The 130,241-nt window shown below is 39.1% G+C and overlaps 10 protein-coding genes and 3 non-coding genes across 19 annotated transcripts in view; 6 read left to right on the forward strand and 7 right to left on the reverse strand.

Annotated features, from left to right (window-relative positions):
- Positions 1–2,127: 2,127 nt before the first annotated feature.
- Positions 2,128–16,074, reverse strand: ube2r2 (ubiquitin-conjugating enzyme E2R 2). 2 transcript variants are annotated; one of them, XM_041782554.1, is made up of 6 exons: positions 15,490–16,074; positions 14,972–15,161; positions 10,863–10,949; positions 8,351–8,448; positions 7,215–7,349; positions 2,128–7,130 (listed from the first exon to the last, which is right to left on the reverse strand). In XM_041782554.1, exons 2-6 carry the CDS (start codon positions 15,146–15,148, stop codon positions 6,845–6,847), a joined length of 783 nt encoding a protein of 260 aa, XP_041638488.1. In that variant the 5' UTR covers positions 15,149–15,161; positions 15,490–16,074; the 3' UTR covers positions 2,128–6,844. The 2 variants fall into 2 exon arrangements, with proteins under 2 accessions (XP_041638488.1, XP_041638486.1); XM_041782552.1 differs by having other exon boundaries at positions 14,972–15,165.
- Positions 16,075–17,106: 1,032 nt separating this feature from the next.
- Positions 17,107–25,991, forward strand: ubap1 (ubiquitin associated protein 1). The gene is made up of 7 exons (XM_041779083.1): positions 17,107–17,243; positions 20,762–20,811; positions 20,905–21,029; positions 21,454–22,266; positions 22,398–22,556; positions 23,080–23,181; positions 23,321–25,991. The coding sequence occupies exons 2-7, from the start codon at positions 20,772–20,774 to the stop codon at positions 23,459–23,461; spliced, it is 1,380 nt and encodes a 459-aa protein (XP_041635017.1). The 5' UTR covers positions 17,107–17,243; positions 20,762–20,771; the 3' UTR covers positions 23,462–25,991.
- A 955-nt stretch (positions 25,992–26,946) lies between these two features.
- dcaf12 (DDB1 and CUL4 associated factor 12) lies at positions 26,947–42,689 on the forward strand. Its single transcript, XM_041779075.1, has 9 exons — positions 26,947–27,326; positions 30,071–30,361; positions 33,037–33,315; positions 34,481–34,541; positions 34,692–34,885; positions 36,027–36,092; positions 39,754–39,916; positions 40,054–40,232; positions 40,344–42,689. The coding sequence occupies exons 1-9, from the start codon at positions 27,267–27,269 to the stop codon at positions 40,500–40,502; spliced, it is 1,452 nt and encodes a 483-aa protein (XP_041635009.1). The 5' UTR covers positions 26,947–27,266; the 3' UTR covers positions 40,503–42,689.
- A 1,717-nt stretch (positions 42,690–44,406) lies between these two features.
- ubap2a (ubiquitin associated protein 2a) lies at positions 44,407–63,124 on the forward strand. Of its 3 annotated transcripts, none has more exons than XM_041783134.1 (27): positions 44,407–44,493; positions 46,321–46,458; positions 47,050–47,127; positions 47,274–47,384; positions 50,164–50,326; positions 50,437–50,517; positions 50,600–50,663; positions 51,024–51,121; positions 51,559–51,617; positions 51,710–51,780; positions 52,416–52,596; positions 52,681–52,951; positions 53,490–53,794; positions 53,934–54,160; positions 54,324–54,609; positions 54,862–54,901; positions 55,013–55,187; positions 55,505–55,556; positions 57,673–57,985; positions 58,113–58,204; positions 59,019–59,069; positions 59,155–59,248; positions 59,355–59,768; positions 60,079–60,183; positions 60,266–60,333; positions 62,071–62,262; positions 62,350–63,124. In XM_041783134.1, the coding sequence occupies exons 2-27, from the start codon at positions 46,363–46,365 to the stop codon at positions 62,443–62,445; spliced, it is 3,783 nt and encodes a 1,260-aa protein (XP_041639068.1). In that variant the 5' UTR covers positions 44,407–44,493; positions 46,321–46,362; the 3' UTR covers positions 62,446–63,124. The 3 variants fall into 3 exon arrangements, with proteins under 3 accessions (XP_041639068.1, XP_041639069.1, XP_041639067.1); XM_041783135.1 differs by having other exon boundaries at positions 44,470–44,493; positions 46,344–46,458; XM_041783133.1 differs by lacking the exon at positions 44,407–44,493 and adding an exon at positions 44,934–45,034.
- Positions 63,125–67,965: 4,841 nt separating this feature from the next.
- Positions 67,966–75,984, reverse strand: nop56 (NOP56 ribonucleoprotein homolog). Its single transcript, XM_041783738.1, has 12 exons — positions 75,856–75,984; positions 75,071–75,160; positions 74,868–74,982; positions 71,960–72,124; positions 71,530–71,728; positions 70,761–70,948; positions 70,302–70,453; positions 70,016–70,116; positions 69,381–69,529; positions 69,055–69,176; positions 68,760–68,879; positions 67,966–68,494 (listed from the first exon to the last, which is right to left on the reverse strand). The coding sequence occupies exons 1-12, from the start codon at positions 75,856–75,858 to the stop codon at positions 68,171–68,173; spliced, it is 1,728 nt and encodes a 575-aa protein (XP_041639672.1). The 5' UTR covers positions 75,859–75,984; the 3' UTR covers positions 67,966–68,170.
- LOC121507596 lies at positions 68,954–69,019 on the reverse strand. The gene has a single exon (XR_005991745.1). It is a non-coding gene; the product is annotated as a small nucleolar RNA SNORD57 (small nucleolar RNA).
- LOC121507586 lies at positions 70,532–70,662 on the reverse strand. Its single transcript, XR_005991736.1, has one exon. It is a non-coding gene; the product is annotated as a small nucleolar RNA SNORA26 (small nucleolar RNA).
- LOC121507582 lies at positions 71,056–71,190 on the reverse strand. The gene has a single exon (XR_005991732.1). It is a non-coding gene; the product is annotated as a small nucleolar RNA SNORA51 (small nucleolar RNA).
- A 3,934-nt stretch (positions 75,985–79,918) lies between the features above and the next one.
- On the forward strand, positions 79,919–85,269 carry mlnl (motilin-like). Of its 2 annotated transcripts, none has more exons than XM_041783455.1 (5): positions 79,919–80,132; positions 80,623–80,753; positions 84,669–84,770; positions 84,863–84,959; positions 85,151–85,269. In XM_041783455.1, exons 2-5 carry the CDS (start codon positions 80,634–80,636, stop codon positions 85,156–85,158), a joined length of 327 nt encoding a protein of 108 aa, XP_041639389.1. In that variant the 5' UTR covers positions 79,919–80,132; positions 80,623–80,633; the 3' UTR covers positions 85,159–85,269. The 2 variants fall into 2 exon arrangements, with proteins under 2 accessions (XP_041639389.1, XP_041639390.1); XM_041783456.1 differs by having other exon boundaries at positions 79,937–80,132; positions 84,669–84,758.
- Positions 85,210–105,266, reverse strand: zgc:64106 (uncharacterized protein LOC393348 homolog). The gene is made up of 6 exons (XM_041783454.1): positions 105,047–105,266; positions 96,970–97,209; positions 96,318–96,407; positions 94,995–95,183; positions 92,580–92,689; positions 85,210–85,876 (listed from the first exon to the last, which is right to left on the reverse strand). Exons 1-6 carry the CDS (start codon positions 105,201–105,203, stop codon positions 85,697–85,699), a joined length of 966 nt encoding a protein of 321 aa, XP_041639388.1. The 5' UTR covers positions 105,204–105,266; the 3' UTR covers positions 85,210–85,696.
- Positions 105,267–118,524: 13,258 nt separating this feature from the next.
- On the forward strand, positions 118,525–123,116 carry aqp7 (aquaporin 7). The gene is made up of 6 exons (XM_041783280.1): positions 118,525–118,845; positions 119,707–119,833; positions 119,924–120,061; positions 122,296–122,414; positions 122,501–122,718; positions 122,929–123,116. The coding sequence occupies exons 1-6, from the start codon at positions 118,708–118,710 to the stop codon at positions 123,113–123,115; spliced, it is 927 nt and encodes a 308-aa protein (XP_041639214.1). The 5' UTR covers positions 118,525–118,707; the 3' UTR covers position 123,116.
- tpgs2 (tubulin polyglutamylase complex subunit 2) lies at positions 122,950–127,696 on the reverse strand. Of its 2 annotated transcripts, XM_041783277.1 has the most exons (9): positions 127,538–127,696; positions 127,352–127,431; positions 127,193–127,280; positions 126,911–127,051; positions 126,630–126,743; positions 126,328–126,491; positions 125,095–125,309; positions 124,864–124,966; positions 122,950–123,073 (listed from the first exon to the last, which is right to left on the reverse strand). In XM_041783277.1, exons 1-8 carry the CDS (start codon positions 127,611–127,613, stop codon positions 124,897–124,899), a joined length of 948 nt encoding a protein of 315 aa, XP_041639211.1. In that variant the 5' UTR covers positions 127,614–127,696; the 3' UTR covers positions 122,950–123,073; positions 124,864–124,896. The 2 variants fall into 2 exon arrangements, with proteins under 2 accessions (XP_041639211.1, XP_041639213.1); XM_041783279.1 differs by lacking the exon at positions 122,950–123,073 and having other exon boundaries at positions 124,878–124,966; positions 127,352–127,457; positions 127,538–127,605.
- A 149-nt stretch (positions 127,697–127,845) lies between these two features.
- Positions 127,846–130,241, forward strand: part of kiaa1328 (KIAA1328 ortholog) — an 18,038-nt gene continuing 15,642 nt past the window's right edge. The window contains exons 1-5 of one of the 2 annotated variants that reach the window (XM_041816135.1): positions 127,846–127,929; positions 128,434–128,469; positions 128,758–129,005; positions 129,583–129,698; positions 129,872–129,987. In XM_041816135.1, the coding sequence (XP_041672069.1) occupies positions 127,875–127,929; positions 128,434–128,469; positions 128,758–129,005; positions 129,583–129,698; positions 129,872–129,987 (571 nt within the window). In that variant the 5' untranslated portion in view covers positions 127,846–127,874. The remainder of the gene's footprint in view (positions 127,930–128,433; positions 128,470–128,757; positions 129,006–129,582; positions 129,699–129,871; positions 129,988–130,241) is intronic. The other variant, XM_041816142.1, reaches the window with a different exon arrangement.

The following is a 130,241-nucleotide window of genomic DNA, read 5'->3' on the forward strand; positions in this document are numbered from 1 at the left end:
AACTTCTGGGCCAATTAAATCATTACTTGAGGCAAAACATAACCCCAGGATTTTGATTTTTTTTATTCAAATCCCACGAGCTTACACTTTAAGATAATAAATGTTTACTCCAGCACTCTAAAATCCATGCAGCCTGCAGAAATGACCAGCTGTTAATGGTAAAATGAGGTAAAAACCTTTAGGCAGGCTTTAGTGACACTTTTATTTTGAAAGATTTTCCAACTTAACCACAATAATGGTATGCCTCCATTTGCACATCACCAAATGAGCTCCAAAAACCAACTCGCTGTGTTTGTCTGTTTTTCATTACAAGTGGGCTTAGCAACACATATCAAAGCTACATTGCAAACAAATCCAACAATGTATCTATATATTTTTTTTACAATAAAAATTTATGAGTGACATCTGCATCCTCACAAAAACAAAATAATGATGGCAAAAAAAGGACAACAAAAAAAAAAATCAACGAGGAAAACCAATGACAGCTTCAACATCAACAGGTGCGAACATGTTGTGGCGTTGTGGAGACGCAGGTCTCAGTCCATTAAGTGTGTGTCCACGTGACAGTCCACACTGCAAAAATACACTCTTGTGCACACACTAACACACGGATTAAATGAACTAAATCATTTCATTCAGTCTCCTGTGTGTAGAGCTTGTTTGGAAATACATCACACTTTCATTGAGTCATGTCTTAGGTTGAGTTTAAGAACCTTTTATCTGCCCTTATAATAAAAACAAGGCATACACGTCAGTGAACAAGAGGGGGTTAAGATTTAACATTTCTAAGGGCTACACTATGACTACACTCAGTCAAACAAAAACAATAAGCTGATTACATTTTCTAAATTTATTATTTGGGAGTATAGCTTGGCTCTTAAGCAGTCCGTAAATAATTTGGAGAACATTTTTCTGCTTCTTTTGCTGAGAGTTAGCTTACAAGACTGATGCCACCCGCATGTGGCAGCTGAAACTGAAGCTAATGTTGGCAGCTGGTTAGTTTAGCTTAGCACAAAGACAGAAAACAAAGGGAAAAGCCACTCTTCTTGAATAAGAAATGGTTTAGCCATTAGTTTTCTCTTTCTGCACAATCCATTTATATTTATTCATTATCAGTTGACAAAGCAAAGATGATATTTTGTCAATTTGTTGCATTTAAAACTGCAAGTAGGCAGACTTTATGTCCCTGGCTCTGGCTAGCAAGTGAGTTTGGCTAGTTGCTCTCAACAGTCTCTTGGCTATACTGAGTTTACCAGCTCGCTTCTTTCCAGTGGAACTGAGTTACAAAACTAGCATTGTTCTCTTTTCTGTCTGTAAAGAAGGAAGCTACTGGTAGCAATTTGATATCTTAGCTTATCTTATTTTAGCTTAGCCTAAAGATTTAAAGAGGAATTACAGCTAGCCTTGTTCTTTCCAATAATTTCAAAAGAATTGGTTCAGTATGTTTCCTGGTAGATAGACATATTTTCAATAGCAAGACAGCAGGATATACAGTACATATCACTGGCATCAGGCCAAAACCTTGTGTCTCAAATTTTCTGATTTTATTTTTTCATAAATCAGTGCTTTTGGCCACCCTTTATGTCTGTCAGTGGGGTTAAACAAATAACAAGTAAGAAGTGTCAAAAAAAGCTGACTATGTTTACTCAATGTTGAATTATTTGAAAAACTGAATTTTTATCATTCCCTGAAAAGTGGTGATTTTGAAGATGGGAGGGTTCAGCCCAATACCAGCAATATTTAAGATAAACAGAAAACTTAAAGCTCCTGTCAGGAGTTGTCATCTGCTTATGAAACAGACTTAAATTACTACTGATGCCTCAGTATGACCCTTTGAAAGCATCCGTATAAACAGCAATTAATTCTGTAGTTGTTTTTATTGTAACCTCTGCTGTTAGGTGGCAAAGTGATTACCTACTTCACTTTTTAACATTCTCTATGGCGGGAGTAACAATGAGGGGTACAACTGACTCTTAAGATAAAGCAGGACTGTTCAAGTACCTGCAAAGCAATAATAAATCTGTATTTTAGATTTTTTGTATGATCGGCCACTGTGTTATGAACCACCAGGCCAAATTCAAGTCATGAAAAACATCTCTGAGTTTATGAAGTTAAGCTTCAAAATCATGAAAATTGAGGCAGTAAAATCTGCTCTAGGATGGTGTGGGTGTGTCGGCTGAATGAGCTGAAGCCACACCCACTCACGAGAAATATGATCCTCTCAAATTAAAAAAAAAAAAAAAATCTTCTCTTTAAGAGAAAGGAGACAGAAGTTTGGGATTAAATTTACTGTTTTCTGGCACAAATCTCCCTGCTATGATACTTTTACCAATAGTCCGCTAAATAAAAAATGTAGTCACATGTAGATGCCAGTTTTTTCACCTGTTTACAGCAACCTTATTCCAACATATCTAATGTGTTAAGACAGAAAAGTTTGGATTTTGCTTTACAGGGACGGTAAAACACAACTGTTAAAAACAGATAAGCATTGACAACTCTGTCCACAGGGGGTGCCAAAAATCAGAGCAAAATGAAAGGTCCTCTCCATAGCTTAAAGAGGTGCTAGTCCACCTGTTGCTGGTATAGGTAAGCTGTTAGACCCTATTTCTTGTCTTTGAGCAAAGCTAAACACCAACCGGCTGCAGGGCATGTTTGAAAAGTATCTAAAATTAGATGTGTATCACCCTTCTAATTGAACTCATCCCCGAAAGGCAAATAAGCTTAATGACCAATATATCAATCTAATTGATTATCAGACATACATGACACTTTAACATTTCAATACATCGTTTTAAACTTGTCTCTTTATGGTGAGTGACGGGCTAAAAATGGGACCACAACGAGAAAAGTTCAGAATCTGTGGCGTCTGTGTGCCTCCAGGTGTGCCTTGATATCAAATCCATTAAAGATCCAGTTCAGGAGTGGATTTCCTCTCCCTGTTCTTGACAGAATCCAGTTTCTGTGGGCCTCCAAAACAGGGCCAAGAGGAAATATTACACTCCTTTGGCTTCACATTAAAATCCAAAAGGACTCTCGTTTAGAGTTTATTCAAAAAGATCAAATCCACTACATGCAACCAATGCTCCACTGTCTTTAAAATGAACGGTTGTGGCGCCTTTCTCGGTTTCCTTGGCATAAAATCCATTGATTTGAATACAAAGATTGCGCAGAGCTCCATCGTGTTGAAAAGGCCAACAGACTGAATCCAACAGCCATAAAACACAGCTTAAACTGTGTTTGATGTCTTACAAGCAATATTAGTCACATTTTGTCGTTCAGTGTGTTCAAAGGTTTAATACTCAGAAGGTGTTTTATTTCATCTAAATCCACTGTCCATTCAGGCCAGACAGCAACACAGTGCAAACACTCTGAATGTTTTCTAGACAGAGGCAAAAAAAGGTCAACGGGAAAACTCACTCATGTGACAGAAGTCTGCCAAAAAAACAGGAACTAGAAAAAAGAAAAGCTCTCAATATAGATAGAAAGTAAATGTAAATAAACACACACACAGACACACAAAATATCAGGCAATCAGTGTCATATTCATTCAGATGTGTAGCTAAGCTGCATGTAGATAAACAGACTCTGGATGTGGAAAAGCACAGTAACAATGTCCAGTTTTCCAAGTTGCTTTTAAGCTTCAATTGGAGTCACGATGCCAAAATGTAACATTTTTATCGCATTGACTTCCCAAAATAATAAGAGCGATGTCTTTAAAGATAGAAAGTCCATTCAGGTGGATTTTGAGCTTCTCAAATTTTGACTACCAGGAACGAAAACATCTTAATAGACCCAAATCAGGACCAGCAGCAACACTCAGTGGCATAAACACACTCAGTCGTCTTCACTTTCTGCCCTCTAGAATCATCCGGTGATGCAGAAAGTAAGAAAAAGAGATGGAGGTGAGGAGCAGAATTTATGTTTGAAGTGTTTCTTTGACTTCTCTCTCAGTGAAAGTCTTCTTGAGGCCCTGAGGTTTAAGAGGCAGAGAGAGGCGTAGGAGGCGACTCCAGAAAGGGTCTGAACCTTGTTCAGCCCCAAATAAAATGCCGCTGCTCTCAGTAATCAATAGGGAGCGTTTACATGAACGTGTGTCACAGCAGAGCCTGTGTTTGATTGCATCAAAGTTGAACAGACAGGCATGAGAAGGGCAGAGGACAAAAGCTCATTGGCCAGTTAATGAGCCAAACAGCAATGTGTCCATTAGCTGGACTGTCTGAGCCATCCCGGGAGATATGAAGGGATAAGTCAGGTAGGACAAAAAGTCAACAAATGGAACAGAAAAGGTACATAAAAAAACAAAACAAGGAAAGACATCATGGATAAAGCAGAAAGCATCCAACACAGCTACAGTGGAGTCCAAGTTATCACCACAAGGACAGTCTGTTTTCATCATTTATCAGAAACTAAGACACTTTGTTTACTCTGCAGAAGGTTTTTAAATCATAGTCAGAACCAATTGCACAAATTTAATCTTTGGGAGATGTCTGTAGGTAACTGGCATTCTTCTGTGTCTTATCAAGGTCCTTTAAAGCCCCTGTGAGGAGTTTTTAACACATTATGAGATGGACTTAAATTAATACTGATGCCTCTTTATGACCTACAAAAGCAAACAAAACCACAGGCAACATGATTGATTGTTCCTATGTGGTAATTATTAATGCCTTAAATCAATGTATAAGCATCAGATAAAGTAATGAACAGTATGCTAGCAAAACAGCCTTAATTTACACCTATTTCGTAATGATTAATACATTCCACTGTTAAAGGATGAGATATTTTTTGTTAAAACATACTTAAACATATACAGTGTGAAATGAACACAAACTAAAAGTCCTTCATGGGAGCTTTAACAACAAAGTAACAGTTGCTAAAATGTTTCTAACACTGTTATGACTCATGTTATAACGGTACTTGTAATGTCAGAGAATGTCTGTAAATAAAGAAGGATCAGGACTGACATGCTTGAAACATGCGAGCAATGCAGTGTGAAGCAGCATGCTGCTGCACAACAATTATCCTCAGTCCCCCGGTCCTATTTTCCTTTCTGCTGCTAGCTTTGAGTTTGGTAAGGAACAAGGAAAGAGGAAGATGACAAGTTATCAGGAGTGCCAAAAAAGAAATATGTTCTTGATTTTATTTCACTTTCCTCACTCCTCAGAGTTTGTTAGCCTGCTATACAAAGTAGAGATGGTTTGAATGAATAATATCCATAATCATCTGAAATGTCATGCTCCAACTCGTGTCAGCATGGAGGCAAAGCTATTCAGCTTAAAGCTGTAAAAGGCCTCAAGACAGTCTGGCTGCCCTATGATTACTTCTGACAGCCACTCCTGCAGACAGTTCATCTGAGACATAGTATATCTCAGAACAGAAATACACGTTAAAACTTCTGAAATAAAATGGGATTAAACTTCCATTCAGGGTAAGTGTTACGGTTAGGCTGACAACAAAATGCCTAAAAAAGCCAAGTAAACAGTCTGATAACAGGAAAAAACTTAATGCAGCCAGTGCAGATGATGTAGCTCAGTTAGCTGCTTAACCAGAGCTACGTAGCTAAAGATAAGCTCATAAAGCAGCTATGCAAGCTATGTAGGTACATTATCTACGTAGATTTTTTAGCTTAAGCTACGTTTGCTGAAGCTCATGTTGCTAAAGCTAACTTAGCTACATTGCCTCATATAGTAATGTTAATTACATAGCTAGCTCAGCTATGTTAGCCACCATCTGTGTAACTACTTATAAAGGGTCTATACATAAATTAATCCCAGATTAACCTTTTCCTTGGTTTTATTTTTAAAAATGTTAATTATTCTGTAATGTTTACAGTGTTTATTTCATGAATGTCCATGCCAGACATTGTTTATTGAATAAATCTGAATTTTAAAAAAGTAAAACTGGAAATATGTTGTACAGCACTTCCTTGCTGAGATATATGATGTCACAGATGAACGGTCTGTGAGTGGCTGTCAGAGATGTACAGTCTACAGCCAGACACCTCTCTAAAGGCTTGTCAATATGCAACGCCTCACTTCTGTTTTTCCCATTTATAAATAATATCACAAGATATCTTAGGCTACTTTTTACGAGGGGAGCCCTAAATTCACAGGGCCAGAGACTTACACTTTTAACGGATGTAGTGTGGACAAAGAGTATACGATGTTGATGATAATGTCTGACACTTGTGCTGTTAGGACAAAATGTAAAGCCAGAACAAGCCAGATGGGTTAGGATTGGCTGAAGTATGCTGAGCTTTCACTGCTGAATACTTGAAGAAATTTGGGCTTTGGTTGCATTGAGGATTGATATAACAGGGTTTAAAAACTAGACATGGACAGGGTAATAGAAATATTTGTTGTTGGCATGTTTTTTCTTAGGCAGAGTCAATAACTTGAACATGATTATTTGCCTTCTTACCATATAGTGAAACAATCATCTTTTCTAGCTTAAGAAACAAGGCAGGGGATGGTTCCACCCCTAGAGAAACACCAAAGAGACTCAGAGGTTGCTCCCAAAAAGCGTTGGAATAATTCTCTTCAGTTTTGAAAAAAAGAAAAAAAAAAAACAGAGTGCAAGCTGTAATTAAGGCAAACGGTGAAAACACCAAAATCTAACTTTCAGTGAAAACAGTTCCAACTAACCTATCATCTGAAAACTACTCTGTTGAAACCATTTGTATTAGTTTAATAAATGATGAAAAGTTTTTGGGCTGTAAACCTCTGACCCCACTGTGCACACACATACATTTGCGCACACGCACACAGAAATTGTAACACAACATGTAAAAGACAAAGGGGATGTTGATGGGGGAGTTGGCAGGGAGGAGGAGTTGTCACTCAGATCATCACGAGTCCTCGTTGCCAGAGTCATCCTGGTTGTCGTAACGTCTGGTGGATGTACTGCCCTCCTCCACGGTGCTGAAGCCTCCAGCCTCGCCTACAGACTCCATCTCGCTCTCATCTTCGTCCTCGTCCTCCTCCTCCATGTCGTCGTCATAGAGGTCGTCGTAGAGAAGGTCCGAACTGCTGTCCTGAGAGGGGACTCTGGTCTGGACGCAGTACTCAGCCAGTGTGGTCGGCACTTTGACACCATCGCGCTCAGCCTCTGCCGCTGTTGACAGCACCTGCTTCCTGTGGGCCAAACAGGAATTCAATCAGTGTCAGTAAATGTTCCTTTATGCTTAATGAACTAATCATATTCAGGATGATAAATACCTGATAATCTCGGCATACTCCTTGTCCTTGCCTTTGCTGTCCCTCCATTTGCGAAACATGACAGATGCATCCACATTGGCCGGAGAGAAGGTGTTGGGCTCATTGAGCAGCGAGATCACACTAAGCAGGATAGTCCTGATGGTGAGGGAACAGCACACAAACACATGGAGAGTGAAAATGAGGACACTCTAGTATCAGATCCTGCCATTGTATGAAAGAACAGCTCTATGCAGGCTTTCTTTTCTTTGGTAAGCTTCATCCCAGCCTAGACAGAGAAGTTCACTCACCTCTTTCCCTTTGTGGCTCAATTACATGGAGCATTCAATCTGCACAGGTTTTCAAACACAGCCTCAGCACTTTACATCTAATCCTCCACACAGGCAGACTCCATGCTGATACTTTGAATTTAAAAGAAATTCTGATACATACCCTGCGGCAGTTCCTTGTTCTTACAGTGTTACTCAGAACAAGGGAATACTAAAACTGTGAGCTGTATGTACTTTACATGAGGATTTTTTGGGAAACGTTTTTTCTTTCCTTTTGCTAGCATATTCTTTCTGTCATTCTGCCTTTATTAGATATGTTAGAGAGTCAAACTGGGGGATTACCAAATGCCTCAACATCACTAAACTTCTCACACCCTCAGCTTTCTTTCCCACAGCCTATAATCAAAAACCCAAATTACAGAGGAGGTATAGTGGGCCTTTACTTAGATCAGGGGTTCTCAACATCAGGACCCCCATCACCTCCTTGATGATAAGATACGACCCAAATTTCTTAAAATTTTCAATCCTAATCAAATCATTTAATAAAAATGTGGCAGTTCGGGCTTGAGATGGAAGAAAGGATGTGATGAAATCAAGGTATAAAGACATGTCCTTCAAAATAAAGGCACATCAAAGACTTTTTGCCACAGTTTTTTCCAGACGCACATCTGACACCCACTGAAAATGGCTTTGTGACCCATTTTTAGGCCAAAAACCCGCTTGTTGGATAAGGACTTTGATAATTTTTTTCAAAATGTACTGCCGTTTACATTATTTACTAATGCTTAAGTAATCGTGCACACTGAAATGAGAAAAAAACAAACAAAAAGAAATTCAAGTGCATATTTAAGGCTATGTGACAGATGTTACCTGACGTTCTGGGTTGGGTTCCATCTTTCGGAGGGTAACTCCCCACTCTGAGGGTCATCTACTGGAGGATGCAGGATAGAAATGCACACATCTCCATTCTGCAAATAAACAAAATAAACAGAATAATTAATGTCAAGAATAGAAAACTGCAGGTCGACACGTGTCGTGCATTTTGTTTCCCCTGTTTTCCGGTGATAATGATACATTTAAAGGTCGTTTTCCTCTACATCTTGACTTATTTCCCTTATGATCCTGGAGTGACAAAAGCCCAAAACAAACAAAGCTAGTGGGAGCTTGCAGTGAATTCACATCAGAATGTTTTGGCTATTCTCCAGCTATTCTAATTGTTTAGCAGCAGATGACAGACTATCTTACAGTGAAAAGCTGACCTTCAGCAATGGGATAAGATTTCTTGACCTGTACTTACAGTCTGGTCAGTGGATAGGATAAAAAACTATAGCCAGAGTTACAGGGACTGGATATCACCATATACTTATGAAGAAACCCTGCATCTATACTGTAGAAAAATTCAAGCCATACAATTCTCTGGACACATACTTAACTGCACAATCTTGTACTTAACTGTAGGGGACAAAACAATAATCCAAGCCAATATTAGCATGTGACTGATTATCTGTATCTGTGACTGATGATTAAATTAATTTATTTAAAAGTGTGCTACTTTGGCTCAGCTGTGAGTTGTGTTTTCTCCTTTGGCTCCCTTATTCATATTCAGTAAGAAGATAACATACTGACAGTTACGTCTCATTTTTACTGTAAATGCGTATTGGTACCAAATAATACTTAACAGTTACATGAACTACTAATTACTGGTCACAGGTCAGGTCAGGTATGGGAGCATATGCCAGTTCAGCAGTTTGCCGTGTCAACCTTGGTCCTGTGCTGCTCTGGCTTCCTGATGACCATATGCCAGGCCCATGCCCCTTCTCTCCAGGTATCTTCCCAGCTGCCCCCTCAACAACCCATGCGGCCATCCCAGGGAACTGGACTAGCCCACCAGGTTCTGGGCACCCAGTATGCAGTGAGATGAATCAGGCCCAGGAGTGCACCAGGTGCCTGTACAAGTGCAGCTGTTGTTCCTGTATCAACCAGCTGACCCTTCCCATCACCACTCTCCGGAGCACGTCGACATTAGACACACTTGGGTATTGTTAGCACAGTCTTGTCAACAATATCCAAAAAAGCGCTGAAGAAAAGTTGTCACAAGGGAGTCCAGTTGGCATCTCTGGCTATTAGTCGATGTCCAGGCCTCAAAAGAGTAAAGTAAGTCTGGAAGGAACAAGGACTCTGACTTTTGTCCAGATGCTCAGCTACCTGCGTCACCGCTCAGTGAACCCATCGCCCCATGTGCAAGTCCAAGTCTGCTCTTGATCTCAGCCTCACAGTCAGTGAATCGATGGATTACACTGCCAAGGTGGGTGAACTGCTCTACAACTTCCACGCTCCCACCATTCACAGACCCAGATTCAATGACAGCATACAAAGCATCCCCAAATACCTGGATCTTAGTTTTGGCCCAGGAGACATGCATTCCCAACACTTTAGCCTCCTCACTCAGCAAGTTAAGAGCCCCCGCAAAGATCACTACAATCTCCGCAAGTATCACAGCATCATCAGCAAAGTCTAGATCAGTGATCTGTACATCACCAAATGATACCCCACAGTCTACTACCCCTGTTACCTGCCCCTTTATCCAGTCCATACAGATACTGAAGAGTGTAGGGGCTAAGACGCACCCCTGCCTCACCCCAATATCAACTGGGAATAAGTCAAGAAGTGGAGCCACCACACTTCAAAGTACTCTCTGTAACAGAATAAAGGGTTTGTACCAGCTGAATGAGCGAATGTGGGATCCTGTGTAGCTCCAGAAATCTCCAGAAGGCATTTCTACTCACCAAGTCGAACACCTTCTGGAAGTCAACATAGGCTTCAAGCAACTCCACTGAATTCAAGAAAGCACATAGTGAGGACCTGAAGTGCCAGGATATGGTCTACAGTAGACCACTATCGGTACTGGCCCTAGAAAATCAATATCAGTCAACCCCTACAGTCACGAGATATAGGCTGATAGACATCTGCCTTGTATGGTTGGGTTGGTATTAAGCTCTTTGTTAATCATTTAGTTAATCATTTAAGTATGCTAGCATAACAAAAATCACTGTAAGAATTTCTTGTACACAGCTGAGGCATACTTGTGATTTATACTCCAAATTGGTCTACTGATTGCTTTCTAGAGCATAATACAATTTTCTCCCTTATCACAAGAAAAACAGCAGCTATCCTGAGTTTAAGAGATAAATAAGATGAGATCTCAAGAAAACAATTGGGAATTTTTTGGTAAAACTTAGTATATCCAATGTATAGGTGGATGTCTGGGCAGGGCTTCTGTGCCCAGATATAATGTCAATAACTACACAAATCCATAATTGACTGCAAGTATTTTCACACATTTTGTAGCCATTTTCAAACACACACAAAAAAAATGATTTACCTCATAGATGTTGGGGTGCCACATCTTGGTGAGGAAGCGAAAGGTTGGTGGGGAGTATGGGTAGTCCACTGGGAACTTGATGTGAGCCTATGAGAACAAACAGCGGATGAAGGTCAACATATGTTCTCCAGACAGCCAAGCTGGACTTGCCAAGTGTTGTCCTTTGAGCCTGCCAGTCTCAGCCTTAGGGTGCAGAGACCACAGGGGGGAAGTGAGTGGATGTTTTGAGCGTGCTTGTGGCAGATTGGAACATGGATTTGAAATGTTAAATGCTCTGGAGAGTCCTTCTTTTATGCTTCTTTAAACAAAACCAACATGAAACAATCTGGAACAGCAGCATTTAACAGGTGTCCCAAGGAGGTACATGTTGCTTTCAAGATGCTTTCACAATTCGGGCAGCAAAAGGTTAAGAAAGCTGTTTACAGCCAGTCTGGGGTTAGCATAACTTTGATAAGTCCAGACTGAGGTGATATAACTTTGTGTTTTCTGTTCAAGTCAAACAGGGAGAAGCATTAAAAACAAAGCCCCCCTTTGTTGACTTGTCTGGCCTCACAATATGACCCACACCACATATTCAAACACAGAGGAGCTGTGTACATTTTGATTTGAAGTCACATATAAAACAGATTCATCCTATGCATCCATGTCACGGTCAAGCAGACGTCATTTGTGCTTAATATTTTGTAATGAATTATAATAAAACTCCACATAAGTTAGGGCTGCCGGCTCTGTGTTCTGTTTCAAAAAGTGTTTCGTAACTAACTAGGTGAAAGGCTTGGGTGTGTGTGTATAACAGCACCCCAGCTCTCACTGACCTGCTGCCACTCAGATAGGACTATCAATACTCTACATGCAGCTTCTGCCCTGGTGCAGCCTTGGAACATATTAAACACTGATGTCCTGGTATACTGATAGATCTTGCACTTAATATCTGTTGGTTATATTAGAGGAACAACAACACAATCTTAATCAAAATGCTTGATAATGCAGAGTTTGATCTTTAGATCCCTGCCCCACAGGATGCATGCAGGAATCAGCAGCAGAAACAAAATATCAGCCTGTGTTTCACATGCAACATAGAAAGTAAAGATGTGATTACACCACTCAATTTTGCAATAACAATGAAAAGTTCAACAAACAGGTGTTAACAGTGCATAAAAGGCCTAAGTCAGCTTCACTAGTTGGCCTGCTGTCTGTCTCATTTACCACCCGGATTCTAAACATATCCCTGCTAAATCCAAATCCAGCACTTTTTCACTACTGCATTGACATCTACAAATTTAAGGTAGCAGCTAACTAGCTTAAATCTCATCTCATCTCATGGCTGGCTGGTGACCAGTCCTGGGTGTACCCCACCTAATGACAATGACAGCTGGGATAGGCTCCAGCCCCCCCCTCCATGACCCCAAACGGGATACATGGTATAGAAAATGGATGGATGCATCTCAATGATCTAAAGATTCACAAAAATTAAGACTGATACCGACACAAATGTTCAAAATAACAGTTTAGCCGATACCAATGTTTTTATTATCACTGCTTTTTATGCAACACTCCCACTCATCAGCATTTTCTCTCATTTCACCATGAAAACTGAACAGAATTTGTCAAACTGGTACCTTCTTATGCCCTGTAAAAAATCTTTTCTTTGATTCAGCAGTCAGCTACACCAGATGCACGCATAAATCTAGTAGACACAACACTGGCTTCTGATATCTGTTAATGACACGTAATTAGCCAGTGACTAGTGTTTGTCAACACGGCCGGATTTGGCTTATACCAGTGCATCCCTCCAATTATGTAAAAGTATGATCATTACTAAAGCCTTCATCTAATGGGTGAAATGTGAATGAGAAAGCCCTTTTTTCTACTTCAAATAATTTCTATTTTTTGTGATAAATTCAGACTTCTGTGGCATGTGTTTTGCATAATTTAATACTGTGATCATGTTAATCAACTAAGGTGCCTCTAAGAAATTTTCACCCCCTTGGATGTTTTACCCTTTTATTGACTTAATAAATCAATCGTTGTCAATACAATTTGGCCACTCCAGAACTCTAGTCCAGATTTTAAAAGTTTTCTTTGACTAGTTAAGAACCAAAGCAACAGTTGTTGTATGCAGAGTCTCCACCATCTCAGCTGCTGAAGCTTGTAATTCCTTCAGAGTAGTCATAGGTGTCTTGGTGGCCTCTCTCACTAGTCTCCTTTTTACACTCAGTTTATGAGGACGGTCTGATCTAGGCAGATTTACACATGTGCTATATTCCTTCCATTTTTGTTAATGGATTTAACTGAACTCCAGGGGATGTATTGTGCCTTGGAAAACTTTATTGTATCCATCCCCTGACTTATCCTTATCCCTAATTATCCTTATCAATAACCTTTTCTCTGACTCGCTTTGAGAGTTTTTTGTCTTCATGGAGTAATGACAGCAAGGAATAGTGATTAACCAGTGACTGGACCTTCCAGACACAGGTGTCTTTATACTACTATCACTTGAGACACATTCACTACACTCAGGTGATCTCCATTTCACTAACTATGAGACTACTAGCACCAGTTGGCTGGATCTTTGCTGAAATAGGCCAGTTACTTTGAAGGGGGTGAATATTTATGCTCTGACATATTTCACCTCACATATTTTTTAATTGACATAACTTTGTAGAAATCTGTTTTTACTTTGAAATTACAGAGATTTTTTGGTAATTCTTTTGGTCAAAAAAACAAATCAAATTGACCACGACTAACTTATAAAATCAAATGGGTTTCCAAAGGGATAAATCCTTTTTATGGGCTCTGTATGTAGCCCTGCCCAAAATGTTATTAAATTTAAATTAATCACATCCCTCCAAAATAGAAACTTTTTCATGTCTTTCTTTAACACACCAGATAGAACAAATCTGTCTCAGAATAATATTCAATTATATTGGCGCTATAGAGGCTCAGAAATGAGCAAGCAATAAGGTGCCCTATGATATGTTTTATTAGCACGAGGGTCTGGTAAATAGGAACCTATAGCTTAATGAATCTTGTCACTTCTGCACGTTTTTTTTGTTTCTGATTATGATCCTCTTTTTTAAGTGCTTGCAGCGTCCTTTAACTTTGTGTTGCTGTGCTGCAGTTGTCTCTGCTATAAGCTGTCAAATATAAAAAAAACTAACTGTCCTGAAGGGGGCATGTATTCTTCAGTGCTCTTATGTAGCCAACATTTTCAGTCTGTTTATGTGTGTAGATTTTTCTTTATCCAACCTCAGGGTCTAAGGATAGAGCATGTAATATAATATGGATGCAGATTGCTGGAGAAAAAGCCTGAAAATTACTTTTAATATTCAAGGCTATAAAGTTCAAACTGATTTAACTTGGCTTTACAGTAGATGTAGCCAGTTACTGTAAGGACAGAACATGATTCAATCAATGAATTTCAGTTGAACTAGTGCAACAACAAGGCCTGCTCTGTTTTACTTTTAAATTCCTGGAAAGCCACAGTGTCATCTGCACTGCCCAAACTTGTATGCAGGCTCTCACTGTGCTGGTTTTTTTGTAAATGTTTCACTGTATAAGTATCATGGAAGACAGCAAGATCAGTCCCATCTTGCCCTTCTCTCTTACTCTTGCTCTGCGCTGAGGTGCCATTTATATCGGTCTCACAGCTAAAAATAGCCATCTGAAGCACAACCATCATACAGTGAGGGGGGGAAGGCTGGACAAGGAGAATGGAGGGACGGGGAGGAGGGCTAAAGATTATAGAAATATAAATGGCTGCCTGAAAATATGTAAAAACTGAAAAAAAATGTTAGAACAGTGGAGGTGAGCCAGGTCATTGTTGCATTATAGATTCAAAGTCTTGTATTATAAGATTTTACCTGATTTGACACTGTGGGTTCAAGCAGAGTCAGTGTCACTGAACTACCTGGCTGCTTTCCAAGTTGCAGCAATATCCCATATATCCTACTTAGAGAGAAAAACTGACCTGGAGAACAGTTGCACCATGCACACACAATATAATAACCTGCTAATGGCTATAAATCATTTTAATGAATCTATCTTATAATCTGGATATGCTCAATGTAGTTATCTGCACTTTTGGAAATTAAGAGTTTTTCCCCCACCTTAAAATAGCCGCCCTCATACAGGGTGTTGGGGGGTCCGAAGATGGCCACTTCCCAGTTGTAGAGGTCAGACTCCTCCACGAGAGTGATGCGAAAACCCTCCACAGGCTGCTCCTGCAAAGACTTCAGCTCCATCATCAGGGCTTTCTGTGAACTAGGGGTTGCCTGGTGGGCCATGTTGATCCCACGTCTGACTTCAGCAGTACAAAAAAAGGATGCATATGTAAGTAATGGCCTCAGTGAAGCTGTCAAGATACCTAAACCGTATATATTTTAGATGTTAAGGCAACTGTTGACTCTGCAGCCACACCAACTATCGATTAGCTTTGTTTACATCGACATTAAAGAGGAAATAGCTAAGAGTAAGAAACAACAACAGAGAACAGATGTAAGTCCTTAACACCAAGTAAATAATTCAGACACAAACAGGATATGTAGCCTGCAAAGCTAGCATAGGTCAGTGTTTAGGTTCGCAGGCCTTTTCTAGTGAAGAAGCAAAGTTAATAAAAAGTGTTTACCTCTGTCTCCTTGTACTGTTATTTGTATTTGTTTAGTTACAGCTGAAAACAGGAAGATATACTCATTGGTTGTCCATGCTAGTCTGGCTATGTCTTGTCACAGACAGTGGCAGAAGCAGTGGGTTTTCTGCTGAAGCCTATGGCTGGTCCTCGTGTTGTGTTTCCGAAATTCTTTGTGTGCCAGTGTTGACAGTTGACATGGAGCTAGTATCAGTGTAAGTCACGGTCTCCTGTGGATCATTCTTGGGCTCAAAAGAGGAAACTCGTCCCCCCTGACATCACTCCTCGCTGCTGGTTCGGTTCGGATAGGCGCTCAGCTGATCCCTGCTTGTTTATGTTTGTTTATCTGCTCTCTGGCAGTCTCAACTTCTCCACACGTCAGCTAAACCCCTACCGAGCAACTTCGTTCAAACGGAGCAGCTTTTCTACTCACTGCCGTCCCCCGCGGCACAGTGGCAGTGTTAAAGGACGATATATTCGAGCCTATGGTCGCGAAAAGTACAGTGAGTAAAAGGTTTATACTCGCGTATTACAGTAGATTTCATCGATTTTTATTTTCCTCCCATCGGTGCTTCCGGCTATCATTGCGCGTGTCAGAAGTACGTAAAGCACGTACAGGTCTGAACGTGACGTGCGCGTCCTCGACGCTGAAAAAGCGAGGAAGAATATTTTCTTTTAAAAAGTGTGCAGTTCAAGATATTTCAAGTGCAACAGAACGGTATCCAGTGACTTTTAATAGCTTCCTTATAAATTTGTGTGAGTATGGTAAAAGGCTCAACAGCCCAATTTACCCCTAGTTTAATGTTTTTGTGTTCTATATTGTTGTTGTGGGTTTACAAAAAAGGCAGTTTCTACGTTTACTGTAATCACAAATTACAAATAAAAGATATATCCACGGAATTCCCGAGTTTATCGTTTGTAATCCTCAATCACACCATGTGGCTTTCTTCTTCTCTTCTGTAAAATTTTTTAATAGGTAATATTAATTTAGAGGTTTTGTGGCTTAAATATACTCTGTAAAGTTGGTAATGGAAGGCAATGTTAGTCAAATTTATAACCTCAGTGCTGAAGCTAAGAAGATAATGAAGCCTGTCTAAGTTCTGAAAATAATATTTAAAGCCTTAAAATGTGAATTTTTGGGGGGATTCATAAACTTGGTTGTTCAATATGGCCTTCAAAAAAATCATACAAAGCCAATGAACTAGGGAGGTTAACCATGAAGAGAGGCAAAGAAATGGATGCTAAACAATTCAAAGTTTTCTTGATTTACCTGAAAACTGAATTTCCTTATGACATAATTACTATAATCGGCCCAGGTCTTATGATATAAAATGTTTGAAGTACAAATAAGCACATTTTAAAACGATTTATGCTTTTTATATTAACAACATTTTGTGTTTGCGTCATTCTTATATCTCTTCCTCGGTTTAAAAAAATGTTTTCTTGTTTTTTACTATGATTGATGTTTTCTATTTAGGCGAGGCTATTATTTACCCTGTTATATTTTTCCTCTCTACACAACCACACACTGGTTGCAGCGCGTGAAGCGTTGTGATGGTCCTACGTCATGCAGATGAGTGACGTCAGACAGGAACCAGTGGAAGGGAGCTTGACAAATCAAGATGGCGTCCCACGCTGAAGCAGGAAAGAGATGTCAGGATAAATAAAACTCATTCGGAGATAAGTTTAAAATTGAGTGCCGCCTCGACGAGAAGAAATTCGGAATTTGAGAGAACAAGACGGAGCAGATATAGGTGAGATGAGTTTGTGTTTGTATGTAGGCTCAGTTTTTATTGAGGGGCGGTGGCAGCACAGACAGCGGTCTGTCCTATCAGCCACATAACATTACAGACAGGCCACTACTGAAGCGAAACGTATTAGCAAGAATTGCCCGATATAAATGACCCAGAGACTTGTGATAAATGTCTATGAACTATACTAAACGACCTAATTCTTTAGAAAATATCAACTATTGTCGTACGTGCTGCTGACTTTTTGGCTAAACTGTCACTGTATGTTCGCTGTTAGCGTGTTGAGCTAGAAGTACCCAAAGATAGTAATAGCTTAGCATGTTGCTAATTGTCGGTATCATGTCCCCAGTAACACAAACTAATAAATTTCTCGGCCTTCGCTTATAAACTCATGTCTGTAGGGGTATTTAAATGTGACATTGAAACGTAAACACCACGTAAATGTGATATCTGCAGTAATCGCGATTCATTTTAACCAAATGGAGTTGTGAGCATTTCAGCTCTGCTAAATTAGCAAGCTACCAAGTATAACAAACCACTTGCCGAGTTGTCCCGTGTCGTTATCTCTGATATCGTGAATACTAACATTAACAGGACGAAACCATACTGTCAAGAGCATAGCGTTAGAAGCTAACTTGAAATGTCGTTAGCTACAGAGAACATTAACTTGTGGGGAGTTACATAACACATTAGCTACTAGAGTTAATTTAAGTACTTCAAGCTAACGACTGTATGGAATTAACTCTTGCACAGAATCAATCGGAGTTGCACAGTTTGCATTGAAGGATTCCCTCTGATCACAAGATGCCCCCTAATCACAAGTAGCCCATTTCCACACATGATTAAACATAGAGCAGACTGGTGTCAGGCTTTTGATTAACCAGGGACAGATGTAGATGCAGCATATAATAGTAAACTAATTATGATTGTTTGAAATAACAGATAACTCTCATAAAGTTTTTTCTAACTAATGCAGGAATTATGTTGGAATTAAAGCCTGTTGAAGGGCCTGTTAATGTATTTTGTAGGGCTGCACAATCATGGATTTTTGTCCATATCCACTGCTGGTATTTATTTACAAAATAATTTTAGCTGAATGTAATATCAGCAAGATTAAACTAGAGCTGGACAATTTTTCAAATTTGATATGAAATGTTGTTTGAAAGAGAATAAGAGAATGTTTTTTTTTTGTCTTTCTCGTTTTTAACAAGTGTTTTTTGCAAATTATTCTAGAAAAAAAATGACTCATGGATGTGTGCTTGATGTGTATCCCGACCTCTAAAATGCATTATACTGGTATTTCTTCACATATTTTACATCAAAGAAATTTTCCTTCTTCTGCAATTTGAAAATTGTGCTGGAGCATACTGTGATATTTAAAATTGTGTTGATTGAGTTTTAAGAAATGTAACAGAACAAAGCTAACAGACAAACAAATAACAATGCTACAGGACTGGATGATCCACGTAATAAAAAGTGTTTTGACATAGCCTAGATAAGAAATTGAAATAAGACACTGCAAAGTAACCCAAATTATGGTATTCAGACACACTTGTGTCCATTACTCTAATTCTGAAAATGCTCTAATTATCCACTATGTTATCTATTAAGTCAAAATTATAGTCAAATCCCAAAAGTTCCAGGGGCTTTTTCAATTTCTGCAGAAAAAACACACCTACTTCCATAGACATATTTTCCAAGTTTTTCCAGGGATACAATTCCTGGGATGACAGACGACAAATTGCGATGTAATCTAAATTTGGATTAATTTGTGCAGTCTGACCTTAAATTTCAGTCCATGAAATGCACAATTTAAAGTTTTAGGATGAACAAATTAACATATTCTAGTCATTACAACACCCTTAAAAGTGAAAGTATGGCGATGATGTCTAAAGAAAAACACTTCTGCTGATGAAGGTTTGTTTAAACTTAAATGTTTATACAGCAGATATTTACAGCTTATAAAGGCTGATATTAATGATCAAAATATTGGTTGTGAATAGCTTCAGAAATGTTCATATCTGCAGATAAGGATAGTTCACTTTTTAAGCTAATATCTTTCAATACCTACATTAAATCACTTATATGCTGCATTTCTAGTATTTAAAATTAGACATATCATTTCACCATTTTCAAAGCTATAATGTCAAACATTTCTGATGCCAGTTTTCTTAGATGGAATGACTTGTTACTTTTGTGGTTCAGTGGTGATATTATTTATGGAAGAGTCTTTGTATTTTGGTGATGGCATAAGAATTTTGAACAAGACATGTATACCTCATACTTTTATCCCATTTTACTGACAAGCTGTTTTATTTAATAAGTAATCCTAAAACTACTTTGCTAACCCTTTTTATTTCTTAATTTCAATGTACTTTGTAAACCATTGTTTTTAAAAGGGCTATACAAATGACGTTATTATTATTGTTACTTCGTCTGTCTAGTAATTTATTTTTTAAACGAATACTTAAAAAGATATATGTTTATTGTCAATAATGAATGTGTTATTCTTGAGGTGTAAGAAAATATATAAAGGTTTTATCAAAGATTTGTCAATTGCTTATTACCCACTCTGACAGAGCATCAATCATTATACTTTTTTATTGTAGTTTTTTTTATTGCTAATAACTTGTCACTGACCTATTTGTCAAAGAGAAACCACTTCAGTCATGCAAATCTATGCCTGTATATATTTATTTTTAATTTCATTTTCTGACATTTGTTCTGTGGCAGCATGCTGTTTATAGTGTCATGGAGGATTTGAGAGATTTCTATTTTATCAAATAGACAGGGATCTTAAGACTTCAGTATTCTTTTGCGGTGGCAAACTAAGAACATATAACCAACCCACTTGATTTAGTGTTTCTTTCATATGGTTAAAGAACTATTGATAAGCATGAAGAAAATTTAAGTGCCTGATAACTCCAGAATTACAGTATTTTCATCAAATATAAGTATAAAAAATCTGTGCAAGTGTTAAAAAAAGAAAGAAAAAAGCCAGGTAGAGTAACAACAGAGGTATAATGTTAAAATGAAAAAATGCAGTCTATCTGGGCATAAGGTACTTTTCTTAGAAGTCTCCCTGTTGACCTGTAAGTCCATCAAATCTATCACTTTTTCTGCTAAATATCAGTCTACACCAGCAAATGGATTAAAGTTCTGTTGTTCAGCGGATGTGAGAACAGTGGCTGCTCTGTATTCATAATGTCGGGCATTGTTGCACGGCATGTGCAAGTAACGGGATTATGTGACTTCATCTGAAAAATGGCTGAAGTTCAATGGGTTATTGGAGATTGAATTGAATGGTCAGTTTTCACTATTTAAAAAAAGTGTTATCCTGCTCATGTTTCGATAGACTTTCTCTTGGAAAGTTTTCTTAGCACTGTGAACCTGGGTATTGTGACACTGTTGCACCTTCGTCTTTAATGAAAAAATTTAATTTTTCTTGAAAACCAGTCACGTTGTTAAGTTAACAGTGCAAAACACTCTGTTTACACCTGGTTTACCTGTGTTTGTTTTAGGAGTCTCTAAATGGCTGCGAGGAAGTCTGGATCAGATGCGTACAACAATGGTAAGAGCTTATATGACTTGACTGATACTTTGGGTTAAGTTTTAGGTTCGTGACCATTCCTAAACATTACCAACCTTTTTTCTTTCCAAAAAGGACCCATCAGCTACCTTGATGACGTTCCCTTTAAGATCAACGACAAGTTTCGCTGTCCAGCCAAAGTAGGACTCCCTGTTGGTTTCTGTCTCCCAGACTGTGACTCATTGCTGGTGGACACACAGGTTAGTCACCTACAGTGTTATGTTGACTTTGCAGCTATGTTGGTTGAGGTATGCTACTTTTAAATATACTCTCAGCGTGGCTTAACTGTGCTGACTTGCAGTTATGTTATTTCTATGATTGTTAAGGGCCCTGCCCTTAGTCCTGCTTTATCAGTATTATGTTTATGGGCATGTTTGGTCCTGTTGGGCACGGAAGAGAAGGTATCATTTTTCAGGTCAGCTTGTGTTTAGCTTTCAGTTTTGGTCAAGCAAATGCTGGCCGTAGAATGAAATTTATTTAAATAATGTGCATACAATTTTTGGGTGTTGGATCTGTGTAGTAAGATAAGATTTTGTAGTGCTTACTTTTTCTCCTTTTCTCTGTTTCTCTATGTGCATTCTGCACCTATTACCTTCATTCTTCTTATTACTGTGGTCTCAACAGTATGACTTTTCTCTGGAGAGACGTAGTGTGCGCTGGGCAGTTGAGCTTGCTGAGGCCAGAGCAGCAGAAGAAATCACAGCCAAGCAGGAGGCAGAAAGCAGGGAGCGTTTGGCACAAGCCAAGGACATTGATGGTGGTGGAGGCAAGAAACCCCAGTCGGCTGCAGAGGACCAGGACCTTCTACCACCAGCAATGAACCCAGTCCTGGCAGGGCTGAGCCACAACGCCATCCTTACCCCACTGCCTGCACCTAGTCTTGGTCCTAGGAAAGCCCAGCCTAGCACTCCCCAACAGCACAGCCTCAACCTAGCTGACTTTGAGCGTGAGGAGGACCCCTTCGACAAGCTTGAGCTCAAAACTTTGGACGATAAGGAGGAGCTCAGGAGCATCCTCCAGAGCCAGCCTCAACCTCAGCCTCCTCCATCTGTAACCCAGCCTGAGGTCTCCCAGAGGGGGCCTGAGTCACGTGGAAACAGCCCCTCCCCTCCAAGCACCAACACCAGCCTCACAGCCAAACCTGGCTTTGCACATAAACCCAACGGGTTGGTTGCCTTGCTGGACATGGACAGAGTTGGGCACCCTGGGAGAGCAGGCTTTGAGACGGATGATCGACCATGTAACATCCGCTCTCTCACTTTTCCCAAGCTCTCTGACTCTGGTGACCCAGAGCCAGTGAGGTACAGCCCACTCCCCACACCCATCCCTGCCCCCAGACACAACCTTCCAAATGGCAGCCCGCCAACCATTCCCAAAACCCAAGTTATTGTTGCCCCTGAGCCTCAAAGCCACATCAAGAGTGGTGCACCAAAACCAGTGAGCATGACTTTGTATTCTCTATATCCATTTGTGTACATTGGCTGTGTGGGATAAAGTGATGTGGATTAAGCAGTGATGGTAAATTAGGAATGTCAAGAATCCTATCAACCCTCAATTTTTAACTCTAGGTTAACCCGGGATCAGGATCTGCAGGTCTGCCATGTGGAGGAGCCCTTCTCAGCATGACCCCCAGTGAACGCCAGTGTGTGGAAACCCTCGTGGGCATGGGCTACTCTTATGAGGGTGTACTACGGGCCATGCAGAGACAAGGGCAGAATGTGGAGCAGGTGGGACATCTCTCACACCTATGAGCGGATATCTGGAATGTTTGCAAATTAACTTACCAGTGGGCATCACAGTTTATTGTTACTGTACTTTTTTATTGTGTTCATTTAGAATTAAATGGTTTAATCACGCTGCCCTTTTTCTCAAGGTTAAGGCATTGTGCACAGCCCTTTGATCTATTCAACAAATCCCACACAGCTTGATCCTTCCAATCATAAGGGGATAGGCAAAATAAAAAGGGTTCATAGACAGGATTTTCTTTGTTTCAAGCTGGGTTTAAACTGTAAATTTACATCAGTTAATGATAACTTTTGAGACACATGCAATGTATTGAAGACAATTAATGAACCTTACATTTATTTAAGTCAATTTATCTGCTCATTATTTTGTCAAAGTGAATCAGGAAACCATGCATTTCTAATTTTTCTAAGCGAGATCTATGTAATGACTGGCTTTAGCTATACAAAAAAAAGCGAGATTTTAAACATGCATAATGAATGAACATGTACCTACTGTTTGTCTCAGGTGCTGGACTATCTGTTTGTCCATGGACGTCTGTGTGAGCGGGGCTTTGATGCAAGTGCAGTGGAGGAATGCTTAGAGATGTACCAGTGCTCAGAGGAAAAGGTTTGTTTAGTTTGCCATTATGCAACAGTATGGTGAAAGATGCATTATCAAAATGTTATATAGACAATACTGATCTAAAATAAGATACCTCAACATCTATGATGAGATCAAATTAGTTCCCCTTTTTCATCCTTTCCAGGCCCTTCAGTTTCTTGAACTCATGTCAAGATTTGGTGAAATGGGTTTTGAACGAGACACCATCAAAGAAGTGCTGCTGGTCCACAACAACGATCAGGACAAGGCTTTAGAGGACCTGATGGCTCGGGCTGCAGCTAGCTGAGCTAAGCTAACCAGCCCAACTAAAGCCCGGCCCAAGGCTTGCCTCCCGCTACTAGCCAACACAGCCCCTTTCCTTCTTTCCACTCTATCACACCATACCCTGCCCTTGCCTTGTTTGTGGAAGGGACAGCTGGGAGACAGTTGTATTTCTCTCCTTGATAAATTGTGTTGTGTTTCAGCACTTCTTGAAGACTGTGTGCCTGTGGAGGGGGTTGTAGTTGTTCTTTTTCTACAAAATACTCTGGTTTTGTTCCAGGATTTGGTACTTCTAGGGTATTTAAAAAGGAAAGTACGTATCAGCTGTGAAGAAGAAACTGGAAGAATTGGGCTATGGCATTTTAATGCTGTTCTACTTCTACAAGGAAGTGTTTATGTGACTGCAGGACTGAAAGAGAGGCTGATGACAGCCTCTTAATGCATCACATACAGACCAGTTTGAACTCTCTAAACTCCCAAACAACTAAGCTGCCATCTTCCACTGCTCACTGCAGACCTAGTAAATGGTGGAGGGGACTGGGGGCCTTGAAGAGGCTATCTTTGAACTGAACCAACTAACATTTAAAGTAAAAAAAAAAAAAAAAAAAATTTAAAAAATATATATAAAAAAGAAATTCAAGGCCCCGTTGCCAGACAGATAACTGAGTCTCAAGAAGTGCCCTCTCTGCTCTGGTGCCCTGCACCTTTTTCTGTTCTGCTTTATTCTTTCATTCATTATTGTCTATTTTTCTGTTCATTTGGGCACGTTTGTCACATAATTCAAAGACACCATTTCTTTGCTTTCTGTTTAAAGAACTGCATTATTGATCCTTAGTCATCATAACTCAAAACACAAGAGATACTATTGCCCTAGTAGGCTCTTTGACCTGCACTGGAATGGCCTGGTAACAAAGTGAGGAGAAATCAGGAGAAATATCTCCATAGGAAATTACTAAATGTTGTCCCATAAACCACTGGCACTGATGTGTCACACTGCACAGACACGTTTCTTTATGTTCAAGTTATTTAAAATAGTACACTGACACTTTCATTTAAAATAAAGAGTTTGGTTTGATAATGTAAGTTAAGTTAACTTACAAAGGTGATGCTTTTTTAAATCACCACAGACTTTTGTTTTTGCAGACTGGAAAAGAGTGAGTGGTTAAAAAAAAAAAAAGAAATGAAATGTAAGTGAGGGTTGTGTTTGCAGCCTCGTCACAGTGCAATAGAGACATTTCATAGTGTGTGATTGTCAGGTGGCACTTTGAGCCTTGAGATATTGTTGGGGGTTATGGAAGAGGCTGGAAATTTGGATTGAACTCAAAAAGGGTGATTTCTGCCATGGTTAAAATCTGATTTCATGCCATAATTTTTATCAAACATGACATTGATTTGTTGACTTGTCCACAGTTTTTCAAGTGTAATAGTCTTGATTGTAAGTTTGTTGTCGCCTCAAACATCTTAAATGAAGACTTAAAAAGTTCAGTCACCACAAAAGCATTTTCCCAACTGTTTATTGGGTGTTATTGTTAAAGAGGAGATCAGAAAACCTTTATTTTTATATTTTTTAATTACCCTTTGAGTTCAATGCTACATATGTTTGTAAAACATATCTGATCAGTTGCACTATGGGCAAAAAATGGCTGAATTTTCCATAATCTTGAGTTCTGTGGTGTTAATGGGGATTGAGATTGGCATGGTAACAGATTAAGGGCTTAAAATTAGCAAAATGTGACTGGGAAAACTGGGATTTAATTTGTGGGCAGGTACAGTAGTTTTTCTGTGTTCCACCACTGCTAAACATCAAACCATCACCAATGTTAAATGGCAGTGTAAAACAGACAGTTTTTTATTATTTAGTAAAAAAAATCACAACCAGGAGTATGCACCATATAAACAAACATTGAAACAAAAAAAGGATGAGCAAAACCTCGCTTTTGTGATGTATCTGTCATTGAATACATTCATATTCTTTATTTGTTAGGAAAGTGCCTGGTGCGGGAAATGAAGATGATATAAGATGTGGAAGTACATGAGAATTGGACAATTAACATTTATGCAGGTCAGGTTTAAGATATCTTCTGTCTTGTTTCTCTGTGGTAAAGAAGACTGGTACATTACTCTACAGATAGACATGAGTAGTGTTATTGTAGCACTTACATAACACAAGCGTGGTTTCCTTAATCATGCACGAAAAAATTTTAAATCCACTTACTCTCTTTTCTTACAGCCACACAAATAGGAGTGAATTCACCACAGCAGGTTCTGGACCTCCCATTTGTGTCATGGTCTTTAAGCTGTAGAAATAAGTTTGAAGTTTTTTTTTTGTTTGTTTTTTTGTTTTTTCAATCAGGCCATCTTACAGTACATCAGATCAAATTTAAAGTCAGTGTGTAATTAAACATGGGGTGTTAGACCAGTGAACACTGAAATTTTTGATGGTGGGTAAGATCAGTGATTGTTTCCCAAGCTCGTGAACTGTGATTTGAAAAATGTTACGTTTTTCCTTTGAATTATTTGAAAAATCCACAATTAAATGTGCACATCTTTTCAGTGGTGAGACTGTTGATCGGTGCTGGTGTTGCTTATTTAGCTCAACCTATTAATGGTTGTGTTTTATATGTGTACATATTTCTGGAGAGGAAGACAATTCTCCAGCTCCCTGTTTTGTCTTGTATAACTAATGCTATACATAGGCATAGACAAGACATAAACAATACAGATGATTCTCCATCTAGGTATTGTGAGTGGCACCTGGAAGCATCCACCTCTGTCACCCAGTCAGCAGATAAACAGACAATTACGTATGAGAACAGAGAGCATATTTGGTCTGCCTGAGCTCTCTGTCGTTACTAAACAGGTGATCACAAAGTCAGGATTAACATCTTTTAGTGCATTTTTTTTATTAATGGTTTACAAAATGCTGTGACATTTTTATGACAATTCTTCAACTGTTTATTTTACAGATGCAAATACTATCTCAAGGGTAACAATCCAGAAAGAAAACTTTCTGTGAATAATTTATAAAATGTCTCATGTAATTCTTCATGTCAGCTTTCAGATGGTCCAGGTTGATCAGTACTAGTCCATATGTATTCAGTGTTCACAGAAACTATATTAAAGTTTACAAAGGATGTGGCAAAGATGGTAAAAAAAAAAAAAAAACACATTAAGCGATCATTTTACATCTAAGTTTGTGAAGTATACAAAGAATGGAGTGGCAAAATCTAATACATAGGAGGCTTAACATTTTTATAGCTTATAATTGAATCATGTTTGTTCAGTTGCAAGATTAAATTTTGCAACTACTATGATATTTATAAAAGAAATGATTGTATTGTTTTTCCACAAAATAATATTTACTATACATATCGTCTTTGGGACAAACTAAAAGTTGTCATGAGTCCAGAATCACATAATGAGTTTAGGTAGTTGCCGTGAACGAGCACGCATGACGTTCGCGTTCACGTACGACCTTGTTTTTGTTGATGTTTAATTTGAGTGCGGCTGCGCGCTGCTCAATGCTTTCGCCGTTGCTGACGCGACTTGGTAGAAAAAAAGAGTGTTAACCCTCCGGCTGTTGCTAGCGAGTCCATCGAAACTGAATAGTTTGTACAACCCAAGGTGGGCATTGTTTGGGAGCAAAGGATAATTCTGCGACAATCTCAACCATCGACAAACCAACCTCTCCCGTATGTGATCGCTCTTCCTCCTCGTTGGACGCTGCCATCGAGGGCCAAGGAACAAAATAGCATATCGCCATTATATGATCCAGTGTCCAGAGTCACTTTTACCCTCCATGTGGGTGAGGGAACTGTGTGTATCAGATTATGGCGAGAAAAACAGTTAGCAGGAAAAGGAAGGCAGGAGAGCCCAAGGACCAACAACAGGTAGGCGGAAACCGGTGTGGATCAATTAAAGCTAACGCTAGCCTCTTAACAACGTTAGCATGCTAACTAGCAGTAAGCTAGCCAGGTTTGTTATATATAGGCTAAGCCTGCTGCTGAATATTTACGAATTTAAAAAAATGAACAACTCCTGATAATACAATATTGTGGCGAAAGGGGACAATTGTGATCCAGTTTAAACGATAATAACGCGTGTTTCTATTTTAACGTCAGTGCTCTCAAATGTTAGCATGGCGATTGCCAACGGCAGTTCGGTACGACAGCTAATCTAACGTTAGCCATTTCTTGACTGGCTCATCTCATTTGGGCTTGAATTATTTTGGTATCACGATAAAAGGTCATATTGTGAGGTTACTAATGCCATCAGCCCCTTGGTCAACTGGAGTGATCACTTGACACCGTTAAATAGCCGCACATTTTCATTTTATCGTTGCTGGAACATTGAATCAAATGTTAGCACAGTTAATCTTGATGGTAGCTGTTTCCATTTTGCTAAATACTGCAATACTAGCTAAAACGATAATTATCGGTTATCTATCTTCCGCATGAAGACTAACTGTGCATCTGGCCTGCCCAAGATGACATAAGTTACATCTGATGACATGACTACTGATAAAGACGCGAGTACTCATTGATACAAAGACCACAGCACTACATAGGCCCAGCTGTTGACACAGAAATATACTTTTAAGTTGAATCAAAAGCCAGTTAGCATTACATTCTAACTTTCTTTTGTTGGACTTTATATGGTATCGTATGTTAACAGTGTCGGGGCATGTAACTGGTTTGTATGGCCCCTACAGAGAAATTGAATTGTATAAAATATACAGTAGCTTAAGAAATTGACCTCTACTTCAGTCGTTGATCATCTGAAGTCAGCATTCAGACTTACTATCAGGACCTCATGAGAAACATAGACTACAGATTCCCTTTGACAGCCATAATGACAAATGAATACATCTGGGTTTTCCCTGGAATAGGATTAGTTTAGATTGGATGGTGCTCTATTAGGTCAGTGTAAGTCGATTTATAATCAAGATTATTAGTCACATCACTATTTTAACACAGATCTCTTTTGTGGTTTCTCTGCCAACAGTCAAAGTAAGAACTGACACCCACAAACATTCATACAACCATGTTAAGCAATTTATGTACCACTGAGAGGCCGTTGTCCTTTTACCTCTGACTGTTTCTAGGTTTGATTTTAACATTGCTTCACTGATTCTGAGTCTTTTTATTAGATGAAAAGTAATACATTTGATGTTTTCTTTCTCACTTTTGCTCATACATTGGTGTTAATACCTGATAATGTTTCCTGTGTTTTGAGAAATTGGGGCAGACTGACATAGACACAAACACTGAAAGGAATGATGGTGTCCATGTGTTTCTTTTAATGAAAACTTTCAATATAACATCTATCTATGCATGTATGAATGACAGGGTTGGAAATTAACTTTTTTGCCTTCCTGCTACGTCAGGAGTAACTTTAGGACTGCGTCATACCAGTATTAAGTGTGAAGTTGACCTATGCTGTCAAAAAGGCCTCCCCACATACAAATAAGTCTGACATACGAAATATTTAACAAATTAATAACCAAATAATTATTTAAGAAACAGTTTATTGAAACATGTAACATATTTATAATAGGTAAGATTATGTATTTTGGTAGATGTTCTTTATGATGATTGATTGTCCTCCACTGACTTTAAATACTCATTTTCTCTTGCTTTGCTATTATTATCCACACACATTGCATGTCTCTGTCTCCTCCTGTTGTCTCTATGCCTGTGTGATCTTTTGTCAACATTCCTGCGTTTATAAAGGTTGAAGAGTTTCTGTCATAATCTGCGTGTGGACGAGGTTTATTTACAAGTGTGAATAATGATCATAAATATCTGCAATAGCGTTAGGCGCTATGAGAAACATGCATGTGCGGAATAAAAAGACAAAAGGGTCATCCGCCAGTTTATTGATCCCAGATGAATGAATTTGAAAATGATAAAAGGATCATCAGGTGACCTGCGGATGGGCCGCTCAGTCTGTATAGGAGCTGAACTGATCGCCTCACACCTGTCCCCACACACCTGTGAGGGGCCATGCGTATTTCTGCATGCTGTGGTGAGAAGATCAAGAGGGAGTTTGTGGGGACATGAGCTCTGTAAAGGGCTATTTAATTTGTTTAATAATGGGACTAGGTATAACCCTGCTCTATAGGAAAGTTCATGCTTAAATGACTTTTGTTGTGATCTGGCACTTTGTAGAAAATACAATCAAATGAAAATTAACTCGACCTTCAAGGGGGACGGGGGATGCCTTTGGGAGGCAGCGCCCCTTAATACAGTGGTAGGGGAAACACTGATACTAGCCTAGTTGTATCATATTAATTGCCCGTATTGATTCAACCTATTGCAGTGTTGTTGACTGTGCAGTTGTGTATTTTATCTTAAATACTCCCTTGACTCTTGACTCTGTATATTCAGCTACATAGATGACTGTAACGATGAGTGGTTGTGACTCTGAATTGCACATAATCAGGCCTAAAAATTATTGAAATTAGATTAGAGCAACACTTAACTTGTTTGCTCTTTGTATTAATTTCAATTAATTGTTGCCACTTCTACAACTGGGTTTAAAACACGGTAATCTAACGTTTTGATCTCAACAAAAGCATGCTCACCCAAGAGAAGACTCTCTTCACTTGCCCTTTATTTTTTCTCCTTCTCAGCTGGGCTGGTGTCAGACGCCACACAAGCGGAGCCGTGTTTCTTCTTCTTCACGTCATGCCCAGCAGTGGTGGTGTAGTCGGCGCTCAGTGGTATGCGCCCTCCGGGGGCGGGAGTTCAGGCCTCAACAGCAGCACGAGTTGCGACTCCAGAGGAGCCTCCGGGGCTTTGCAGCTGGGAGGCTCCCTGGTATTCTCAAGGAGAGGGAATTTTCTCTGGGGCGGCTCAACAAGGTGTTTGCTTCGCAGTGGCTCAACCACAGGCAGGTGGTGTGTGGGACCAAGTGCAACACGGTAAGATGCCATTGTCTTTTTCTATTTTGTACTGTAGACTTTCACCTGATAAGTGAGATTAGGTCATAATACTATGCAATAAATGAGTTAAATATGGTACTCTGAACCCTCTTTAGAGCAGGGAGGAACATCGTAAAAAGACGCACGGCAGAGCGGCGGCAACGCAACTGCTTCACCTCAGCTCCCCAAACATGCTGTCCAAAAAGAGTCTGATACAGAATGCATGATTTTTCAAGACTGAAGGAGAAGGATTATTTTGTTTAATTTTGATTTTCCTTGACTTTCATGGAGTCCAGCCCTGTCCGCACCTCTGACAAGTTTTCTGTATCTCAGGCCTTAACGAATGTCAGAGGTTTTTGCCTTTCAAAACCGAACATCTTTTCCCGTGGGGGATTAAAACAGCTGCTCTCAGGATAGCAAATACTATCCCTGCGTAATAGTCTGTCAGCCACAAATGTAGACACCGTATCTCGCTTTGGTGAGTGATTTAGTTCAATCTCCAGCCTGATTTAACCCCTCATTATGAAAATGTGTGATGCCAAACTAATATCAACTAAATGTATTTACATACAATCTAATTTTATGTCAACAAGACGTGTAATTATGGTCTTGGTCACTTACATTTAAATGGGACATAGGTTATAAATCCTGTGGTGTAACGGTAAAAATTGCTCTTATAATGATAAAAAAACAAATTCTTTATAGCTGAACATTTAATGCTAACCTGGACACAGGCTGTCCTGTGACTTGAGAGGTCGGCATTTTTGGTCTTGATGCAGCACAAAAGACATAATTACACGGAGATGCGCCACTTCATGATGCGCATAGGGAAGTCAGGGGGATTCAGAGAGAACGTACATGCATAAGAACGTCTGTTGTGGTGCAGACATTGTTTACAAGTCAAGTTTTCACCCAGTAGGTGAGGGTTTATAGCTCTTTGAGCAGTAATAGTGCAGCAGTTAGGGAAACACCCCGCAGGATCCTCCTGTCTCTTTTGATACTGTGCACTGATCTTAGGGTGAAATAATCTCAGGGTCTGATCATATATTGTGGACAACAGGTTGCCATTTTAAAGCCATAAACAGTCCTGCTAAATGAATGTTTATAGTGAATATTCCTGTCTTATAAATTTAGCATCAGTGGGTCATACAAACGCTAAAAAAAGCGAAAAAAAAATGCCACCTAATACAAGGACAGCATATTTATGACTGACCTGTTTAGATTAGTTGCAAGTAAATCCTCTGTCTAAAGTAGCTAATTAACCCATATACATTTATAATATATATATATATATATATATATATATGTATATATATATATATATATACACACACACATATATACAGTGCTTAACAAATTTATTAGACCACCTGTCATATTTGTCTCAAATACCATCCAGCATCATGAAGTGCTTTAATGTGGACTCTTCCATTCTTAGTGAGCCCTCGACGTTTTATCATTTTGAACAGGAATGAGGGATTTCAAACTGAATTCACCCAAATTTGAGCCAGCTCACTGGGCTTCTCTGAGAAGTCAGAAATTAATCAAGCATAACATTCAACCATTAAAAGTAATTTTTCTGTTCAGGAATGCAAGTAAATAACTATAATTTGACATATTAATCAAGAAATATTAATGCGCTTTACTATTTTTTCAGTTTTTTTGTAAATCAGTAAATTTGAAAATTCATGGATAAAAATAATAATTCTATTTTAGCATTGAAGATATCATTTCGATTAAAGAGCTTCTACCTATTGGTGTATTAACCATTGCAGACACAGAAATTTTAATGGTGTCCAAAAAAAAAAAATCCATGTCCGGCCCTCGGCTTTCTGTCCTTGAAATATTTTGCCCCCTGGAAAAAGTAATTGGGGAACCCTGCCCTACAGGGCACCAGAGAGCTGAGATGGTATAAAAGTATCTGATGTGTAGGATGTCAACAGCAAACATGAAGATATTCAAAAGGTACTGTTATACCGACTTTGACATCATAACTAATGTGATGTTGCATCAATAATCAACAGTAACGTCAGATCAGCTCAGAATGATGAGTGGTGGTCAGAACACAGCTTTCTACGATATTATCCCACTTACGGATGTAACCTTCATTTGTAAATGTCTACATTACAGCAGTTGTTGAAAATGGAAGGAGTCCTTGCCCCAGATTTGCTTAGCTGAAAGTCACCAGTTTACACAGCCATCGGTTGAAATTAAATGATCAGGGTTTGACAGCTGTGGCTAAAACACAACAAACATACGTTGGCCTTTCCTCCTTGACTAAACAACAGCGGCCCTTGTTTAACTGGAGCCTGCTTGCCATGTGGTTGTTTCATTTTGACAAAAGAAGAAATTACTCATCCTGTGTACTGTTATTGGCTTGGGGCGACACACCCACTGCTTAGAGGTTCACAGCCAGAAAATGTCCAGAGCACATCAATAGAAGCTAGTACAGACAGTTAGTAGGCTCTATAAAGAAGCAGATGTTTCTCGATTGTCACCAGTTACGTTTTTTTTAATGAATCAGTCAAGATTGTCAAAATTGGGTCCATTTCTTTTACCCAAGCTATTGATGCATATTGTGTAATTTATATTTTTAGGTAGGATTTTCTGTAAAAGTAGTGCATCACTCCCAGAAGAGAGCAACTTTCTAACTTCTGAACTCCTTTTACCTGCAGCTTTTTGTAGTTGATGTCCTTACGGGGCAGATCACACGCATTCCTATGCTGAAGGACCGGGAGTGCCAGGGTGGAGGCTCAGGTGTGGTGGGCACAGTAGTGGCAGGGAGGCATTACCACCCTACAGTAGGCTCTCGTTCCCGGCTGGACCAGCAGGGATGTGGAATCCACGCCATCGAACTCAACCCTTCAAGAACGCTGCTGGCCACAGGAGGAGACAACCCCAACAGCCTGGCCATCTACCAGCTGCCCACACTGGATCCGGTTTGTGTTGGAGATGTAAGTGGGTTTGATCCTTTGATTTAATGACCAAGTTATGGCTTATGGATGCTGCTACAGGCTAACAACTATTATTTTTGTCTTGATAGTTTTTGAGTCATTTTAGCATGCATAATAAATGGAGATTATCTTGTTTCAAAAAAAGGAATTGTTTAGGTATTCCACCAAGCGGTCTGGTTCAGTACGGCACAGTATGCATTTTTTTGCTTTTCCATAGAGCAAAAGTTGGAAAGGCTCCCAAAAAACTGACCCGTACCATCCCACTTTTAGGCACCTTTCCGTAGGGATACCAATCATACCTATCTGTCCTAAAAAGGTGGAGCTACACACACAATAATGAGAGTTTGCTCTGACATCACGTCGGCACAGGACAACTGATAAAGACTAGATATATTTGCACATAAATGTCTCGTTATGACTCAAAACGTTTCTGTATACGCATTCCATCAGCTGAGGACCTGTACTGACCATGGTTAACATGATTAAGATGAAGTTGATGTAGTAAGATGTAAAAGAACAGCACTTTCAGCTGAAATAAGACTGTTTACTGCTTATTTCCTACTGATTTCTGTCACTCGTCCTTTCTACAACTCTGCGGCTTGACCAGCAGACTCACACTGCATGCAATTTTACATGCATGCCTTTACAGCCTGCCCACCAAGTGAGGGTACGGGTGTCTATGAAAACTTTAACCATTTGGGTGTTTGGTGTACCGAACCATACCAGACTGTACTCAATCAAACTGGACCCCCTGATGGAAATGTAGCTTTTGACAGCTCAATATAGCTGCAAAGATTGAATGGTCTAGGGATGCGTGATATTATCCCAATGAAATCAGTATTGGCAGATATAAGCTTAAATAGTTAAAGATTTACATAAATGTATTACATTTTCTTATTTGTCTTACTTTAATTCCTCTAGCAGCGTAGGAATCAGACCATGTCAGTTGGATTTATATTTGTATATTTACTGTAAAGCAGATTTCTAAACAACCAGAAACAAAACAAAGACCATGTAGCTTTTCTTCTAGGTCTTTCCTCCCGCCAGAGAGATGGGCACTCATTTTATAGCTGTGATATGCTTGTTTTAGTTGTTCATCTGTTTTCTAAAAAACACAGGACAGTGTGAGAAAAGTTGTTTGATTTGTTCACCATTTGTTTTTCAGGATGGTCATAATGACTGGATCTTCTCTATAGCGTGGATCAGTGACAACATGGCTGTGTCTGGTGAGTTGTTGAGCTAAGCTGCTGAATTTATTGAATTATTTGTGTGCAGTGTTCTCTTCGTATTCTAAGTACAACATGAAATATGTTTGTGTGTGCAGTTAATGGAAGCAGTCTATAACCAGGGTATGTCTTGTGTGTTGACATTTGTAGGTTCCAGGGATGGGTCCATGGGCCTTTGGGAAGTGACAGAGGATGTAATGAACCAGGCAGAGCACAGTCAGAATGAACAGGTCGTACCCTCCTACGCCCACATCTCTCACCGCGCCCTCAAGGATATCCCAAAGGAGTACACCAACCCATACAACTGTAAAGTCCGAGCTCTGGCCTTCAACAACAACCATAAAGTACGGTTCTTCCTAGTTCATGTTTTTGTTTTCCTCAAAAATTCACTGAAACTTGTATATTAGTATTATTAAAATGCATACAAGCATTAGTTGTAGATTGTGACCCATGTATGCAGGCTGTATCTTCTTCCATATGGGCAGCCTGGCTATGAGTCTGCTAAGTTTTTGGCTAGCCGTGCTCACGATCTCCATTTCAGTGTATTTTTCATCAGTGCCTATTGAATATAGCGTACAAAAATTAACTTCTGACTGTTTTATCTGTGCTTAATAGAATCATTTATTCAAGGAAATACTACCAAGAAAATATAAAACTAGGTATATGAACCCTGCCCTTGCATAAACAGCAGCACATGACCAAGAAGGCTTTGAAAAACACTATTGTTGTTCACAAAGCTGGTGTCAGGAGTTCTGCCCCTTTTTGATTTTGATTGGTCTGTGAGGCAGGAAGGATGTTGAACTAGCTTAGACAAAGAACAGCTAACACTTTCTGCATAAAGGATGCTGAGCTCTGAAATGCTCGACTTGTGCTAGTTTTGTGTAGACCATGGGCGCTGCCAGCATGTAAAAAGAAGTGGTTTTGGATATGTGCCCTAAAACTGTAATAGCCCAGCCGTCAATATTGAAATAAAAAATGGAAATTTACACAAAGGTTAAGTGTGAATTACATACAAGGATAATAGGAATTTTTATTTACTTTATCAATAAAATATTAAATACACTTCATGTATATTTTGTCTGGATAGTGAGCTGTGCTCTTTGAGCTTGGATTTTAACACATCACAAATGGAAGGAAAGCTGTATATTAACAGAGCACTGTTTGAAGCATACTAAGATTATACACAGGACAGAGAGGATGAAGGTTTGCAACAGAAGTGTTTTCAAATTTCCTATCAATGTTTGGATGTTTTGTAATCCTGTGAAAGTGGGTCAAATAAAGAATCCAATGTAAGCAGCCCTTAAACTAAACAGAAGGGATTGTTGAAAATTGACATATTTTGCTGTATCTTCAGTTCTTGGCTGTGAAACATGAAACTATATGATATTTTGAACATTCCTGGAGCAGTATCATGAGTGATAATAGTTTTCTCTGCCTTTAAACAGCTCAGCTTTAATCATTTTCCCCCATGTTTTTACCTTCCAGGAACTTGGTGCTGTGTCTTTGGACGGCTACTTCCACCTCTGGAAAGCTGAGCACAACTTGTGCAAGGTAGTCAGTGATACATTGCTTGATAACTAACCTTGGCAAAATGCACAATGAGATGATTAATTTAAGTAATTATTAGTGTTAATTTTAAAGTTTTTTTGTTGTGGTTTCATTCAGTCTGAGCGACATTAGAAACAGAAGTTTACCCAAAGACCACAGCTGACTTTACATTCTTAACCTATCTCTGATATGACTTAATTGAGTGCATATTTTTAATCTTTATGTAAAACTTAAGCTCTATTTCTGACTTACGCAGCAAAAACAAAAATGAGACCCCCAAACATCTCCATTTGTTAAGTATGACAGCCTGTTATCATTTGGTTTTACGTCTTGGTCAGCTGAATTCTTTAGTTTATTGAAATGTCAGATTTGACCACTTGTCAAGATACTTAAATTTATTTCAAGGGAAAAGGGGAAAAAGTTTGTCAGTTGTTTGTGTATGTTGTACTTAGGTACATAAATGTTAAAAAATAATAACAGCTGTAAAGTCATAATTGTTTTTTTATATAAACACAAATGATGTCAGTTAGAATTAGTTATAAATATCTTTGCTGAGTACATATTAACCCCTTCTTACCCCCAGAGGTGCATAAAAACATCAAATAAACTTTTTTTTTTTTTAAATCAGCAATTGAAAAAAATTATCGGTTCTTATTGGCCATCAGGAGTAGGAAATTATCGGTTAAAAAAAAACACTTATCGTGCATCGCTAGTTAAAACCTTATGGTGATGTGTTTAAAAGTCACATTGTGGAAACAAGAATTCAGTTTTTGGTGAAACATCTGAATAAATGCAGTTATTTAAAGGAAAAATGGATTTGTTTGATAAGCAATATACGATGTATGTACAGTATGAATTCAGTTAAAATGTATTGCTGTCTCATCATCAAAAAAGAAACAGACATAGTCCTATTTATGTTGTTGATATTATTGGTAAAGAGCGTGATCATTAAGGAGTATTAATAAGATTATCAGTATCAGTAATCCTTAACCCAAAAGGATTATTCAATGTATGTTTGTGTTTTTATGAGTTTATTTTAAATTACCAATTTGGCAGGTTATTTTAGAGAGAAAAAAGTGTGACTAAAGGTAATGACTGAAATTTAAGGACTTTTTATTGATTAAAACTGGGCTGATGTGTTTTTGAGTTTTTGTTGACTATAACTATGAAGGGTAAAAAAGACAGATATGGCAAAAACTGAAAATATTTTTGTCTGATTTTTTTTTTACTAAATTTTTGACCTGTCAAAATTAACCTTTGAATAATCCTAGATGATTTAAAATGAGTTTAGTTACACTTTCTGTTAATAAAACAGACTTACACTGATACCGATGCTTTTATATGACCTGAAAAATAGACGAGACCATTAGGGAGAATAGCAGCTGTCTTTGTAGGGTTTTTTAATCCTTTGACATCTGCCAGCCAGGGTTAAAATCACACAAAGTCATTTAAATATGCCACCAAAGATCCTTTCCTAAATGTTTGGATGTTTGAATTTCTTTACCTTTTGAATGTTACAAGAAGGCACAACTAGAGCATGTTTAGAGAGGAAGAGCAAGATGATGAGACCAACTGTTATTATCCACAGGGCTCGCAGAGACTGGCACCGAGTTAAAGTTCCTCAGATTAGATATCAGTTTCTCACCAAAACAGTAAATGTTTCTCCAAAATTTTCTCACACTTTGTATTGACTAATGCTTGGACAGCTGATGCTATGATTATTTTTTTACTGACAGATACGACAAAAAAGATGATTGAAATAAACATATATGCAGATAAATAACCCTTTTGTAGCATTTCCGTATACTGAAATACAGTGGTTATCAACTGATGGGTTGGGAGCCCAGGCTGTTTTGAATGGGCCATGAATTAGGACTAGGTGGTATCTGTTTTTTAATACTGTCATACCCTCCTTAAATTTTACAGGGGTAACCTGTATTACCACTAGGTGTCCAAAAAAAGGATAAAACACTTAAACAAGCATATCTGAAACGGTGTTTATAGGATGACATTTACATGAGTGCTGGAAGTGATTTACAGGTGAGCATTGTTCTCACAGAAGTTAGCAGTTACTTCATTACAGAGGTGAAAATGAAGTTTCTTTTTCCTCTCCCTTCCCTCCCCTCCTCCCAGAGCTAATATAAGAAATAACAGCCAACTGTTATCTTACAGGATCTGGGAATGTTAAGTTATGTTCACTGTGCTTTTCAACACATAACATTGGCCTTTAATATTATTTCTATGTAGCGCAACAATGCAGAGCTCTGTCCTGCCGTGAGTTCACTTTATAGGAAGTTTATAAAATGTTACAGAATACTTCAGTGCCTAAAATAACCAATTAGCACAGATTAACTTCATCTATTTAACATTAAAAGCAGTGAAAATAAGTTTGAATGTGTTTAAAACCTTTTGATGGATTTAATTGTGCCTGGTGTTGCTGCTGCTAAAGGACACAGCCCATAGTTATTAGTGAACTTGTTCAATTTTACCACTGATCCACACCTAGAAAGAAGAATGAAAGTACTTTTAAAAATCTCTTGTTGTGGATTACAGCAAAGCCAGCAGTTCATTTTTAGCAGTTTGACTCTAAAGAAGACCAGACTGTAGTACCATAGAGCATTGTGCCAGGCCATGGTGCAGTAGTTTCTATGCACTGGTATGTAAGTGCGCTTTTTTAGTTTTCCAGATTGGCCTGACATCATTAACAGGAGTTCTATCACCACTTTTAAAGCATGTTTACATGGAGGCAGTGCTGCTGCTGTTGGGAATGGCCATATATTCTCAAGGCATTTATTATAAACTTGCGCTTTTTCACGGAGCACTGTCTTCATGACGGTAATTAAAGCAATACCGTGGCTATTTTTTATTACCCCGATATACTGTTTTACTGTACTACCACCCATTCCTTTCATGAATGTGTGCTGGGGAAAAAATATCCGGCAAAAATTTTGTGATTTATAAAAGCGCTAAGTGGACATACAGAACATTAATACATTTTCAGGTTTTCTTGTGATGACAAGAACATTTCAGTCTTTTTCTGAAAGCTTCCACTTATTTCCTTTTCCTAGATGACAAATCTGATTTTCCCAGGATAATGAGGAAATTCCTCAAGAAATTGCTAAATTTCAGTGCTGTCTTGGGAGAAATGGAGTAAAATAAAATGTATGCTTGCTTGTCCCTCTGTAATGATGTAATTTTAAAAAAATGTTTATTTTGTACCATTTGTTGTCCAAACTGTAGCATATTTTTTATCAAATACTTTTTTTCTTGTCAAGAGGTAGGGGTGGGTCCTAATGCCCAGCCACTTAAGAACCATCGCTGTAATGGATAGTTTGTTAAGGAACATAAAACTTAGTTCCTCCAAAGATCATTTTGTTTTTCTCAATTCTTAGTGTAATTCAGAGGTTCATAATTTGAATCCTAAACTGATGACAAAGGTAGAATTTTCTTCTTTGAAAAATCCAACATAAACAAGACTTATTTTTCTATTTTGCATTTTTCTTTTTTTTCCTGTTAAACCAGCACTGTTGTACCTTCAGAATAATTTTCAAATATAATTTGGATTGTTTTTTCCAACTCATTACATTCTTAATTTCATTCTACAGAAAAAGAACATATGTTTTGTGGCGTAATCCTGTTAAACACTGTCTGCATTTCCCTGCAGATACTGTCCACCAAGCTGCCTCACTGCAAAGAGAATGTGTGTCTGGCATATGGACAGGACTGGTCGGTGTACGCTGTGGGTTCACAGGCTCATGTGTCTTTTCTTGATCCACGGCAGCCGACACACAGCATCAAGTCCGTCAATTCCAGAGAGAGAGGAAGCGGTAAATGTTCTGCACACTTGTAAAAACACACTCAAAGCACTCATTTAGAGTAGATGACCTCCTTGAACGAGTATGAAGCATCACAGTTAAGTTTTTACTCTAGAGGATTTAAGCATTGAAGTCGTTTGTGTCTGCAGGGATCCGCTCAGTAAGTTTCTATGAGCACATCGTAACTGTGGGCACCGGCCAAGGCTCTCTTCTCTTTTACGACATCCGGGCTCAAAGATTCCTGGAGAACCCTTTAAATCCAGCTGGGGGATACAGGAAGTGCCCAGGAGATGGCATCCTTAAGCTCGCTACAGGGAAAGGCTGGCTGGTAAGCAGTTTTTATTCAATTTGAGGCAGAAACATTGTAATCACCGATTATTTTTCTAAAAGTTTCCTGTCCTGTCGCCACATATAACCTCCCTCTTGTTTTTTCTCTCAGAATCATGATGAGACGTGGAGGAGTTACTTCTCAGACATTCATTCCTTCCCCAACGCCGTGTACACCCACTGCTATGATGACTCCGGCACCAAGCTGTTTGTAGCAGGCGGACCACTCTGTTCGGGCCTGCACGGCAACTACGCAGGACTGTGGAGCTAGCCTCTCAGTCCCCCTCCATCAACCCTCGTCCACATTTTTACTCAACCAGTCCCTCCATTCCTCTATTTCTTTACGTCCGCTGACATTGATCATCTTCCCTCGGGGTTTGCATATACGTGGACTCAGGAGCATGATCTTGCACCCACTGGATCACAGCTTTGTATAATGTTGTTGTGCATCTTTGTATCCAACATTACACTTTACCTTCTCCAGTTATTCCTTTCACCTCAGCTACTCAGTTTTTATACAACTATGTACAAATAATTAACTAGTTATTTTCTCCAGAGCTGCAAAGTCTGCCACTTACGAACTCAGAAGAGTTTTAAGATACATCAAGAATAAAGTAATACATGTTCTCATCATTTAGAACATTTACTTCTGGCCCCGCAGGGATTAAGCTACAGTCTTTAGCTGGCTTGTTTTTGTACGCAAGGATAGTGTTAATGCTGCTTCCTCTGTGATTACTGACGGTGTCTTTATAAAAATACCCATGGAGTTTTTCTCCCAATAATTCCTTTTCATTATCTCACTGAAATGGACATGTCAAAGAGAGGGAGAGAGGATAAAGGACTGTGGAGGTAACATGTTCTTGAAGACAAGAAGGACTCACTCGGCGTGCTAGTTTGTTGTTTGATAGAGAATATTTACTGGTCGGACAGCTTGCCCTGTCCCGCAACAATCACAAAGAACTTCTCTCTTCTCCTGTCGGAAGTAAAACGAAGAAGCCAATCAATACGGGACTGTGTGTTCAGAATGTTCTCCTCAGATGATGTAGAGGAGAAACATTAAGATTGCTAAATGCAGTGTTGTTGTTATACTCTGAATACCCCCCCCCCCCCCAAAAAAATATTTTATTTTTGATTGTGATTTGACAGGCATACCCCTGCTGATATTCTAAGCTTTATTTGTATTTATTTTGCCCTCCCTCTCCCCCCTTTATTTAGTTGATCAGGGGTGTTTATACCTGCTTCTCGCAATGATTTATTGTCCTTTTCTTATGTTCCTGTCTCTTTAAGCAGATTTGGCCAATTAGTGGTGTTCAACTGTGGTCTGTTACTAAAGAATTTAACCTAAGATTTAAAGTTTTGGCAGTGAGTTAAGAAACTTCATATATGGTGATTTAAGGATGGACAAGCCTTTTGGTTTTATCTCCTCACCCTTTATAATTCTGGGACTCCTCTACAGGAACAAGGGGAAAGATGTGTAGTAGTTTGATTTTCTCAGCCATCAAACAAAGGAAGATGCAGGGAAACCAATGAGAATTTTGGACACTACCCTGATGTCAGACGCTTCAGGAACATACATTTTTCATAGTTGGAAGAACTGTTTTTTTCTCCTCTTCTTGTGTATCAAATAGTGAGGGATGCTGCACCTCTCCTTGTTTGGTAGAGGCAGGGTAGGCTCCCGTTACATTTTTGCCTTCCTAAAAGTCTTTCTGTGAAAGACTGCCATGAGTACCATAGTTTTCCTTTTCTACATGGAAATTTTGTCCAGTTTTCATGATAATGACAGATTAAAGAGTGAAACCCCAATTGCAACCACAAATTGAACAAACAACCAACACTTTGAAAGTGTATTTTATATAAATATGTGTATATGTATGTGTAAAATACATAGGGACAGTTGCATACATTTTTATGTATATGTCTGAGGAAGTGTGTGGATCGATCTGTCTACTTGGTGATGCCCTGTTTTTTTATACATGCCTCATGAATGTTTTTACAAATGACTGAATTTGAGGATATTGTAAAATACAAACATCTGCAAAAACAAGCTATTAAATCTTTAAAAAGAGTAAATAATAAAAATAAAATGTATATTGATGTAATGTTTCTTTTTTCATACTTGACTGAACTGTTAAAAAAGTTTCTCTAAAGTTAAAATGTCTGGTGTTACGGTGAAAGAAGTGATCATGTCATCTGGTGACTTTTAGCTGAATGCGTCTGTGGTGAGTTATGGAAGGAAGGCCTGCCCATATATTTGGCTGAGCCCCCGACAAACCCAGATAATTTTTTACCACTTTCAAACCTCTTTTCAACACTTTTTTGCCTGTTTTTATCACTTATTATCAGTTTGACTTTTTTTTTTTGCTTCCGATTTTTCCACTTTTAACTCATCTTCCCACTTCAACCATACTATAGTACTGTAAACCCATTATTGCCACTTTTAAATCCTATTTCACCACCTTTTCTGCCAATTATTGTATCTTCAAACCCATCTTTACTTCTTTTACACCTATTCTCCACATTTTTGCACAATTCAAGCCATTTTGCTACTTTTTTGAACTTTCTATTGTGTTTTCTGCCTGTTATTGCTACTTAAAACCATTAATGCCACTTTATTTTTGCCTCTATTACTCAACTTTCCCACTTTTAACTCAATGTAGTCAATTTTTTCATCCCATTTGACCTCCTCTCCTACCCATTTTTGCCTCTTCTAACTATTTTTAACAACTTTTCAATCCTATTTCACCACCTTCACATTTTCCGCAGCTTTAAACCCATCTTTGCCTCTTAACCATTTTTTTCCTCTTCCTATTCCATCTCATTTTTACCAAATTTTTAATCCCTTTCCACCATGTTTTCTGCCTGTTTGTCACTTTTAACCCATCACAACTTTCTGCTCATTTTTTGCTTCTGTCAAACCATTTTTTCCCTCTAAACTTATTTTTTTTTCTGTTAAATTCTATAGGCCCCCCTTTCTGCACATTATAACCTCTTCATACTCATTTTTGCCACCTAATGCCTTTTTGCCTCTGTTAATCTATTTTGCCATTTTTAACCGTTTGTGAGTTTAAAATCCTGTCATTTTCTTTTTTGCCCATTTTTTACTCTTTGATCCCCAGATTTTCCCATATTTCATTCCTCCTTTGCCTCCTTTTGCCACTTTGAACCAGTTTTGCCCCTTTCGGCCTTTTTGCCTCTGTGAAACCCCCTTTTTTTACCCCTGTAAACACATTTTTACTACTTCAAGCATATTTTTGCCACTTTTTTTTACTCATTTTTGTGTTTTTACCTGTTTCAAAAAAGACAATTAAACTTTGAAGACAGCTTTATGTTATGACATGAATAAATGAAAAAAATTATGTGTTGTTTTGATAAGAGTGGTTATTATTTGGGTAAAAGAACTAAATATTGTTTTCAAAGCTTAACTTTACAAAGGACCATGATTTTGCTGGCTTCCATGGGGCTCCCATTTGGCTGGGCCCCAGAAAGCTCTCCCCTTTATCCCCCTTATGGGTGGCCTTGATGGCAAGTGCGGCGCTAAAAAAGATCTTATTAAATATTAATTTGATATTTATTATTATATTATTAGTTATTAAAATACAATCATTTGACATTCACTCATTTTGACAAAAATAACCACAGGCGTCTTTGACTGAAAGTCCCCAGTTCACATCAAGGTTAAAGTTGTTTTGTATTTTGTACTGTTTTTAAATTTCTGTTTTGTTTTAACTTTTTTTGAAGTTTAATTTTACTTCTTTTTTGTTTGTTTTTATTGCTGGTCTGTTAGTTAAGTTTGTCAGGGGTGAGACCAAGATCAGGAAAAGTAAACACCATACATTTTTTTTTAATACATTAAAACAGACTTCTTTTTTGCAAAGCTTTTATTTAGTTTCAGTACACTATAACGTTTTTGATTTAGTTATTCAGTTAGTTTTAGTTGACTATTATAACCTTGGTTAACATAGTCACTTTTTAAACCGTAACACCTGTCTTAATGTTACCACAGTAATAATATCTAACCACACAAGGGTTTTGACGGCAGAGGAGCTTTACTGACACCCTGTAGTTTAATTTAAAAGAAATCCAGTGAACCAGTAATTAAAGTGTTTGAATTAATTAAATCACTGCCAAAAGGATGAAATTTTAACACTGCAGGTTAAGGAGTAGGTGGTTGTGACCCGGAGAGGAGAGTGGAGCATCCACCGCGGTGGCGCAGGTCACGTGACCATCTTGTCTGCTGCTGGCTGTGTGAAGCGTGTTAGCAGGTAACAAAAACATACATTTTCTAATGTTTTTTAAGTTCAATTCTTCTGTTTAAACGCTTGTAAACATTTCACAGATGGACGTTTTTTTGCTGAAATGTTTGTCCACTGCCTTTGTTGTTTCGCTTACGCGGGGCTGTACGGGATGTCTTTCGCAATTTTTCTGTTGCCTTGTTCCCCGGCGAGCAATGTCGGGATGGGATTGTGCTCCGCTACGAGGCCTTTTTCTGTGGATTTAACACGGCTATGTTGTTAGCTGGCTAGCCTGTTGTCTACATGTTGAAGATATACCAAATTCAACAGCCACTATTATTAGATAATTCTGGGGACCTATAAATACGTACAATCACTTAAGCACGCCAGTTAGGCTGGTGGTTGGCGATCATGTAGGGACAGATTTAGATAGCATCGTTAGCTAGCCTCATCCCCACTGCATCGTTTGTTCAGTATGGACGGCTGTAGTGCCAGCATTAGCATGTAAGCAGCTAACCCGACTTCATGCTAGCGAGGACAAAGAGACCCCAGTACCAACAGCACCAAGTCGGTCAGTATTTAAGTCGAAAGCATTACGGTCTGATTTGGAATCTGGTTTGTTTTCGTGACATAGTCAATAACGCCAACCGTTACGGTGTAGTGCTCTACGTCAACTAAGAAAATATTAAAACAAAGCTAAGGGCTAACATTAGCATCAGTTCAAAACAACGATGCGCTTGCTTTAGTTTCAGAATAGATAATGACTTATTGTCAGTTCGCTATTGCAAGCTCATTCGTGGCAGACGTAAACACCCGCGTTGGTTATTATGGTCATTTTTGTTCGGATCTTAATGCATTAATGACTGAGTTGTGCAGAGTTGCCGACTGTTTTGTTGTTGATTGTGACAGAGATGATCGACGCTTGTAATATTGTAGTAATTGATTTATAAAATACGAACTGAATCAACTGATGTCACTTTCCAAGTCTCTTGATATTTTCACCAGAAAATGCATTTGAAAACAGTTTATCTTTTTGCATTAGCTTTGTTCATTGTAGCAGCCAATCGCAGCAGTGCATTTGCCAACGTCACCGAGGCACTGTAAGCTGGATCGCTATTGTTCTCAGACATAAAACAAATGGGTCAGCAGGGATATCTGTAGTTATTATTCTAGTAATGGACACCGTAGTCTAGGTGTGCAAATGTCATTCCTTACAAAGACAATTTGCATGGCAAGGTATTGAAGACGTAGCCTTTAAAAATATTATCAGGTCGCTATAGCACTGTGTTTAGGTATTGTTGACAGGTCTTCTTTACTATTGAAATGATTGGTGCTTTTCAAGTTATCACACCGTATTCAAAGCTATGTGCAATGTGAATGGGACTTGTCTGTAAAACACTCCGATAATACCCTAACAGTGTGTTTCAGCTTCTTTGTGTGTAGGGTCTGTGACTTACATATGAATCTTCACTGCTCTAAGCTACATAAGAGAGGGGATGTGAGGTCAGGGTGTGTGGTGTTTGTTCTGCTTCACACTCAGTGGTCTGTGCTATTTGTAAGAGGACACTGGGTCGCTCTCCCTCCTTGACCTAGATTTTCAGCAAAGCTGTTTTGTCACCAGGCCAACTCGTACAGCCTCCATAAGGGCAGTATTCATTATTGTGCAATAAGGCTGAGCTATTCTCACAACACATATTTCTGGAATTAAACTCCTTATTTCCTTCGAGGGAACGTATTGACACTGCTCTAATGGAGTTGTAAATAAACCCTGTGTGTGTCTGTTTTGAAAATAGCTTTGGGGTTGAGGAACTGTTGGTTGATGATGCTCATTCTTCCACGTTGTCGTTTGCTTTTCAGATTTTTCTATTTTGTACATACAGAGTTTTGTATATACTGTATATGATGAGCTCGCTGGGCGGCGACAAGGCCCGGGGCCCTCGGGAAAAAGCGCTGCCTGCTGCCACTCACACATCACAACCACAGAAACAGATACAGGTGAGCCGCTGTAACCACATAAAAAAATCTTGTGAAAGCACACAGTCATCAGCCACAGATATTTTGGAGCAAACCTCAATATGGATGATTTCTTTTGACACAAAACACAATAAACAATGAATGAAAAAGATATCTGTCTAAATACAAGTTATTTTAGTATTTATTACAGCTGTATAATTCAATTTAATTGGCAAAAAGGGGAGATTCATTCTAAAATGATAAATGTTTGCATGTAAAAACTGGGTAAAATTTACTTAGGTAAAAGTACTAATTTCAAAATGTACTTGACAAAAGAACAAGTACCCCCCCCAAAAAACTACTTAATTACAGTAATTTGAGTAAATGTTATTAGTTACTTTACTCCCCTGTTTTTACAAACGACCCCACTCAAACTTAATTTCAGTGCAACAGCTCAAACACATGATATATTTATGATATTTACCATGTTGTTTTATTTGGTTTTGTTTTACTAATTTGGCCTTAAGGTTATGTGTTCAAATGCATCAGATTTTACAGGTGTGCTGAATGGATGCACTTAATTGTTCCCTATTTTCTGTTCACTTGTTATAAACATTGGCATTTGTGTTGCAGGCTACTGCTGAACAGATCCGGCTTGCCCAGATGATCTATGACAAGAATGATGCTGACTTTGAGGACAAAGTTAACCAGGTGAGGAGCATTTACAGGAAGAAAGCATCTTTTATAATCCCAGGTCACTATGTAGTTGCTGCCATATGTTAAATACTGTCATTATTTTGTCATTGGTACTCCTTTGCTGACTCCCAGACATTTCATGTGTTTGTTGTTCTAACCAGCTGATGGAAGTGACGGGGAAAAACCAGGATGAGTGCATGGTAGCACTCCATGACTGCAACGAGGATGTTAGTCGAGCCATTAACTTCCTCCTGGAGAGCACCTCAGACATGGTAAACGATAGGTGACACTGTCTAGTGTAATCTAATTTGAATTAAATTAATGAACAAGACTGTCATGATTTAAACTTTGTTAATTGGCTGTTTTAAATGGTGTGAACTGATTTATTTTGCTTACAAGACAGGTTATGCAGTAGCTCTGGCCTCCTCTTAATATCTGAAGACATGCAAGTTAAATAGGTGACTGTATCCCTCATAGGCATGAGTTTGAGTTTAACTGGTTGTTGGTTGCAGATCTCTTTGTGTCAGCCTTGCCACTGACATGCGACTTGTCCAAGGTGTGCTCTGCCTGTTGCCAAATGCCAGCTAGGATCAGCTCTAGCTCCCTGCAAGTTTTTAAAGATAAGCAGATTTGCTAATGGATGTCTAGATAGATATACCTCATCCACGATGACATTGAGGTCGAACAGAAATATCTAATTAAGTAAATCTACATAATTAGTAACAACAGCAGATACATAGCTAGATCAATATATAAATTAATTAGTTCAAATAATTTAATATACTTTCCATTAAATGTTTTTACGCAGTAAAAGCTGCATGTGGGCACATAAACATATTGATAACTCTGAATTAACCACAAAGTTTTGATGCCAGCCCCCTCATAGTTTCCATGTGAAGTTGTGGTTAGCTGAATGTTTGAAAGCAACAGGAAATTTCATCATAAGTGGGCAAGCTGGCATGGTCATGATGTTTATACCACATGAATGGTGCGGTCTTGGGCCTGTAACAGCGCTGTTTCGTACTCATTTCATCTCTTCAGCTGTGTTGTTCTTTCTGTTTTTGGTGTGTGGAGTTTGTGCGTCTACTAAGAAATGATACAGTCGTTGAGCTCTCAGCAAGTGGTGATAGTAATGAGTCAGACTCACAGCCCAAGTCTCTATCGCTCTGCCCTCCTCCTCCTGTAACATGTCTGTAACTTAGGAGTGTTTTCATTTGAACCAAAACTCTTTTTACTTAACCCGTTTTCTATAAATGTAGGATTATGACCTGACAAAGGAGAAAAAAAGTTAAAAAATGAAACAAACCCTTGCCTTCTGGTCTGTGTTGTTTTGTATTCTAGCATATAATGAGTTTTGTAGTTGGTGCTTGCAATAAATAGTGAAGGGTTGAATTTTCAATCATGTTATGTCTTGAGGAGTTTATAAATGTGGCAGCTGCACATGCTTATGGTAATGATGCAATATATGCTGGCATATTAGTTGCATTGGTAACTTTTGATATAAAAACAGAGATATTAAAAGTGCATCTTACACACAAGATTTTTTTAAATATTCATGCTTATTTTCACTTACTATACCTGATTAAACCTCCTGTTAGAACTGCATCAAAGTGTTAAAACATTCAATTTCTCCTCCCTTTAAGCAGGACAGAGCATATTCCTTCATATCCTCAGTATGTAAGTTACTGCAAACTCACAGTGAAACTCCTGCCTACCTGAAAACTAAGTAAACATCTGTGCATCTTAACCATTAGATTTATACCCTGACTAAACAGGCATTCAAACACATCCTCCATCTGTGTTTACACAGGATATGCTAAGGTAAGGAGAGCACTGCTGTGAAGTCAGCCTTACATCAGCAGCTCCTGGAGCCCAGCACGCAATCACTGTATCTGCACTTTTAAAATTATTTTTGGGGGCTTTTTGCCTTCATTTGGACAGCACAGCTGAAGAGAGACAGGAAACATGGGATGAAAGAGAGGGGGAAGGCATGCACCAAACAGTGCTGAGACCAGGAATCAGTCCTGCAACCAGTGCAACGAGGACTCTAGCTTCTCTATATGTGGAAGTGATAATCAAGATATTGTGTGGCCTGTTGTGACAGCTGAACTGATTGAAGTAGAGCTATATCTATAGTGTCAGATGAGTGACAACCACAGCAGAAGCACATCCTGTGTCAGTGATCTGTTAACTAGTCGGTGTTCAGCAAAATATCATAAAGGGAAATGATTTGCAGCTGTTGATGTCAGCTTGTTAAGATTTAAGAGAGTATTTTACACATCACAGATTAAGAAATAAAGGGTGCTATGGATGTGGTGTTGATGTTGAAGCTCTATAAACTCTGTCTCTGATCAGAGCAAAAAGTCAAACAGGATACCAAATGTTTTGCTAACACTTGGGGTGTTCTGCCTTTGTATTGCAAGCTTAGTTGGTGTCCCAACATTTTTGCAAAATACCAGTCTGCACAGATGGCGGGAGAGGCTGCAGGGCAGGGCAGCAGGCCAAACAGCTAACAAGAGTGTTGTTGTAGTTTCATGGAAATCCAAAAATAGCAAATAAGTGGTTTGTAGAAGCCTCTGATGTCATGGTATATTACAGAACAAACTCTAATTCATTTGATATTCAATATCAACCCTATTACAAGACCTCACATGGTATTTGTTTTACTGACGTACAATCCATATTTGAACTTCCTGCAGTGCCTGCTGTAGTGTCTATCTGCTCTCTTGAACTAAATACAAAAGGCCAAATGTGGGTTTCACCTGAGCACACAATGCCAGAGACTACTTCAACTTTCCTGCAGAAGAAATCACAGATAAAGAGACAAATATACACTTTTACTACCTTAAATCTACCGTGCCTGCTGAATCACACTGTTATTATTGATTGTGTGTTAAAGGACCAACTCGAATATTTTTAAACTAGTGCAACAATAAACACAAAGCTGGCATGTTATGCTCCAATTTGGCTTGCTCTGCATCCTAGTTAGTTTATATTGAGGTGGAACAGTATTAGATGTTTCTTCATCACACTGTTATTTTGTTTTTTTAGACCTCATGGGAGACAGTTGGGAAGAAGAAGCCCTTGGTGAAGGAGGGTCCATCAGAAGGCAAGGAGAACAAAGAGAACAGGGAGAAGAAAGGAGAGAGGGAGGCAAGCAAGGGCCGCGCGGCTGCCAGTCGCAAAGGCAAGGGAGCAAGTCGGAGCAGACAGGGTATGTAGAAAAAACATAGTAATTTACACCTTCCGCAGTTCCCAGATTCACATTTAAGCTTATCATGGTGTTGCCTATTATCTTTATGCCCATTGCTTCTGTTCCGGCAGCCCGTCCAGAGGAGAACGGTGTGGAAGTGACACCAGTGGACAGAGGCTCCGATCGAGGTCGGAGGGTCAGAGGTGGGCGAGGTAAGCAGATGTGGAGTGAATTGCTGTCAGTGCAGTCCACACTTGGGTGAATGTGGCTGACTTTGGTGTTAATATTCTGCAGGATCTGGAGGTCGAGGCCGTGGTAGAGCACCAGCAGGGAGCCGGTTCTCAGCCCAGGGCATGGGGTACGATGACAGTACACGTACATTCGGGGGACCTTCACACACTTTTAATTGTTATTTGACTCAGGTCTGTCTTTTCACCTGGTTAAAAAAGGTTGAATGTGGTGTCTCATGAGTCTTAGGTCAGTCCCAACTAGATTTGATATCTAAAGAAGATATCAAACACATCCTACTGAGCAACTAACTGGCTAGAGAGCATGAAGTCTTCAATTCTATAATCAGAGCTTTGCCCAGTGAAAAGCATAAATATCAATCAGTATTAGTCCAGACATGTTTTTTAGGAAAACAGTAAACTATATAGGAATTTCCCCTCCTTTCAACGGCAAAATGTAACTAAAATACCTCCTCTTGACTCGCTCCCAGGACCTTTAATCCTGCGGACTATACCTCAGAGGCTGGTACTGGGACCACACAGACTGAGTCATGGGACACTGTGGCCAACAACAGCACAGATGGGACAGGTAAACTCTTTTCTACTCTTTATGCCCTATTGATGCATTTCTGTCTAAGGATATGAGTTCAATACTATGCCAGGTTTAGAACAATGTTTCTATGTACATAAGCTACATGCATCCTACAATATTTAAACTTTGTGGCACAGAGTCAAAATTTGGTTTACTGCAGAGTAGGTTTACATAGACAAGGGTTTTCTCTTTCAAAAATAAGAATATGAAAGTAGAATATTAAGTAGAAAGCTTGTGAGCTGTAGCATCCCAAATAAACAGCAAAGAAAATAAATATACTAAATAAATAAATGATTTGCAACAGGAGTTAATGAAGAACTGTTTTACGCAAAAGTAGAGTAGAAGGATAGTTTGTGCAAATATTTTGGCACAGTATGGAAATAGATTTAGTATTCAATGGAAACAGACAGTACTTAAACTGGTGTGTCCTCTAGTTACCTGGAGGAATACCTTGGATGACTGGACGGCTGAGGACTGGAGTGAAGACGTTAGTGTGAGTTTACATCATAGCGGGACAGTCTGTCACAAAGAAAACCTGTTGGTTTGTTTTTAACATAGCTTTTTAAATTTTGTGTATTCCTGCAGCTCTCGGAGACTAAAGTGTTCACCTCCTCATGTGCTCCGCCTGCTGAGAATCACATCACACCTGGGCAAAGGTAAGAAAGGTGTCTAGTTTCAGTTTAGGAAAAAGGCCCTGGTCTCCTACGTCTGTGTTACAGTGTAACAACTATTTTGTGATTGAACTTACTCTGTAGATTCTTGCATACTGTGTCTTTGCCACTCTAGTTATAAGAGGAATATAACAGGGTATCTGAAGGGTCTTGAAAAGTATTAAAAAGTGATTAATCAATTTTGGAAAAATTAAGACCCTTAAAAAGTATCAAAAAGTCTTATCACGACTTAATAAACTCTTAAATTTTGAAAGTATTTTTTTCTGAATTAGCTGTCCAAGAGTTTGAATCCCAAAACCATCTTAAAAGACAAAGATGAACAGGTACATAAAAAACTAGGCTATTGTGGGTGCGTTCGTAAATAGTCTCTGAAAGCGCCAGAGCGAGCTATATCACTGATGTAAATGGTTACAGCTTGAAGTGGCAGTGAGGTATTAAAAAAATATTGAGAAAGTCTTGAAAAAGTCTTAAAAAGGTATTAAAATTAACTTCAAGAGTCCTGCATATACCTTGTATACACAAGGTTTACTTGTACCAAAGAGTGACACTTTAAGTTGTCAACTTTTTACATGATTATTTTTTCAAATATAATTCTCCAACTGTGTCTGTGTCTGTGTTAGTCTGGACCTCGCCTCTCTGCTGCAGAAGCCTGTGGGTGGAGGAAGAGAACCACCTTCCTCCTCTTCCTCGCAGAGTCTGGTCTTCACTAACTCCCACCACCACCAGCCTCCACCGCAGCAACAGCAGCCCCCACTGAGCCGGACCACCACCAGTAGCACAAGCTACGCTCATGCTGCTTTGGTAACAACAGTTACCTGTAATACTATATACCCTTTTTTCTACACATAACAGAGACTGATGATTATCTTTTCTTGTGTTTTCCAGTCGTCAGTTCTGGGAGCTGGTTTCGGGGACTTGGGTCAGGCCAAAAGGACTCAACCCAGTGCTGGAGCTCAGATACTGGAGCAGCTAAAGGGTCCTGGCTTGGGGCCACTACCTTCGTCCCAGGCTGCACCTCCTGCCAACACCCAAGGAAGCAGCACCTCCATTGGACGACTGCCAGTCCTTGGAGCACCTGCACCGGCGCCCTCCTCGTCTAGCTGGGATATGAAGGCGTCAGAATCTAACTCCAACTCGCTGTCCTCACAGTTCAGCCGTAAGTGTTCAGCTCAGACCCCCACAGTGGTCCGACTAAAGTGTTTCCCCTTCTGTTCATTTGGGGTACTGGCCCACCTCTCCAAAAAGTAGGCACAAAATATTCAAATTATCATTTTAGTTCCATAAAGCATGAGCGTCTTTTACTCGTTAAGCTGTCCTGAACAGTGTCTCTGCTCTACTGGAGCTTTCATTGATCCAATGATTTTGGAAAATAAACAAATACCACACAGAACTCTCTACAGCAGCCATTCTTTATTGCAGAGGATTAAAGCAGATGGAATGTTTTAAGGATCTAAAACTTCACTGTAAATTAAGGTCCTCAGAGATCCTAGAAGTAGATTAATATTCTTAAACTGAGATCCCTGTGCATAGCCCATGTCAGGTGCCAGTCGGTTGCTGGAGCAAAGTAAACAAGGAGAAATAATTTGCCGCACTCTGACTTTACTTTTAGTGTGTCAGTTTTTGTTATGCGTGCTACTTTAACATGTTGCCATTCCTTTGTTGAAGTTCTTGCCTTGTGTTTTTTGTATATGCAGGTGAGTTTGGCCTGCAGCCGGAGCCTTCTCTGGTGCTGAGTCAGCTGGTTCAGAGGCACGCCGCCCCTTCCTTGCCTCTGGCACGTCAAGCCAGCCCTCCGTCGCAACAGCAAGCCCCCCCTGTTTCAGCGTCACCTGCTCCCCAGCTCAGCAGCACGCCTGTACAGGCAGGCCCGGTCATGGCTGCTGCTGGTGCTAAACCTCCTGCCCCCAGCACAGGGCTGGACCCTCTGGGTGGCAGCACACCGCAGCAGCAGCGGGCAGCACTGAAAGGCCAGAAACGAAGGATACCTCCCACATCAAAGGTAGAGGATGTTTTTTACCAACAGATGCAGGATTTTTCTTAATCTGTGTTAACGTACCCTTTTTTTTTCTACCACAGAGTTAGATTAAATTGAAATGATGCTTCTGAGACCTGACTCAGCTTTCTGTCTTTCCTTGCAGATCCCCTCCACGGCAGTTGAGATGCCAGGCTCAGCTGATGTCCCCGGGCTGAACCTACAGTTCGGAGCTCTAGACTTTGGCTCAGAGTCTGCATTGCCAGAGTTTGGAGTTGTGGATAACTGTGTTAGTGCAGTATCCAGGGAGTCCACGCCAGCCCCTGCCTCAGCACCAACTGCACCAGGAGCAGGCACACAGAGCCAGACAAGCCTGTACTCCAAACCACTCAGGTTCTGTCACTGCTACTCAGTGATGAGTTTAATTTCTGCAGTTAGTTGATCAGATGAAAATATTCATGAACCTTTTTTGTTTCTCAAATAAACGTAATATTTCATAGCTCTTCATCACTGCTTATTTATTATGACACATTGTCCTTATGCCGTTATCTTGCAGTGAGTCGCTGGGCAGCCCTCTGTCCGTCGCCCTGTCCCTCCCCCTCTCTTCATCCGAGCCAGTATATCACTCCTCTTCGGTGGCGTTATCCAGCCTCCCTCCCTCCTCATTAGGGACTGTGGGCTCCACCAATCTTCCATCCTCTTCCTCAACAGCCTCCACCACCTCCTCTTCTGTACCTCCTTCATCTCACTTTTCCACAGTGGGGGGGAGTTACGAGGGGAGCATGCCCCCTCACTCACGACTGGCCTTTTCCCAGAGCAAAGAGGCCACAGGGCCAGTCATGGTGAGTAGAGACAGCTAAAAATATGCCCATGTCTGAAATGAAAGGTTGTGAGTTTTTATGGTTCAGCAAATCCTGAACAGAAACATGCATTGACAAAAGATCTCCTTTCTAACTCATTACTAGACATATGTAAAAATATATTGTTTTTTCTTTTTGTTGTTTTTGTTCGCCCTTAGTTTGAAGAACCTTAAGTAGCAGCTTGATCTGTTGTTGTTAAATGCAATCACTAAGCTATGTTTTTCTTGCCACCAGAACGGTCTTAATGGTGTAAGGACCTCTGCTGCTTTAGACAGTAAGTAACCCTGTACTTTTTAATTGTTAAATTAGTTATGTTTTAATGTAAATCAGCAACCATGTTTCTTGGTCTTTAAGAAGAATCTCTCTACTTTCTGATTACTCCCAGCTTCATCAGCGTCCTCCACACCAAAGCCAGACTCTCCGTCTCTAAACATCAGCACCAACGGTGCCTCAGCACCCTCCTCTCACTTACCTTCCTCCCTGCCTGCGCACAGCTCCACCACGCTCTCCAGCCTGACACAAGACTTGCCCACAGTCAGCCAGCTCAATACCCTCAACAGGTGACACACATGCACACAGCGCAATGATGACTAACTTAAAAAAGGAAAATTTGGTTCTGATGCATAGTTGAACTTTCTCCATTTTTTTTTTGCAAGAGTGGTTTACTGATTTTGTTTACTTTCTCACACAATTGTATTGAAAATACTGCAGTGTTGCTTTCTCAATGTTGAAAATTGTCATGCGCAACAAACAAAAATGATCAAATATAGTAAGTAAATTTGAGAATATTACCATGCCGTTTGCTTTATTATGATGGTTGATGAGTATCAAACATTATTCTAATCATTACCCTGTCCTCTCTGAATTCTCTCTACAGTCACGTCAGCAGTCATTCCTCAGCCTCAGCACTGGGCTCCAGCTCCCTCACTGTAAGTTTCTGTCTCATCCTCTACCAGGGCTTGACATGAACTTCTTTGCTCACCAGCCACTGTGTCTGATGGTTTTGCAGGGTTACTAGCCACTTAGCATTTCCAGTAGCCTCAATTTGTTGTTGGGAAATTATATTTTAAATTCCAAACTGTGTACATTTGGTATGAGGTGAAACAGTTGCTCCATTTTCCCCTCATTAACTGATTGTTATAAGCTCATCCCTTAATAAAGCACTTTCCCTTGCACACATTAAACAGGACACTACAGGGATATTTGACATGCTGCACTGTTACAGACTGTGTCTGAGATACTGAACATAAAATGTCTTTGTCATTAATCAGATATAGACGATGCATATCTGTTAAATGTTTAGTTATTTATTATTGTGAATTTAAAAACTTGAAAACACCAGTTAGTTTTAAAAACATTTCTGCTTCTCACTCAGATAAATCTCCACTAGAGAAGGCTGAGTGTTGAATCTCTCATCTCCTTTATTCTCTTTTAAACTGGTTTCATAATTTATGGTTGAAGTACCTTTATATGTGAAAAATAAAGCTTTCAAATCTTTTAGATTTTCTGTTAAAATAATAGATTACTTCAATTTGCTGCATGAATTTCGTATTTTGAGAAGATCTAGACATCTGTTTTAACACTCTCTTTGTTGTGGTGTTTTACTGGAGTAAATCAAATCAGAGAAACGGAAAATTTCACTTTATTCAGATGAATTCTTCTTGACTCCTAAAGCTGAGGACACACCACAAAATTTTTACCAGGATTATCAATTAGGCAAAGTCTGTACCAGTCTGCATTAGTTGGGTACAGTCGGCATGGCTAGTTGGCAACAAAATCTGTTAGTGTCTGGGGGGAACAGCCCCCGACCAGACCTCAGGCGCAATCAATCAAACATATTTAAACATGTTTGAGCTGAATCTGGACACAGTCAGGCAGTGTGAACTGCAAACATCTGTAGCCAACAGCCAATGAAAAAGAGAGGGTGGGACACAGAAATGGCGTCCTCCTCTTCTTCTTAAAGTTTTACTGGCGGTTGGCAAACAACAAATTGATGCATTACTACCACCAACTGGTATGTTTGTTTACCCTTTAAACTGTTGTCCTTGTGAGAGTTTACTGCGTTCATTTGGCTTTGTTGGTTTGACAAACAATGAAGTCTGTGTTCTTCATCAGTTGTGAAAATGTGTGATCTCCAGTCTTTCAGTCGTTATACAAAAATCTGCTGAAACTTAGGGATGCGTGCAGTTAATCGCTGAAATGGTTAAGTTTGTTCATCAAATTAGCCCGTAGTGGATTTATGAGTCGGTTAAACGAATTACCCATCATTTTTATAAACACAGGCTAGAAATCACGGTCTATTATGCTCTTTTAAGCAGTAATTAACCTCCTGCCACTAGAGGTCACTGTAGCTTTTGTTAATGCCCGCTGCCTTCCTGTCTGACCCTTCATGTAAACATGATGTAAACATGAGAAGCTCAGCGGTGGCTTAACGGTTAGCGTGTAGTAGGAACAACACAGTATGACAGTTTTTTTAAGGGGTAAATGGAAATAAAGTGGTATGTAGGCTGTGGAGGGTTGAACTCACCTGAACTCAAAATTTTATAGATTTTCTATAAACTCCCAAAATGTTGTGCAAAGTCATCATCCAGGGACCTCTGCTGTGTTCCATTTACCTTGGAAGTAGGATGCCAGACCTGGGAATAATGTAATGAGGAATGATGCATACATATATGGAGGTTTAAATCCTTTATTTGTCCCTCTGTAGACATATGATATCAAGGGAATATTAATCAAATAATCTTGAAACATAGCACACTCTGATGTGCTTGTCCTCCATGGTCAGAGAGGAGCAGGTCTATGTTTATCCAGTTTGCTATTGAGCAGCTTAAACTTGTAAAAAAAATCCACACTAAACAAACAAAAAAAAATTATAAACAGTACTTAAAACATTAAGCATTATCCATCAGTATTACCATATTTAAAGTAACAATCATTAAGAGCATAGATATTTCGTGGATGTTAAGAGCAGCATGCATGCATCTTCAAATATCTAAAAATTCAGACTCTTTCAGATTTAACCAGTTTCTCTCTTTGTGTCCTCAGTACACCAGTGTTGACAACAGCAGCAGTGTAAGCTCTCTGGCTCCCTCCTCTGGCTCGTACACGTCATCACAGCCCTCAGCCTCAGCACTCCACTCGACCCACAATAGCAGCAACAGTAGCAGCGGCATCAGCCACCTGGCCAACCTGCCCAACATGGCCAACAACATGAGCAGCACAGTCGGCAGTCTCGCCGGCACCGGTGGGCTTCACTCTGCTGCCGCCACCAGCGCAGCGCTGGGACTCGGCTCCAATGGAGCTAATGCCACGTCCAACCTCTCCGCACCAAGGACCACACCCTTGCTGTCCTCTGCTGGTAAATGTACACACTCATTGCAGATGCAAGTGTTTGTTTTACTTACCTTTACCGCTCTCATGAGTCAAGCCAAATAGATGGAATCATAGTATATTAAAATGGAGGTTGTTCCTTCATTGTGTTCCAGGTAAAGCTCCTCCTAACCTGTCCCAGGGAGTGCCTCCTTTACTGCCCAACCAGTATATCATGGGCCCAGGGGGGCTGCTGCCAGCGTACCCAGTAAGTAGCCTGAAGGATCAGTAGTTATAGTTGTTGCTTTTCTCCAAAAATTACTCAACACATATGTGATGCTTTTCAGTCACATTCCCTCATTGTGTTGCTCTGTGATGTTTATATATATATATATATATATAAACTTAGCACAAAAAGTAAGGAAATTTGTGTTTGATAGATTATTTCTTTGTTGTAACAATGCTTCTTGGCAATAAATCTTATACCGTGGGAAAGCCGGTTTATTTCCCTCTTAATAAGTATGTGGGTTGCACCCATAAAAAATTTGCCAAATCTTGTCTGCCAATGCCAAACAGCTAATTCTGCCATTGACTCTTGTTTGGTGTTTGGTGGATTGGATGATTGAAGTTTGAAGAAACAAGACATATTGACAATCTAACAGTTTATTCATTTAACAAACAGAAGCCTCAGTAGCATGTGGAAGAACCATACACAGGTGCCAATCAAGCTGATTGGCACCATCTGGAGGTACCAGAAGCTCAAAACGAGTCAATAGCAACAGCAAAATAAGCTGTTTGGCATTAGCAGAGAATACTGGGCAAAGTTTTCATGGGTACAACCCACATTCTCAGCTCTGCTGCTCATCCCACAAATGCATGTTCCTTACAAATGCAGCACCATTTAAAAGGGAAATAAACAGGCTTTCCAGCAGTATAAGATTTTTGCCAAGAAGCACTGTAACAACAAAGAAATAATCTACCAAACACAAATTTCCTTACTTTATGTGCAGTGTTTATATCTGTGTATCTAACATGCTTTGTTGTCATTGTGTCTTACTTAATGCGCACTTTGTATCTCACAGCAGATCTATGGCTACGAGGACCTCCATATGCTCCAGTCAAGACTGCCAATGGTGAGCCTCATCCACAGTCCTTACTCTTGTTATTCAGTTTGTTTGATTGTCTGATGTCTCTCCTGATCCTGTAATGTCCCCTCAGCCCTCTTTGCAGGATTACTATGGAATCACATTCCCCGGCCCCACTGCGACTCTCTCAGGCAGAGACGGGAGCCTAACCAACAACCCCTACTCAGGTAAGGCATATTCGAGTCTCCTGCACACACTCATCAAATGATGATGTTTTACAGTTAATTCTCTGGCAAAACACAACATTCATCATTTCATCTCTCACATTGTCAGGTGAAGTCACTAAGTTTGGCAGGAATGACTCCACCTCTCCGGCCCCCCCTACAAGCCTCGCAGCTCCACAGCCCCCCCAGGCTCAGAACCAAGGACAGAGCCAGGCCCAGCCTCAGCCTCCTCAGGCCCAGCCTCAGCCGCAGGGTCAGCCGCAGCACCACAGCAGTCAGGCTTTCCTTCCCCCAGGTTACAGCTACACGGGCCTGCCTTACTACCCAGGGGTTCCCGGCGCTGTGCCCAGTGCTGCCGCCTTCCAGTACGGCCCCACCATGTTTGTCCCTCCTGGGGGCCCGGGACCAGCCTCAGCCAAACAGCACAGTATGGGTCTGGGTCTGGGAAACCCTTCGGCTAGCCCCTTCCAGCAACAGACCCAGCAGCAGCCCAGCGGCTATGGCCAACATACCTTCAGCTCAGGTTAGTTAGAGCACAAATTAATTAGTTTAAATCTCCTGTGTAGAGTTTTTAGCAGCTTATGAACAGAATAAAATTTATAAAAATGTCTGTTTACAACCCACAAAAGCTAAAGTGACTCACAAAAGTGAGTTTTGATCTCCCAACCTGCATTTATTTAACACTTTTATGGCAAAGTTCTTAATGAGTTATTCATACATACAGCTGTTAAGTGGGGGGTGGTTGATGAACACTAATAATCTGCACAAGACAAGATCAGGATTATGATAAGGTATTTACTTTGTCCTCAAAATCTTACTCCGTTCCCCTCCAGGGTACGAGGAGCTGACAGCGGGGCCAGCAGGAGTGGACTATAGTAAAGGATACAACTCCTCCTCACAGGCACAAGCCAAATCTGCTGCTTCTGGACCCGGAAAAGGTACAAAGCAAAAAACAAACCTGTCTGTTTTCCCCTTTTTTATTGATCTGATGTAAAATTGTATTTTTTCTGATTCTTTTAGGTGTCTCAGTGACGTCCAGTAACTCGGGTGTGCCAGACATCAGTGGAAGTGTTTACAATAAGACCCAGGTGAGAATCAAACAGCTCGTGCTCTCCATGTATTCTATTTTCTTTCTGTATCATTTGTTTCAGGTAAATGTCCTGTGAGGAGCATTCAGTTGTTTGGAGTGCAATTCTACCTCTATACTCATTAAAATGGGAAATCTTGAGTAAAATTGATTGTGATACTGTTAGTGATACTGGCCAGCAGTGAAGGCTCACTGACACAGCAATATCCCCCGCCTCCTTTTGTCTGATGGAAACAGAAAACAAACTCACAGGGTGCTGCCTGCCTTCTCTGTTGTATTGCAATCTGTGATTCAGAAGTAATCCTGGCATCCAGATGAAGATTAGGGTCAAAGGAACAAAACTATGTTTATTTTTTCCTGAAAACACGCTAACTCAAGAAATCATCAATAAAAAACACCATGTAGACACTGCTCCTCGCCAAAGCAGACATATTGAGTGTTCCTGTCACTGTTCAGGTCTGATAATGGCAGTCTATACAGGAAAGTGTAACTGGTAGACTACAAAGAACAAAACAAGTGCAGCCATATGTTTTTTTCACTTATTTATTTATAAAATACCAAAAAGTTATTTGGTGCAACTGTGTTATTTTGTCAAATTTCTAAAAAAGGAAACAATGCAAGTATTTATTTTTAGCCTCATTTAGGAGGCTTTGAATATTGAACAAATGACCCCCTAAAAAATTCAAATTCAATATTTTGTCTCTGTAAAGAATATTTTTTCATGTGTTGTTGAAATAAACACAAAAATATAGTATGATATAGCTCTAAAGACCTTTAATGCCTATTGATTACCAGGTTCCCATTTGTAGTCTCAAATAGCCAATTTGTAATTCGCCTGGACATTACTCTAAAAGTTGCATTCCTAAACAGTCATTTTGGTTTGTTATACATCACATTTACCAGGCATGTGGCAATGGTTCCACTGAGTTTCTAAGAAAGGATATCACATCCATAACTAAATTTTTATTTAACCTCCTGAGACCCAAGCTTTTGTTTGGAATGCATTTTTAGTTTCACCCACTTATTTTGTAAAAGTGTGACCCGATAACTATAACACAAAACAAAGTTAGAATTTTTTTACTTGTAAGCAGTCATTTTCACAAAGAATATACTTTTGAAATGCAAAAATCGGTTGTGGCATTTTCCTGTTGATGTATTGCAAGAACTTATATCAGCCAAGTACAAACTAAATTTCCACTAAAAGTTTTGGAGGTCTTGGAAAATTTCCTTTTGCTGCTGCCCAAAACATCAAAATTTCCCCAAATTTCTGAGACATGGCCAAAAATGTCTGTAGTGTGACCCTTGGAAAAGAAACTTCAGAGTCATTGCTTTCAGGGTTTGCTTGTAGTCACAGGGGTCTGTGATCAGTAACTGTCATAATTTACATACGTCATTTTCAGTCTTTTCTGTAAAAAAAAACAAAAAAAAAAACAAACAAAAAAAAAAACAATAAAAAAAAGCCTTGCAAAGGGTTAAAAATCTGAAATTGTGGCCCCAGTTTAGCTCAGTAGGCAGAGCAGGCACCTATATGCAGAGGCTACACTCCTGAATGCACTGGTCATAGGATAGATTCTGGTTCTGGTCCTGGGGCTGCTTGGTGCATGTCTTCTTCTCTCCTCTTCAGCTGTCCTATCAAATGGAGGCAAAAAGCCCAATGAACTATTTGGAAAAAGACTACAATTTCATTGCAGGAGCTTTAAGTTTTGAGTCTAATTTTCTTTTCCTTTTTACCCTTCAGTCTTTTGATAAGCAGGGTTTCCATGCGGGGACCCCTCCTCCCTTCAGCCTGCCATCAGCACTGGGGGGTCCAGGGCCTCTGAACCCCGGAGCAGCACCTGGAGGCTATGCACCAGCCCCATTCCTCCACATCCTGCCTCACCAGCAACCACATTCACAGCTGCTGCACCACCATCTAGCTCAGGACGGACAGGTAAACACTCAACAGCTTCAGCAGATGAACTGGTCTCTACGTTTTAATAGTTATTTGATTATTACTCACATTATTTTTCATGCCCAGGGCGGTCCGAGCCAGCGTGGCCAGTCCAGCAGCCTGCAGCAGAAGAGCCAAGTCAACAAGTCGAGCTACGGCAGCTCTCCTTACTGGGCCAACTGAGAAGGCTACAACTATGATGTGTGTGCGATGTGTGAAAGGACAGACGCCGACACACAGCAGCACACCTGCGTATCTGACTGACGAGATCATAGAAGGACAAACCATTTTACAACACAAGCTAAAACACACACTACCACCCCTCCCCTTTGCTCTGTATATCCCCTTTTCAAATTTATGGCTGTTGTATGTAAAATATATTTATGTATGTATTTATACAGTATATATGTATTGGTAGGACATAAAATGTGGTTTCTGCATTTTGTTTTTATTTTGAAGGACATTTTATTTCAAAATAATGTGGAAAGACGAGAATGCTAAATCATGGAGATGAAGTTGGTGAATATACTTGAACACAAGCATCTTGTGATGTGGATTTTTTTGTATGCATACATGAATTGAGAATGATGTACATAGACTCTACACATCATTTTCACGGCAAAGGCCTTTTTTTATTTTCAGAAAAAAGTTTTTGTAACTTTGGTCCCCTGCATCTGTGAATCCTTATATTGAGGGTGACTTAAGTTTCTAGCTTGACTTTTCTTTTTGCCCCATTTCCCTCCATCTGTCTCATTCCTCAACTCTTAATAGTTGGCTGGTTTTAACCAGCCAGGCCTTGGATTTGATGACATTTTAACATTGATTTAATCCTTGTTGTCCGAATTAAAAGTTATGAACAGTTTGTTTGGGCCTGGCATCAATATTTACCAATCACTTTGTTTTTTACTGGATTCAGACCCACATGTTCCATTTATATGCAATATTTTACTCTTCGTGATCGACCAATGTTTGGCGTGACAGCATTTTTCCTTTTTACACTGCGGTGCAGCCAAGCCAACTTGTGAGAAAATAACCAATATGTCAGACATACCAAGTGACCAAAGGATTTTACTGTGTCATTCAAACTCAGGACACAAGTAGTACTTCTTTAGGCTCCTGCAACATGCCTCTAAGTGAAAAGCATGCAGTATTTTACTAGTCGTACTAGTATACTTGCATGTTTTTGCCTGTATTAAACTGCTGGTAGCCATGGAAACGTAACTGCATTCATATTCAGATAACTGGCACTTTAGAAGTGCAGTCATGGACAAAAGTATTGGCACCCTTCGAATTTTTCCAGAAAATACACCATTTCTCCCAGAAATTGTTGCAATTACAAATGTTTTTGGTATACATGTGTTTATTGCCTTTATGTGCATTGGAACAACACAAAAAATCTGAAGAAAAAAGACAAAATTGACATAATTTTACACAAAACTCAAAAAATAGGCTGGACAAAAATGGTTGACACCCTCAACGTAATATTTGGTTGCACACCCTTGGAAAAAAATAACTGAAACCAATTGCTTCCTATAACCATCAACAAGCTTCTTACACCTCTCAACTGGAATTTTGGACCACTCTTCTTTTGCAAACTGCTCCAGATTTCTCAGATTTGAAGGGTGCTTCTGGCAACAGCAGTTTTGAGATCTCTTCATAGGTGTTCAATGAGATTTATATCCAGACTTGTTGCTGGCCACTTCAGAACTCTCCAGCGCTTTGTCTCCAACCATTTCTTGCTGCTTTTTGAGGTATGTTTGGGGTCATTGTCCTGCTGGAACACCCATGACCTCTGACGCAGACCCAGCTTTCTGACACTAGGCCCTACATTGTGGCCCAAAATTTTTTGACAGTCTCCGGATTTCATGATTCCTTGCACACAGTCAAGGCACCCAGTGCCAGAGGCAGCAAAATAACCCAAAAAAATCCTTGAAGCTCCACCATGTTTGACTGTAGGTACTGTGTTCTTTTCTTTGTAGGCCTCATTCTGTTTTCTGTAAACAGTGGAATGACGTGCTTTTCCAAAAAGCTCTACCTTAGTCTCATCTGTCCACAAAATGTTCTCCCAGAAGGATTGAGGCTTACTCAGGTACATTTTTGCACACTCTAGTCTGGCTTTTTTTATGTCTCTTTGTCAGCAGTGGGGTTCTCCTCGGTCTCCTGCCATAGCACTTCATCTCATTTAGATTACGACAAATGGTCTGAGCTTACACTTTTGCACCCTGAGTCTGCCGGACAGCCTGAATTTATGTGGGAGTTGAATGAGGATGTTTATCCTCCATTCCAACTATCCTACGTTGCATTCTTTTGTTAATTTTTCTCTTCCATCCACGTCCAAGGAGATTAGCCACAGTTCCCTGGGTTATAAGCTTCTTGATTATATTCCACACAGTGGACAAAGGGATTTCAAGATCTCTGGAGATGGTCTTGAAACCTTGAGATTGTTCATATTTTTCTACAATTTTGCTTCTCAAGTCCTCAGACAATTCTCTGCCCTTCTTTCTCTTCTCCGTGCTTGGTGTGACACACAGGTACACAACACAAAGTTTGAGTCAACTTTTATACATTCTAACTGGCTTCAGGTGTGATTTCTAGATTGCCAGCACCTGTTACTGCCACAGGTGAGTTTAAATGAACATCACATGCTTGAAATAAAATGATTTACTCACAGTTTTAAAAGGGTGCCAATACTTTTGTCTGGCCCATTTTTTAAGTTTTGTTTTTTGTGTTGTTCCAATGCACATAAAGGCAATTAACGTGTATACCAGAAACATTTGTAATTGCAACAATTTCTGGGAGAAATGGTGTATTTTCTGGAAAAATTCCAGGGGTGCCAATACTTTCGTCCATGACTGTACTTGTTAAGACAACAGTATACAGTACACCCTGTGATTCATCTGTTATTTCCGTCACAATCAGCCAACTTGGTTGCCCATGGAGGTCAGCAAAACCATGGTCCATTGTTAAGTTGTGATATCCATATTTCATTTTTAACCTGAAAAAAAAAAAAAAAAAAAACTCTTATCAAAGAAAAAAAAATCTTTTTTGTGTAGTAAATAACCTTAAAAATGTAAATCCACTTGGATTAAAAAAAGAATAAAAATGATTTGCTACAATGGGTTAATTATAGCAAAATTTGTGGAAAAGGTGGGGAAATTGGATTTTAAAAGTAGCAGATATGTTTAGAAGGGGCAAAAATTTGATAAAAATGGCAAAAAGGGCAAAAATTGGTTAAAGTGACAAAAATGGCAATAAAAAGAGGTAAAAAGGCATTTAAAATGTGGTGGAAATTGCTTTAAATTGGCAAAAATGGGTTAACTAAGAAAGAAAAAATAGGCAGATACTGGTAGAAATTGGTTAAACTAACAAAAATGGGCATATTAAATGGTGAAATGGGAAAAATTGGGTGTAAAATGGGTCAACAGAGGTTACATTAAGCTTAAGTGGCAAGAATTGGTTTAGAAGTGGCAAAAAACAGGCAGAAAAAGTAGTTAAAAGAGTTTAAAACTGACAAAAATAGGTGTTAAATGATAAAGTGTGCTAAACTGGTGGGAAAATGTTGAAAAGGAGTAAAACATTTGTCAAATTGGTGTAAAGTGGCAACGGTGTAATTAAAAAAATATTAATATAAATTTCTTAGGGCAACTTGAGACCCCCTCTCAGTGTCTTATGACCCCCAATGGGGTCCCGACCCCAAGGTTGAGAACTACTGGCTTAGATGCTTAAAGTTGTAAAGTTTCATTGGTGGCCATGTCATCTTTCTCTTTATTAGGATCGCTTTTAGCACTAGCATAAGCATCAACTATTCTATGGGACCCAACACAGTCATGCACATTTGCACACTATACAACATAAACATGGTCTTAACCTACAGTACCACATACATGGAAAATCATGGCAAAACTTAACTTAGTTTCTACAAATGCCTTTTGGTATAATAAACATACAGTTGAGGACAAAGCCCCCCTATGAAATTTTAAGTTTTTTCAAGATTCTACTAAGTGTTTGGTTTTTTAACAGAGCAAGGAATTTTCCACATAGCATTCCTGAACATACTAGTTATCTTTTAAAGGCATCAATTATTTTTTTCTGAACACAATTAAAAAACTTTCTCAGCAAAGGCAAAAACTACCAGGGTCAATATCAACTTCCTTCAAGAACTGACCTTTTTACTGAGCCATAGCACAAACCACTGTTGTGCAACGTTCTTCAAGTTTGCAATGCTCAAAGCTTGTAAAATGAAGTTAAAACCAAGTGTTATTTCCCAGTTTACATACAGTATAAAAGCCTCAGAAAGGGTTTTGAGCTGTCACTTGAGAAGGCACCATGCCAAAAACAAAACAAATCATTTTGGACTTGAAAAAAAGAATTGTTGATGCTCACAAAGCAGGAGAATGATCTACAAAGTTATCACAGCGTTCCCAACTGTCAAGAGTGAGAATTATCAGGAAATTCAGTGAGAGCCAGACAGTCCAGAACAAGCCTGGCAGAGGTAGGAAGAGAACGATTTCAAAGACTGGAAAGAATACTAGTGAGAGATGTGTCTAAAGACCCCAGAAACACTGCCAAGACACTCGAGAAAGACTTTGCCAAGTCAGGAATTGTGGTCTCAAAGACCATCACTACATGGACATAGAGGTTGCAGACCAAGAAACACTCCCCTTTTGCAGAAGAGACACCTTTAAGCCAGACTGAAGTATGCTAAGACAACCTGAAGGATTATCAATACTGGAATTCTGTCCTTTGGTCAGATGAAACTAGAGCTCTTTGGCCACAGAGACGTTGGTGATGTTTGGAGAAAGAAGGGAGGGCGTATCACCCAAAGAACAACATCCCTGCGGTGAAACATGGTGGTGGGAGGATTATGCTGTAGGGATACTTCCGTGCATCTGGAACTGGAAACCTTGTCCAGGTGGAAGGAACAATGAAGAAAGGATATGTGAAGATTTTGAAAGAAAACCTGAAGTAGTCATCAAAAAACTGGGTCTGGGTCATCACTTTGTCTTCCAACACAACAACTTGAAGAACTATCTTCAGAAGACCAAAGTGAGCATTATCGAGTGGCCCGCACAAAGCCCCAACTTAAATCCCATTGAAAACCTGTGGGGTGAACTGAAGACAAAGGTCCATGCCAGGCGGCCATCAGATCTGGAGGAGCTTGAGAGATTTACCAAGAAGAATGAGCTGGGACTCCTCAGAAGATGCGTCATGGACTTGTTGAAAACTACAAAAAAAAAACGACCACAGGCAAAAAGGAGACTTTTGACTGTTAGCACAAGGGGGGCTACTAATATTTAACCTCGTAGTTTTTGTGGAATATTTCATTTCTATGCACAAAGTAAAATAATTACAGCATCCAAAAGCATAGTGTAAGGTGATGCTAGGAGTCATACTCAAAGTACTTCTGACGTGCAAGTAAGTTTATGTTGAGTAGGGTGATTAAACCAGATAACTGCCAGAAAGATAACACTCCTTTAAATCAGCCTTAAATCAATTATAAATATTAGAGTTACTTAAGTTAATCAAATATCATTGAACTTTCATGGTTAAGAATCTGAGTTTAGTAGGAAAACTTCAAGAAGTTAAAATTCAAAAACAGTCAAGAGGAACCAGATGTTAAACAGACTAACCAAACCAGTCAGAGGAAAAAAAATCCCAAATTTCACAATCAAACATTTAATCTGAAAATATGAGAACAGATGATTATATTTAACAAAGGATTTAATTGATAAAAATATTTACAGAAATACAAGTAAATTTCATGGAGTACAAGGCACAGTTAGAAGCATTTATTTGCAGCCTTGCTTGCTTTCATGAAACTGGATAGACATACAGGACAACTTAAAGCGGTTTGTGACCTAGCTTCAGATAAGCAGATTAACAAAAAATAAACTATACAAAAAAAGGTTTAGTCCTCAGCCTCTTTAGTTTCTTTTTTCTTCTTTTTCTTCTTCTTCTCAGTCAAAGGGGTCTCTGGAGTCTCTTCTGCCTCCACAGTTTCAGTCTTTAGTTTTTTCTTCTTCTTGGCTGGCGTTTCCTCTGCCTCACCACCTGCAGCAGCGGCTTCTGCTTGCTCTGCCTCAGCTTTTTGTTTCTTTTTCTTCTTAGCCGAGGTCTCCACTGTTCCGTTCTCTACAGCGGGGCTTTCCTCTGCTTGGCCCTCCATCTCCTCTGCTGCACGTTTCTTCTTTTTCTTCTTGACCACAGGGGTTTCTACCTCTCCATTCTCCACCTTTGAGAGGATAAAAAGCCAAAATAAGTCTGGAAAAACGGCTGCACTCATTTTCTAGGCTAAGCAGGCCAAAAATTTACACATTTCTGTAGCCTTAGAGGGCCTGCGTTGTCTGACTCGCTTCAGTGATCAAGCCCATTGTTTGGGACCAGCCAATGGTTCGGAGTCGAGCTGATGTAGCATGTCGTACACTGAGATAGGACCACACATGTGGGTCAAATCGCAAATCAAACATGCATAACCAGACACAAAAATGCAAACTCACCTCAGCTTCACTGTTTGTTTCACCGTTGGCTTCAAGCTCTTGCAACTTCTTTTCACGCTTCTTACGTTTCTTTTCCTTCTTTTCCAGTTTGCGCTTGATCTCAGCTGCAACATCAGTGGCCTTTAACAAGAGGACAACAAAATGAGCACAATCAGATCGAAAACAAATGAGCAATTTTAAATGTTAATACTGCTGTGTCAGGCTCATTAAATCAGTTTTTGCCCTCAGTGATGTCAGGAGAGATTATTTCATCATTCACAGCAGCAAAGATGGCTTGTTTTGTGTTTTTGCTCACCTCTTTTACAGCATCTTTCATGACATCCACATTCTTCCGCGGCACCTCCCCAGTCTCATAGAAAGACAAACGCTCCTCCACCTGTTCACGCAGCTTGTCACCAAAGACACTTGTTGGGACCTCTGTGGGGAATTTTTCAAAAATTAAATCCATGCTGAAGATTACACAGCTTTAGAGTCTTTAACAGATGTGTGGCTGTGCTCAGGAATTAGTTTATCAACATCAACCCGAAGGTTAAATACTGTTGACGAAAAATATGAGCATCATTGCAATACTGCCACATGAGTCCAACCAACACGGTCGTTTCTGTGAAGTATGTCACTTGCCTGAAAAACAGTCAATGCGTGATGCTATGGTGCACTTGTTGGCCAGATATCTGGAGATGCGACCTTTGTTCTTGGCTGCAGCACGTCCAATAAAAGTCGAGTGGAAGATGAGTCCATACTTGGGGGTGTTGCCACGTGTCTTCAGGGCTCTGTAAGAAAATAAGTAACTTCACAATATAGTTTCAAGCATTTTAATGTTTTCTACCAGGCCCAACAGGAGCCCTCAGCTTTGTGCACACAAATGTAGTTAGGGAAGTATGAAACTAGTCTGTGGAGAAGCACAGAATTCTTTTTTTTTTTTTTTTAACCATTTGTTTTTTGTTGGGCTGATTTTGAGAGGCAGAGCCACTAAAGTGAACCCTGGTCTTTCCGTTTAATTCTAATTTGTAAATAGGCAAAAACCAAAGTAATAACACAAGGACATCTATGTGTAGTGCCTAGACTTGCTTTTCAATTTGTCTACCTCAGCTCAGCGAGTGGCTGCTCAGACTGTGGGAGTGCATAAGGGCGAGAGGGATCACTCCAAAGAAGACATTAAAAGTCACATCTCCTCCAGTCACCCTGCTCTGCTCAAGCCCAGCCCTGCCATCACTGCAGCCACTTCTTTCCCCAGCAGGGAGGGGGCGCCCCAGTACCTGAACAGGGCCTTCTCTGCTCCCAGGATCTGAACGGTGGAGGCCGGGTACTTGGCCAGGTTGGTTAGACTGCCGGCATGAGAGATGAGACGAGCTCCCACCTAATGAGACAAAGAATCATCAGTGCCATAGACATAGGGAGTGATAGAGATGAGTTTCCAAATGGTTTAGAGACCATCAGCACCGGATGTGGTTGTCATCACATTATTCAGTGGATTGACAGATTTTGGTATAACATCACTGGTCAGTTCAATTTATACACAGAAAATAACACTCCTCTGCTTACCACTTCTCCAATTAGGGCGGCGAGATTTGGCGCCACCTGGCTCATCTTAGATCTCAGGTACTCCTGCAGCTCAAGCCGGTAAGCAGCTAGAGACACAACGCGGTCAGAGAACCTCTCAATGTTGATCAGGTCGATGGGAGAGATGTCCATACCTGAGGGAGAAAATTAAAAGGATGTTTTAAGCTAGTAATTTTAGTACATCAAATATTATAAGCTTTAGAGCAAGGTGCATTTGTTTCTCCCGACAGGATCCGCAGCAAGGATTTGTGCCTTCACTACAGGTTTATGAGAGAGCTTCTCTGCCCCCCTGTGTTAGGCACCAAGGACAATTATTGGTCCAGGGTGGGCAAAAAAGGGGCACAATGTGCTCTAAATGTCAGAGATAGGAATTGTCCTAAGATAAAACTAGCACATTTTACATTAGCACACTGGTATCTAAAGCAAAATAAGACTGCTGACCCATTGAAGAGCGGGATGCATCCAAGATGGCCTGAGCCTTTGCGCTGTCCATTACCACTTCCTCTAAGCTCTCCAGGTTCTCCTCAGACAACTCTTTTCTGTTTCCAATGAGCTGAGCCAGTTTGCAGTACATTGAGTTGTCTGGCACGATCTTTATCAGCTCTGGGAAGTGATAGCCGTACCATTCTCTGCAGATACAAGCCAGAGTAAGTAAAACATGATCTACAACCATCTCATCACACTGTATATCCAATGACATCCTTAGGGGTTGACTGTGCATGTGAATTAAAGGCAAGTATGTCTCACCCAACAATTTTGCTCCACCAGACAACAGCTGGGAGAGCAGATGTGCTAGGAGAGCTTCATGTTCCTCCTGTTTCTATACAGCCAGCACTCTGGGTGTACTGTCTGCGGTAAGCATTAGGAGGACAAAAATTCCTCGATAAAATTTAAAAAAACAATCCATCCAATTTCAGGGATGCTTTTTTAATTTGTTAGAAATACCAAAGCCCAGAAACAAAAGCTCCAGAGTTTAAGACACACCACACAAATTCACATGCCAAAAGTCACCACTCCAAAAATGTTCAAACATGTAAAATGCTGAAAATCCACCTTCTAAGTTTGTTAAGCACCCACAGTGAATGAGGCCTGCAACACCACCATGCAACACAGCACACCAACTACAAAAAAACATTTCCTCTAGCAAACTGCCTTTAAAAAAAAAAAAAAAAAAAAAAAAAAAAAAGGCATGGGGAGGAGGGAACTTTACCGAACACGCATTGAGAACGTGTTGATGTCTTTGTCGAGCTGATCCAGCAGAGCAATCGACTGGATGATCATGTTGTCAACCCGATTCACATTGAACTTGACTTTAGCTCTGGAGTAGCTGTGACCCAGACCAAGCTGAGCTTTGGAGGCGGCCTGAGCAGTCAGACCCTTCACCAATGAGTGAAAGTGCAGACGCACCCCTGATGGAAAACAAAAAGAAAGGGTGTGTTTGACTGAAATCTGGCAGCAATAGAAAAATTAAAAGTCTGTTCATGGCTGTTCAGATTTTCAGTATGAACCCTCATGAGTTTCAGGATCACATTGTCACATCAAAACAGGCCACACCACATCTCAAATTCAGTAGTTTTCAACTGCAATTTTAACAATAAGCCCAGAAACAGTGGGCCCTCACAGATAATCATTCTCTTTACCTCTGGTGATTTCCGCCACCACACCACCAGTCTGGATGGAAACGCTAAATTCTTCTTGTAAAGCTGCTCCAATTTTAGCATCTGAAACTCCCAGCACAGCTTTCTTCTTTCCTGAGAGAGGCAAGTTTGTCTCCAGGAACAACTTCAAGTCAGCATGAACCACACCTGGAAGTGAGGGACAGAAAATAAAGCAACTGTTTAGATCACTGTACAGCAAAGCAATTTCAAATAAGCACCAACTTGAATTGCATTCACACTGCAAGCCTCATGAAGCAATTGGTCACTCTTTTCAACCATGCCGAAAAGACTTGAGACTTTGGGGTTTTATTCTGAGGAGAAACAGTGAAATCTGGTGGCTTGCTAAAATAATCACAGCCCTTAATTAGAGGGGAGAATAGTCACATCTCACCATTTCAATCTCAAATTTCTGCAGTAAGTCATAAAGTTGCATGTTCCTTCTTTGAGTTCTAGAAATGTGCAGCCATTTTACATAGCCTCTTTCACTGTGATAAAACAAAGTGCTCATTAAGAAAAATCTTTACAGCTGGATTTGATAATGCTAGTCATAAAAGTCTTCATAGTCCAAGTAGACATTTCCACTGTGGCCAAAAACTGCTGTTAGACTGACACGAGCTCTGGCGCCACTTGCCCACCACTACTTAATTACTTTGTCTACTCACATTACTGTATAATGTGGCATGGATCTGGCTCCTTTGTTAACTTCAATGGACATTCTGATTAAGGTTAATTTGGCTTGCAGCGTGAGAGCAGTATTAGGGTGTACTCACACTAGGCCATCTGTACCGTGCCTGGGCCCGTTTCAGCCTAAAGTCTGGTACGTTTGGCTAGTGTGAGTGCAATTTCTTCTGTGCTTCGGTGCGGCACACTTCGCAGGCCCAGCACGGATGGACAAGGTGGGCCTAGGCACGGCATGGATGCAAATGAAGGAGCACAAGCGTGGGAATGTGATGTAGCGTGAAGTAACAACAAGAGGACCCGCCTCAGAGAGCCCACAAGGGAGCAGCTGCATGCCGGAGACAGCAGGATCCCAGCCCAGTCCACATTTCTGACCAGTTTCTGGCAAAGTCAGGCTTTAATGACTGTAAGAGGATTTTTGGTTTTTAAAATAAAGCTTCTTCCCTTGTTTTAGTCACAAACAGCAGCTCACAGGATAACAAACACCTTTCATCCTCCGTGCGTAAAGGACAGTGCCAGATACGCGGACAAGTGTGTGCCGGGGTTAATCACGTGGCTGATTTAACCTCTTATTAAAAAATTATACGGCCAAACTATCATCCACTGAAATAACTTACCTCTAATTCTATTTCATGTCACCAAGAAGTGAGAGTGGGATCTTGATCACTGATGTTTGAACGGAGCATTGTTTATTAATCCTGAGGCATTTTCACCTCCAGCTCTCATCAGATGGTTAAAATCGCTCTCGCCACAGTAAAAAAACCTTTAACTAAACATTTAATCCTGCTCTGGACACGAGAGCTTGTTTGGTGCATCAGGCATCCAGGATTACGCTGAGAAAAGGCACAGTTAGTGGCGCATTAAGGAATGCCAAGGGGATCCAAGATTGTATAAGGACACGCAAAGGGACGACTGTTGGGGCTCATACGAGTTAAAAAGTCCAGGTTTCATTCAGCAGAATTGCTTGGAACTCTGAGCAGGCTCCAGATTATGTGCTGTGACCAATAACTCTCTGCTATGAACCGCTTTCTCTCTCTCTCCTCACTGGGTTCTGTATAGTTAATGTAGCTGATTCCAGGTCAGGGAAAATAATTCTGGTGTCAGATCAGATATCGTATAAATCCGTAACTTTTTTACAGCCTAAAAAAACAACACTTAAGCATACTGAGTCATCAACGGTGGATGCTTCGTGTAATAAAGCTGGCGTGTGACGTATCTGTGCCCAGGCCTGGATGCGTTGAGCAGTGAGAGTGCGGGAGAAAGGGGGGACAGGGGAAGGGGTCAAATGGGCTTCAGCATGGTTAGAATACGACACGGTACAGATGGCCTAGTGTCAGTACACCCTTAGGGTGTATTCACACCTGTGGCTCGTTTGGTTTGTTCCAATTTAGGGGCAAAAATGATACATTTGTTTCAGCTGTCACTCGGTTCGTTTGAGTTCACAGGACAAAAGTCTCTTAAACAATTGCCATGTGCGATTCAATTTGTCCCTCACTGGTCAGCAATCTTACCCGGAAGGCGGGGGAGTTTCCTTATCTACATTCATTCAGGTTCTTAAACCGCTTTCCAAGGGGAAAACAACAGCCATGGAGCATCAGCGTGTGTGGCTAGTTTTTTTTTTTTCAATAGAATTCATCTGGATAATGTACCAATGTTCGCTACATCAACAAAACATGCATTTTTTTCGACAGTCAAGACTGCATCTGGAAAAACTGGGATCTCGACCCGTTTGTTTTGTCCCGCATCCGAGTGCGATTGCTGTGTTTACACATCTCCAAACGAACCGGACTGGGGGGGGGGGGGGGCTCACTGTTTCGGAACAACTGCCCCAACGAGCCAGGTGTGAATACACCCTTAATGACCAAAACCAGTTGGGCTCCCTCAATTTTACCTACATTCTGAATACTTGGGCAACTTTAGTATATAAAATTGTGCGCAACAATTTGCTCAGGCATCCTGGATTATGTTTGGCTGGTCTGTAAACTCAAAGTTATCTTCACCTACTAATCAAGTAAACCAAAGATTTGCAATTGCTTACAGACTGCTTGAACAAAAAACTTCAGTAATGTCAGGATATTTTAAAAGGCTTTCCTCAGATGTTCAGGGTTAATATTAGCTGTCATCACAGTAATTCAGTGGATTGACAGATTGTTGAAACATCATTACAACTGAGGAATAACCAAAATAAAAAAATATCAAGATGTAAGCTTGCCTTCAGAGATGGCATTCATGTTCTCCAGAGCAGCCTGGGCTGACTTGAAGGGAAAAAAGGCTGCCAGGCTCACCATGCTGTTAAACTTTCCAATGCTCAGCACACTCTCCTCAACCTGAAATGCACAAAAAGGCGTCAATCAACGACTACATAATCCGGGAAATTGATTAAAACGACATAAAAGGCCGAGTATGAGGACCCACCTGCGGAAGCAACATGCCGATCTCCTCCACTTCTTTGACGGCGAACAGCGCGTAGCCCGCCGCATGCTCGAATAACACGTGCAGCAGCACCTGGGAGGGTAAGTATTTATTGGAAACTTAGCCACATAAGGCATACAGAATAAGTATAACAATACTGTAAAAAAAACTTGTAGTAAATTTTTCATCAATTTGTTTACAGTGGTGTTTACCAGTCTACACGTGTTAACAGTAAAGCCCAACATTTTCTCACACATTGTCTATAGCACTTCTAGAGTCAGGCAAATTAAACTTTTGATTTGTTAAAAGACGGTTATACTTCTTTACACTTAGTAACTTGTACCACTGCTACTACCTTTCCGCGCAACCACGTTGTCCCTACGATAACCCCACGTGTTAAACGGGCCCTAGCTTCAAGACGGCTACCATGAAGCTAAAAAAATGCTAGCAGACGAGCTAACTGCAACCCAGCATCCCAAAGCTTTTTCATTATTATAGGATACAGTATGAGTTCAAATAAGGGCCGCAGAATGCGATGTGATTCCTACGACTGTCAACTGAATGCATGTCTACAGCCAGTAATCACTGTAAAAGAACTTAACATTAGTGTCTTCTAACTTAATCTTAGCCATGGGTGGCTACACTGATGTCGTGAGGGCCTTAACCCAGACACGCCAAAAGTACTACATAGCTCTGCTTATATCGCAACTGATATCTAAAACTTATATCAAGGATACAATGCAACAGATTCTGCAAACACTCTAAACAACGAGCTACATTTCTCTTACCATGATTAGTAAATCTTCTCAGCAGCACGCAACGCGTGTCTGCCCCTTCTTCTTCACCTCGAGAAATAGACGGCGTCACTCGTTTCAGCGATCTTCCACATGAACCAAATAACGCGATACTAGCTAATCATCGCGAGACCAGACCGCCATGAAAGAAAGCCCTCCACCTTCTGGTTATTCATGCAGCACTGCAGGAAAATGTGTAGGTAAATACAATATTTAAGGATTATAATTTAACTATCACTACTTCTGTGAATATTTTTCTTCGTCTCTGCTCTCTCCATAGCAATTCACACCGGGCCTCACAAAAATACCTACCTAAGTTCAATAGAAATCTTTGGGCAGCGTACCAGAAGTACTACATGTTTCAGCTTTCTGTGGCTGATTAAAGCCTCAGTAAAGTTTAACAGGACGCCAATCTTTAGTAAAAGAGCCTCTTTTAAAGCTATCCCCCCATGTCACAAACACAAGTCTTTTAAGGGGGGCAGCATTTTATTAAATAGCTAAATGGTACCATAACCCTTCCATTACAGCTCTGTGCTGCTTGAAAAAGGCTTTATTACACACCCCATCACCTTTTACTCCACATTTCAAAAACTGTAGATTCAGTTGTTTCATTTGAACGGATGTGGCCATGATCTAAACTTTAAAGTCATTAGGGTAAAAACCTGATCTCATGGGACATTTTAAAGGACTAATGGTCATTTTTGTCAAACCCCCTAAAGACACAATTTTTCTTTGTACTATTGAGATTCAGCTTCAGATGTGGACTTGACTTAGAGGGCAACTTAGTTTTTGCAGTCTACCAAGACAATACATAAATACTTTTTCATACAGACAGCAGGATGCTAGAGACTATAAGAAATAAGTTAGTACACTGATATAGGCTAGATGCTCACTGGCATGCTGACCCCTCCCCCATCCTTAATTAATGGCACACACAAGAATTAAAATACACATCTGAGGAAAATGATAAATAGATATAGATGATAGATAAAACCAGAGGTAGAGAGAGTATAGGACTATAACGATCAAGTAAAAGTACAGGTACTCTGGCTAAAATGTACGTAGGTAAATTTTAAAGTACTGGCCTATAAATCTACTCAAGTAAAAGGGAAAAGTATTTAGTTTGAAGTTTACTTAAAGTACTGAGTAGATACTAGGGTTTAGCCATTAAAAGAAAAATAGATTAAATCACAATATGGCCTACTGCAAATTTCAAATTCTAGAAGGTGCAATTTTTCTTTAACATGAAATGAGGATCAAAACACCAGTGCCTTTTTTGCCTTTTTTTTCAGCAGAGATGTTATCCTCTACACCAGTGTTTCCCAACTATTTTTCTTTGGAGCCCCCCCTACACGCTCCTCAAAAAAGCAGAGCCCCCCTAGGACCCAAGAGAGAAGAAAAAGTGACATATCGCGGCCAAAAATCAACATAGATTTTAACTGTTTCACTGATACAATCCTAAAAAAGGTCCATGCATACTTTTCTTAACAAAAGAACTTTGTATGAACTACTGTATAACTGCTTTATCATGGTTTTAGTCAATTTCCTGCCCGAGAATCAAAACAAAAGGCCTGTTTCCTGTATATTAACATTAAACCCAATGATGGACATGACAGCCCTAGAAATATGTAGCTTGAACATTGTAGTTAATCACCCCCTTGTGGCTGACTGCAGTAAAGTGATAAGGACTGATCATACAGTTCATACATAAAAATTACTTACAGTTTGAAACAATAACCTGTTAATTAGACCAAAACATTTATTCAATTTTACTTTATTTGAAAGTCTGACCCCCAAAGTGTCTGTCAAGGCAAAATCTGGCCCTTTTACAAATGTAGTTGATGACCCTGCTCTACACATTATGCAAGTGTCAATTTTTTAGAATAGTTCACAAAAAATGAAACTTTCCTTCATTTTGCATACCTTTTTCTTATTCAAAAAAAGACATAAAAATGGTCAAACCCTACAATACAACAGTTCATACTGAATTTGTGATTTGAGTCAAAATAAGTAGTTATACTTAATACTTTTAAAAAACTGGTCAGCCATACCTGTTACTGACTTTCATACTGATGTTTACGCCACACTTGTTTTGCCGGAGTTTTGTTATGTTGTCATGATGGCTGATCACAAGATTTTGAGTTAACAACTGAGTCAATTCGCCACTGTGACTGAAGTAGACAAATAAAAGTATGCCAATAAAATTCATTCCTCGTCTAATTTCATCCTAACATGTAGGCCTGGCCTACAGGAAGGAACAGTTTATGTTTATTGTATTCAAGTAACAGTACAGTTACTCTGGCTAAAACTTACTTAAAGAACAACCCCCCTGTCATTTTACCGCAGTTTATCTTACGTCTACACTCATAAAACATAAAAGTGCAGCATATAACACTCTTCTAGATGTGTTTACAACACCAACTCCAGTTTCACTTCTCAAGCTGGTAGTCAGACTGTAAACAATACACAAAAACAGAAGGCTTGGCTGGACATCTTTTATTGCTGCTGTTGGCTAAACTGGAAGCCCAGAAAAACTGGCCCTCAGTCACAGATGTTATATCATCATCGTCAGATGATAGCTGATGGGTTGTCCAGCTCTAAATACTCCAATCTGAGTTGATGTTTCTTGAGAGACAGAAAACTCTCGTCCTTTTCAGCAAAAAAAAGGGAAAAAATTAACACAGTCCACATAATTTGTGCTTCAGTAGTTTTTTCAAAAGTTGTTTGACACATCTCAACCCCCTCTCAAAATCCAGCCATGTAACTCTCTTTCCTTCTAAAGAAAATTTAAAATCCAATAAAACCATCAGACAGTTTCTGCACTTTTCACTGTTGTGCAGAGATTTCTGGGGCCTTTACCATCAAACATAAACCTTTTATTGATGATTGACGATTCTGTATCCCAGACAGCACCTCTCCCTTGTGGAGTCCCTCAGGGATCCATAGTTGGGCCTGTTTTTTCTTTATATGGTCTCTAATTATTCTCAATGAGAAAAAGCGTGGTTTTAATAGATACATGCACAATTTTAGGACGGATGGGTTTTTATGGGGTTGTTACTATTACTTTTTTAAACAATAGAGACTCTTTATCTATCACATAAAATGACAGAAAAATGCAGGATTATACCATAAAAATGTCTCACTTTAAGGTCCAAGCAAAATGCCATTTTTGGAGATTTCCAATTGTCACAAGAGAAAGAAAAGCAGTACACATTCTTCAAGAGTAGGAATCAACTGAAAATTGACTATCAGCTCCAATTTTACTGTATAACAGGCCCTCAGACCCACAGACTAAACTATCTGTTGGAAAAACAAATATTATCTTAAAATCCAGTGATGAAAAAATCTAACAAGAGCTTGTGCGACATCATTGACAGGTCACACAAAGAGTTTCAGGAGAAATACTGAAACCTCATTACAACCGATACATTAGCAGCAACGTTTCTAATGGAACACTTGTGTTGAGTTTAATAGCCGCCATATAAACCCTGCTTGTGAAAAAACATTTCACTGTCATGCAGGAAAACAGTCATCTGTCTTTGGAAAAAGTATCATCAAAGTTTTTCAGAGGCATGAGGTTTCCAAGGAACGAATGCATGTGGCTTGGTTTGTACACAAGTATAAATAACCTGCAGGCCATAAATGTCCCATTTTGTTGGATTTTAGTTGAGAGCAGGGAATTTATGACTGACCTCTTTGGACGGATTGTCTTTTGCCTGCCCCCTTCTCTCTCTCTCTCTCACACACTTATGCAGACACAACCTTTGGATAATCAGAGAAAAAATTCTTTGTAAAACTTTGAGATCCCAGTCAAAAGGTTGAACTTTTTTTCTCAGTCAACGTTAGTCTTTTTTAAGATAAGTGAACATATCAGTTGTTTCTCCTGAGCAAATGTCATGACTACAAACAAAAGAGACTTAAACAATCTTAATCCAGAATGTACAAGCAACTTTCCAATCATATGAGACACCTACACGTTTCTCATCACTGTGTAATTTTGTCATTCCTGTCAAAGGCCTGCACTGGACGCACAGCGCTGCGTTCTTCCTGTCTCAATAAAAGCCAGATTCCTGAGAAATATGTGTTTCCAGGGCCACGGAAGAGAGCGCCTGTGGAGGAGCGGATGTGAGGGAGGACAGTAAAAAGCTCAGGGACCTGGAGAGAGCTCGATATAAAGGCTGGACTGGGACAGGCAGCGGTCAGACCGGTGAAGCTGTGCTCATCTTAAAGCTCACTTCCTTCAACTGAACTGACCAGAGCTGACACAACACGTGAGTAACAGATGTCTTCTTGGTGTCTCCTCTCCCTTGCTCTCTTTAACTTGACATTTCCTTCTCTTACATTTGTGTACAGCTCTGCCTTGCTGTTTTAAGTATGGCTGGTCCACTTCAGCCTCTTATCTCGCCTCTCAGCGGAGTAGTCTGTTACTTCCATGCCCCCCCTCTCTCTTCCCCTATCTGCTATCTGTTTGTCAACGTCTCCCTTGCATAATAACACAGAATCCCCTTTGTCCTTCTTCCTTAGTTATTATTTCTAGGACATACAGACACTGCACCTCATGTCAAATACTGTATGTTGACCTATTTTAACTGTTGCCTCTCTTTCCCACTGCTGAAAGTTTTCTGTAAGCGTTCTGGCCGCAGTGCCACTCACCCCTGTTCATGTGGAAATACCAACTCTTCTGTAAGTTTGTATGAACCTGTACCGATCAATTGCTATTCTCATGTACAGTATGTTATGTGTGTCTGTATATGTTTCCAGGACAGAGCAGGATGAGCATGCGCCGAGCAGTGGCTGGTTGCGTGGTGCTGGCGTGCCTGGTGGCGCTGCTGGCAGAGAGGACAGAGGGACACATAACCTTTTTCAGCCCAAAGGAGATGATGCTGATGAAGGTAACAAGCTTATCTTTGAATAAAAAAATGAGGCAGAGTGGAAGATTTGAAGTTAAAAGCTGAGGTCATCCCTAAAACTTTCATTATTTTGTCTTAAATGACAGATACAGCTTTTTTGTGCCCACATCAATTTGATTTAAATTGTTTTGAAATGACATTAACCAACCAAATCCTGAATTATTTGGATAATTATTTAATTTTAAAAAGTCTTTATTTTCTGTTCTGTTTTTGCACTTTGTTAAATCAAATGAAAATCTTCCAGCCCTTAAATTTTTTGTTGCCTAGGAGAAAAATAAACTATAGAATAGGATAAACAATCAGATAATTAAGAAATAAAAAAATAAGAGCTGTTGGCATTAATGCACCAAAAATGTTGAGATAAATTATAATAAGAAGTCCATAGCTTGAGCATTATTTTTTTTTTTAAATGGCATTAATTGCATGCTTTATTGTGCCTGTTAGCACACTGCAGCCACAGGGATGTCAGATAGGGACACCATTGCTCCATAATGCCTCATTTATGTAATTTGAAAAAACTCACTGATAGCTTAGTGGACAAGTCAAAAGTCATCTGCATTTTGTGTTATCAAACATTTACCTTGTCACTGTTCCCTTTTTTTCCTTTCAGTTTATAAAAAGTCACTTTTTGCGTGGTAAATGTCATAATCTTCCATCACCTGAAGTTTCTTATTTTGTTTAAAAATATAAGCACCAAAAATCATCTTTAAAAACGAACACATCGGAGAAGAGGGGTTCATCTTGGAATGGTCACCAGTCAGTCACAGGACTGACACAAAGAGACAAACAACCAAATAATCTGAGATTAATTGGAATCAAAATTTTGAATCATTTAAAAGCCCTAGAATTTAGATTTTAGTGCAAATAAGGAAACATATCAATACAGCTCCTCAATAAAGCTCTTCCTGAGAGGAACATGCATCAATTTTGGCGCCTCCTGTAAACAAAGTAGAACCTTGAATCTCGTTGTTAATCCTGTCTCAGTAGTGACGTCTGACAAAAAATCTCCTGTTGTCTTTGAGCTGTCAAACATATCACCCACTCTGAATCTTTGCTGCTGAAAATGCAAACTAAGGCTCAGTCTCAGTACACCCCAGCCCCCAAGATTTGCATGTTCATGTCTAGGAGTAGGAGGTCCCAAGTCTTGTTGGAATAGGGGGAAATGTAAGGAGTACCTGGCACTTGAAACAAAGATTTTCTGGAGGCACACTCCAAACCATGTGATGTGGGGAAACTCCCAGAATGCCTTGCAAATCATCAGCAAGATTTAAAAATGATATCAGCAATCTTATGTCATAATTTGATGTTGTTTCAGTGCATGACATTTTCTTTCATAGTTAACAAGCATTAAGAAAAAAAATGCTTGTAGAATAAATGTTCCATATTGTCATCTTGTCCGGTTATGTAATGCTGTTGATGACTACTGATGTAGCAGGAGCTTTAAGGGTTGTTCTGTTTTGTATGGGGAGATTTCCCCACTACACCTTGTAACTTTGTTTTGAGGGGCATAGGGGCTCTCAAAAAGAGGGCTAGGGGTTAAAGGTGGAAATGGGACTGAGCCAAAGGCTGTTTTGTATCTATCCATGTCATTCTTGACTAGAAACTGTGGTTACATCCATAAATAATAACAACATAAAACTGGTTGGTGATGGGTTGGTTTGCTTTTCTTGGTCATGAAGAGTCATTAGCACTAACTTCAATCTGTTTCACAATTAAATAAAAACTCCTCACTGATACTTTAACCTCTTGGGACCCTGCATGCACACACGAGGACATTACATTTTTGCTTTCTTACAGCAAAGAAATTAATTCTGCTATTAGATTTTTTTAGATAATTGTCCAGAGTTTTCATTGCAGTTTGAATGATTTGCTTGGAATTTTGGAGGGGGATATTGCTTTAATAATTACAGAAATTCTCATAAAAACTGTTGGAGATATGTTTGTGTATTTTGCAGTATTTTATAACAGGTACTGGAGGAGTTTGCTTTTGAGGTTTAAGGTATTTTCATGGGAAATTCAGCGATTTATTTGTAGATAATTAGGGTTGATTAGAATTTTTGGGGGAGGGAATATCTTTTGACATTTCTAAATTTTAATGGAATTTTCTGGGAATCTATTCATAAATTCTTGGCAAATTATATGGAAATTTTGCATTGAATGTGCTTTGAAATTTTGGGGAAATTTGGTGGACTTTTCTGGTGAAATTTGCATTTCAATTTTTCTGTTTTTCTGGGAGGAAATTTAGGAAATATTGTAGGATATTTTTTTATTTGTGGACTTTTAAAAAATGTTTAAGAATTTTCACAGGGTTCTTGGCAATGTCTTTGGGATTGGGGGGAAATTTGGGGCATTTTTATGTTTTAGAAATCTCTTGTAATTTTAAAACCTATTCTTTGTGAGAATGACTTCCAAGCAAAGAAATAATATTTTTGTTTTGTGTTATACTTATCAGGTCCCACTTATCCCAAGTAAGTGGGTGAAACAAAAAATGCATTTTAAACAAAAGCTCGGGTGTCAGGAGATTAAAATGTTGTATTTTGCCCATTTAATGGAATAAGAAATAAATAGAATCAGAAAATCTGGATCATGATTGTTACGGGTTTGCAATTTGGAATATCTGTTTAAATTTTAGGCCAAGCCTAAGTAATCGTACTCATAAATTGTTGCAGACACTGTACTCAATGCCATTTATCATTATGGTGTTAGCCTCATTATTTAAGTAGACAGGCAAATTGTCTGCAGTTTGGAGGTATTTTAACATAAATAAGGATCCAAAAAGTAGAGCAAACTGTATTCACTGCTAAATAGTCAGGAAGAAAGCTGAGAAACATACAATTTCAAAGAACTGTTAAAGCTATATTAAGATAATGGTATGTTTTTGTGCATTTTTTGAGTTCATTTTGAAATCAGTACTTTTACTTTTACTTGAGTACATTTTAACCAGGGTAACTATTCTTTTACTTCAGTACAGCTCTTGTGCCTTTTCCACCTCTCTTGACAACACAGTAGCTCATTCAGAGAGGATGATTCCACATCACATCCATAAATGGCTGTTGTACACAGAGAAAAAGGAGTGTTGGTATCTCAGGGTTAAACATTTTGAGGTCTTTATCTCCCAGAGTGTAATTTTAACTCCATTCTGAGTGGAATGGTCTCTAGTGTTGGAGTTATTTGACGGTGTTGATCCACCAGTGTTCAACTCTGTAGAGTCAACTGATCCAAGCACCGGTCCCTGCAATCTCAAATCTGGGGGTGTATGGGCAGAGTTGCCCATCATGCCCTTGGGTAGTGATTAGATGTGTTTTATACATGGTTAGTTGTGTTTGGATGTTGTTTATTGTACTGTGATTCCTGCTGGGGTTCTTTTGCTCATGTTTCTGGTGGATTGTTTTGTTTTAAGACACATTTGCAACATGGATGAAGTTCCCGCATGTGACTTTCAGTTTAAAATTTAAATATGAATTGAAATAATACTGTCAGTTTTGCTGTGTATTTTTTATTATAGAAATGTGACTTTGCCTGACCTACCTAGTTGAAGATCTATTCTCTTGTTGTTCTTGCCGATAAGGAAGGATCATATTCATTCAGTAGCCAGTAGCCACTTGGTAGTAATTAAATTCTTTTTAAAAATTTTACTTGAGTAGATTTATAGACCAGCGCTTTTATTTTTACTTAAGTTAATTTTAACTAAAATAATTGTACTTCTATTTAGCACAGGGAGGACAGAACAGTACAGCCAGGTGATAAACAGCCTCATCAGGAAAAAGAATATTTATTCATAATGTGCGAATGTTTGGCTTGTTTATGCTTGTGTGTAATGAAAGAACAGGTGCAGCTTGTAAGCAGTGCAGGATATCTGGATATCTTTAAATTTGTATTTTTATGCCTGTATTGCAGGAGCGTGAGGGCAGAAAAGACATGGAGCCTCGATCAGAGGATGGTCATTTTGAAGTGGTTACAGTCCAGCTGCCTTCTCAAGTAGAACATGTAGGGAATACTGTGAGCACACATCCATCCACACACCCATGCTGTCTTCACCGAATGATTTTAAATCTTACTATGATTCATTTCTATTGATTTTGTGCATCTAGGATAAAGGTGTGGATATTTCTGTCCATATTCCACCCAATCAAGTGGCTCCTATGCTGGAAGAGATCATGGATGAAATAGGAGAGGAACATCAGAGAGGTACGAGTGTGTGATTGGTGGAGGATGTGGTGACACACACTGGTTCAAAAAAGCTTCACACTAGCATGATGACATCATATCAGCTTTTATTATCCAAAGATGATGACCAAGCACATTGAGATAAGTGATAGTGCTTTGATTAAAGCCTTGTTCGTAAACATTCTGTTCTCTCATTATCTCTTTCTCTGCAGCTAAATAGCAAGCCACAGACAGGAGAGGACGAATGCTGTACAAATTCTTCAAAAAGCACTGAATACTTAAATGTTTTATTGTGTTGGTTTTACTGAATCATGTAATAAAGAAAGGTTATTGTTAAACTTAATGGAGCTTCTTTGTTTGTCTCTGAAGAGGAATGCCAGCTCCAGCTGGCCACACGGTGTCAGCATTGCTCTCAGAAAACCCACCATTTAAGCAGCAGTCAGAATTGTCTTATAAAACAGGCTCAAAAGTGACATTACTTCCTATGATTACTGCTGCCATAAAAATACTCTTATATAAGGTGATACACCATATACAGCCTGTAATTCAGACCAAAGTAGAAAAGAACAATTGTCAAAATACAAATACACACGACTTCAAATGCCCTTACAATTTCCCATAAGACATTTTAATGAACCATCCCTCACCACTTTAAGGGCTAAATTATGTCACAGTTATTCTCTCAACAAGTGCAGTAAGACGTCGGAATTTGACCCCTTTTTCTTCGTAATGCTGCCCCGACTGGGCCGATAGCCTTTTCAGAGCTTTGATGTTACTCTCTCACATATCTCAAAGTCCTTGACCGCCAGAGCAGTATCTCGCGCTAAAGGGGCGGGGAGCACCATGGAGCAGTCACAGTCAAAATACTTCCCAGTAATCCCATCTGTTTCCTCCGCCACGGCGCAGTAAATCGAGCTGACGGCACCCTCCTGTGGAGACTGACAGAAAGACCAAGAAACAGTCAAATACAGCGAAAGATAGAAATCTCTGCAAGTACAAAATTGTTGGCAGGATGTTTGTGTGATCTGTCCCTTGATTTGATGAAAGCAGTTTTAGAGCATAATCTGCAAACACTTTAGATACTCCGCACAGCTGCATGCCAGAAGGGAAGTCCAAGTCTTTGAACTCTTGAAAATGTTTGAAAAGACAACCAAAAAAAGGCCATGTCAGAAAAAATGATGACTGATCCCAGATGTGAAAGTGCCTGCATGAACTTTGTATGGATGTAAAAGATTTCTTTGCGTGTTGCCTTGGTTATGCAATGAATGGGTGACACAGTGCAAGACGCTGTTAGTAAGTGTCATTATGAAAGTATTTGTATGAACTCAAATAACTGCAGTGAGCTGAACATTTTGCTCTGTGCTCCATGGTAACATTTTAGACAAACTCACTTAAACAGCTTCAGCATAGTCCCCGAGAATTAAGTGATCTCTTCAGTTTCATCTCAAAACAAAATATTTTATGCATTACTTCTCACATTTTTATGTCTGAGTGTTTAGAGTATCTTCCATTAATGGCTTTGTTTTGAACTTGTAGTGACCTCATCTCCTTTGTGGGTAGGATGCTTTTTAACCCTTTGTAGGACATTCATTGAAATACTTGGATGTTCAAAATTTAAGCCCTAGAATATAATTGGTAGACATCCCTGCACTTTTTAAAATCATTTGTCACTTTTATATATATATATATATATATATATATATATATATATATTCATATGGTGAAAATCAAGGTCAGTGAAGTGACCATATATGGTTCCTTGCCTGTTTATAGTAAAAAAAATCCAAAGAGCCTAGCTAATTTTAGGGCCATTTGTTTGGGACCAAAAGAGTATAAACTTTTGAGTTCTGCAGGAAACAGTTAGTTTTAATGTAAGCTTAAAATCAGCATTCTTTTTTATGGCCAGCTGGGGAGACTCCAATGGATGGATACATCAGAGCTTTTTTTGATTTTACTTTTTAGTCGCTTATAATTCAGAATAATATACATATTTTTAAGTTTTGTTGCATTTTAGAATAAAAGATACTTGTAAACAGTTTATTTTTATGGCATGTCACTACAAGGAAAACAGTCAACCAGGACTACCCTCTTTTCTTATCATGGTCATTTTTGGCACTTACATTTTTTAGATAATCAAACAAATTTTGATATTAGACAAAGATAACCCAAGTAAATACAAAATGCAGTTTTTAAAAAATGAATTCATTTATTCAGGGAAATAGACATCCAAATCTACCAGGCCCTATGTAAAAAAACATAATTGCCCCCTTTGTTCAATCATGAATTAACTTTGCTTAACTATGTTTTTTTTTTTTTTTTTTTTTTTTTTCAGATCGCTGAGTTAAATTTCACTAGCCATACCTGGGCCTGATAACTGCAAGACCTGTTGAATCAGAATTTACTTAAATAGAACCTGCCTGGCTTAAAGATCTCAAAAAGCAACACATCATAATGGGATCTAAAGTAATTCACGGCCAGATGAGAAACAAAGTACCAGACATCGATCAGTCTAGAAAGAGTTACAAAGCCATTTCCAAGGCTTTGAGACTCCATCAAACCACAGTAAGAGCCATTATCCACAAATGGAGAGTGGCCAGCCTACCAAAACTACTCCAAGAACGCAATGATGACTCATCCAGGAGGTCACAAAAGAACCCAGAACATCATCTGTGTGACCTATTGTGTGTTGTTCATGATTCAAAAATAAGAAAAAAAGAGAGTTACAAGGCAAAAACCACTGCTGACAAAAAAGAGCACAAAGGCTCATCTCACGTTTGACTAAAACATTTTGATGAGCCCCCAAGACTTTTGAGGGAATATTCTGTTGACTGACGAGACTAAAGTTGAACTTTTGGATGGTGTGCATCCTGTTATATCTGGTGTAAAACTAACAAAGCATTTAGTAAAAAGGGGTGGTGTGATGGTCTGGGGCTGCTTTGCTGCTTAAGGACATGGACCACTTGCTGTAATTAATGGAACCATGAATTCTGCTCTCTACCAGAAAATCCTGGAAGAGAGTGTCCAGGCATCAGTTTGCAACCTCAAGCTCAAGTAAACTAGGGTTACACAGCAGGACAATGACCAGCATACACCAGTAAGTTCACCTCTGACTGGCTTAAAAAGAAACAAAATGAAGGTTCTGGAGTGGCCTAGTCAAAGTCTGGACTTAAATCTGTTTGAGATGATGTAATATGACCTTAAACAGGTCATTCATGCTGGAAAAAAATCTGTCAGAGTGGCTGAATTTAAACAATTCTGCAAATAGAAGTGGGCCGAAATTTCTCCACAGCGATGTGAAAGACTCATTTCCAGTTATTGCAAATGCTTGCTTGCAGTTGTTGCCGCTAGGGATGGCACAACCAGTTATTAGGTTTAGGGGGCAATTACCTTTTCACGTGGGGCCATAAGTTTGGATGGCTTTTCCATTCAGAATAACACCATAATTTAGAAACAGCATTTTGTATTATTATTGTATTATTATTCATCTTATATTTGTTTAAAGTTATTTGATGGCTTGAAACATTTTAGAGTGACAAATAAGCAAAAAATAAGAAATCAGGGAAGGGGCTGATACTTTTTCACAACACTGTTTATACTCTGCAAGGTCTTTTAACAAAGCGGGAAACACTTTTAAAATCATTTTTGTGTTATGTAAGTAAATAAACTTTATTTAAAGCTGAGAGCCTTTGTGTCCTTTAATTCAATGCACTGGAACTTAAAGCCAAAAAACTACTACACAAATATCACTGGTATTCAGTCAACAGGAAGTCTCAGACAAAGAACACAAGATCAAAAGTTCTACCTTTAGTTCGTGGTGAAGGTCTTTAACAAAGTCAAGCTGCAAAACGTGGTAACCCCCCCCCCCCCCCCCTTGACTTTTAAGCAATTATTCTGGGTTGCACATTTACCTTGTGTTCTGTTTGTCAAAGGATTAAAACATGTCCTTACCGCTGCTTCAGCTAACATGAACACAGCTACGTGCACAAACACTTGTTGGATAAGCACACTCAGAAGCACACAAAATCAGGGACTTGTTATCTTGCAAACCTCTTCCTGTGTCAAATTTGTCTGAATTGTTGGTCAGTTTGACCTGTTTTTCAACAGAGGGTTCAACCTTCTCAACAGTGACACATGCTTTTATAATGCACAATACAATCAAGTGTCAAGTTTATAATCTTGTCTCGATGCAATCTAAGTAAAGGAAACGTGACTAATAGATAAGTTAAAATAACTTCATTTGTACCTTTGGGTGGATTTGGTTTACAGTGAGGGAGTTGGCTTCCTTTCTAAGGAAACCTGGTAGCTGTGAGCAGCCTGCAGCTGTCATGCTGTCACTGTGGTGGATTGTGGAATAAAAAGTTAAAATAACAATATGTTCAACATCTTTCAGGTTATTCTGTAAAAAACAGGGCTGGAAAGAGTACAGGAATATTATACTCAAGTACTGTTATTCTTAATTTTGTTAAGCTGAAGTACAATATCTGTTCTCTAAAATCTACTCAAGTAAAAGTGAAAAGTAATTCATTTCATGTTTACTCAAAGTACTGAGTAGAGCTTTTGATAGATGAGATGTTTAAAAGTGTGTGTAGAGAAAAAAGAAAATATGTATCTCCCGCACATATTTTTAATAAATTGCAATGCAATCAAACATTTTGGATATAATGTGGAAGCTTTGTTTTAGTCCCATTTCAAACTTTGTCTGGCAGTAACATTCATGAAATAACCACATTGCAAACTAAGCAACATTTAATAAGCTTAGAAAAAAGTCAGAGGTCTAATCAGTGATTGAATTATGTATAGACCTGTTTTAGAAGGACTCATGCGAACGGTAGCTCGCCTTAGCTTTTTAAGCTTTAGCTTAAGCTAACATAGCTACGCTTACTACATGGTTAACGTAACTACGTAAGCCGATGTTTCTAAGTTAGCTTTAGCTGAAACTGACTGAAGGACTTATGTGAATGGTGGCTTGCCTTGCCTTAGCTTCGTTAGCTTTAGCTTAAACTAACATAGCTAACTAGGCTACATGGTTAACATAGCTACCACAGACTGTAGAAAGAGTTGGACAAACCCTGTGTGATGTCAGCTGTTTGCTTACAATAGGCGGATTCAAACAGCTCTTGAAGTCAATCCACGGGGCTTCCATATTGAAATTGCAGTCTCAACCAAACTTTGGATCAACCTAGCCATCTGCCCACTAAGTGCGACTTCCTGTCAGCTAGCTAGCCAGCATTCTGGTTGACAGAAATGTAGCTTCTGCCTGTCAGGCTATCTGTCAATCAAATGAAACGCGCCAATTAGTCCACAGTGAGGTTTTTCCTAAATATAATTTAAACCATTGTGGTACAAACCCCCCGTACAGTGAGAGCCCATGAAGACACTAGCTAATGTGACACGCTTGGTTTTTTGAACCAGGCTGTAAACCAGTTTATTACTAGTGTAAAACCGGCTGTTTAACAGATGTCCAGACGGGACTTCCAGTGTTCCTGCAGCCAGCCTCAAGTGGACACTTGCAATATTGCAGTTTTTTGCACTTCCACATTGGCTTCATTTTTCAGGGCCGGAGTTTGCCACTTGGTAACTACATAAGCCAATGACGCTATGTTAGCTTTATCTGAAGCTAAGAAAGCTAAAGTAAGCCACTGTTTATAACTAGTTGTAATCATGTCTAGCTTGACGTCTTGTTTCCACATACGTACGTGACGTCCGTATATGTCCGTATATGTCCGTATATCCGTATATATACGGAAGATCCTCCTTATGGTCCAATGCAAGGAACTGCACTTTTTTACGGATGAATACAAAGCTGATAATCTACCTGAAGCTGTGAGAAAGAGGATAATATTGTCTGTTTTTGCTATAAAGTAGTGTGAAATATGTTTTTACTTAAATTACACAGATAAAACTGGACTAATATTGCTAATCAAGAAATAATTGCAGAAGTTGGCCAACCAGGAAGGCAGTGAGTATTTCATATATGGACATATAAACGGCTGACTTGGCAAAGTTAAGCTAACCTGTTTAGCTATTCAAATGTTCGTTTATATATGAAATAACCTGTTTTTAATCCAACCATCCCTTCCGACTGTTTACTTAATCTGACACTACCAAAATGACTACTGATAAACTGATGAATCCTGAAATTTTTCATATCAAAGTTGTGCATCTGATTGCATTGCAGATTAAGCTGATAAATATGACTCATTATGAAGTTAGCAGCTTGGTCAGCTAGCACGCTGCCATACCATCTTTCCAAAATCTAACGCGAAACTTCAATTTTTTTCAATGGACTTCTGGTTGAGTTACCTCCGTAACCATACGTGTGTTGAAATGAGGAGTTAGCAAACCTAGCATAAGGAAATTTAGCTAACATAGCTTTGTTTGTTTACTTTAGCTTTTACATTAATAATGTAGCTATTTTTACCTTTGTCGCTTAGGTAGCTAAAATAGCTTCATTAGCTTTAGATTTAGCCATGTTGCTCCATAACCTCAGAGCTTATATAGCTAATGCAGCTTTGTTAGTTTTAGCCTTAGCTATGCTGGCTGCCTTAGAATGTTTTCATGGAAGACAAACTTTTTTCCTGTACGCAGACTGTTTACTCAGCTTTATTTAACATTTTGTTTTCAGGTTATGCAGGTCAGGTTTTTGAGTTTTAACTTGTGGTAGCCCAACCCTTAGCTTAACCCTTATCCTTACCCTAACTCGAAGTGTAATCCAATTTTCCTTTGAACATTTTAGCAGGTATTTCGGTTCACATGTGGCGTCTCACCACAGTGGTCTGCAAGAGGTGGCATCTGAGATCTGTGGTCTGCAGCCAGACTGTTCTGAAATGGTCAAATCTCGCTGATGATTCAGAGGCCATTCTGGGAGATTTTTGCAACACTCAGTTTAGAGTGTGCCTCTTTAAAATGTTGATATTGGCTATTTGAAGGGCCATGTAGCCCTAGCATTTCACCCTACTGCTCCAGTACAACTACAAGATTGACCCCTTTTTTTAACTCAGTAACTGATGCTTTCTAAAATATAGATAAGTAAAACAGGCTACTTCCCCAAGATATACATAAGTAAAAGTAAAATTACTGATTATAAACCTACTAAAAAATACAAATACTCATAAAACCTACTCAATTAGAGCATCATGAGTAAATGTCATCAGTTACTTTCCACCCTTGGTAAACAGTAAGCAGGGTAAAGGTATCTATAAAACAGGAGTCTGCTGATCCACCAATCAAAGAGGCCCCTCTTAAAGCAACCATTACTTGGATACTTCTGATTAGACAAACTTTCATCTTGTCCAAGTCTTTGAGTGAGCTGCAGTGAAATTGTGAACCTAATTTTGTTTCTTTAACATGCTTGAAAGTTGTGATCAGATATCATAACATTTTTAACAACAAGATTTTTTTAGAGCTTTCGAGTTATCCCAACACATCCTATTGTATTCCTGTCTTTGATTTTTTAACCAAAGCCAAGTTTATTAAAAAAATCAAATTAGTTTTAATATGAGTCCAATAGCAGAGTATTCAATTGTTTCAAATGGGAGGAGGGCCTGGCAACAGGAGATTTTTTCTAAGCTGGTAACAGCAACCCAGGAGGGCGGGCTTGGCCAAAGAGTCAGTTCATCCGAAGCTACTGTAGGTACTCACCTTAAAGAAGAAAAATCCAATAATGTTGAAAATGAGCTGAATAATAAATGGATAGTGTCTCATCACTTCTGTCATGACAATACCAGGATGGACAGAATTTGCAGTGACACCTACATGGACATTAACACAAAAACATAAACATAAATTTAGGTGAAGTATTTAACCATTGACCATTGATTATTTCAATACAGACAACTCCTCTTTTTATTTATTTTTCAGGAATTCAAAGGGAAAGATAAAGTTTGCAGCTTTGATACCTATCTTTAAAATTAAAGCCCCATGACCTCTGTGAAAACTGACTATCTTAAAAAAAAGAAGACAATGTCACTCTACTTTTCCTGCATGGAAAATTTACTTTGCATCTGGGTCTACCTGCTAGATTATGCCCACTGTAGAATTTGATATGAAGATAAATCACTTTTAGGGCCAGATTGACAGAACAATTGCACTGCTTTTGTGCATACTACACCCATGCAAACAAGAGAAAAAGATAGCCTCAGTCCACAAAGGGTGCAGAAGGAAGTCAACACAAACTGCATGTAAACTGCTCTGCAGAAATACAGTAAACTGGATGCACCTATCCCTCTTTTATGTATGGGAACATTTTAAATTTTTGTAAAATTGCTTATATCCTATGCAAATAAGCCCAATTGCTAATAGGAACTATAACAAACAATAACAACTGCTCTTTTCCTCTTTCTTCCCTTCTTTATCACTACCTCCCTCTCTCTGCTTACTCAATTGCTAGTGTGTGGCGTTAGATAAACATTTTACTTACAATCATGGTCCAGGGAATTGACAGGGGTGGCAGGGCCTGGGCAAGTCTGTATCAATACTACTGCTTTCCTATCAGAAAGCAGTAAATTCTTTTGTCTCATAAAACACTCCAGCTGACTGTGAGCGTCAGCGTTTGAAGCAATGCAAGTAAAAGAATCAGCTCATCAAAGAATTTACACATATGTTCACCAATTTCTATGGGCTACGTAGAGGAAGTTCATCCATATATGATAAATTACTCCCATTTAGATTAGCTATTTCTGTAAATTTTCAATAATTCATCATATTCATTACACTCAATAATTCCTTTGAGAGCGCACTGAAGTGTTTGGCACATTTATGGTGCTCAGCACATGTTTCAAAGATGTCTGATCATCCTGTCGGACAGAGCAGCACAAGCAGTGATTTTTCTGGATGTTGTTTAAAATTTGACTATTCTTTAAACAACTTTTAAACAACATCTGTAAAAGTATTTGAAAAACACTGTAGACTGTAGTTTCTGATCACAGCCAAATGTTTTATTTAAAAGCTCTGATGTGTTTTATGGTCATTAATGTCCAAGCATCTGCTCGTCCTCTGCATTAAATTAACATCTCCTTACTGTTCGGTCCATTAAAAACAGTGTTATTATCAATGTATGTGTGAACTTGGGGTGTTAAGTTTGTAGTCTGTTGCAGTGTGAACTGCTGTTAATACTTGGTGTAAGAACTGGACGGCACATGCTGCAGGAGCAGGTGGTAATGGTCAGAAATCCAGCGGTAGCAGGAATAAGAAAAGCATCCCCTGCAAGGCACTAGTATGATATGATTAGGGCAAACTCTTTTGAGGATTAGGTGCAAAAATGAGGGGAATAGTGGGCACTGACTCTGCACTACTCCAGGTGTTAATGGCACATCTAGCCCTTAGTATTAACCAAGACTAGAAACGTGTGTTCAAGGGCGCTACAGAAGAAGTGCTTCGAGCAAAATGTTAAAACATGCAGCATTTAAGATAATCATTGACAATCAAAGGGATCCATATACAAGAAAAAATTTAAAGGAAGTTACAGAATGTTTTTTCATTCCTCTGGGGAGAACATTATTCATATTGCTGTCCTATAAAAGTTATCATTATCCATTAATTGTTTTCTTTTTTTTTGGTTTGCATTTCCATACCTCTTCTGTAGTAACTGTTCTAAAGTTAAAGAAGTGGGCCATAAGAATTGCAAACTTGCAAATAACTATGAAACAGTTTCAGTATTTACGTTCTCTAGATCTAGTTGATCTTCAAACTGCACAATAAATATAGCATGCACAATGCAACATACTTCTTCACAGTTTTCAAAGTTTTTTAATCAGAGGGTAAAAACTTAGGTAAGAGTTCTTCTAAAGAAACAATGGCAAGGTAAAATTAAAAGCATAAGTAAGGCTGTTGTTGATGAATATTTTTTCTAAAGAGGGTCAGTAATATAAGCCTTAGCTTTAGTCTAGTAGTTTTTGGTTTTCTTCTTGTACCCCTTCATGTACTCTATTTGTCATTTAACTTCTATGCATTTTAGTGGTGGGTAAATGACCTAAACACTGATAAAAACAACACAGTAAAACTTTTCCATAGCTAAAGTCATGTCTGAAAGTCATGAGAATCTTGACTTTAACCTACCGGTTCCTTTAAGCCTGCATGCTAGCTCATTGGTACAGATGATATTGTGCAGCTTTGTGTGGTTGTAGACTGTATCCATATGATAGGTCAGGTTCTCCCCATGAAAATGAGAGAAGTCCACTTCTCCTCTCTTATGGTTAACTGAGCTGACGGTGACGATTCGTGACGGAGCTGAATTCTTCATCAGGTCTGCAATGAAACAGTAACAGTAAGAATGAGATTTAGGAGGAAAGCTTAACAGGATATTTTGGCATTTTTGAAGTTGGGTTGTATAGGGTACTTGGCAATACTAGTAGCATTAGACTCCAGTGATTTCAGTGTGTGTTGCCCCTTTAAGAAGCTAGACTATACAGCGTAGCAGACGGGTACACTATATCCACATGACTGTACACTAGGACAAAAGTCTTTGAAGCATTTTATTTTTCTCCCAGAAAGCCTCTGTGTTTGGAACTATTATGTGGTGCAAGCTTTGGCAATTGCCTATGTGCTCTTCTGCCACAATATATCTAGCCAGCTGCCTCTGTGGGCTTTGACAGAGACATCAACAATAAGCTAAACTAAATCAAAACTAAAATGAGCTTGAGTGACTATGACGTGCCTTTTATGATGTGATACTTTTATGAGCTGGAAGAAAGAGAGAAGAGAAAAACTTTAGTGGAGACTGGTTAGCAATACAGATCCTGAGTTACCTGGTGTTGTAGGTATGAACCGTGGTCCCATGCCCATACAGAGACCTGCTGCTGTCAACTCTTCTTAAGGACATCTCTGGTTGCAGATAGCGGCTCACAGATGCCTGCAGCCTGCATCACTCTCCTTCCAGAGTTCCCCTGCTTACTGAATGACGGTGTTTTACCAATCTTCACCAACTTTCTGAGGATAAATTGGACCCCAACCAGAAGAGCTGAATGAAAATTTGTCATCCAAATACGTTTCTGGCTGCATTTGGCACAATATGCCGAAGCATACAGACCCAAACAGCTGCTCAAATGCACTGAGGTGGAAGAGCATGTAGCCAAAGCTTGCATTGCATAATTGTGCCAAACACAGATGAATTCTGGGTGAAAAATAAAATGCTTCAAAAATTTAAAAACAGCATACAATTAAGCCAATTTTGTTTTTTGGCCCATTTTTACATAAACCAAAATTAGTGTACCCATCCAGCTTCCTCCAGCATATCCTGAGGCTAATATCACTACTATTGCCAAGTACCTTATACAACCCAACTTCAAAATACTGAAATATTCCTTTAAATATTTAGTACACCTTCACAAAGACATGTGAAACCATCATTTCATGCACATGGGAAAGACTGCAGAAGCTTACCCAGCAGAAGGTTGGTGAGAAGAAATGGTCCCAGGTGATTGGTGGCAAAAGTCATGTCTAATCCCTCTTTGGTTATCTGCCTGGGTAAACCTGTAGAATTTAAATCAATAGAATAAACTATATGAAATACTGATATATATGATATAATAAACTATGTGTTCATTATAAATATAAATTAGCAAGCAGGAGTCCACTGAGGAGGACCTTATTTGACCTTGTTCATGGTTAGTGGATCCACATGTTTGTTTGTGTCAGTGAAGTTGCATAATGGCTTCTGTTGACGCTTCAGGGCTAATTTCCTTAATCATACATTGCAATGTTTTGATGCTGTGTCTGCATCCAATTCTTTGTTCAGTGGACAGCATTTAGTGCCAGGGTGCCAAACTCTTGCTTCTCTTGTTTTGTATCCAGATGCTTTCCAGATGGGGGAATGCAGACTTTATGTTCTTTTTGTGGTCAGTAGTGCTGTTTAAAGATTTACTAGCTTATGTCATTTTTTCTTTTCCAGATGGTATTTTGGCATAGGTACTAAAATTTTCACAGATAGAAAAAGTATAAGACTAAATGAGAATCAAGCACAGATGAATTAAGGTACTGAATTATTACAAAGTAGTCCAGTGCAGCTTTATAATGACATAATTTCATGTATCACCTGATACTCCAGCATTGTTAACGAGGATGTGGAGAGCCTTTTCCTCCTCAAGAATCTCCTTGGCAAACTTTCTGACAGACTCCATGGATGACACATCCACCAGGCGCAGATGGACGTCAGGGTTTCCGGATTTCTTCCTGATTTCTTTGAGAGCCGCCATCCCCCGGGACTCACTTCGGCAAGCCAGGATAACACGGGCTCCACGCTGTGCAAAGTCCAAGGCAATGAATTTCCCGATCCCTAACAGAGAGGAAAAGAGACAACATTCAATGTTTAAAATAGTCCATAAAGGAGACTGCAACATCAGATTGGTGTTGATGCAGGGAAATATAAGATGACGCTGTATACTCTGCTTTCACCTCCTTAATTTAGGAACAAGTGCAGTTCTTATAAAAAGTGTATTAACCCATGGATGTTTTACCTTTTAATAGATTCTATAAATCAATCATGGGCAATGTAATTTTGCCTTATTGACAAAAAAATCTTTAATGTCAAAGTGAAAACAGATTTCTACCAAGTAATGTCAATTAGAAAAAATACGTAAAATAAGTGATTGCATAAATATTCACCCCCTTATAGGCCGTTGCATATAGGAAAAAACCACCTAACCCTAAAAAAATTCTAACAAAAGGTTTCTCAGCTGTTTTTTGTAGTTTTAGGTGTCCTTGACAACATACTAAAAGTTTACCGAAGTTTGACCACTAGAAAGGTGTAATTTTCAAGATGGTGTCGAAGATGGACAGGAAGCCCTTAAAATTGCTTGATGTGGGAGCCCTTAAAATATCCTAACTCCTTCATTATTTGACCTAGCCAATCTTGCTGTCTAACCACATGTTTTCCGGGTCTGTGAATCCATTGGACTTGTCTAAATTGCACTGACATGACTACATACTTATGTAATACATGATTTTGTGAGATTACTGTAAGGTTTTATCTTTGTTTGGGGTGAACCAGAGATGTAAACGATTTAGCCATGTCATGTAACTCCTATTCAGTACGTGTTTTTGGACACATACCCTTTTTTTGCTAAAACACAGACTTGACATTCAGTGTAAAAGTTATTGCACCCAAAAGTAACTCAAATTGAAGATGTATAACTTTTGATCTTAAACAACTTTGAATTAGCCTGAAGAGAGGCTTGTGTGTGAACCCTCTAAAATGGTCACTCATTTCAATTTGAATAAGGTGATACATATGTAATGAATCCTCTATAGATGTTTTTGAGTATAAAGATGGCATTATACTAAACCCAACAAAACTAAATTCACAATTTTCAGCAATTCAGAAGATGGTGGAAGAGGATACTGACATTTGAAATTGCTTGCCTCATTGAAATGTTGTTGGCAGCACAGTGTATACCATTTTGTTAAAACAAACTTCATCCTTGACTACTTACAGAAAGCATTCCAGAAACTTATGAATGGTGAATCAACCATCCAGTCCTGTGCAAATGTGTTTCTGCTCCCACATGAAGCAAGGACTGTCATGGAGGACCATGGGACCAAGGCAATGGCAGTGTTGTTTGGTGAAAAGAGTGCAGATTCACTTGCCTCTTTGTGCTACAACCTTTGTAGCAAGAAAATCGTTACCGCCAAATCATTTGTTACCCCAGAATGTCTGCCTCCAACTGAGTCCTCAACCAAATACCACTGCTAAAGAGTTTACTTCCAGATCATGGTGTGGATTGGAAAGGAAGGTGACATGAACACAGTGGATTGGGGATGGAAACTGGTGGACAGCCGGTTCCTGCCAGTTATGACCAGTAAGACTGCTGCCCAAAAAAGCCTCCTGCAGATGATCCACTGTAATTGCACAACTGCCTGCCGAACACAACGGTGCAGTTGCAGAACATATGGACTACCATGCATGCCTGCTTGTGGACCATGTCAAGTTGGGAATTATGAGAATCACTATAATTAACCTCTATGGGAGGAAGAGTGTGATGACTAATGTTATATCTAGTGAAAAACAGTGCAAAATAGTATAAAAAATAAACCAGAATAAGAGGAAACAACTTAAGAAAACAGAAAAGATATGTATAAATAAGAAAAAGTATTTAAAAAATATAAAAAACAAAAGGCAAAAAAAGCATTATAAAAAATATATTAAAAATAGGCTAAAACACAAAAAATAAAAGGGGTTAGCGGTACTGAGCCTTCAGGTGGCAGCCCTGTTTTGACTAATTTTACACTGCTTTCCACATTATCAAGCAAATGACAGAATATTTTTCAAGTCATCAGCTGTTAGAGCATAATTCAAATGTTTTTGAATTATTTAAATTTTTTAAATAAAAACCCCAAAATGCACTGTTCCACATTATTAAGCACAGCAAAGTTTTGAAACATTTTATAGGTTGTAAAGAACTGAAAATGATCATTTGTTGAATTTGCAGCATTAGGAGGTCATATTTACTGATATCAAAGCTATTTCAATCAAAAACATCTTAACAGGCCAAGTTCCATGTTAACATAAGAGCCATTCTCTGATATCACCTTCACAATTCTTGCATCCATTGAACTTGTGAGTTTTTGGAGAGTTTCTGCTTGAATTTCTTTTCAGTATGTATGTAGTATGAATATCTTCCCAGAGCTGCTGTGAACTGCCTCCCACCCTCATAGATCTTTAGCTTGAGGATGCTCCAAAGGTTCTCAGTAGGGCTGAGGTCAGGGGAGGATGGGGGCCACACCATGAGTTTCTCTCCTTTTATGCCCATAGCAGCCAATGACACAGAGGGATTCTTTGCAGCATGAGATGGTGCATTGTCATGCATGAAGAAAATTTTGCTACAGAAGGCACAGATCTTCTTTTTGTACCATGGAAGAAAGTGGTCAGTCAGAAACTCTATATACTTTGCCGAGGTCATTTTCACACCTTCAGGGACCCTAAAGGGGCCTACCAGCTCTCTCCTCATGAATCCAGCCCAGAACATGACTCTGCCCCCTCCTTGCCGACGTCACAGCCTTGTTGGGACATGGTGGCCATCCACCAACCATCCAGGGTTGCACAGCACTCATCAGTCAACAAGACTTTGAAAATGAGTCTTCATGTATTTCTGGGCCCACTGTAACCGTTTCTGCTTGTGAGCACTGGTTAGGGGGGGCAGGATAGTAGCTTTATGCATGACTGCAAGCTTCTGGAGGATCCTACACCTTGAGGTTGGTGGGACTCCAGAGGCACCAGCAGCTTCAAATACCTGTTTGCTGCTTTGTAATGACATTTTAGCATCTGCTCTCTTAATCCCATGCACAATCTGCACAATCCCGTCTGTGCTCTGAATCAGACACCAAGTTCTTCATAGTAAGATGATCAGGCTTAAGTTTTCATGAAATAGCTCATGTTTTCATTCCTTGTCCAAGGCATTACACTATTTAACACTTTTCAGCAGCAGAGGTCCTTTTTCTTTCCCATATTGCTGAAACCTGTCGCCTGCTTAATAATGTGGAACAGTGCATTTTAGATTTTATTTTTTTAAAAATAATGGTTATTATTATGAAGTTTGTTCAAAAACATCTGAATTATGATCTAACGGCTGATGACTCGAAAAATACTCTGACTGTCATTTGCATTAATATTTAGGAAAATAAGAGAAAAATGTCATTTGCATAATAATGTGGAAAGCAGTGTACAGTACCACACAGTTCTAATGAATTTATTCTTTAGTAGAATCAAAAGATTTGTTATGAACCACAAAACCACCAACACTCTGCAAAACAATATGTGAAAGGTGAAATATGCAGTTAACCAATTGCTTTAATATATAATTCTACTTGTAATCACTTATCTATCATGCAAATGACAATTAGAATATTACATGGCCAAAACATGTATCAGGCACCAGTATTCCTGGTCTAGGAGGAACACAAAGGAGTAATGGTCATTTTAAAGATCTGACGGCCACCATCTTGAAAATTACACCTTTCTAGTGGTCAAACTTTGGTAAACTTTTAGTATGTTTTTAAGTACATCTGATACTACTGTAAACCACTGAGAAACCTTTTGTTAGAATTTTTTTGGGGTCAAAGCATAAATGCAGCCACCTATTAAAGTGACTGACCTAATTTAAGAACATTTCAGCCAACTGGTGCCAGTAGTCTCACAGTTAGTGAAATGGGAATCACCTGAGTGCAGTAAATGTGTCTCATGTGATTGTAGAATTAAGTCAGCTGAGTCTGGAAGGTCCAGTCAATGGCTAATCAGTATTCCTGGCTACCATTACATCATGAAGACAAAAGAACATTCCCAGCAACTCAGAGAACAGGTTATTGAAAAGTATAAGTCAGGGGATGGATACAAAAAAAAAATCCAAGGCAATGAACATGCCCCAGAGTTCAGTTTAACCCATCATCAAGCCATGCAGTCTCCTTTTGTGATACAAAATGGATTGCTCTGAAGAGCTCAGTGACCACAAGCATGGTACTGTGATGGATGCCACCTTTGGAATAAGACATTTCCTGAAATTTTATCCCTGCTGGGTATTCCACAGTCAGCTGTAATGATATTAGTAGAAAGTGGAAGCATTTAGGAACAGCAACTCAGCCACAAAGCAGAAGACCACATAGAATCACAGAGCAGGGTCAAAGACCACTAAAGTGCATGCTGTGTTAAAGTCACTAACACTCTGAAGACTTCTTAACTTCCATTGGCATTAATGTAAGCACAACAACTATGTGGCGGGAGCTTCATGGAATGGGTTCCCATGGCCAAGCAGCTATAAGCACTGGATTGAATGATGTAAAATACATTGACACTGGCCTGTGGATCAGTGGAAATGTGTTCTATAGCATGCTGAATCATACTTTTCTGTTTGGCAGTCAGATGGGTGAGTCTGGTTTTTTCCAGATTCTAGGAGAATGTTACCTGCCTGACTGCACTGTGCCACTTGTGAAGTCTTGTTATCTTGAATTGTTATCACTCCTTCGCCAAACTTCACAGTTGGCACAATGCAGTCAGGCAGGTTCTCCCAGCATCCATCAAACCAAGCCTCGCCCACAGTTTTACAGCTGACCGTGGAATATCCAGCAAGGATCAAATATCACAAACCATCTTATTGCAAAGGTGGTATCACTGCACCATCTTTGATGTCACTGACCTCATCAGAATGACCCATTTTGTATCAAAACGTTGGCAAATGGAGACTGAATTAATAGGTGCTTGATTTTATACACCTGTGGCAACAGGTCTGATTGAAACTCCTGAATTCAATAATTCACAGGTGGGTACTTTTGACCATATAGTGCATAGCAGTGTTTTATAGGAGACTGCTTTGTCTGCCACCTCAGTGTCTTACTTGTTATGCCATATCTTGCCCCCCCCCCCACTTCAGTTTACAAGGCAGCCTTTAATTTTTATCCACTATGTCTGATGATATGGTGATACACGGCCTTGAGATGGTACACAGTCTCATTAACAGGTCATTAACCCTGAGGGACACAAGGTAATTTGTGTCCCTCAGGGTTAATGACCTGTGAAAAGGGATCAGCCATTGGGAAATGTTTGGCTGTTTTTGCTGTAGCTCTGCTTGCGATGTTGGTGCAGATCATCTGCTAGCAATAAAAACAGCTGTGGAGAGAAGGTTCACAGAGTAGATCATGTCTAAACTGTGCCAAGTTGTAGATTTAGGATACTTTCTGTACATTTAGTTCATTAAATTCTTTTACTCAGAGGAGTCTTCTCTTCACCTACAACAGGTAGCTGTTATCAAAAAACAAACTCTACAACCTTTGCAGCACTGAACTATAGACAGAGATAACAACTATCCTCTGATAAACAAAGCTGTGTACTTACGAGCTTAAAAGCCAAGTAATGTTCAGATGTTGCTGCAAACCAAAACAAGGTTCAAATAAGACTGAACATTTGCAGTGCAGGCTTCTAGAAATCTCCAGCCTGCCAATGTTGCTCTGTAGCGGCATGTTTGCATAATAATAATGCAGGTTCAGATTCAGTAAAGTCTAACTGAACTTTACTCAGAGATCACCAACAATTGTGAGGAAACAGGGACAAAGCACACTAAGTGAAAAAAACATGGAGAGTTATATGATCTATAATCATTTGCAGATGAACAAAAAGATCATGTAATTTTCTTACAGCTGCAGAAAGCAGACTGGCTTTGGGAATTGCTCCGAAATTTTTCGCCAATGTCACACAGCTGGCTAAAGTCACTGAAAAAGCCAGAACACATATTAGCACAATGCACACTTTAACAATCTGTGGTCCTGAAGGGTCCAGCAGGATCAGGTAAAAAACAAATCATGTTCATCAAAAAATCGAAAACATCCTGACTCAGAATTTGAGATATTTGACACTATTCCTCTCTGACTATTTAGCCTGAGAGGGTTCAGGACTTGCTGTGGGTGGGGGGATTGATAGCAAGCGAGCAAGGACTGTTTTGTTTGGAAAGATAAGTCCAGGTCCAATGTATCTTTCCTGAACATAGTTTATGTGCTCTTGTTTTTACATTTTTATTCACAAAATACTCCATCCTCTACTGCTGATACACTCTCCATTTTTGCTGATCAGGATTTTTTAAGTCACTTCACAAATCACTTTGAGTTGCATTATTTGTGAGACATAGAGACAAAAACAAGCTTGGCTTGAAATACACGCCAAAGAAAATGAGTGAAACATGACAGGTTTTAAAGTGAAAAGGAAATATAAGAAGGGACAATGATGATTATTCACAAATGCAAAGTAAGGTCAGATTTTTCCATACTTTGGTAATTTTGAATATGTGTTTTAAAAACAACAAAAAATCCAAAAACTTAACTATCATTGGTGTCAAAAATTGAGAAAATACTGGTATTTTTGATCATTTAAAACAAGAAATTACTGGGGATGCACTATATTATTTGCATGATATAGGTACTGGCTGATATTAGTTTAAAAAGTTCATCATTGTTATGGCACATATGATAATTTCTGCCAATATTCATATCTGATATTTTGGCTATGAAAAATCTGTCCATATCAGCAGTAAATATTGGCCATACAGACACATATGTGGGGCTAAAATTACTTTGTAACATCAGCATATTAGATAGCAAAATATACTGATAAAAAATACACACATTGACTGAATACACAGGTGAAGGTTCTTACTCGGTGGACAACTTCACTCATGGTGCAAAAAAAACAAAACAAAAAAGAACAGCAGCATGGATCACTGTTCAACAGCCAACATCAGAACAACACTAAACACTGCCCAAGGGCATAATGGGAAGTTCTTCCCACACATCCCTCCAGATTTGAAATCACAGTGGGCGAAGCTTAGACCAGTTGACTCTTAGAGAGTTAAAGTAACACTGGTGGATCAACACTGTCAAATTACTTTGGGAGTTGAAATAAACACAAATAGTCATGGTCACTTTTAATTAACTGACAGTTCAACTCAGCGTAAATGTGATGACGCAGCAATTAGTGTTTGTGCCATCATGACAAACTTAAGGGTTAGAGCTATCAAAATAATTCAGCTGTTATCATGTAAATGAGGAATTAAGTTTTACCTGGATGTAAGCATAAATGTGGCTTGAGAGCAGACCTTACAGTTGCTGCTGACAGATCAACAAATAAATACAAATTAAGTGACTAAAGAAGAAGTTACATAGCCAGTGTAGCTCAACCTCATCATCTTATTCAACTCAAAGTTTGAAGTTAGTTCAGGAAACTTTTTTCATGTTAACTTTTTTAATAATGTAAAATGAAATGTAGGCTTGTTTTGATGAACAAGAATTTTAGAAACCAGTCTGAAGTCACTGTGCTGCACAGATTTAAAGTTTATGGAGGATTTCTCAGACACCATTAGTGCAGTACATTTAAAGAAACCTGGTGACTCTTCAAACTTGTCTCAGCAAATTAAAGATACGTTCTTCCTGCCATAGAAATTCATATAGCTATGTGCTAAGCCAAGAGCTGACTCTAATGCCACCCCCCTCTCCAGCTCGGACTATATGAAAACTATTTCAGTCAAACTGGACAGCTACCCGGATGAAACTGTAGTTATAAGTTAATTATCATGGCCTTCTCCATATTAGACTTCTCCATAAAAAAAGTTACAAGGAAACAGGTGACATTTTTAACCTACCTGTGTTGGCTCCTGTTACTATAGCAGTCTTCCCCGTTAGCTTCACTGTGCACGCGCGTGGATCCCAGCTTCCTTTCCTTTGCAGCCGAACAACGAAAGCCAGCAGCGCCGTGGAAAAAACCCACCCGGGGTGATAAAACACGTCTGTCCAGTACATGTCTCCGTTTGTTTAGCCTCTGCCAGCAGTGAATGACGAGTTGGTGCAATGTCGTATTTAACTGAGAGTGGGTGTGTCTCACAATCATTCACACAGTAATAAACTAGCGGGGAGTTTAAGGGGCAGTGGCATAGAAACTCTTGGGGAGGGGAAATTGAATACTCCCCTGCAAGAAAGCATCTGGCTCCAGTTGTCACCACTAGGTCAGAGTAAGTTATTGAGTGGACTCCACGTTAACAGCTTGAAATTAATGGATAAAGCCCTTTCTCTGCATGAATAAGCAGAGGTGGAAAAAGTATAGGCTAGTTGTGTGTTTTTTCCACCTCTGCTCATTCATACTTTTACTTTAGTAGATATATAGATTACTACTTTTAATTCTACTTAATTCTTGCATAAAATCAGTCACATGTGTAGAGGGCTACCAAATAGGATTAAATATAACAGTGTTTACTGCTAAGTGTATTCTTGAACTTCTTCATTTTTTTCATGATGTTTTATTTGCTGTTGAACACGTTTTTCCTGTTTAGGTAGCCAATGTTTGTTCTAATTTCTTCTGAATGACGTAACCTAAGCAAAGATTTACAGTTATAAGTAGACTAGTTTTACTGTGGCAGTGTTATTGACCTACAAAATATAATGACTTCATCCTTTAGTAAGTGTGAACACACAGTATGTTTGAAGAAAATCCCTCAGATCATCTTGAGATATGTTCACAACCAAGGGCTTATCATAGGGCTGGGTTAAAAAAAATCGATTTTCCGATTCAGATCGATTTTTGTTTGAATTTCCGTTATCATTCATTTTTTCCGTTATCATTCATTTTTTCCGTTATCATTCATTTTTAAGAAGATTAATAAGATTGATCTTTTATAACTGACTGTTAAGTCTATGTTGAACTTTATTATTTTGATTGATCAAATGTGTTGGTCAATAAAAGTATTTTCAGGAAACAAGTTTGGGGTCAGTTTTTAGTGTGATCTTTAATATTTTAAATATTGGGCCTAGTTAGAAGATTTCTTATTAATAATTCAACTGAAAGTATAACTTCTGCCACTAGTTCTCTAAGACCCCCTTGCATATTCAAGCAAAACAGGTACTGTAGCTGAAATATCCCTCAATGAATCGATATTGAATTGAATCGGGACCATGTGAATTGGAAGCGAATTGATTCAGGAAATCAGTGGCAATACCCAGCCCTAGCTGATCATGGCTATCATATGAGCTTGACCTTTGACCTCAACAATTTAATCAGTTTATCCTTGAGTCAGTGTACATTAGTGCAAAGTTTGTTGAAAAAAAAAAAAAAATAAAAAAATGTCTTATCATATAGCATTCAGAAGAATGGCCCAGATGGACAGACCTGAAAACCTGATACATAGGGCCTTGGCTATCTCTGGAGCACAGGCATGAAAGCAAAAGAGTTACCTATGAGACTTCTAACACATGTAAAGGACAAATTCAGTCAAGTATTAAGAAGTTCATGGAGTTGCTGAAATCAATAGAGCCAGAGTTCATCACAGAAGCTCTTCCGGCTCTTTTGGCTTGCAGTGAATCATATATAGTATACACACAGAAAAAAACTGGGACGTAACAACGGCATATATAAGGTGTGCATTAAATTAAGGTCTGGTTTAAATGCAAATGTATTACAGTCAAATATGTGAATAACTTTTGCATTCTTGGAAAAATATCAAAGGTACAGTGTGTGTAATATTAAACCTAGAGGCATTTCCTGGAACAAACTGCAAAAAATGGAACACTTAATAAGTAGGTCTATCTTAATTAGTGATTTAATCACCTGAAAACAGTTTTAATTAACTCAGAAAAGGCCTTTTATTCGCACACAGGGGGAGTCCCCTCCACTGACATCGCCATCTTGTATTTTTTCATTTTGCATGTTTCTGTGGTACCATAGTTAAGCCTGCCTACAGAATTTTCTGGGCCCTTTAAAAAAATGATGATGATATCAGTGCATGTGTTGGATCAATGGTGCTGGCATCAGTTCTGTTACCTCATTTTGAAGCTGAAAAGTGCCTCAGCTTCTGTTAGTTTCTTTTACTGACAATAATATTTTCTCCTGCTTTTCATTAAACTATTTTCACCACTTGTAACCATTTTACTCCACTTTTTCTGGAAAATTTAGCCAGTTTTGACCCATTTTGCTTCATTTAACCATTTTTTCCCACATTAAACATTATTTTACTACACTAAACCCATTCTTGCCTGTTTTAAACAATTTTTGTGCTTTTGGGCCACTTTCACCACCTTTTCCAGCCCATTTTTGCCTCTTTTAACAAATTTTCCCAATATTCAACAATTTTCAGCCATTAACCAAATATTTTTGTCCACTTTCAACCCATTTTTGACCGGTTTTCACATTTTCTCAGCCAATTTTGTAACTTTTTGTCCTTTTGTCTCTTTGAAGCCATTTTGACACTAATTACTCTTTATGCCTTATTTTCTTGACTGACAGTTGTGCACTATGACTTAGCTACAAAGCCTGACCATACTTTCCACCTGCTTCTGTCCAATGTGCCCATCCCTCTGTTCATAATATTACTGAAAAATATATTATAAAAAGAGGTTTACATTCTGAAAAAGGTGACTTTGTACTACAGCATAAACAAATGAAAAGCCATTGTTTGTTGCTTTGATGAGAGTAGTTATTATTCAGGTTAAAGATAAAAAATGGATAACACAGCTCAATATTTCAATGGATGTGATTTTGCTGACCTCCATGGGCCGCCCATTTATGCTGGGCCCCAGAAAGCTCTCCTCTTTATCATCCCCTTATGTGCAGCCTTGGCCATAGAAGTAAGCAAATAACAGAAACATGTTTTTTTGAAATTCCACTCATTGCCAAGGTTTCCACCAGATAAATGGCACTGCCCCTTTAAGTGTAACTATTTCATCACATGTAGCTCAGTTCCAGTTATATCAAAACAACTTTGTTTACTTGTGTTTAACCTGCTCTCTGCAATCTTGATGTTTCTTTAGCCAATCTTTGTGCCAAGATAAAAATGTTAATAATCTGGTCCTCCCTGTTTTTATCACCCAAGAAATGTTGCTCAACTAAGGCACATGTTTTCACAGGTCAGATGGAGATGATTATTCAGGTGTTATTTTCCTCCCATATGGACTATTATAACTCACTTTTCACCTATCACTATAAAACATCTTTACGCCAGCCTGCTTAGTGCCAGTTCCCTTGGCAGTCTAAACCTATAGCAATATAGGTATCAATAACTTTAACATAGTTTGAACAGATTTGAGCCTGTTTTTGTTTTATTTGTATGCAATTTGGTAACTTGAATTGAACACTTGTTCTTTATTGCACACTGCTGGAGTACAAGGCTATGTGTCAAATATCCAGAATGACACTAAAATGAACCTTAAACTAAGAGCTGGTCCAAGTCAAAGCCTGTCCTAAGTATAAAACCTATTTTTAAGCCTACATTTAGAAGTAGAAAAAGGGTCATCCTCCCAGATCTTGACAGGAGAGAAGGTCACTGAAGGCTCTACCTCCCATACTACTTACAGAGACTGAAGGCACCAGGAGCGTAATGTTCCAGATGGGTGATATGGTAATAAAGGTTCCTTAACTGGACCAGATTTGATCCAGAGGAGACATATTGTAAAGCCTTTTCTTGATTCTAGAAAGTGCAGAGAAGCTAGGACAGGAATGATGTGATCTCTGTCTTAGGTCTAGTCACTGCACTTGCTGCAACATTTTAGAGCAGCTGAGGAGACTTCAGAGACTTATTTGATATAAGAGAATTACGATAATCCAGCCTAGAGGTAAGAAATACATGGATGAGTTTTCCACATCATTCTGAGACATAACTCCTGATTGCTGCATTATAATGAAAGTGATAATAATTCATTTGCATTTAAACATAATTCATGTCAATGAACTGTTATAATTCTCCACACCACTTCTCACATGCAGTTCCATTTAAGTCCACAAGATGGGGCTACAAGCAAATCTACTAATTTACTGTTTGGTTGACTTCAGATCCTCACAGCAGTATCCATGAAGTCACAGACAGCTATTTATCAGTGTGTGTTTGGGCAAAAGCACTCACAGAAAGAAATCAACTGGATTAAACTGATACTGATTTTTCTGCCAATACACTGGAATCAGAGGGCATTGTTCCTGCAGTCAAAATAGAAAAGTGAAAAAGTGACTCAATCCAAACCTACTAATACAGAAGAAACATACCTTTGACTTTGTTGTTACACTCAAAGTGTGTGCTCAAGATAGATTAATCCCAGGTCTATGTAATTCATAGATCAAAGAGTATGGTTTGACGTGTCTTAAAATGAACATTTGTTGTGAACTGAAGTCATATAGGGGTGTCTTTGACTAAGCACTTAGCAGGGCAGATTTTTCTTCTTGTCATCTATCTGGGTACACCAAGGAGGAAAAAAAAAAAATCAAAATAAACATTTAATCATCAACAGACTTAGATGTGCCTTATGTTTGAATCTCTATGAGGTATTGTGAATCCTGCAAACTCCGCACAGAAAAGCAAACCAGCAACCTCCTTGCTGTGAGGCAACAGTGCTAACCACTGCGCTGCCGTGCCCGTTAAAGGATTCCTTTACTTTAAAATGAAGAACATTACTTTGCTCTGCAGTGCAGAGCTGCAGCAATACAAAGTAGAATACAAAACACTAAAAGGTTTTGGATTATATTAAAATAAAAAAACACACCACCGACAAATAACTAGAACTACCGCCTGATGGTTTTATACTTCCACAAAGTTTCCAGTGTCCTGACCAGAGGTAGGCATCTGGTGGCCCAAGGGCCGCAGGCGTCCCTTAACCTCACTCAATGTGGCCCCCCAAATCAGTGTGAAATACCAGTAAATTATAACCTTTAAGAAAGAAAGGAAAAAATCTGCCATGAAAACAAACTTGTCTCTTATAGTCTTACATTAGTGGTATATGGTCAGTTCTTTTATTTAGTTTTTTTTATTTGATAAAAACCTTCAGAAACTTTTTTTCTTTTTTTTAATTTAAACTTTACTCTAATGTTTACATTTATTTTTTTCATTTGTATTTGTTTTTGGATTTATTTCAATATAATTTAATCTTATTGTTTGTTTAAAAAATTAGAAGTAAATTTATTGTCTTCTTTATCTTTTTATTTGTAGCTTTCCATGTATTTATTATATTTTATTCACATTTTGTTTTCTTTACTAATATATTTTTTAGTGATTTTTTTCCCTCTTTTTTGATTTAATTTTTTTTTTATCTGGTTATTTCTTGTCCCTCCCCTGGTCCAGACAGTTAAAGTAGAGTGATGGGTCAACCAGAAGGCTGGGGTGTTAGGGGTGTCAGAGATGAAATGAGGCCTCATGACTTTTACCTCCAAAAAGTAATCAGTTCATTGTGTCAGAGTGAACGTTAGATGTCGAAAATTTGGTGAAAATGAGTCAAAGTGTTGTTGAAATATCACATTCACAAGAAAGGCCCAGAGGAAGGGTGGATGTCTGGTCAGCCTAAAAAAAACTGGATCACAGTTCAGCTTTTGACACTGTGGATCACAATATTTTAGTGAAAAGGCTCAAACAGTGGGTTGGCATTTCTGGTTCAGCCATTGACTAGTTCTCCTCTCACCTGTCAGACAGGAAACTGTTACCACTGACAACCACAGCTCCTTAAATTCACTCCTGTTTGTGGACTTCCACTGGGTTCTCTGTACCTGCTTCCACTCAGCCAAATAATTCACAGCTTCAAAGACATATTCTACCCCTGTTAAGCAGATGACATCAGTTACATCTCATTTAGACTAAAAGAATGAAATAAACAGATTTAAAGGCCCCATTAGGAACTTTCATTTTGAGTTGATCTGACAACCCACGCAGACAAAGTGATATCCCTTATTCCTCCTGTAAGGCCTAAAGTTTTATTTAGGCCTTATGGGAGTTACCGCATCAGAGAACCTGGTGGCAGCTGTGAAACTCCTCACAGGAGCTTTAAGTGAATTTTAAGTGAATGGAAAATAACAGGACACACACATCTAAACACAGAAATATCCAGAGAAGACATCAGACAGTCACATGCTCCATGTCAATTTGAAGTCAATCATTTACAGAGGAAACAGCAGCAGGTCAAAGTAACCCCCTGAGACAACACCAGAGGCAGACAAACACACTAGTCATATGTCTGGTTATTTGTCTCTCATGCTTAGTTGTGTGGATCAATCAGTGATTTTGATAAAACCCTGAAATATTGTTTTTATCAGACAGGTGAATCCAAAATGACCCTGAAATGTTGTTGGCATCAGCATCAGCACTGAGAAAAAGACACCGGGAAGCTTACAAACATACATATTTATTTTTAGAATCAACCATTTACAAGGATTTAAATTGTTTAATGGCAGTTTAACTACTGGGATGATGTTGTGGCTCATCAAATTGAATCTTTTGAGATTTAACTCTCTCTGACTGGTGTTAATCTTGACATATATTTGATTTAGTCTAAATCTTTAGATTAAAATGATATTAAGTTTAATCAAATTTTGGTCATTTTCACTCTTATCCAGATCTTACATAATTGAAGTTCTCCTCAAGAACCGAAATCAACTCCAGTTGCCCTTTTGACAAAGAATTGGATAACCATGACTTGGATGAATGAGAACTAACACAAACATTTTCACTCTTGAAAATTTCAGTCTACTTTTAGTCAATGAAAAGTCCTTACATTTAAGTCTTTACTTTTAGACATGTTCATTTTCTCTCAAATACTTTAATCAGCCAAAATGTAAAACTGATATGTTTATAATACACTCACATTCGTGCACTATCAATGCTTTAATTGATTCAAAATGCACTGATGAAAATACTGGCATGTCTTGTAAGCATGGTAAAGAAATATCATTGTTTTTAAATGTCCAACAATCTAGCAATAACATTTTAGTCTCATTTAAGTTTCTTGAAGAAAACTAAAAGTACTTTTTTTTGTTAAAGTTTTTATCATCAGAGATCTGTTTTTAGCTGGTCTTAGCCTTGTCTTTCCCATGGAAAAAAGGTAGTTGACAAACATTTTTAGTCAATGAAATTATTACTGCCTCTGACAGTCTTTATTGTGCTGAGGGAAGTCCTATGTGTTTAACATGCATAAAGATTTGTTTGGCTACAACTAACACTCACCAATCTGAAACAGAACAATGGCAAAACAAATTGTAGAAGTGTTGAGCAGGAATATCGTTCTTTATATAAATGATATCAATCAAAACGTGTCTAATATAAACTGTTACTTCCATGCTGACATCACTGTTACATACCCCAGTTACCCAGTTATTTTTCCCAGTTACTACTAGTTTTAAATACTATTCAACACATTTTTAATGACCTGAAGCTCGTTTTAAATACAGATAAAACAAAAGTCAGGTTTTGCCAAATGGTAAATTTAAGCCACTGATCTCTACTCTACAGGGTTCACAGATCAAATTTGTTCATGTTTCAGATATCTTAGTATTTTGACTGATGATTCCCTGTCTTTCATTTCTCAAATTCAGCAGCTGGTAAAAAGGCTTAAGATGAAACTGGGGGTTCATTGTAGACTCAAATCCTGTCTTTCTTCTGAGTCTAAGAAAAGACTGCCACTTTTATGTTAGTTCTGGACTATGGTGATGTTTTGTAGATGTATGCTTCATCTCAGAGTTTACATGCTCTGCACACCGTATATGATGGAGCTCTGAGGTTCATCACCAACTTTAAAGCCCTAACCTATGGTCTAGACCAAAACACTGGCATATTCTTATCTGCAAGGCTGTTCTTGGTCTTCTTCCTTCCTACCTTCTAACCCACATCAGGCTAAAGAGCTCAGGAACTTATAATCTCTGACCTCAGGATCTTTTCTTGCTGTCTGTCCCCAGGGTCAGAACTGAACTTGGAAAAAAGGCGATTAAATTTGCTGCTCCCTTTCTGAAGGATTTACAGAAAGATCTAGAACTTAGTGAGCTGGTCTCATTGGAAGCTTTGAAGAGGAGGTGGGTTGTCTTGGAGGCAGTCACATCTGACTGCAGATGTTTTGAATGGTGTGGCCGCTCATTGTTTGTATGTAACTCTTACTGTGCTGCTGCCTATCTTGGCGAGGACACTCTTGAAAAAGAGATTTTTAATCTGAATTAAATTTTTTTCCTGGTTAAATAAAGGTTAAATCAAAATAAATAAATATTTAGTTATTGCCTTAATAAAGCTTAGGGTAATTTTATGTGTTTTAGACTTGCTGACGATAATGCTAGCTATGATAATATAATAAAGATTGATGATTTTACTTCTGTTCTTCATTCAAGTTAGAACTTTGTGCACCTGATCAGATATACTTTCTTTTATAGGCGTTTATATCCCTACCTATCAGAGTAAAAGACCAGAAAAAGTGATATTGTCTGGAAAACTTCTTACTGCTGCTCTCTGATTATAATGGTCAACAACTTTCTGTGTGTTTCACTTAAAATATTACCACAGCAGTCTAAACTCTTTAGGGAATCTGATTCAACACTGGTTTAACTTTGTTGCATAAAACACAGATTTTCCTAGATTTCAGCTACACTCACTAGAATGACCTTTAAACAGACTGTATGCATGTAATAATAGTAACAGGAACTTTTTTATAAAGCAGAGGTAAACAAAAATCCATTTCATGGACTTTGCCACCCTGTTTACTTGTTAATGGATAGAAACGCCTCAGATATGTTGACTCTTTTAACCCAAATGCATGTGACTGTGTTGGATGACACTCATGTAGTCAATCAATACTTCTTGGTGCTTTGTAAGTTTCCGTACATCCCTGATTTCTCTGGGTACTGAAAGTATGAAAACATAACTACATGTGCACTACAATTTTAGAATTGTCACTAAATATACATAAAACAACATGCAACAAAATGTTTTCATGAATGAAAAGTAATGAAATGGACTGTTATGATTTTTGGACACTGGTGTCTCGTTGCCAGTACATTTGTCTAACTTTGACAGTATGATCGAGAAATTTTGGGTGCTCATGACTAACTTGTTCAGCAAAATAACAAACTTCTATACAAAAGGTATTTTTAGATCTGCCATCTAGTGTCTTGTTCTCTTTTGCAGCTATAACAGTCTTTCTGTGGAAATTTGTGCCCATTTATTCTGTAGAGCATTTATGAAGTCAGTAATCAATGTTGGACAAGAATGCCTGGCGCACAATCTCCGTTCCAGTTCATCCCATGGGTGCTCGATGGGGTTGAGGTCAGGGCTCTGTGCTGGCCATTCAAGTTCTTCCACACCAAACTCATCAAACCATGTCTCTATAGCCCTTGATTTGTGTACAGTCACGTTGGAATAGAAAGGCGAAGTATAGTACTGTCCAAAATGTCTCGGTATGCAGAAGCATTAAGATTGCTCTTCAATGGAGATAAGGGGCCTAGTCCAAACCCTGAAAAACAGCCCCATACCATTATCCCTCTTCCACCAACCTTCACAGCTGGCAAACCCAGACTTGTCCATCTGACTGCCAAACAGAGAAGCTTGATCCTTCACTCCACAGAACACATTTCCACAGCTCCACAGTCTAGTGTCGGTGTGCTTTACACCACTACATCTGGGTGATGTGAGGCTTGCATGCAGCTTCTCGGCCATGGAAACCAATTCAGTAAAGCTTCACTGCACAGTTTCAGTGCTTACATTAAAGCCAGTGGAAGTCCTGAACTTTTCAGCTATGGAATCAGCAGAGTGTTGCCAGCTTTTACACACCATTAGACCCCACTCTAAGATGTTATGTGGTCTTCTGCTTCGTGGCTGTTGTTCCTAAACGCTTCCACTTTCTAATATCACTTACAGTTGATTGTGGAGTATCCAGCAAAGATGACATTTTGCCCACCATATTATTGCAAAGGTGGCATCCTTGCACAGTACCATGCTTGAGCTCTTCAGGATGACCCATTTTTGTATCACAAATGTTTGTAAATGAAGACTGCATATCTAGGTGCTTGGACCTGAATCATATATTCAATAGGTGTGGCTGAATACTTTTGTCCATATAGTGTATCTGCAACTTAAGTTCTGGGTTTGCTATCCAGAAAATTACCTGCCTTGTTTTCCTTCACAGCAGGAAATTTTCCTACAAATGTCTGTCAGGCAAAGAAGGGATGCCCAGATAGCAAAGAGTCATTGAATCAACATTGCAATACCATCAGGCTGAAGATTGGAATCAACACTGATGCCAGACACTGAAAAACACATTGAAAGTGCTCGATATGATCAACATTGAAATAACGTTGAATTTCCAATCAGTCCTGACAATGAATCAACCTTGATTTAACTATATGATCAACGTTGAAAGAATGTAGAATTGCATCCACATTGATTCAGCTATATATATGCATTGCATTATACATTGAAACAATGTTATTAGTAAAGGGACATTTCAACACTTGTAACCTTCCTCTGTATGTTTTTAATACGCCTCATTAAAAAATACCCACTTTATTGCTCTATTTATAGTATAGCTCAACAAGGAGCATTCCAAAGTAGTCTACTTGTCAGTGATAGTTGTAGTGTGGTGGAGTGTTGGACCCAAAAGGCAGAACCAGACTGACGAAGTTTTAACAGATTTATTGTTGAACAGAGTCTTTTTCCACAGTGAAGGGAGGGAGTCCAGTGAGGGGGAATAGTGAGGGCTCCGGAGTGAGAGTGCTAAGGCTGGGCTGTGGTCAGACAAACGAGTGAGGCACTGGAAAGAAGAACAAAGGCAGGGTTAGAAGCGAGGTCACAAAAAATACTGAAGAATATCTTCACAAGAAAATCACTTATGGTTACAGGGCCGAGGACCAATGTTACCACAAGGAGTAGCTGGCAGTTCTCTGGCGCCGAGGAGAGTCTCTGCAGGCTTCTTAAAGGGATCTTGATCACTGATCAGAGACAGGTGTGTCCAATCATCCTCAGCGCCACAAGGGGGGAAGGTGGCATTTTGGAAAAATCCAGGATTAAGTCTGGGTGAAAAACTCAGCTGTTTGCATTCACACATGCAGCTCAACCAGTACAGTAAATTTTCAGGACTTTCTCTGCAAATGTGAACAAGATTAATATTATATTTATACAGCAAAAAGGGGGCAAATCATTTATTTCTGTTTAAAAGTTGAGAAATAGTTGACGATTATTTCCAGCTGATGTTCTGTTAAACATAAAGGGAGTGTGGCTCGCATTACAGTTTTTTTCGACTGCATAAACACTAAAATCAAAACCTTACACTCAAGGAGCAAAACATCGGCTCAGATTTGCACCACTATAAGCACAATATCAGCCTCACACTTTTTGCAAAACAACTCAGGTATCCCCCATTCAGGCCATGGAGGAGGCCTGTGACCAAATCAATGACGCAGCTGTGCAAGGATGGATTCGACATTCAGGATGGTTCTCCAATGTTATCTTGCCAATGAGGATGTCGCCTGTGATGCTTATGAAATTCTCTGGCCAGATCCAGCTAAGCGAAGAGATAATGTATGGTATTTTCTGTTCTGTATTTTTTTTTTCAGATTTTTTTTTCTTTTTACTGTAATTGTAACCTGTGCTGGATACAGTATTTTATGTTTTTCTGATATTTGCTTAGCTTACAGTGTTATGCACACTACTGTAGTAGCATGAGGGACATGTTTTGTTGTTACAGTTTTTTTCCAATTGCTAAAACACAATTTTGCAAACTAGGCTGGTTTTATCAAAATACTTAACACAATTCACAAAACCACACACCCAAACTGCAAAATACCTCATATATCCTGCAAAATGAAGCACTGCAACCAAAACTACATATAGCATTATCAAAATCAAACTTTTGCACCAAATGGCACACACTTCATTCATATCACCAGATTTTTGTCTAACCAACTACACACTGTTGCGCATAATGAAAAGCACTCTCATCTTTAGTATGCTTTGCCATAATACTTAAAAAAGTTCAAACTGTAAAAAAATTCTTCAGATTGTTCACATGTACAGAAATATTTGCAGATAAACACACATGCTTTTGAAACATTTATTTTTCTATTTTCACCAAACAAGTCCATGCAACATATGCACAGCAGATATATTTACATTAGAGTGAACAAAAATATGCTCACAAAAAGCAGTAACTTGAAAAATAAATTGCAGTAAAAATGTGCAGAAATTTTTTTTAATATATATATATATATATGTAAAAAAGAGGCAAGAAAAATCGCACCCACATCAATTTCATCGCATGCCTCTTCCATAGCCTGCACAAGCCAACTAAGGTTGCTCTGATTTCATTTGAAAGTTGTTGTCTTCTTTGGTCATGAACTCCTCTACCAGCTCTACCCCTACCTCTCACTCTTCCTCACCCTCCTTCTCCCTCTTCCTCTCTGTGCAACGTCTTCCATTGTTGTAAAAAAAGGTGCTCACCTTTGGTCTTTTTATAGTGCTTACTTCCTGATTTAAGTGCTAACAATTAACCATTGAGGTGTTCAGCCAGGTGACACATATATTGGCCAATTAAGCTCTTGTAGTGTCATTTTGAATGGCAGTGTTTGGAAATGGCAAACATGTGACTTTATGTCAGATTGTTGTGTTCAGTGCATTTAAAAAGTGCCATTTTGAATTGCAAAATGTGTGTAAAGCAGAAAATGTGTTTAGAGTTTTGGAGACTTGAGAAGAGGTTTTGCTCTCTGTGTGTCAGTTTAAATAATTGTGCTATGCATGTCATTTTAGTGTGTTAGCAATTGGAAAAACCTGTATTCTCCATGCTGACATGTTGACTGATTTGGGTAAATGAAGAGAAATAAATTATATTTTCATCAGTCTGCTGCATTGGTCTTGTGTCGTGTTAGGTGAATTTATTGTATATTTGCTGTTTCTCTGTGTACTTCACTTACAGTACTCTAATCACTGAGAAGTAGAATTGCTAAAAGTGTCTTAGGTTAGCAACAGCAGTGTGTAACGGGTTCAAACAGAATTAAGTAAAAAAAAAAACGTGTGTGTTTCATATGGTAACAAAATGTGTTTTTCATAAATTAGTGTATAGTTTTTACAAGTGTTTCATTCTGCAACGGATCTGAGGTGTTCTGCTACTTGTGTGTGTGGTTGTGTGAATTGTGTGTAGTGTTTTGACAAAATGAGCCCTGTTTTCAAAATTGTGTTTAAGCAATCGAAAAAAACTGTAAAATAGGGAGCTTATTTTCTGTTTTTTTTAAACTTTCTTTTTACTGGTCAGTGACCTTATAGGGGGAGGGTCTGCCTGTGTGTGCGTATCCTGGAGGAGGGGGTTGGGTCATGGCTTTTAAGTGTGGACAAATCCAACTATGTGTGACAGAGAGACACACAAAAAGAAAGTGAGCGGCGTAGCAAAGAAGAGGAAGAGGAGGACGGGAGGTAAATACAGAGAGACTTGTTTGTGGACTACTGTGTGACATGGGAGGAACGTTATAAAGTCATCCAAGGAAACCCGGACTTGACTTTTACTTTTGTGAAATAAGGAAAGGAGATATAAAAGTGGAGAAGAAATGAAGGACTTAGTGCAGTCAGTGGAACTTGGGGTCTCTGAGAGGAAAGGAGTTAAAGTAACTCGACCCAGAGTCTGGATACAGAATGAAGTGGTTCGCGTGGGACTCGCTGAAACCCTTTGCACTTACATCATGATGGTAAGAAAAAGCCAAATACAATTTCAAAAACGTTTTATGTGTATGTATTCATGATGTAAAAATATCTCAGATATGTATGATTCCAGTGGCTCTTCTTTGATTATAACATAGCAGCACTCTTATCTGTAACATGCACATGCTGTTAATGATTAATGCCATGTTCTTGACCCTGACTACATGTCCCCTCTGTCAAATACAAGTGTGCTACACAGTCACATGGCAAGAGTGCTGAATGAGGATTGGTGAGTCCAAGTGGTTGAACCAGGAAATATAGTGTTGCCAGAGGAATGATCAGGCAGTGGGCCACATGAAGAGGGCTGCAAAAGTCACATGTTACATCAGCTGTTACAACAAACCCTATAGTTAGAGACCTAGAAGAAATACACACAAACATAGTGGCCGTATGCTGAACACAGCATGTAGCTAAGCATGTGAGCACACATGTACAGGGGATTTTTTCTTTTGTTAAAAACTTGCAAAGGAGCGGTTTCCCTTTTGACCTAAATACATACAACCTCTGGCAGAGAAACCACGGGTTTCCTGCTTCCTGAATGAATGGCTTGACTTACTCAGTGTCTGCTTTTTCCCTCAAACGGTCACTTTGGGTCACTGGATTACACGTTGAAAAGAGGGGAAATGCTATAGTAAGCATGTTTGAAATACCTCAGTGTCTTATACACTAGCTGTGAGACTGGTGCATTGATTTACTACAACTACATCTGTTAACGCGCCTGTTACACTTCCTGCTACATGAGTACATGACCTAAAATAGACAGTTTCAAAGTTTGAACTATACTATACTTCATCATCTTAACCTCACTATTTCCTATTCCTATTTCCTATCACTATTGCCCTGTTCAGTCTTTTGGCCTGGGGTCTGTGGCTCAGGTAGTGACAGGACAGGGGGCCTTTGGACACTTCATCAGTATTAACCTGGGCTTTGGACTTGGTGTTGCTATGGGGGTTCATGTTGGAGGGAAGGTCTCAGGTATGAGAGCAGAACCTTCTAAAAACTAGTGACAACAATCATGAATCATCATCTGAAAAATACATCTTATGATTTTTGTTTCTCTACCAGGGGCTCACATGAACGCAGCAGTGTCCATCACAATGTGTGCATTTGGCCGCCTTGCATGGAAGATGCTACCCATCTATGTGTTTGCACAGCTACTGGGTTCATTTCTGGCAGCAGGGACCATTTATGCTGTTTATTATGGTGAGGACACACTAAGGAGTAAAGCCTGGGGATAGCCCCCCAGTCCCACCCCCTTGAAGTTTCAGTTTCCACTATAATATACTCGACAATAATTGGCTATTTACCCTCTCAGATGGCAGATGTATTAAAATTAACAACTTGGGCTGTGTTGCAACCAGCTGCCAGTACCATTTGATGCATCTTAATGTACTTTAAATTGTGACTTGGAAATACATCTTTGTAAGAAGTACAAGCTAAGTATTAAGCTAAGAAGATTTACACTGCCTATAAAAAATGTTAACCCCCTTAGATGTTTAACTGTTTATTGATTTTACAAATCAATTGTAGTCAATATAATCTGGCTTTTTTGACAAAAAATGTAAAAGAAAAGAACTCTTTAGTGTTAAAGTGAAAGCAGATTCCTACAAAGTAATGTCAAATAAAAATCTGTAATGTAAAATAAGTGACTGCATACATATTTACCCTCTTTAAAGTAAATGACCTAATTCAACGGAGGTCCAGCTATTGGTGCTAGTAGTCTCACAATCAGTGAAATAGGGATCACCTGAGTGCATGAATGTGCCTCAAGTGATCGTAGTATAAAGACACCTGTGTCTGAAAGGTCCAGTCCCTGGTTAATCAGTATTCTTGGCTACCATTACTTCATAGAAAAAAAGAACACTCCAAGAAACACAGAGACAATGATATTGAAAAGGTAAGTCAGGAGATAAATGCCACAAAAATTCCAAGGCAATGAACATCACCCCCAAACAGTTAAATACATTAAGAAATGAAAGGAATATGGCACATGTGCAAATCTGCCTATCAGGCTGTCCTCACAAACTGAGTGACTGTGTAAGAAGGAGACTAGTGAGAGAGGCCAAGACACCTATAACTACATAGAAAGAGTTACAAGCTTCAGCAGCTGATGATGGGAGAGACTCTGCATACAACTGTTACCCAGATTCTTCACCAGTAAAAGCTTTATGGGAGAATGGCAAAGGGAAAGCCACTGTTGAAGAGAACTCAGAATAAAAGCCGGATCATACCTCTAACATGCTAGTCTTGTTGAGTTGTGGCCACGGGGCATCTTGAATGTGTTGTTAATTATGTCCCAAAATACCATTTGTAGTTCTCAAAGCTCCAAATTTGGCCCAAGTTTTGATGATGTGCTGAGACTTTGCAGTTGGGCCAAAATCTGGCTGAATTTGTGTTGTTTGAGGCGGGCATAAATCTCAACTAGAGTTCACCAGAAGGCATGTGGGAGACTCCATGGTCAAGGGGAAGAAAGTTCTTTGCTCTGATGAGACAAAAAAAGGGGTTATTTTGCCTTCAGACAAGTCGCTATGTTAGGCAGACACCAAACACTGCACATCACCACAAACTCACCATCCTCACTGTGAAGCAGGTGGTGGCAGCATCATACAGTGGGGATGCTTCTCAGCAGCCTGCCCTAGAAGGTTTATAAAGGTAGGGGGTAAAATGCAACAAAATATAAGAAAATCCTTGAGGACAATCTTATTCAGTCTGCAAGAGCATTACGACTTGGGAGAAGATTTTTTTTTGCCAGTGAGACAATGACCCTAACATACAGGGAATGCTACATAGAAATGGTTTAAAGACAACAAGGTGAATGTTCTGGAGTGGTAGAGTCAAAGGCCAGACCTCAATCCAATAGAGAATTTTTGGCTGCTCTTGAAAAGGGATGTTCATGCCAGATCCCAGTGCAACCTGATGGAGCTTGAGCAGTGTTTTTAATAGAAGAAAGGAGTAAAATTACAGAGTCCAGATGTGAAAGCCTGACTGAGACCTATTCACACAGACTCAGAACTGTGATTGCAGCCAAAGGTGCTTCTACTAAATACTGACATGAAGGGGGTGAATATTTATGCAGTCACTTATTTCACATTACATTTTTTCTTAACATAACTTTGTAGAAATATGTGTTCACTTTGACATAAAAGATGCTTTAGTATTTTTTTTTTGTCAAAAAGCCAAACATGATTGATTTGTAAAGTCAGTAAAAGGGTAAAAACATCCAAGGGGGTAAATATTTTTATAGGCACTGTAGATGTAGCTGATCTGGTGTGTTACTTTTTCTTTAATATATAAAGGGAATGAAACTTCTAGATAAATAAATGAGATGAGTTAACACAGATATGATTAATGCTTTTTATTCAAGTGCGCCTTCTCTGTCTTGTATTTCTACTGGCAGTCATTAACCTAACTTAAATCTGTATTTCTTCCAAACACAGAAGCTATACATGACTATTGTGGAGGAAACTTGACTGTAACTGGTGCCAGGGCCACAGCTGGTATCTTTGCCACCTATCCTGCACCCTACCTCTCCTTACCGGCTGGATTTATTGACCAGGTAGCCATGACCCAAGACTGAAAGGTGAACGAATGACAATCATCAGACTTATTCTGAATTATCTCTGTTTTATTGTGTTTTGTAAGGTGTTTGGCACAGCTATGCTGCTGCTGTGTCTGATGGCATTCAGTGACCAGAAGAACAAACCAGCCCCAGCGGGACATGAGCCTATTATTGTGGGCCTCCTGGTGCTGCTCATTGGCATTTCTCTGGGCAGCAACAGCGGCTATGCTATCAACCCCACCAGAGACATTGCACCCAGGGTGTTTACAGCCATAGCAGGCTGGGGACCTGATGTGTTCAGGTAAACAGAGGGGATGTTTGCTGTTTTAGGGACAATCCCATGGTGTTACAGGTCATGTAAACTAGAGTTGAGCTGAAGCAAAACCACTCTGTTAATTATTATTAGATCTTTATTGAAGTTATTCCCTACATGTGTCTGATTCTTTCTGACAAAATAAATGAACATTCCTCTTTGAATCTACCGATTAACCTCCTGTCTTTATCTTTGCAGATCTGGTAATGGTTGGTGGTGGGTACCTCTTGTTGCACCCCCAATTGGAGGAATATTGGGTGCAGGGATCTACAAGGTCTTTGTGGAGTTGCACCACCCTCCCGTCTCTCGGGGTGACAGGCTACTGGAGGAGGAGACTGTTGCTCTGGAAAAACAAGAAAACAGCTGTGCAAATGTGTGTGTCTAAGACCCCCCTCACCAAACTATGCACAGTGTTACCCTTGTAAAGCTGTGAGACTATCTGCATACAGTGAAAACATTCCAGGATGATGAGGTGCTACAGAATAGCCTACAAAAAACTTGATGACTGAGGGACTTTCACAAAATGGAAATCTTTCTGAATATTGTGTATCTTGTATAGGTGAAAAATATCATCAACCCTTGTTACTTATTTAGTTTATGTGCTTGTGAGTGCCTGCAACAGTAACAGTATAAAAAAATGTACCTTTTTTGGCTAGTTTGGCTAACCATGACCATACCATATGACAGGAATATATTTTAGGAACAAAAGACGAAAATTTCTTGTTAACTTTCATTTTATTTGTAAATTGATGCAATAGTAGTAGTTATAACATTTAAACTCTTTAAATATCCCTCGCCTGTTAACAATCACCAGGAGAGCACAATGAACTCTGAATCTACAGTATATAGAAAATAAGTGGCCATACATTGCACTTAAAATAACATGTGCATCTTTAAGAAAATCAAATAGGAACAGTGGAAGCTGGCTCCCCACAGCTTGATAGGGCAACAGCACAACCAGTGATAACAAATGTGATGATCTTTCCCAGAATCCAGCACACAGCAGCCTAAAGCTTAGAGCTAAATGGGAAATTATAAACTCTGTAGGAGCCACAGTGCGTTTGGAAAAAGCAAAGATCACAAATGTTGATAGTGCAGCATGAAAAGTCCTAAATGTACAGAGCGGACAAATTCTATCTCAACAATGCTTGAATTTAATTTTCTTATATCTGTTCATAGGAATGGAATCAGCTCATCATACTAAAGGAAATCACTTTTTCTGAAAACATTTATAAGTTTGTATAAATTTCTATTAACTACAGTGTCACTGAGGAACTGCAGTGTTGCATAATGGCCAAAAAGTAGCCTACGGTACTGAGCTTGATAATTTATTGCAGGTCTTTGTAAACTGAGCATTGTATGGTTCATAAGCACATGCATTCTTAAAATAACATCAATTGAAGCTCATGCATCTCTTATAACATACAGTTGTTTCCACTCACATTTCGAATAGAAACTTGAACATTTTGTGGATTCTGTTTGTAATTTCCTTTTTTCAGAGTTAAAGATGCATGCTTTCAGTTATATAAGCACTTTTAACTGAAGTGGGACAAATTCAGTGTGTTAAATTCATTTGTTGTTTGTTTAACTGTGCACTTATTTACACTTAAGAGATTTCTTATTCTTTTCTATTCTATTTCTTTTTAATGTTAGTATGCCTGACATCTTCCTTGTATAATACATTCAAAATGTATCATTTTAACAATCAGTTCTACTAGTAACTAATGATGAAAACTGGTGCTGTGTTGCACTTGAGTATTACAGAGTCCTTATTGGTTGCAGCATTAGAAAAATTTGTTACTACATTTTTAGAGTATTACTGGTGCAGTCATTAGCACATAACCATACTGTATGAGCTGGTTACTGTAAAACATTTTAACAGGTTGCTGTCATTTGTGATATTATGTTTTAAATGAGAAAAATTATATATTTGTGATAAAAAAAACTTCTGAAACTTCTCTTTTCTTTATTACCAACACTATGCAGTGAAAGGTAAACAACAAAAACGGTCATCGCGGTTATTGTGACCTTCCTTCTGATTAAAACCATATGTTGCTTTAACTTCCTAAGCCAGGTTGCATGAAAAATGTACACCTATACTGCATGAAACCTCCAACACATAAGCCACATTACCATCACAAGCTGGTGCCACCACCAATGCCCTGGTTATGGTTCCATTTCGATGTGTAGTGGTCCAGAATAAGTTGTTGATGATGTCCTCCCATAGTTGATCAAGCTGCCGACACACAGCTGAATCAGAGACTCCAACCACTGACAGAGCTGCAGGCTGCCCTTCTGAACCGTTTTACATGAACAGACAGTGAAATTGGTTGTAATGTTTTCTCAGAGTTGGAATATTCTCACCGTTTTACACCTATGTGTCTTCCTGTGCTGCCCTGGCTCTTGGCAGTGCTCCCTAAGCTGCACTGTGTTGACTGCTTCTTCTTAGGGACTGGCACCTTTGCTTTGCCTCTGAAGGCTTTTGTTGGATCCAGCTTGTTGAGATAGGAATCACTGGTAGGATCGGCCAGGCTGAGCTCACTGCTGAAAGTCAGGGGCTGGTACAAAGATGCCCACTGCTGTTGGAGGGAACAGGAGATAGATTGTTATACTTCTGCCAGCTAAGTTGAATTAATACAACCATGGCACTGAGAGTTATCAAAATAGTGGAAATAAAGAAGTTATTTTAGTTATCCTTTACATTAGGAGCACATCAGAGAAATTGGAGGGGGAGGCTTTATGAACATTTATGTATGTTGTCATTAAGTGTCACTCAGTCGATTATGTTATCCCAAATCAAGAGTTGAAGTTTTCAGGGTACCGTGCACTCTGTCTGGTTACCCTGCAGCTTTTTTTCCCTTACTGGAGAGCCACATAAGGAAAACCTGGATCTTTCCCCACTCTTCCCTTTTGTTTACAGGCTTTAGACTAGGTTAAGACAGCTGGCTGCAGCCTAACCTTACTGCACGAAGAAGCATAAATGGATCGAACAATGTCAGCTTTGCATTAAAGGTGACATAATTGTCCAAATGACACTTAATGACAACCTTCTTTCATGGCAACGTACATAAAGCCTTTTTTTATGTGAATGACAGGTGTCATGTCATGATTATGACAGCGTTATGTCACTCTTATGCATACCCTTTCAAATAAAGTGTTACCAAAATTGCAAAATCCTACTTTACTTTTACCTTTACAAATGTTCATGCCATCCAAGGAACTAATTTTTAAAAGTTAAAAAAAATACTATTGTGGACAAAAATAATTACTAAATCTCTAGTTTAAATATTTAGGTGTAACACAATTATGCTTTGTGTGTAAGCGTCTTAAAACTTCATTGGAAACAGAAAACAACATACAACTAAATGCATATCAGATAACTGAAGGGATTGTTTTCGCAAATGTAAAATAAAAATACTTATTTTACAATTTTAAACACATTTTAACTTGTTGTATTTCATGGCTTAAAAAGGCAAGTCAGAATAAAAGTGTCAGTGGCAGATTCCAGCTTAAAGCCTTGACAGAAATGAAAACTTTGCAGATACCATTTAAATCACAACAAGTTGTCCTTTAAAATTTTGAACAACCCTTTTCTACCTTGGCTTGAGGGCTGGGGCCATAAGGGGTGAAGGCATACTGCCACTCAGGCAGACCCAGGTGGGTGATCATCAGACGGTAGTAGGAGGTGAAGGTTGCTGTCAGAAAATGCCAGCACAGTGAGCGATCGAGGAACCAGATTTCACTCTGCTGAGCCACAACACCTGCGGGTTATAAAAGACAGAAATTCTTTTATGATGATAAATTATGGCTATACTTTTTTTTTGTATCTTTACAACTTCTTTTCTAATCAAGTGTTGTTTAGTAAAATATTCAAAATGCAATATTAATAAAAACAAGACCTGCGGTGCAGTTTTTGTAGACTAGGCACACTTTGCCGTTCCCACCACAGGGATCCAGCTCATAGATGCGGCTCCGGGAATCAAAATGGGGTGCAGCAGGAACATGCCTCTTCCCTGGCAAACAGCATTAACAAATCTTGAATAAATATTTACTTTCCAATCAGCATTTCATTCATTAGCCTGCTTTCAGCACAGCTGAGCTCACAAACAGACTTAATCAAACTTGACACGCTGTAATTGTTGATTTAAGCCCACATGAGGATCTGACAGGTGATGGTTACCATTTTCTGTGTTGTTCTCCTCCCAGTCCAGGTCAGCCAGTGATGGGGCATTAGGTAGAGAGAATAATGATACTGGCTGCAGCAGTGGGCAAAGCCTTGCCACACTATTGATCATCATGCATCCTAAAGAAACACACTCATCTGAAAGGAAACAACCCCACACAACATTATCTTCATCAAAGGGTTAAAATGGGTCTTTGCATAAATATTACTATTGTTGTTATTCAAGGCTATATTAGAATGGTATTTTTTACAAATAGGACATGAAGATGGATCACTTACTATCTAGTTTAACACCCCATGTTAGTGTGAATCCATCAGTTGTCAGATAAAAATCTCGCAGGTCCTCTGGTAAAATACAGGTGTTTTTCTGAGGGAGAAGTAAAGCATGATCAAATGACAATAATGTATATAACCACACCTTAATTATATCTTTTTCACCTGTTCCCACGAGAGCAGGCTCCTCTTCTCTGCTGGCTCTCTCTCTACAAAACGCACATCGACCACACCAGGCATGTTTTCTGACAGACCAGAGACAAATTCACGACTTTTTTTTATATCCTTGTAACACAGCTAGCTAACCTGAACGTTTGTTGCTAGTTTCAGAGCAAAAGCAGCGATACACACCTAATATTCGAGTAATACCAAGCGTTAGTCTTTCAGCAACACCTTTGAATGATAAGCCCTCTTTTGCCTCCTCCATTTTGAAGAAAATGTATTAATAAATCATACAAAATCCTTGAAGCATCCTTTAGCACAGTATCATTCACCTCTCAGCCTGGACCTGGCAACACATACAGGAAGCGACAAGTGCAGCTTTGACGCATGGTTGACTCACATTTCAGCCAATAGAGAGCTGCCTTTCATGAACCGAACCAACCGGATGATAATATGCAAGCAGAAGGCGGGACTACAATTCCTTAGCAACGCTTGGCTCCCTGGGAGTGGTGGCGGTTGTTTCAACATGGCGGCAGCAGCAACAAAAAGTGGAAATTCGGGGATATTTTGGATGAATGGTGGTATGTTTACTTTTCTATGAACTCAATATCTCTTGTATGTTATTTACTTTTACACAGTCTACAGAAAGTCACAAAATATTCGAAAGAGTCGCCCCGACATTACTAGTAAGTCGTTGTTTAAAGTTGTTATTTTTGGTAAGTACGTCAGCTATCTTAGCTTTGAGTTTGCTAGCTACGTGTAACCAAAGTTAGAAACAAATGTTTAAGTACGCTGGGCTGTCAGCTTTACTCTCAAACTCATCCGAAATCCCCTTTTAATGTTGTCTGTCATTTGTTGTCTGTCATTATGGACACACAGACTTCCCTGTCTGTCTTGGCTCAACGCCACATAAAGGCTATATTCCCCCTTTTTTGCAGTAAGCGTGAGTTTGTAATTGCGACGTGAAAGCCGCTTGCAGCTTGATATACCTCGTACAAGTAAATCAAAGGAGTGATAAAATCTGAATTAATCTAAAAACTCTTAGGAAAATTGTCTGAACTTCTTTCTTTCATTTCCCCAAACAGTATCAGACGACGAGCAGCCTTTGGCGTTTGTTCCTGGTGAGTTTTGGTGACAATATTAGCATAATTTCCTAACATAGCATGACAATTGTACAATGTGTACCTTATTCGCACATGGTATCTACTTAAGACTAGAGGCTGGAAAAGTACAAGATTATTGTAATCAAGCAAAAGTACAGTTACTCAGGTTGAAACTTTCAAAATAAAAGTACTTATTTAAAAATGTACTCAAAAAGTTCAAGTAAACTCTACTCAATTACAGCTATTTGAGCAAATATAATAGATTACTTTCCACCCCTGGTTAAGCCTTCCAACATTTTTTCTTAGGTGTGGACGGGGAGGTGAAGACTCAGACTCCTTTTAGGAAAAGAGATACAAAGATGCCAGCCAGGCCTAGCTCTGACTGCAAGAATGGAGACACACTTAAGAAAGGTGGCAAGAAACAAGGCCACCTTCGAAGTGAGTGCTCTGGGGTTGTTACTAAGGAAAAGGTGTCAGTTCGTCAGCCTGCTACTGCTGTGGCTACAGAGCACATCCCTTCTCCAACCAATGGATCCTTTCTGTCCTCGACACAGGTAATGAGTGATTGAGTGTAAAAATGTATGTTTATTACATGCCCTAATGGCTATAATACCTTACACTGATAATTAAGTAATAGACACTGAACTCATACACAGAAGACTAAAGGGCTATGTTTTATTTAAGCTTTTATGGCAGTATTTGTAAGACAGCTGGTCAAGACATCAGGTGCATGCCTCTGTACATCTCCTCTTTGGCTGAATAGTCCAGAACATGATTTACATCACAAGCTTCTCAAGTTCATCCTGTTCAGAATCGCCAGTGCTCCATGTTGAAAGGCTGCTGGTTTAACACTTGCATTCCCTGAGGCTTCCTGGAGGCTTTTTCAAATGGACAATGACTGACCATGTGAAGACATGTGCCTGTACCTAGTTATCTATGAAGCTATAAACTGCTGAGTTATCAATGCATGCAAGATTGAAAAGTATCCAATTAGTGATGTACGTAAGTTGAATGCCAAATAAGGCAGAGTACATATCAATTCCTAGAATGCTGAAAGAAAAAAAGGAAAAGGTATAACAAGTAGTAGACTCTTAATTTTAAGTTTCTATCAATATCTTCTCATTCTTGCAGAAATTTTCTGTACAGGTAATCTCTGAGACTAGCAGAGCAAAGGGCCTGGTGTGTTTGAAAGACCTCTGTCCTGAGGATAAGCGCCGGATTGCTAACCTTATTGAAGAACTAGCCAGGTAATAGATACCTCTTACAGTATATGTGAGTAAGAAAATATAAACTGTAATGAATGAATGCTACAATTAAAGCTTAACTAAAGTTTCAAATCCTGTGTGTTCTGCTCTAGCTTTGTATCCCTTATCACTTGTGATGTTAAAGACCTTTTACACTGTAATTGTCTGCTTTCCAGAGTGAGCGAGGAAAAGGAAGTGTCAGTGCAGCGTCTGAAAGATGAACAGGAAACTTTTGAGCGCAAAATCCAGCAGCTGGAGCAACAAAACCTGATCATTGCACAGGAGAGAGAGAGTATCCTTTCAAGATGAATAAAGAACTGTTTTAACACAGTATTGACCATACAATATTTGTTTCACTCTCACAGGAACACCAGAGGTCCTTAAATAATGCCAGAGTTTAATGGATTACTATTATTATCAAACAGTTTACAAGATACATGTTCTTACGATCTATGCCAAATTTCCCTTTATACAATGCTCCTTGCACCCTTTATGTAACTGACTGACAATGCTAGTGAGGTGCAGTCTTATTGTTTTATACGAACA

Source organism: Cheilinus undulatus, linkage group 3, assembly GCF_018320785.1.
Source record: "Cheilinus undulatus linkage group 3, ASM1832078v1, whole genome shotgun sequence".
Classification (NCBI taxonomy): Eukaryota; Metazoa; Chordata; class Actinopteri; order Labriformes; family Labridae; genus Cheilinus; species Cheilinus undulatus.

Excerpts from the sequence above, each read along its gene's own strand:
- ube2r2 (XM_041782554.1), bottom strand. The coding sequence starts at position 15,148 with ATGGCCCACCAGGCAACCCCTAGTTCACAGAAAGCCCTGATGATGGAG. Across the intron at positions 7,350-8,350 it reads AACCCAACCCAGAACGTCAG|GACTATCCTGCTTAGTGTGA; the intron begins GTAACATCTGTC and ends CCTCACCATCAG. Across the intron at positions 7,131-7,214 it reads GAGTATGCCGAGATTATCAG|GAAGCAGGTGCTGTCAACAG; the intron begins GTATTTATCATC and ends TTTGGCCCACAG.
- ubap1 (XM_041779083.1), top strand. The coding sequence starts at position 20,772 with ATGGCTGCGAGGAAGTCTGGATCAGATGCGTACAACAATG. Across the intron at positions 21,030-21,453 it reads CATTGCTGGTGGACACACAG|TATGACTTTTCTCTGGAGAG; the intron begins GTTAGTCACCTA and ends TGGTCTCAACAG. Across the intron at positions 23,182-23,320 it reads ACCAGTGCTCAGAGGAAAAG|GCCCTTCAGTTTCTTGAACT; the intron begins GTTTGTTTAGTT and ends CATCCTTTCCAG.
- dcaf12 (XM_041779075.1), top strand. The coding sequence starts at position 27,267 with ATGGCGAGAAAAACAGTTAGCAGGAAAAGGAAGGCAGGAGAGCCCAAG. Across the intron at positions 34,542-34,691 it reads TGACAACATGGCTGTGTCTG|GTTCCAGGGATGGGTCCATG; the intron begins GTGAGTTGTTGA and ends TGACATTTGTAG. Across the intron at positions 36,093-39,753 it reads CTGAGCACAACTTGTGCAAG|ATACTGTCCACCAAGCTGCC; the intron begins GTAGTCAGTGAT and ends ATTTCCCTGCAG.
- ubap2a (XM_041783134.1), top strand. The coding sequence starts at position 46,363 with ATGATGAGCTCGCTGGGCGGCGACAAGGCCCGGGGCCCTCGGGAAAAA. Across the intron at positions 51,122-51,558 it reads CAACAGCACAGATGGGACAG|TTACCTGGAGGAATACCTTG; the intron begins GTAAACTCTTTT and ends TGTGTCCTCTAG. Across the intron at positions 59,070-59,154 it reads TCCAGTCAAGACTGCCAATG|CCCTCTTTGCAGGATTACTA; the intron begins GTGAGCCTCATC and ends ATGTCCCCTCAG.
- nop56 (XM_041783738.1), bottom strand. Across the intron at positions 74,983-75,070 it reads TCGGCATGTTGCTTCCGCAG|GTTGAGGAGAGTGTGCTGAG; the intron begins GTGGGTCCTCAT and ends TGTGCATTTCAG. Across the intron at positions 70,117-70,301 it reads CCGCCCTAATTGGAGAAGTG|GTGGGAGCTCGTCTCATCTC; the intron begins GTAAGCAGAGGA and ends TTGTCTCATTAG.
- mlnl (XM_041783455.1), top strand. The coding sequence starts at position 80,634 with ATGAGCATGCGCCGAGCAGTGGCTGGTTGCGTGGTGCTGGCGTGCCTG. Across the intron at positions 80,754-84,668 it reads AGGAGATGATGCTGATGAAG|GAGCGTGAGGGCAGAAAAGA; the intron begins GTAACAAGCTTA and ends CCTGTATTGCAG. Across the intron at positions 84,771-84,862 it reads TAGAACATGTAGGGAATACT|GATAAAGGTGTGGATATTTC; the intron begins GTGAGCACACAT and ends TTGTGCATCTAG.
- zgc:64106 (XM_041783454.1), bottom strand. The coding sequence starts at position 105,203 with ATGTACTGGACAGACGTGTTTTATCACCCCGGGTGGGTTTTTTCCACG. Across the intron at positions 96,408-96,969 it reads TAACAATGCTGGAGTATCAG|GTTTACCCAGGCAGATAACC; the intron begins GTGATACATGAA and ends TAAATTCTACAG. Across the intron at positions 85,877-92,579 it reads TTGGATTTTTCTTCTTTAAG|TCTCCACAGGAGGGTGCCGT; the intron begins GTGAGTACCTAC and ends TCTTTCTGTCAG.
- aqp7 (XM_041783280.1), top strand. The coding sequence starts at position 118,708 with ATGAAGGACTTAGTGCAGTCAGTGGAACTTGGGGTCTCTGAGAGGAAA. Across the intron at positions 118,846-119,706 it reads TTTGCACTTACATCATGATG|TCTTTTGGCCTGGGGTCTGT; the intron begins GTAAGAAAAAGC and ends TGCCCTGTTCAG. Across the intron at positions 122,415-122,500 it reads CGGCTGGATTTATTGACCAG|GTGTTTGGCACAGCTATGCT; the intron begins GTAGCCATGACC and ends GTGTTTTGTAAG.
- tpgs2 (XM_041783277.1), bottom strand. The coding sequence starts at position 127,613 with ATGGAGGAGGCAAAAGAGGGCTTATCATTCAAAGGTGTTGCTGAAAGA. Across the intron at positions 127,281-127,351 it reads GCCTGCTCTCGTGGGAACAG|AAAAACACCTGTATTTTACC; the intron begins GTGAAAAAGATA and ends CTTCTCCCTCAG. Across the intron at positions 127,052-127,192 it reads ATGGGGTGTTAAACTAGATA|ATGAGTGTGTTTCTTTAGGA; the intron begins GTAAGTGATCCA and ends GTTTCCTTTCAG.